General features: G+C 36.9%; 3 protein-coding genes across 3 annotated transcripts; 1 reads left to right on the top strand and 2 right to left on the bottom strand.

The window, feature by feature from the left end:
- Positions 1-26,411: 26,411 nt before the first annotated feature.
- LOC108678854 lies at positions 26,412-31,099 on the top strand. Its single transcript, XM_018167351.2, has 6 exons — positions 26,412-26,532; positions 28,034-28,192; positions 28,414-28,538; positions 29,309-29,418; positions 30,166-30,255; positions 30,889-31,099. Exons 2-6 carry the CDS (start codon positions 28,040-28,042, stop codon positions 30,966-30,968), a joined length of 558 nt encoding a protein of 185 aa, XP_018022840.1. The 5' UTR covers positions 26,412-26,532; positions 28,034-28,039; the 3' UTR covers positions 30,969-31,099.
- A 4,529-nt stretch (positions 31,100-35,628) lies between these two features.
- On the bottom strand, positions 35,629-78,974 carry LOC108678819 (FMRFamide receptor). The gene is made up of 8 exons (XM_018167309.2): positions 78,561-78,974; positions 76,974-77,050; positions 59,687-59,851; positions 54,432-54,550; positions 46,548-46,680; positions 40,989-41,263; positions 39,370-39,493; positions 35,629-39,074 (listed from the first exon to the last, which is right to left on the bottom strand). The coding sequence occupies exons 1-8, from the start codon at positions 78,967-78,969 to the stop codon at positions 38,841-38,843; spliced, it is 1,536 nt and encodes a 511-aa protein (XP_018022798.2). The 5' UTR covers positions 78,970-78,974; the 3' UTR covers positions 35,629-38,840.
- Positions 78,975-104,757: 25,783 nt separating this feature from the next.
- LOC108678843 (ER membrane protein complex subunit 1) lies at positions 104,758-118,725 on the bottom strand. Its single transcript, XM_018167339.2, has 18 exons — positions 118,510-118,725; positions 117,407-117,537; positions 116,504-116,684; positions 115,325-115,483; positions 114,696-114,822; positions 114,144-114,257; positions 113,516-113,665; positions 112,923-113,118; positions 112,430-112,543; positions 111,883-112,064; positions 111,101-111,256; positions 109,596-109,727; positions 109,105-109,257; positions 108,611-108,800; positions 108,203-108,351; positions 107,791-107,997; positions 107,386-107,587; positions 104,758-106,785 (listed from the first exon to the last, which is right to left on the bottom strand). The coding sequence occupies exons 1-18, from the start codon at positions 118,599-118,601 to the stop codon at positions 106,625-106,627; spliced, it is 2,796 nt and encodes a 931-aa protein (XP_018022828.1). The 5' UTR covers positions 118,602-118,725; the 3' UTR covers positions 104,758-106,624.
- Between the last annotated feature and the right edge of the window lie 15,883 nt (positions 118,726-134,608).

Genomic DNA, 134,608 nt, shown 5'->3' with positions numbered 1-134,608 from the left:
TGCAGCGCTCACTAACTAAACGAAATAAGCATTATAAATATTCATTGTTTAATTTGTTCAAAATTCTTGAAGCGACGGATTTACAAAAAACAATTTTTAAAAAACTTGATTGAACGAAGAAAAAAAATATCCTGTTAATCTACAGATCGATTGAGGCTCTAGATTGATTATCTGATTAGGTTTGCCTTCGCCAGTAGTGATGGCTTCATGTCATGAAATTACAATCGGGCCCAAGCAGTGAGCAGTCAATACTCAATAACTCAATGTGTCGAGAAAAATTCAACGCTGAAAAGAAATCAGCCAGTTTTCCGCAGTTAAGTTGTAGTACGTCTCAGTCTCAGACAACACCTGTCTACTTAGGTTTACTACCAAACAATGAATAGGTACTGTAACATATTCTATAACAGATCCGAGCCACAGTACTATACGATGATTTTTTTAGCTCAACATGCGTAGCATTATATCGAAGCTGGCACCAAAAACAAATCCATCCTAACTTAGGATGGATTTCTTTATTGGATGTAGCTAGTGCTCAATAACTTGCGACTGTTGCAATGGCACTCAACTGAAAGATTTCTACTAGGATAGTTTTGATTTTGGTTGTTGAACAGTCAAGGCAGCACAACACGATCCCAACAGCGATTCGACAACGTGATTGCAGCTTAGAAAACTTTTCTGCAATGCAAGTCATTTACGATAAAATCACCTGTACCTACCTATTTTCATTGAGATCTTTTAATAATCTGCAATTAACAATAGCATATATTGACTTGAGCTCTAAACAAGCTTTAGTTTAATGCTCATTAGTACGTTCCCCGTATAACAAACTAGGTACTCGTCGGTTGTAAGTTGTAACTTACTGATGGAAATCTTACTTCTTCAAAACAGGAGACGACGACCTCACCCGATGGAATCTAAATTGCAACTAAACGCTCAAAAGAAAAGCAAGAGGAAAACATTTTCACGCAAAAATTCCTCTTGTAATTACGCATAATTTTATAATAAAAAATCAATTTTTAATGATCATTTTCTATAATTAGGTTTTTATTTGTCTCGTTAATGTATTAAAATAATATTTCAAATTGACAGGAAACAATCGATAGTTTTGTTAATAAAGTATATATATGACCGTATGATTGCGCTGACAGATTTTAACAATTTAAAAACCTATGATGGCCGTCTTATGAAACAATGGTGATGCTAAAGCTTTTATAATAGAATTTACTTGCTTATCATATCTTTAGTCTTATGTGGCTAGATAATTGTACATAAGTGAAATTAAAGTAATATTAGTCATGATTACGCGGTGTGTAGTACAAAATATAGATTATCAAGTGAGGCAAAGAATAGAAAACTCTACATTTTTAGGCTTAGATAGTACCTATGTATCTATCTTATAATTACGTTCTACCGATGAGCCCATGGGTGTATGAGTTTTTTTTTTAATTTCCCAACTTCAAATAATAGTTATATCTAAGCTAAAGACCAAGAAGGAAGCCTAAAAACATTACTTAAGGACTCGTATCTCTGCCTAAAAGCGTTATTTACGGACTCGTATCTCTGCTAATTATAACCTGCATGCCAAAGCTGGTAATCAAGCTAAGAAAATCTGTCGCACCGCAGTGACAAACCTTGAAACTTTTTTTTGCCTAAAACGCAAAAAAACTTATTTTCGTGTGTTAGTTTGAAGTTTAAGGCAAACGACCGTTCTTCTGATTTGAAAGTAGTTCAACGAGAGATGTCCTACAACGAGGGAAAGGCTAACGTTCTTAATCAGTTCTTTAGCAGTATATTTACAAATGAGGACTTGAACAGCATTCTTGCTATTGTGAAGTCCAGTGGGCTTGACGTTGATTAGTTTTGAATCACAACAGGAAGAGCCTAAGAGGTTTTTAGGCGTCTCTCTGAATCCCAATAAATCATGTAGACCTGACGGATTCTACCCCAGATTACTCAGAGAATCAGCAAACGTCTTTACCGGCCTTATGAGAGTATTTTTCCATAAAAACTTGAACGAATGGACTTTGCGGGCCGATTGGAAAGAAGTTCAAGTGACTGCATTGTTGAAGAAGGTGACAAGAGTAACACGTGAAAGTTGCAACTATCACTCTGCCAATCTGACAACTGTTGTTTGAAGGTTATTGAGGGATAGGATGATCGATCACTTGACTATCAATCAATTCCTGTGAAACTTTAAACATGGCTCTATAGCCGGCCGTTTTTGGTACTCCAACTTCTTGTCCACTCTACAGTTTCGACTGATTCGACTCGCCTGCTGGGCGAAGAGGATCCAGTGGATGCATTAATGTGCAACTCCCTGCTAACTTCTTTGTAGCTCAGATTATTAACGCGTTCAAGAATGGACTAGACAAAGCTATTTAGAGGTATATGTTCAGACTTGCAGTGCCTGTTACCCATCTATATCAAATAAAGTTGTTGCTATATACTCAATTCAACGTCAGTTTGGAAAATGGTCTGGTATAAATACCAGTTTTTCGATCTCCTGTGAACAAGTTACAAAAATTACATAAGTCAGCGACAGGCCTAATCTGGCATATTAATCAGCGCCAAAAATAATATTCTATATAATAGTATAATTATTATAATATGCTATACTCGTGGTTCAACTATATACTAGTTCAACCATGGCTATACTATAATTTACTGCTAAATGAAGTTGTCTATGCACGAATCAGCGTGAAGCGGAAGGAAAACTCACTCCGACTAATTTATAATGGGAATACGCAAGATTTGATATCTTTATTTTTATTAATCAATATTGTAGAGAGTTATTGAGAATACTCTCAACCTGTCTGTAGACTAGATTGGAATATTTTAGAACAGTTTTGGATAACAATCTGGAAGCTAGAGAACTCAACCATCATGGAATCTTAGTAGGCTTTAATAATTGGTACAAGAAATAGTATAGCAATATTGCAATTATAGTGCATAAATATTGTTCTTCTTATTACAGCTTGACTGAGAAATACCGGTACATAAATTCTAATTCTGAGACATATTCTGCATTCTTAACAGTGTCAGTTGGGTGGACAGTTCTCCTTGTGATGTATATATATACTTATACATTGTGTTGTAGGTACATATTGTTTGTGTAGGATGATATCATGATTGTAATACATGTATAGTTTAAAATCACATGTCATTCGGTTCATTATTTGTTGTCAAATCACTAAAATGAAACACCCTATGTTTTTAAACTTATTAATGAGGAAATATCAGAATGTGCATCATGAATAAATCATTGTATTGTTAGTCATCAATTGACTCTTGTATCTCTTCAATTTATGGAAGTGGTCTCAAGGCCAGATATATAAAATATTGTTGTCAAAATTAAATCAAATAAAATTTTCAACCATCTAAGCCAGTTATGAAGTATATTTCAAGTAGAATGCTACTTTTGGAGACATTCTCTGTTAATTTATAGCTAGGGTAATATTATTCCATGACGTTGCAATAATAATATATATACAATAGTTTTTACCTACAAATTTGCAGATAATATATCTCTGTTCATATCAAGATTAGTTCATTGCATGGTGCAGTAGGTCACAAATTAATGTAGTTTGCAAAAAGTTTACTATACAGAATACCTAGGTTCAATTTTGAATTGTCTGACACCATTTCCTTCTGCTTTTCAGGTTTGCCAGAAACTAGAAAGATGCACAAGAAGATGACTCAAGGCATCACTTGACATATTTGTGTCAATAAGCAGCCATGAAAATGAAGTCTCCTTCAAAGAAAAGTTGCCAACTTGTTATGACCCAGGAGCATTCATAAACACCAAGTAGCCTTGCTGTTTCCAACACAATTTCCACTGGAAGAACCATATGCAGTGCATCACAGCAAAGGCCACAAAATAAAGTGCGTTCACTAACCGAAACATGAATTACGCATTACGCATCCCTTCCAGACCCACTTCTTGGGGAGCATTTCCGGACTGTCTCAGGAATGAATGTTGGTTCATATTACCCCTCACACAGAGAAGAGTGGTGGACAAGCCTGCGGGAGTGTAAAATGTCACGAAAAAGCAGGTGGAAAAGAACGTCACACCGATATGCTCCAGCCTACCGCTCGCTGCTAAAAATGCAACCTACAGAAGCTTCTGGTTCCACGCTCAAGAAGGTACATATGGATACCGCCTCAGTTTCTTCCCGCTCTGGACCAGACTGTTGAACTTCTGTCTCAAGATGCCGTGGCCGCCTCTACCCTGGACGCCTTCAAAAGCATCTGTGAAGCTGCTGGAGTTTGTTATTTAAATCGTATTCTCGCAAGTTATGATTAAAAATTTTCCATCAAACCATTAGGGTATCCACTAACCGTGAAGAAGCTATTGCAAGAATTTTGAGAGAACTTCTCCCATTAGGTGCTATACTTATTTACAAGAATATGAGAGTGTTATATGCAACTAACATGCTTATTATTATAACTCAATGAAATTATTACAAAAAATATGTTCATGTACAAGGTAACTCAAGTATGGCCCGGCTGGACATGCCTTTGGTTAGTTATCTCTACAATAGGCATGAACATGTATAATTCAATATTAATTTTACAGAATTATTGTTGGAGTTCACTTTCAATGCCTTGTGTCATACGTTATGTCCGCATCAAACGTTTTTCTGTTAACATTATGTGAATATCTCCTGAGTGGGTCATAATAAAAAACAGAATTTGAAGACTTTTCATTCTTTTCTTGTTAAATGAGAAATTAGTCTCGCTGATACGTAAAAAAAGTTGGAGAACACAACATAGGTGATCTAGTGAGGTAATGAGTTTCCATTTGTGCAAGCTCGTGGACGAAAAACACAATTTTGTGGAAGTTGCAGAGATCAAACATATATAATTTATAGAAGCGTTTTAATATTTGATTTCACGTCTTTGATCGAATGTTTGAATTATTACTACGGTTTCATATGAGAACGGCGTTTAATTTCAATAATAATACTTGTATAGTGACTATAAAATATAGGAAACCCGTGCCACCAATCGATATAATTTACAATGCGATGGTTTTACTGGTTTGTTAGGAGAGGATTCTCGTGAACGCCAAGATATGATAACAAGACTGATGATTACCAATTTATGTAATAGAACTCCTTGAAGCACAGTTCAAAGTCGCTGAAGATATCGAAATCTATTCAAAGCCCAACTTATAACATTGATAAATTAGCCGCATGATTCTTTTAAGATACTTGCTTACACGCCTTATAATTTAAAATCCAAATTGCAGATGCTTAGAATAAGGATCCTTCCAAGAAATTCTCAAATCTATAAATTCACTTAAAAATAACCTTTCAACAACGTGCCGTAAGTAAGTTTTACATTCAGAGGTCCAATACTTTGTTCGGGGGAATCTGAAGAAGTGCCAATGACAGATGAAGAGAAGTGAGCTTTTGCAGAAGGTACCGTAAGCAAAACAGTTTTCCCCTAGTGGGTCAGGCAGAGGGTTTACAGACAGTTCTGGAAGAGGTTCTAGAGACGGTCCTGGATAAGTTTCTAGAGACGGTCCTGTAAGAGGTTCTTGAGACGGTCCTGGAAAAGGTTCTTGGGACGGTCCTGTAAGAGGTTCTAGAGACAGTCCTGGAAGAGGTTTTCGAGGCTGTCCTGAGAGATGTTCCCAGGATGGGAATCGCAGAGGTGAAATAGTCGGTTCTGGAAGCTTTGCGCACCACGGCTTCTGTGGAAGTTCACGAGTTGGTCTTTTCAGTGGCTCAAAAGAAGATCTCGGCAGAGGCCCAGAATTTGGTAGCAGAGGCTCTTCAGGAACTTCTGCCCACGGCCAAAATATTTTAAAGTTCAGAAAAATATACGTTATGCAATGTAAAAGTCTACCAAAATGCAAAAAAATATTGCTTCAAGGCCCTGTATCTATTTGATTACGAAATTGACTAAAAAACATTGGTTTAGGAGTATAAATGCTCATGATGCCATATTTTGATATATGGTGAATACCACTTGGAAGTTGCCTTGAATCATATTAACATATGTAAGCATTAATTCGTATAAGCTAGAAAAGTTTGACAGATAACAATTATGGCAATGAATGCTTGTGGCCATAATGCCTAAAGTAATTAGGATTTAAGAAATACAACATTCTAAATCATGTTTTACAACATTGAACTTTTGAATAAAGTATTGATTTAAATGAGGAATCAAGCATGTAGTGATACTTGGACAATGAAGCAGCTATTGGTGCAGAAGACTTTCACATTTTGAATGAAAACATTTCTGCAAACATAGGATGAGAATAAATCGATAAAATTCTTACAAATACTGTTATATGATGATCAGAAGAAAGAGCAGGATCCATTCTGTTGATAAGTCTGGGCAAGTAACAACTCCACAAAGATACCTAATTGTATCAAGACTCAAACCTTGCATGTGGGATGTTTGTAGAATATAAACTCAATTGAATATTTAGCTAATATACGAGCACTTTCAAAGTACAGTCTGAAGATGAAAATTGTGCCCTCCAATATCTGCTAGGTATATACTGTATATATATTATGCAATGTAAATTTCTTCCATATATTTTTTTAACAAAAAAGAAAGAATATAATTTATGCACACTAAAGGCTAACATTAACAAATAGCATTGAATGATTATATCAATAACAAGCAAATTTTTAAAGAAAGTCTGAAAATTACTGTTGCAGAGGTGATCTAGAGGACTGAAGCAGTAATGCCGTGCAACTGGAGGAGCCATGCTGTGAAGTGCGCCTTGCTCTTCTTTACACAGGAGCTTCATTCTCTGCCAGATAATTATTCACATATGATTGATCACTTTTTGACAGTTACATGCATACTATAATTTGCATGCGTTACATTTTCTATAGTTTAAATCAGAGTTAGGTCAAATAATCTAAATTCACTGATACCCATGGCCCATGGGTTATGTTTAGAAATATCATTGTATTTTGTTTCATTGTCATGTGAATGTAATTCATAACTCACCATCACTAGCAAATATCTCTTGATCTAAGCGTTTCAGCAATCTTCTCTTGAATCTCACCACCTGGGGCAGCTCAGGCACTGTAAATAGAAGAGAACATAAATAAAAAACAAATAAATTTTTATTAATCTCTCCTGACATAAAAATTATAAATTATGTAGTATAGGAAGAATATGCAAACATTAGTCACACTTAAGTAATTTATTCTCAGCCAAGCTGCCCCAAATCAGAGTCTGTAAAAAGAGCAACAATGAACTGAAGATTGAAATGATTTTCAAAGATTTCTCAACAATATATACCTACCTACATATTATTTTACCACACTGTATCTAGTAACCATTTTTAAGTTGCAATCAATTGTAAAAAAAATCTTATCTTAACCTAACCTCACACAAAAATCAGCAGTTTTTAATACAAATTTAATATGATCTAACTTCATGAGTTTGGTGTTGCAAATGACTGTCTTCAAATCTTTTTACAAAATTATTTAGTAAATTCTACAAGCAATGAAGTTGTTTAGAATAAATCATTTTAGCAAAAACAGTTCTTTTATACTAGTTTAACTTTGACAAATTTGCATTGGCAAAAAATGAATAATAATCACCAGGCCTAAAATATTCTGTAACATAACAATAGTCTGGTAGAGTGGTAGAGTAAAATATATCCAGTTAATTAAAAAATTATGGGTGTATATATTACATATATTAGTATAGTTTGGCAGAAGCCAAACATTATTTTATATTATTTTGGAGCTGCAATAGATCAGTAAAAAATTCAACTTTCCAACCTTAGGAACCATAATATAGAGTCTAGATGCACAGTGTGAGCATAAAATTAAAGAATATTTTCTAAATAAATTGATAAAATTTTGAACTAAGTTGCTTGATGTGCATAGGTACTATGCTATATTGTGCATGAGAATGTTTCATGGACCATGCTTGTACCTTGTACTGGTAGCTGAGCCTGAAATAAATTTGTAAGATCTCTTTTGTATGAGTACATGTTTAGCTATTAGGTGTAAAATAGCATTCAATTGATATTTCTCAGTATTGACTAGCTATTTTATGCAAAAAAGCTTCCTTTGTACTCTCTACCTTAGGCTCCCTAGTCTTTATGTTTCCAAAAGAAAAAATTCTTATCACAGATTAAAAAATCTTTCATTACAATAAGGAGCATACCTAAAACAGTAATTAATGGTTCACTAAAAAAATCACCCTCTGATTCCAAAATCCTATGCTGATTAACAGACTTAACTTATTAAGCAGTGACACTGTCACTTTCTGCCTGTCACACAATTTTATTAACTTTATAATATGCAGAAAATTGCAGATTCTTCTCAATTCACTGAAGAATGAAGAGTTTAGTATAGTAAGTTTAGTTTAGTTACTTTAGTTTAGTAAGTTTTATCTATGCCAAAAGGGACGCCTGTCGGAGACCACCACTGCCGAGCTTCGAATGGACTATCATGATACCTTCCCTGAAGAACGTAGCCTACAACACATCTTGACTGTAACGTTATCAGCCGCACGCCACCAGACAGATCACATCCATTGAATTAGATCAATCAGCCCACAGGAAAATAAGCCTGGCGTCGTATGGACCAGCGTCGTCTGCCAACACGCGAAAAAATTTTACACCACCCGGACGGAGCGCGCCGGAGCCGTCCGTATCTGTCCCGTGTGTCGAACCAGCCCACGGTCGAACGGCCACGCGTCGTACGACGATAAATTTTGGAACAGAACTATGCTATCTGAAACCTAACCCCAGATGCTGTGAGCTAAGAGTTACGTAATTTAGCGAAGCTTTAAAAGTCGCTCGTCGAAGGACGATAGATTTTGGAACAGAACTATGCTTTCTGAAACCTAACCCCAATGCTGTGAGCTAAAAGTGACGGTCTGGTGGTGCACGGCAGGCTGCACACAGTTCCACTGGCGACCTGGGCTGGTTGGTCACAGTCCGTTGTCCGCAAGTTACAATTCGAGCTAAAGTGATAATTCGATGCGAGTGATGATTCGATGCAACGTTCAGTGGTGCATAACCACTGAACGTTGCAGCTCTCTGGGCTATTCGCTTCAGAATATGGTGGCGTAAAGCTCCTAATATTTAAAGCAAGATGATGTCACGGGCTGGTTACCGACGGTTAGCTTAATCCGCGGCTGATTGGTGGTCATCCGGAAATATGCTAGGCGTTCCTTTCAAGGCTGATTGGTGCACAAATTTGGTGGTGCACGGCTGCGTACCCATAATCGTAATAAACGTTTGAGCTGTAAAGGTACATAAAAGAGCAAGTCTGTCCTTGCATGTACAGAGTCGTACTAACAGATTCAGTGCACAAGCAATCAGTCGGTATATATGACTACTATTGCCAGGGAAACTGAAACCTGATATTACCAAGGCAACACGATAACAAATGAACACTGATATATATTTTAAATTTATATCGTTAATATTTGGTTTAAAATGAACAAAAATATTATTTTAATAATAATTTGTATTGTACTTTCAAATTTGATTAAGCCAACCTATAGGCTACGCGGAAACTTACTTAGAGAGTTCAGACAGGTGGTCAGTTCGGCCAGCTGGGTCCTGGGAGTCTTGCTCCATGGTGAAGAGATCGCTGCCACGATGGAGGGGGAGCACAGCCGTGCACCACCGATTTTGTGCACCAATAAGCCCTGAATCGAAAGCCATGGCTTTCTCCGGACATCCACCAATCAGCCGGGCACCACTCGGCTTTGTCCTCTTCCGGCCTTGACCACCACCTGCCGGGCACCACCGGGCCGCGAATCGAATCTGACTTCCGGGCATCGTTAAAGGGTCGCCTGCCGAAGACCACAACTGCCCTGGATGTAATGGACCATCATGATTCCTGCCTTCCGGAACGTAGCCTTCAACACTTCAAGCCGTCCGTATCTGGGCCGTGGGTCGAACCAGCCCTCGGTCGAACAGCCACTTGTCGAAGGACGATAAATTTTGGAACAGATCTATGCTATCTGAAACCTAACCTCAGATGCGGTGAACGTAAAGTTACGTAATTTAACGATGCCCGGAAGTCAGATTCGATCCGCGGCCTGATGGTGCACGGCAGGTGGTGGTCAAGGCCGGAGGAAGACAAAGCTGAGTGACAAAGCTGGAGGGAGGAAGACAAAGCTCCAGGCTAGAAAAGGCTTCTGCTGTACTAGACCGGAGGATGAATACGATGACCTAACCAAGACGTATGCAGCTAAATTTCGCCGCATGCCTGTTTCTCAAAGAGATATTGCTGACAAGTTGATTAATGACGTCCTCTTAAAAGGGTTACAGAACACTTTGACAAATGACCATTTAATTTCTCACTGTAGTTATTCAGCTGTTCCTTGTCATGAGACAGATGCAGCGTCTTCTTATGTAACTACTATAACAAATTATTCAACCTCCATCTCAAAATCAAATGACGAAGAGGCCGAGAACACGTTTTAATTTGATGATAATAATGTTCAGAAATTCAAACTGATGTGCGACAGTGCGTGTATACATTTATCTACAATGTAACTAATTTGTTTAACACAAATTTCATCTACAATAAATAATGGAATAAAAAAGAAATAAACACAGTTCATCGTTATGCCGTTTTCTTACCTTTAAGTATTCCCCTTTCAAGCTGTTGTAGATAGCCTGGCAGGTCTCTGGAATTATTCTGCCTAATGCTTGAGGTGATATTATGGTGGAGAACTTTAGATCTTCAAACGACCGTCCGGTGGCTAAAAAGCGTAGAGTAGCTATTAGCCGTTCCTTCGCTGTTATAGCTTTCTGAAGTACAGTGTCTAGTTTTGCTATGAAGGGTTTGACTTTGTCAAAAAGGACATTGAAGTTTTCTGCAGACATCCTTAAATAGTTTCGATAGTCGTTTCGACTACCGTCGCGAAGGAAATTTAGCAAATTTATATGGCTGAATCTTTGTCGATTGACAAGCCATCCTTTCGACCATATAGATCGTTTTCTCCGTTGCTTTTTCACTCCTCCGAGCTCACTCAAAATGATGGCAGCAGCAGCAACTTGCCTCCGATGACTCATCTTCACGACTGGGCTCTGCGAGCAAAGTACGTAGGTGTATGGAGAAATCTCGCCAGATCAGATCCGAGAGTCGGAATCAGCTAGCCGGACTCGCGAGTCAGATACGCTAGTGTATGGGGCGCTTTAGGCGTTCGATTCAGGGCTTATTGGTGCACAAAACTGGTGGTGCACGGCTGCGCTCCCATCGTTAAATTACGTAATTTTACGTTCACCGCATCTAAGGTTAGGTTTCAGATAGCATAGTTCTGTTCCAAAATTTATCGTCCTTCGACAAGTGGCCGTTCGACCGAGGGCTGGTTCGACCCACGGCCTAGATACGGACGGCTTGAAGTGTTGGAGGCTACGCTTCGGAAGGCAGGAATCATGATGGTCCTTTACATCCAGGGCAGTTGTGGTCTTCGGCAGGCGACCCCAATGGAGGCAGAAGTCGCGGGCGGGTCGCCGGCCAAAGACCACCACTGCCCTGGATGTAATGGACCATCATGATTCCTGCCTTCCGGAACGTAGCCTTCAACACTTCAAGCCGTCCGTATCTAGGCCGTGGGTCGAACCAGCCCTCGGTCGAATGGCTACATTTTGCTATCTGAAACCTAACCTCAGATGCGGTGAACGTAAAATTGCGTAATTTAACGATGCCCGGAAGTCAGATTCGATCCGCGGCCTGGTGGTGCAACCCAAGCCAGGCACTGCATGCGGTCTTCTATCACCGATGAATTTTTCGCGAGACTTGCGTCAGCGGCAGGAGCGCTTGCATTGCACTGACTTGGCTGCCATACTTGCGAGGTTTTAGAAAGTACAGCGCAAGCTACTGGCAATTTAATCAAAACAATCGGCTTCATTGTGTGGATCGATGCAGCTTCGAGTACATTTTTCACTTAATTATTAGTGAGCAGATGCTTTAGTTTTTAATTTAATATTTGAAACTTGAGTATTTATTTTCAACTTTCTGGATAATGCGAATAAATTCCCATGACTTGAAATTTCAAACCAGTAACATTATTGCAGAGTTGTATCGTTCTGTAATGCCAGTCATTGCCTTCTCATTAATATTTGCCACTGTACAGTTTAAGTCAACGCTGGTCATTCAAATTTTGTTGGAAAAATTCTTCAATGAAACCTTTCATCGACTTCTGTGCCGTCCTGTAAGGAACTTGTACGGTTTAAGAACCAATAAAAATCAAAAACATAATTCAATTTCAGTTATTTTTGCGCTGAAACTATGAAAAATCTATTAGTATTGAAATACAACTTATTATTGTCACCAAAATTTTAAAAATTAGGTATTGAGGTCAAATGTATCGGGCGATTTCTCAACTTTTCACCTTGTTATCCAATTTCGTACGTTACACTATACGTCACTACCCAAACATGACTCTTTATTGTTCTTGGTATATTTATTATATTTGAACCGCTTCGACATTTCTGAATTTACTCCTAGTCAAGTACTGTACCACCAGACAATGTCCTCAAACACCGCACTAGACGATGTCCTCAAACACCGCACTAGACTATACCTTCAAACACCGCACTAGACGATGCCCTCTAACACCGCACTAGACGATGCCCTCAAACTCCGCACTAGACGAGGCCCTCAAACACCGCACTAGATGATGCCCTCTAACACCGCACTAGACAATGTCCTCAAACACCGCACTAGACGATGCCCTCTAACACCGCACTAGACAATATCCTCAAACACCGCACTAGACGATGTCTTCAAAGCTCCTTACTAAACAAATTATTTTAAATCATGGACAAATTCGTACCATTATAGTTAACCCAAATCGTAATTGAATTCTAATCGAAATAAACGATGGACAAGCAGCTACGTTCCATTTTGGGCGGGCGTACGTTCGTCAGATGCCTAATGGAAACTTAATTTGGTTCAACGGTCGTGGTCTGGACTCACGCGAAATCGGAATATTTACCAACTACTCGCATGAAAAATTCGCACGCTTTCAGGGCAGAGGCTACAAACGTTACGACGTCGGCTTCGAAGCTGTGTATGGAGTGATATGCCAATTGAAGGTGTAGGCAAGCTTTGGGGCAGAAATCTGCTTGCCATGAGAAGCGAGTAGATAATCAGATAAGACAGTAAACAAGTCACGAAAAGTTCAAGAATCGACGACAGGCCACATCAGGCCTATTCTTCAGCGCCGACATCACTATGTTATGTTATGCTGCAGTAATTGACTGTTGTAAGGGATAGAAAGGATTGCTATTGATATATCGGGGTATTGAATGTATAATTGTTTATAGACTGGAATTTTAAATAGTCATTGTAGTTTAGAGTTTACGGAAAGCTAAGTGCGGAAGGAGGAGGGTATAAGATTATTCTGTCGTGGAAAACCGGAGCGGAGGTATGTGCTGTGTTAAGATGTCAATTTGTAAATATATTTGTGAATAAATTTGATGCGGAATAGATTTGTGAATATTTAGAGTTTATATGTATTTTAATGTTTGTTTACTTTCAGTTATTTATCTATTTTATTCGGTTCTTTTATAGCAAAGCCTCAAAATGGAAATTTAGTCTTAAGAGCTAAGCACCAAGATCAAAGACATGAAGTAAACTTGCTAGTGTCATTATTTATTTATTATTTATTGGTTTATTTGAAAGTGGAGTAATAAAGTGTTTTGATTATCGTGCAATAATGAATAAACCTATGCGATCATGAAGGCTAGTTGGTGGTTCAGAGAGCCCCAACACTGTTACTAAAGCACTTTACGGCATTACTTATTTATGTCGAGATGTTTCTTCGTGTTATTATGACTTTTGATTTCTTTACTACTCGTTTAAAATCCTGATTTGCGTACAGTAATAAAAATTTGTACGAGTTTCAAATTGTTGCGTACAAATTGCATACAAATTGCCCCGAAATTTAGACGTACAGCTCTTGTCTGTTTTTTTTTCAATTATCTGAATAATTAATCAATTATTACATTCAAATTCATGTGATCTCGGACTCGCTGATTACTTTTTATTTCCTATTTACCAGCAGGAAATTTTTAGGCGAGTGAATGCATGTAAAAGAAAATACATTTCGATAATATTGCGTTTGCAGTTACAATCATTTTTAACCCATTAAGTTTCGTGCATAAGTAGTTTCATAAATTAAGTATTCAAATTACTATCTTTCCTTACTCATACCCCAAACTCGAGCGAAGTCAGTTAAATTTCGTCAAAACTCCTCAGAATCTACAAGCACAGCTTACTAGATAGTGCATCGGTTCATGAGCGAAGTTGCAAGTAAATAGGTTCTTAGAAGCTACAAGATTATGTTCGAATAATCAAGTCTAACTTGCGAGCTTTATTCAAGAAATTCATGCACAGAGAAATTTTACGATAAAGACAGATTATAGTCATGTTTGACAAAATGGACATAAACACAATAAAACGCAATCATTTATTCACCAATATATTTTATCGATAGATAGTTGCGTACATAGGTTCGCTTCGTCAATCGTCGAATTACTCGTAAATACAAGAGGAAAAGCACGCTAGATATTTATTGGATTAATACGAGGAGAAATAAGCCATACATATTATATGAAGTAACGATACAGGAAACACACGCTTTGTATTAAATTGATTAAATAAAGTGCATGAGTTTAAGCACCAAACGTGGTTGCAAAACACGAAGATTTACCTTTATTTTGGGCCATTGCCGCGTGTCCCACTTTGTTGAATAGAATTACATTTTGATCCGAAGCTATTAACAAAAGGATAATCTTATACTAAAAATTAGCTGATTGGCCTTCCTTTACGGCGTTAGCAAAACCCCAACAGCTTCACTAACTCAGTATCTATGATCTTTCTCATTGAACAGATTTTTGTTGCGGAACAGTCCTCCGAATAGTACATACATAGATTTAAATTAAAAAAAATAAAAAACAATATTTTTTGTTCATGCATTTTGCATCATCCTTGTACTTGAAAACATTTTATACTATACATGGTCAGATATATATGAGTTTTAGAGTTTCACTGTCAACCAGGTTATTGAGCTAATGGTGAGAAAGAGAGTTTTAAAATTTGCTTAACAAACACGTAGAACAGAAAAATAATATATTTCCTCAAAAATAAGTACCTAATAATTATCATCCTATTTATTTGGGTATCTAATGTAGTGCCAAAATACTCCCAGGTTAGAAGGTTCATCTGGAGTCCAGTGGTTTGCATGTGCGAATACAATGCTGCTTGTGGGGCGTTAGATTTGAGTACATGGCTTCCATAATTATTACTTGCGTTGATTTATTTCAATCGTTTAGTTTAGTGTTTTGGTTGACTGAATAAAATTAGCTTCTCAGGAAACAAGTTTACAGGGATTTTACTTAACAATTCAATAATGGATACTAAATCGGCAAATTAAGATTCTGTATTTACGTCATCCTAGTGTATCTATAGGAAAATGAGAAATTATTTATTTTGTTAATTAAAACTTTGAATACATCCTAAAAACTTACTAATGGCAATTTCACAAAAAAATCAGAAACTTTTTCGAAGAGGGAATGAGTCAATTTAAATCTTGAATTGTTTAAAATGAATACCACAAAAATTGAAACTGAAATTTTACTGAGCGAGCTTTCCTCGAGATTAAGTTATGACCCATATTGTTCCGTATCGAACGTGTTAAAACTATTTAAAGTTCTTCGCAAGACACAGCACTGAAAAAGATGTGGTGGAGTCGCAGCGACTGTCGCTCATTTTGTCGTTGGTATTAAGAGTCAGGTGGAGCGGTCGCTGAACGCCGCATCGAGCGCACACGGCCTCACGCGGTTAAAATTTCTCGGCCAGGCTCTGCCTTCTAGCGTCTGGCTGCACATTCCCCTCCTCCACTCCCCCTCTACATTTTTAATCAGCGAGCGTCATACTACTAATTTTTCTTCGAAATTGTACTCTATTATCAAATTGGTTGTTTTCTTACTAATAACCTTCATTGAAGGTTATATTCCTTCAATGCGACGGAATCGAACAGCAAGCAACCGATGCTTGTGAGTACGAATCCTGGCATGGCGGCGCAGCTGGAGTACTGGGCGACAGGGAACGCTGCATGTAAAAAGTAGGAAATTTTGCTTCGTTGATTATTTGTTAATAATCAGGGTGGATCTCTCATAAGTCAGGATATCTCAAAATCTTGAAAATGGCATATTTCACACAATTTCAGATATATGATTGTTGTTCCTCGATCTCATACATTTTAATCGCGTAGAGTATTTAAATCTGTATGAAAGCGAAAAATGTTATTATTCCGATATATTATAGCTTAACGAAAGAAGTGTAGGGAATTTCTCCCTGCGCAGAGAGTTATCTTATTCATGAAATTCTTTCGTAATGATGTAAGAAGGGTTGAAGCCAGTCACGAAAATTAAAGGTTGTTTAAACAGATTTAATTTGATATCTTCTACTGTACACGTTGCGGTTACTTCCATCGAGGTAAGCCTTCAAAAAATTAATATCCAGTTCAACTTAAAGGCCGAGACAAACTGAACAAGGAAATAAGAAAAGTAAAAACCAAGGGGACTTACTGTGTACATTACTGTGGGCATTTCAGTATTTCAATGTCGCATTCAGAGCAATGCTCACCTTATTTAAATCAAAATAAGGTGACAATAATCGAAGTAGATTAAGGGGGAGGTGTCCCTCCAGAAAAACTTCTACATTTACTAACGGATCTTTCTGAAACTTCACACATATATGTAGAACCAAAATACAAGAACATTTTATTCGTATGATTTTTTCGGAAAAATTAATAGAAACGTGAAATTCATAGAAAACGTACAAAAAAGGGGTACTGTAGAAATCTATCTCCTCCTAGGGTTTTCAAGCTACAACATTGAGACGCATATCATTCGATGCGTAAAGACCATACCAATCGAGTAACGAAGCCCGATTTTTTATTTTTGCATTAGTTTTTTACACGCATCTTTCCGTTTTCTTCTCATTTCTTCAAATTTCCCTCCCTCCCCCTCCATTTTGAATCCAAACTATGCACAAATCTAAAAAAGAGGCTTCGTTACTCGATAGGCATGGTCTTTACGAATCGAATGGTATATGTCTCATCGCTGTAGCTTCAAAACTCTAGGAGGAAATAGGTTTTCCGTGACAATAACTGAATGTTCAGGAGAGCGTAACAAACTCGCCCGCATCGCAATAGGCACTCAATGTAGCAAGGATACGAAACTAAACGTTTTTGGAGCTTGATTCCACTCAAGGATGGTGGGAGCGACTACATACACACCTCCTCATACCACGCCAAGCGGGTTACTGAGCTGCACCTCAAGCAAACACTGTATTTATAGTGCTAGGCGGCGAATTAATTCCTATCTAATTTGTTAAAGAACTCCCCCACCCGCCCCTTTTCATGATCTGTCGTGAAAGCATAAATCAACGTACAGAGATGGTATTGGTACCGTTGGATAGGGCAGAATGTCAGCTTTAAGATGAGACTAAAAACCGGAAAAGCCAAATCCGAAAATTCTAGGGTATACCCCCCCCCCTTAACGAAAATTTAATGAGAACGTACGGTGCTGATGAGGCACAGGTTTAATATTTCCTTGAGGGGTAACAGCTACTAAGTTTGACGGGCCTGGGAAGATGTTCGTAATATGGTAAAAAACGCATGCACTAAAGAACTAAAGAGAAAAACTCAGCAGGGTTGTGCGCAACAACTAAGGACCTGAATGAAATATTCAGGAAATTTTGGTGCAACAGAAAGTACTAAGGAAACTTTTGTCACCGTGTTTGTTCAATTCAAGATAAGCTAAACTCTCTCGAGAGCCGTCCCTCTGTCATATTAAGACGAACCCGCTCTCCTTCTTCACAGTGAGCTTCACGAATTCCGGATGGGAATTTTTCCCAACAGTAGGAAGGATAAAAAAAAATTATTTAATAATTTTTAATTCCCTTCACGGTAACAAAGGTATAAAAACACTCCCAATAAAGACAGTCTACTCACGTCGAGACATGAAGCACGGACTTGCAGAGTGAGATATGACAGCGACGCCCACGGCCACGCCGCGAGTCTGCCACCAAGAGCAGCGCGGCGCTTCGTAACAAACCAGCGCCGCCTGGCCGAGCGTCGCCCAAGCCAGTGCTTGCGTCAGCGGCAAGAGCGCTTGTATCGCATCGACTTGGCTGCCATACTTGCGAGGTTTTAGTAATTACAGCGTAAGTTACAGGCAATGTAAGCAAGATGATGATTTTCATTCTGATTGTGAGAGTACTATTGCAAAGATTTAGATTACACTTAGTCCATTGACAAATGCTTTGGCTGTAGAATTTCTTCTCGTCTATGTTTCCATGATTGGTTACTTACTAGAAATTGTCATCTACTTCATGAACTCATTTAAATAAACTTTATTTTACTCGCTTGAAAACAAGAAAAATTATCAGAAATTGGACATTATAAACACGAATGTAAGTTTATAACTGAAGTGATATACCCTCTTAAGAATAACCCTCTTTTCAATCCCAGAATACATCGCGAAACCTAAGGGCCATAGAAACGGTGCAAAAAGTTGGCCGTCGCTAAGAAATGCACAATATTGAATTAATCGGATAGGAGACGTGGATTGATGCCCACTGGCATGAAGTATATTTATTGGTGCACTATTTATTTCAGTGTAAGTTGCTCAGACGTAGAGGGTAAAACAACTAAAATAATTCCTTAGATTTTATCCGACTCAACTGATTTTAAATAATTTGCATTAATTGAACCAGCACGCCAAACTATATAATAAGAAGTGGAATCACTCGTATATAATGCTCAATTTAGAATCCTGCTATCGACAGAATGCAGGGCTTATATCGCTGGAGTGTTGATTTATGTTATTGTCATATAAATTTATATGATAAACATCACTTATAGGGACTAAAATAGAGCTGAAAAGATTTGTTTGAAATCTTGAACACTTGAAGTAAATGGAAAATTTTATTTCAAAGTAACGACTAGATAGATGAGGTGAAAGGAAATAATTAGTCGGGACAGGAATGATTAATTTTTGAGCTTTCAAATCATTAAAATTTTTGGTAAAAATGAGAGTAACAAAGTTTCACTTAATGTTCATATATGTGACGAAAATTAAGGCTTGGTTTGTAGGCTTGCACAAATTTTACATACGAGTTTAGTTCATTTGCATTCAGCGTGCAAAAATTGAGATCTGTTTGTGGTCTGCGCAGAAAAATATTCAATTAATTTCCATTTAGAGAGTGCGATAAATTAATAAATCAATAATTTGTTGATAAATTTAATAGATAAATATAAATATCATGGATAACTTTTGACTCTTCATGCAAGCAAGAAAATGTTTTCAGAATACTGGACGCATAATTGACCAAATAACACTTATAACTTTGCTCCAGAGTGGAAGCTAACAACAGGTTGACTACTAAACTTTTGGTAATTTTGACTTCTTGCTGGTACAACAAATTTCAGGCACAGCGCATTAATGCTCGTAATCCACGTACAAGTCGTGATGAATGATGCCTGGCTTTCGAGGCCGTGAATTTAGTTGCCCTGTGAAAATATCGAGAAATGCGCATTGCGATTGATTTATTTATCATCCGAATGTGGCAATGTATGAAAAATCTTTCTCATTGCGGGCGTTGGAATAATTTTGAGATTGATTAATCAATCTATTGTATATTGGGTTTACGTTGGTCCTATACGGTTGAAAACCTAGATATTTACTCAAACTTTGATTTTCTAATTCGAAGCAAAAAAGAATTAATTTTCCCTGAGTTACTTAGTACATGCGAAAGAACTAAATGAGGTCAAATGATTTGATTTAGCAATTGATAGTTAACGCAATTGATTAAATGAAGCCTACGCTTTTTGTTTATTTATTCATGAGCAATCGAAACAAATGATTTGTCATGAAAATTTATGTTATGAATTACGTATTATGTTATGAATTAACTTTTGCGTGGGATTTTAGGCGTATAATTCAATTTTTTGCCACATCTGGGAATAAATAACTTGTACGTATTTTGTAGCAGTGAAGCATGTACTTTGTAGCTGAAGACTTCGAACGGTGTCGGTTGTCATATAGTGTTTTGTTAAGATGTAATGTCATTGGTTCATACAGTGAACATAAAATCTATGTTTATGTTTTTAGTTCAAATTTTCTGTCGTTGCTCGCTTTTAGATTTAGAGGAATAAACTGCCCCGGCGCCAATTCGAAACTTTTTTTAAATAACTGTTCGTTGTTACGTCATGAAGTAAATTACCACCCCATGCATGGTATATAGCATAAATTACTATGCTTCTTTGTTGGTACCTTGACATCCATCATGATGTTGCAGTAGAGTTTTAAACACATTTTACCATATTCGTCTGTTTGACACATGATTGTGTAAAATGTGAATAAATTTACTAAAATATAATGAATAGGGGTTTACAATCCCTTTTACATCTCTCTACGACCTAAAACAAGGAATACTCTCGCATCTAATGCTCATACAACATATCAAACCTACTCTAGGGTAGTAAAAACACTACATATTCAATACACTAGTTGCATAGGACCAACCTTTGCACTAGTTGCAGAGGACCAACCTGACTGCACATCGCAAGAGAAGAACTTTTCCAATGCCAGCGCGAAGCTCGGCCCACTCGTACAAACATTTTGTCAGTCGTGCATTTCATGCCAAGTTAGGCAGACAAGATTGTGCATGTGGACGCAAAGTATACGTTTTGCATGATGGTTTTGAGGCTTGGAGAACTTGGAAAAGACGGATGGGATCAACTTTTGGGTGGTGAGAGGCTGACGATATATTTGAACGATCAGACGGGGAGCCAATTTATGGTCTTACTATGCAGTCTCTTGCTCTTGGTGTTGTCGTTGTTGTCAACTTTATTTGCAATTGATTGAAGATGAACATACAGAAATTTGTTTATAAATTCGTTGAAGTTTGCTGCAGTTATCCTTGCTGCAGTGAATTTAGCTGAATAATTATACTGGTATTAAACCAAATCGTTGACACGGGCAGTGCAGACCAATTAATAAAAAAAGTAAATCCTTAATTAAACGAGGGCGGTGCGAAAAAAGACGATAAAAATATTTCCAATGCTACCCGCAATAACTAACAGTGATATATAGTCAGTGAGTTTGTTAGTGACTTACGGAGCATTCAACGACAGCGAAATAAATCGAATGACCCAAAAATCAGCCTTAATTCACGTACCCGCGGCGAAACATTATACGAACTAATTTAGGAATCAAGTAATTTTCCCATTACCTGAAACATTAATATTGTAAATAAAAGCGTGATAACTACAAAATAACATAGTTCCAGACCAAACAAACTTACAACGCTAATGGTGACGATGACAAACTGTTATTATATTGGTGTTATTATTATTATATTGGTGTTATTATATTATATTGGTGTTATTATATTATATTGGTGTTATGACAAACTGTACCAGCAGGAATTATATGAGGCATGATAGGCAAGCCGCGAATTTCTCTGATTGTACAACAAATCAATTAATGCGCGGTATTGGCTGTTATTTTACTTGTATTACTTTGAAAACCTTTACTATCTCATACCCTAGTTTGTCCCCAGAATTCAATTTCAGTTATTCACACGTCGGTATTGCTTCAACAAATGCTTATTTCGTGAAAATTTATTTAATTCCTAATTAATTCTTTTTTGTCAGCGAGTAATAGCGTTATTAGCGGGTTGAATTTTTTACGTTGCCAGTGCCATCTAATTCAGTGCTTGAGTGCTTGAATTAAATTAATTCATTTCTATGACTGAACGAAAAGTCGATCTTTTATTGGTTGCATGTTATTAATGCATTTTTGTGTTTGAAATAATTCTTGGTATAAATTAAAAAAAAACATTGTACAAAGCTTTACTCATTCAGCTCAATGTCTCTGAATTTGATCACCATCAAATAATGAAGCAAATTTGAATGAATACACGAATGCCCGAGTACGAAAGCGTTGCTGGAACTATAATTCCGTGGACTTTTGTGTTCTTATTTGTTCCATATTCAGATTTATACTTTACTCGCTGATATATTGCAAGTGTCAGCTTTAAATAAACGAATACGAAAGAGAATTAGCAGAAATCAGGCTGTTCAAATGATGAATAAAGACTAGAATCATACTAAAAATCGAGTCTTAGAACTTAATAACCTTGATTCTAACTCTTCAATGGAACTCTGGACTTAATTTTACACGTGGAAGGTGAACTGAACTCTAGACTGATGTAAAGTAAGTGCTGTGGCAGTGGAGCAATCATTCATTGTAATTAATGACCACATGTTGGACATTTGCGCACCACAGCATACACCTCCAGCACACACCTCCAGCACACCTCCAGCACACACCTGTAGTACACGTGGCTTTCAGACGACGCCATTCCATGTACCTAAACTCTGTTATTCAGACGACGCCATTCCATGTACCTAAACTCTGTTACATAATCAAATCGTTCATTAATAAAATAAATAAATAAACGTTTATTAAAAAATCAAATTCGAATTTTCGTTAAGATCTATCGTGTTGAGTCTGGTGTTGAATGTTTTCTACAATGTTCATTTTATTAGTGAGTTATGAGCATCTCGCATAACAAACTATTACCGACCAAACTATTATTGTTACTTTTCATGACATGAAACTTACACTCCCGGAGATAGACTGGAGAGAGTGTAGAAAAGAAAGAGAGAGGGAGGAAAAGAGAGAGAAAGAGAGAGAAAGAGAGAGAGACTGGACACGGAGTGTCCTTGACAAGTTTCTGAATTATTTTTTTAATTGTGCGGCCGAAAATGATTTAAGCCAATCAATTGAATTGTGCAATAGACATTTTTTCAAATAACGGCCACTCAAAATGATAAAATAATACCTATTGTAAGCTCCTGTTTTGCCATTGAGGCAATGTATAATTTTTTGGGATGCCCAATTCTCCATTATTTACCAATTGACATAATAAGTAACGGACTAATCTGGCATTGCTTGGATTCGATGAGCTCTTATAGGAGTCGAAACAGTCTAATCAATATCACAATGAAGGAAAATGTCTCACGCAATATCACTCAGAAGAAAAAAGAATGATATGTAATAAAACTGATCAAGTTAATTATTGTTCATATTCAGCATTTTTTTTAGCGATTTATTCTTATTGTGTGTGGGTTTAAATAGGATGTAAATTTGTAGGACTGTTTTATAATGAATCATAACGTATACCGGTAAGGTCGAGCGGACTGATGTAACAGTAGAGTGGAATTACGTGGTATAGATAGTACTGATGTGTTCTTTTAAATGATGATATTATGACTTATTTTGGAATTTGAGTCATACATGTGTTTCAAAATGTTATTTTGTTAGGCTTGAATGTGCTGTGTTGTTTGAGTTTCTTAGAATTGTTTATTTATTGTATTTCAGGAAGAAATTTCAATTGTTCATTTATTGAATTTCATGAACAATTTCCAGTTACTCATTCATTCAATTTCAGGAACAATTTCCAATTATTCATTTATTAAATTTCAAGAACAATATCCAATTATTCATTTGTTTAATTTCAGGAGAAATTATCAATTGTCCATTTATTAAATTTTAGGAACAATTTCCCAATTGTTTATTCATTTAATTTCAGAAAAAATTCAATTGTTCATTTATTGAATTTTAGGAACAATTTCCCAATTGTTTATTGATTTAATTTCAGAAAAAATTCAATTGTTCATTTATTGAATTTAATTTATTCCAGTCTCACGCTACATAGACTTACACAAGCCTCTAGTTTTTTCGTACCAGGCCAAAAAAAATGAAAAAAACCAGCTTGAGACTGAGGCAAATATGAATTTTTGTTCGTTCCTGGGTCAAACCTAAAGAGCACCTGTGGCAATGCAGTAGCCCGCTATAGTGTCGGCTAATCAACTCTGATTACACTGAATGGACAGCCTTATAAGTCATAGTCAGTGATGAAAGCCTAGGTTGCTTAAAAAAACTTTTTCAAATCATGATTGTTCCCTTTGATAATGAGGTACATTTGAAAGCCCTTGATCATATGTAATGTATTGGAAATGCGCAACAAAATAATGCAAATAACGACGGTGTGCAATCAACCGTGTAGAAAGAAATACGTTTATCCAGTTTATCAATGCAGGTAAAGAAATATATCATGATGTGAAAATGAATAGGTTACGCACAAACTGAAACGATTTTGGTTGAATTTTCAACACGTCGCTAAAGAAATTTATTTGCTTAAATCCAAGGAAAACCTGTCCAGAGAGCTGCAAACTCAAAAATAGAGACGAACTTGATAATAAATCTGGGAAAGTGTTAAACATAAAAATACCTGGCAGTGGTTGACATGCACTTGAACAGAGAAATATTTATAATAATCTGTATTCAGAATCTGGCTTTCATTATCAGCTCATAAATGGAGAATTTTCTTCATTGGTCACTTATACGATTTTTCTTCCCCGGTAACAGGAACATTACTTAAAATCTGACAAATTTATAAGCATCAGCTAACGTTGTCCATTCAAAATCAGTGAATAGAGCAGCCCATTCAGCGCCATGCAGAGGCTCACATGAAAGATTACTTCAAATTTGTTCAATTGTTGATCGATGCGCTGCCAGACGATGATGAATGGACCCAGGAATTTATCCTTCAAAACACTCCAAATGCTGCACCAGATCATCTTTTCTCACGTAAAATCCCAGATTGTGAAGTATGGTTCATAATCCTGGGTTCAAAAATCCACTCGTTACATTTTTGATAAGGAGGATCAGACAAAGTTTTCTTGTGCATGACAAAATATCTCTTTCTAAAATACGTGTCACTCTCGACGCTTATTAAGAAATGTGTAGGTAAAATATCAACTAATGTAAAACAACTTTCTGTTGATCGTCGAATGTCATGGTACATTGTATATTTCGCATAATAAATGTTTTCTCGATCAAAATAATAATAATAATAATATTAATAATAATAATAATAATAGTATATAATGATAATATTAATAATAATAATAATAAAAGTAATAATAATTATAATAATAGTAGTAATAATGATAATAATGAATAAATAAAATGTATCATATCTCATCATATTATATCATATAAAAAGTTATGAAACGCATCATACATAATGATGCAGGTTTTCATGAAGACAATCAATGCATCGCTGCGATGAGATCGCAGGGCCGAGAAGCTATTGTTTTTTTTTTGTCATAACGAAAGTATTTTTACGACGTTACTGAAAGAAATTCCTTACTGAAAAATTGCATCTAATGCCTTGATAATAACAAATAATTGATTTCTTTAATTGATCCCATCTATATTCGTTATCCACGAATTTAATCATCTACGTTTTAATTTTTTATTTGGTTTTTAACAAAATGCGAACGAAAGATTACATCGAAAACATGTTTAAGTTTAAGTACAATTATTACTTCTGTACGTCAATGTGCACTTGTTCCAAAACTTTGATTTCCGGGATCGATCCCGAGTATATTTTAATACATATGAAAATCACACAATCAAAATATATTACAATCATCAATAATTGATGAAAATTTACTAGAACGCTGCAACATCAAAGCACGTTACCTGGCTACCAGCAATGTTCGTTGGCCGACAGTGAAATGTTTAATCTTATAAAACTCTGCTACAAATTTACAAGGGAGCATTCAGTGTTTAATTTGTATGTATGCCATGTTAATATCGTTGCGATAGTAATATAACTTCACAGTTATGTGTTTCATATATGCAATTTTACTTGGTCCGTTACCAGAATTTTGATCGGAATCAGTGCAGTTATACTCAGAGTATGAGCTGAGGGACCACGATTATTACACCTGTGGTTCCAACAGAACACGTGCAGCGTACACAAGTGTTCGGTGTGAAGAACATCATCAATCGTAAATCACGCATCACCAACCACCCAGCGTGTTAGATCAATGAACACCATCCACGTAGTTGAGAGAAGCGTGCGTATGTTTGATGCAAGATATTGCAATATTATTTGATTTTAAAACCTATTTCACTCAGTTCACAGTATATCACCGACTCGTCAGTTATTGATTCAAAACCTTGTGCATCACTATTACTTTCCTACTCACCTTTATAATTGAGACTTTCACGTATAGCATTTGTTTATTAAGCAAAACGTCCTTTCAACTTTCAGAAACATTGCGTAGTATAAGATTGCGCAAATTTATCGAATAAAAAGGAGAATAAAATGGCTTACTGTCGAAGCTGGCGATCAAAACCTTTTTATGTTGTTGAAATGTTGTTGAACCAACAACATTTTCACGAGTTTTGATGCGCATTTGATTCCTACTTTATTCGTGTACGGTGAGTCAGAACGTGTCAAAAGTGCGCCACACAAGTGTCTGAATTGCCACACTTGTGTAGAATTGTGTGTGAGGTCGTTGGATGTGGTAAAGAGTTCCAGTTGTGGACGTGCGTTTCAAGGGGAAGGTTACAATAAACATTCCTGAGAACTTATACGAATTTTTGTCCGTGGAAAATTCTCATTTACTGAGGTGAGCAATATTATTGAAAAAAGTATATTTATTAGTTTCGGTTTGTCAAATGAATTTTTTTATTTTCCCTCACTAATATCTTATTTATAATAAACATTTTAATATAAATTAATAAATAATTTCACTTTTATTTATTTTCACTTTTTTTTATTTATTTTTCACTTTTAATAAAAAAATTATTTTAAATTTTTATTTTAATTACATGGAGCATTATTCTCAATTATTTGCTCTAAAGACTGACTTGTAGATCATTGAAGTCTATATCGTCACTGATACTAGTCTAATAATCCGAGTCATTAATATTTCTATAAGTTGTAACATGCAGCATTAAATAAATTTAAGCATTGTTTAGTTTTGTGAAAAATATATCGTTATTACTATGTGCATATTACAGGAAATTGAAATTCACGAATTTAGTCTGAAGGTCTATTCATTGTTTGAGATACTAATGGCTCTTGGCTTTTGGTCGACTTATGATTTACGGCGTATGATGTACTAATAATTCCAAGCTGTTCTGAAAGAAATTGCATATCGTTTGTTGTTGAATCAACGAAATTTAAGATAAAGTCTTACTTTCTTAGATAATGAAAAAATAAATGAATAAAAACTGAAAATTCATAACGAAGGAATATCTGTACTTATTGATTTTATCATGATCAAGAAAATAGCTATTTTCAATGGAGGGATTCGTGTTAATTCGGACGTTATCGTGCTTCGAGAGACGAAACTATGAAAGTTCTATTGGATGTGGGGGAATTTTTTCAAGTTCATTAAATGAAAGTACGTAAATAATGGGAAGTTTTAATTTAACGAAGATATATAATTTTATGTAAGTACGTACTTTAATGGAAGTACGTAAATAATGGAAACATATTATCTAGTGGAAGTTTCAGTTCAATGGTTGTATGTGATTTATTGGAAGTACTGTTTTTTTCGGAGATTTGATCAACATAACAATGAAAAATTTTGTAATTGTATTTTTCTCAATACTCTTCGATCTACTGATGCATGAAAATTTCGACCGATAACTCGATATGATGCATCGAGCAATCGAATTCTGACACATTTATATTCGATGCGTGAAACCATTACAAATAAAACTTTTACGTCATTTACGGCCTCAGAAGAAATTATTTCGATATGAAATTTTTGCAATCAAAACATTTCGATGTTCTTGCAGAACCGGTAAATGAAACAAATGGAAAATTTGTTCAAATAGAAAATCAAGTTTATATGGAAATTATCAGTTTTCTCAGCAAAGGCCCAATTGGTAGTTTCTTTTGGGTAGATCAACTTAATTAAATAGAAGAAAATCGAAAAACACAAATTAAAAATATTCCAAAACGAGTCGATTTTTGTGCCTGCACTTAACAAAGAGTGAATTTCCAAAATTATGAATAGATTTAGTTTTCGTTCAATTATTTTATTGTTGAAATCTCTCTCAAAAATCGAAACCTAATTATTCTACTCAATAATAATAGATGAATATTTGTCTTGACAGGCAGAAATGGCCCCTCTAACATCCCTGATGCTGGTGGCCTTACCCCTGCTGGTGATGATCCCTTCTCAAGTGGGGGGGGCGGTGAGCGGTCTTGGGGTTTGTGCGCCGTTCCAATTCAACAACGGCGATGGCGGAGGAAGCTCCAGCAACCTCGCCACGGTGAGAGTTGTGACGAGAATGAGTCTTTGAGGAGATTTAAAAAGGATACAAAATTTAGATGACAGAACAGGTTGAAAGGGGAAAGAAGTTCCGAAATGAAAGAAATAAGAGACAAAGAGAGTTAGAACATGAAACAGGTCGATATGCGTGCTTGATTACTTGCATGACTGTTGTCATTGTGATAAAGTTATCAAGGATCTATCTGGATTCTTATTGCGCAGATCCAGAGCGCGGGTGATCTTGCTCTCGTGGCGTGGGATCCTGCGACGAAAGAACAGGGCGTTAAGTGTCTGGTCCTGAAGTTCGACTCTTCATCGAAGTTGTACAATGTCAGGTGGCTTGACAAGTGAGTCAAAATTGGACGTTTAAAAAAAGTAAAAAAGAAAGTAGAACACAGTGGAATCGAGAAGAATATCAGCCAATTTCGACTGGAAAAAGATGATGCCATTGTCGATACATATATTTAATTAGTTATTTGAATTGCAAGTCATCTTATTTGAGTTATTTCTATTCAAGCTGGATATACCAATTTTCTTATGTCAAATTTTTGAAATCTTCAAAAAAACATTACGCCAAATGCAAATGTCTTAAGTGTACAATATGATTGACATAAAACTAATTTAATCGATTAATTTCTCTAGTTTAATATGTTAAATTGAATTGGTCTATTATTGTCGATGTTATGCTCGACCAACATATATGCTATTATGTCGATGTTATGTTCATTAGTATAATTAATGAATTTCTTTGGGTCTGAGTTTCATCCAAAATGAAACTCAAATACAAGTACAAGTGCATAAATTTCATTATATACTAAAGTGAAAAAATTTCCCTTAGAAGGCATGTAATGAGGATGAATTAATAATAATAATAAATAATAATAAAAATAATAATAATAATTATATTAATAATGATATTATTTGAAAAATAAAAAAATCAGGATGTTAATAGGCGAGTCAACCTATTAAATTTGAGATTAGCTGACTAATCAAGCAATAATATTTAGAATATACAGAGGTAAGAATGATAGTGCTTCTTGATATTATATTTAATGGAGTAATGGCTTAAATTTTACCGTTTCATTGCAAATTTTATGTCTGTGCTTCCCTGTTACAGAACAGGAAACAAGAAGAATGCCTCTTCCAACTACGTGGTGAACCAGTACACATTGCCTATCTTTAACAACAAAGAATCCAACTTTGTACTAAATAACCTACCAAATACAGGTTAGTAAAGACCGAATCCTCTTTAAGGAATTAAAAAAGCGGAAACGTAAAGACCATACGTCAAAAATAGAATAACCTAAATCGAAACATTGATGACATGCGGAATATATTAATAAGTTATTTTCCTTTTGATTGCCAAGAACTCGGAGCGAACTATCGATAAAAACAACCAAGTGAGACAGATAACGATAAGACTTGAGAGAGAACCACGAAAGTTTCGTGGGAAGACAATGCAGGTAATTAAGAAGCTTTAATTAGTAAACTGGCGTTCAGTGAATTGAAATGAGGGAGCAAATTTAACGAATTAAAAAAACAGATGAAAGCTTTGAAGAAGGTTAAGAAAAGTAACAAAAAATTACCCGGTATTGAATTGCCTATGATTAAGTTCTCCTAAAATTTACTGGCGAAGCCCTTTTACTGATGTAACGAGTAGAAGTCGAGAAACAGCATAACCAAACCTTCAAGTGCAAAAAGTATAAAAGAAAATAATTTACAACCTGATACTGGAAATAAACATTGATAAATAAAGTGATTAATAAAATCCAATATGGAATAAATGCGTCGCAAAAAACTGAAAGTCTCAATGCACCGAACAATCAGGCATTGTGAAACGTAATATGGAATTTGAAGATTATGCGTAACATGACGCTGCAAACTGATGATGATTCATGTGTCTTCCTAAATTTTCATCCATTTTTGCTTGATTATTATCTTCAATTATTGCCGTAATAATCATTTATTTCTTAGATTTGAACCTGGGAACGCTGTATCCGGTCACGACAATCGGCAACGAGTTCGTCATGTCGGCTTGCAATCAGGAATTTCTCAACAGAGTCGGTGAGTTAACATTTTAATTTTCAGTGTGAAAATTTTGAAATTACACCTGGCAGCTCACATAAACGTTGCTCGGGGTAGACAATCCTTGATGTCAGAGAATTTCGTTTCCCTTAACCTACTTTTCCAAAAAACCTGCCTCCCGTAATCCTATTTCACAGTATCCTCTTTTCCATGATCCTCTCCTCTAATCGTCATATTTCAGTTTTCCTTCAACACATTCCTCCTAATTTCCTATCCAAAAATCCTGCTGATAATTTTCAAACTAAAGTGTTAGTTGATGAATGGCCCCTTCTCGCCCATTTAAGTTAAGACTAATAGCAAAGACCTCTAATTTCCTGAGAACTCAAGCCTTACAAAACGCTCGCCTATGCGCTAGTAACTCCAAATTAGGCAAGCAGAAGTAGATGGCCTGAGGATTGCGTTTTTTTCTCTTCAACTAGAGAAACTGGACCAACGTCGTTAAAAAAATCATAATTATGCTTTTGGGAATGAAACTTGCTTAAGTAAAATATGTTAAAGCTAAATGATTGTGATTTTTTTACGTTTTCTCAATAACAATCTTAATTATTGTCTTGTTAGCTCCAGAGGATGAATCGTGACATTGATAATTTGGATTGAAATTTTTTATTCCAGAGACGAGATACGTTTTCGTGCCGCTGGCGAAGGCGATAGCGAACAAAGCGTGCAACTGCCCTGACTGGAAGACCGCGTAACGCGAAACTCGCAAAAAAAAAAAAAATGTGCGACGGAATGAGAATAATGCTAATACTTAAATTATCTATCGCTTTCGCTAAATTATATAATGTATTTGTCCATGATAATTGAACATCAAAATATTTAGGGAACCACCGAAAAAAATATGTAATATTTTCATAAAAGTTCTTCCATAATGAAATAATATTGTTCATATGTCATTTTAACATTTGACAACAAAAACCACTAAATCATAATCGCACTTTTTCCTTGATTTAAATTAATTCAATATAATACAACGATTTTCTGTAACCTGAAAGTCTACGTCATTTATCTATAATCATTCGGTCACTAATTGGATCATAATTACGTATCGAGATATAATAAGATCATGAATCATGAAGGGACCGACTTCATCTATCATGAAGGGACCGACATCGATTGTCCTATCATGATCATGAAGGTCTAATATTCTTCCATTCATAAATCAAAGAACATTGATGACTTGAGCCCAATTATAGACTTTTCACTCTTCATAAAAACTAATTAGGAATTATTCTTTCTGTATACCTACCGCCCTGCTTCCAATAGACTGACACTTGACTGCTCGAATCAGCCACTCCGCGCCACCATGACGGTATAACGTGCTCTCATTGTCGACGCTTTAGCGACCACTAATTATAAGCGCACGTAATATCGACGTTTCTGTATCAACCACTACGGTATTTTATGCTTGTAATATCGTCTGTTATATTGCCGCCTAAATATCGAATGGTTGATGGCACAGGGAGTGGCAAGAATATTTTAAACATTGCGTTTTGTTCTCACGTTTGTAAAGTACGATGAATGTATAGGATGAGTCATTAGTGATAAGTGCTAAATAAAAAGGGGGGTAACTCTCCACTGCTCCCTACCTGCTTGTTTTATTTCATCCCTGAATTCGGTAACTCCGACCGTTGCCTGCGATGAATACTAGCTAACAAGATTGAAGTTTATTGCACAGCATTAGTGTGAATATGTCTTTGTGGGATTTTCAAGGTTCTTAAATGATAGAGAATTTGGCACAAAAGGAACACTACAAAGGGCGAGATATAATGTACTTTATAATTCAGTACTACTTTTCTGTTGACTCATGGACAAAACAATAAACACAACCGATTATGCAGGGATGTGCTAATTTGGTTAAAAAGAGAGGTTAAGACCACACAAACTCCAATCGGTACAATGATTTATAGTTTTGGAGTAGTGGAGTATTTATAAGTTTTTTGGCTAAAAATTAATTGTTTATTATTGCTTTTACAGAGAATTTATCGTTAAAAATTAATGAAAATTCAATAGTTATAGGTTAAATATGTACATATGCAAAATAGGCTCAACGGCCACAGGTTCAGAGCACACAGTTTCAACCGCTGCAAGTCCAATAAGTGCAGTAATACTTGTGAACATTAGACTAAGATTAAATTGGTGCAGGCTCAACGGCGACAGGTTCAGAACACACAGTTTCAACCGCTACAGTTCATCATAGTTGCGCAATTCAAATGCAAGTATTCCGTTACCATAGACGCTGAAATGATGGTCGTATAATGGGTCCAGGAATGATGGTCGTAGTCGCCGTCTAAGGTCTTGGCGGCTGACGAAGGACATCGTCTAAATGTTTGACATCGTCTACCATCTTGACGCTCGATTTACGTTAATCGTCTTGGAACGAGCTCAGGAGACGAAGTTGAATCGTCGTTCGGTATTAGAAGGATTGTTTCAGCATGCTAATTGGCGACAGAAGATTTGTAATCAACTCTTATAAGAGAGAATGATGTAATAGTTTTCATCATTTTTAAGCCCACCAGTCGGCTTGAGTCACAAATTCACCAATTAATCAATAGCAATGCAAACGCCCAGTAAATTCACCATATCTTATTTGAAAACTTTTTGAGATAATCAATTCAGTCTTGACCACAGAGAAGTGTGTGGCAAAAAGGCATATTTTATTTCAAGCTAGTCTGCATGGGATTTCGTTTGCTTTGTGACACTGAACAACGCCAATAATTGCCATGGAGGAGTATGTAGTAAATACAGGGACGGGAATTGTATCGAATCGGAATCTTTGGGGCTGGTAAATGTAAATATGATAGCTTTAAACCTCAGAAACAAACTGCAGAACAAACGCTCAAATTTTTCTTATAATGGACTAATGAGTATTCAACAAAGAGTGAGTCGTATAGCAGGTAACAGATTCGCCAGAGAAGTCGCCTAAGCAGTGAGAATGGGATCTGACAGTCGCATAAAGAATCTGATGGTAAAAACCCGGCCGAGTGGGGTATAATAAAGTGAGAATCTGTTGTTAAGGTGCTAAGAGAATCTGATGTTAAGGTGTTAAGATTATCTGATGTAAAAGTGTTAAAAAAAACACGGACGATTGTGGGATAGCGAAGCGAGAATCAACGAATTGAATTTATTAATTAACCACTAATCCCTAAAGTTGTGTTACGGGAGCTCAGGATAGCAGTGACTACGATGTGACGCGACTCTCGAGCATCCTAACACTCGTCAGTCCTCTGTAGAAAATCGAAATCCGAACTACGGAGATAGGTGAATACTAATTCTGAGATAGAAATATAAAATTTGAAATACGAAGACATTAAGCAAGACGCTCTAGCTGAAGGTTGAAACCATTAAATTAAGAGACGGCAAATCTAGGTTTTCCTTAAGTTATGGCCTTCGCCTAAAATTAAAAGTAGGTATTCCAGTTTTCTTCAATTTATTTGTTCCCGAGTAAAAATTCTACCCGCCGATGGAGAGACAAGGTATCATGAATAAGCTTTAACGAGCTCTGCGCATAAGTTTTCGCAGCTTACCTTCATGAATGCAGAATCAGCTCCGTTGCGTTGCTAGCTGGTCCTCCGATCACTGAGGGCCGTGGCCCAAGTGTCCCATGCCGACTAGACGCTCCTAATTCTGAGTACTGATACAAAAGTTACGAAAGCGTAGGATGAAATCGCTCAGAATGATTCCTGTAGTCTGTTGCGGCCTCCTCAGCGCCCACATGTTAGCGACCGCCAGTCCTCGAGGACCCAGAGAGACAGCTTGAATTGAATGCAGGAAAATAAAGGTAGGGGGCATCATCCTGATGACACAACGAAGTAACATGTTGCCAATATGGTTAGAGAAGATCTGGTCACCTGTGTGTTTGCTCAGAGACTGTAAGAAATGAACTGCATGCTGTGAGACGAATTGCAATATACTCTTATGAGAGACTGCTTGCTTGGACACGTGTTAGGCGTAGGTAGAATTATTCTTTCTAGTCATTATGCAGGAGAGAAAGTTTTACTACGAAGCGGTTGCGCTTGATTGTATAATCAGGAATGAAATTTTGATTTACCAATTTGATGGCATTTTAATATAATTCAAGCTGCAAGTCCCACCATATATACTAATTTGAACTGAATGAACATAAAAATTACTAAAAGATGGTAAGATGTTACCTTCAGTTTTCTACACAAGGGGCTTAGTGTAGCCAGTTCTCAGTTATATTATGGTTTAATCGACGTCCTCCGTTCCTCGATGTTCAAATGACTTTGTTTTTCTTATTATAGTCTTTTCCTCATTGGTAGAGTAAAATATGTTACAATTTAATTGTGCGTTAACTATTTCAGAGACGCGCCCGGCTCTAAATTTTGTTAGGGTATAGTAAGGAATCCGTGTAGATAATAACTTACACGCGTCAGGTCGTCACTCTACAAATGGGAATTTATATGATCGTAGAAGCTTTCTCTAATATTAAGTTGATGATTCAAAATATTGTTTTAAGATTATATTCTGCGCTAAACATTTGATCTGTATATTGTGACAGTAGAAGAGTCTTTGAAATTAAGCTGAAATAAATATTAAACAAGGATTTTTTTTAATTTTTATATATGCTTTACTCTTCCCCGATTAATTTCGAGAATAATTTATGCGAAATATATTGATTTGTGAAAAAAGTTGTAAAAATGTATATATAAAGCAGCTGAAAACCATAAGGCTGTGATAAAGAAGAATAAATTAATTTTAGATTTAAAGACATCAACTATTGTGGAAACTTGCTGTATCATTTACGATTTACATAATAAGCAACGACGGACCACGAGATTCCAGCCAATGTCATTTCCAGTCATTTGATTTAATTATTGTGAATATGATCATATCCTCAACTGTAAGCTCTACCGCACAATACTCTCACGTCTCAGGACCCAGCGAACCCATATCCTTTCTTCCAATTGAATCCTAAACCCAGGCTCCCTTCATCCCGCTGCCGAGTTGAGGCGCCAGAGTTTCCTTTGACGTGCGCTCGAGCGTCTCGGCAATGTGTTGGCTGTGGATCGCTCCATAATGAATTAAGTCCGTCCTGAACATCAAACGTTCTGGCTGGTTGCGGTTTCGTTGATTTATAATGGGCATAGACAAGGCCTCAGTTACAGCAGCTCTTGCAGTAAATTGGTTGTATAGGTAACATAGATGTTATTGGTAAATAAATTGGAGGTAAATCATGGCGCAATTAATGATAGTCATTTGTGAACTGTTATTGTACTATTCTAAGACGCGTCGCCATGGCAGGATATGAAACTAGTGTCATTGAAGAACGATTTCTACATAACAAGGAAAAAAATACATAAGAAAATATTCGATTTAAAAAGTACGGTACATGTACGAAATAACAATACCTATATGAATGAAGATGAACTAATAAATCAATTACTCAAAAGATAACTTGAATGAAGCGAGTATATAGGTTGGTTCCTCGGGGTACAGCAGTCAACTTCATCATAACATAAATTCCAGCGAACGAAGTCCAGTAATACAAATTTTCAATAATTAATCCATTGACTCGCTAGTGCTCTACAAATTTCCCTAGTAAATAGAAGTCACTTAACGTTACGTCTTATTTTGATTTGATATCCCAAAGGAAGAAAGTTCGTTTCAATCTTAATATAATTGAAGCCATCAATTCTAATTGTTGGAAAACGAATTACGACATTTCCAATTATCAACGTGCATGTTTAATTATGCAATAGGCCATTAACTCTATTATTTTTATGATTGAAAAATGACTATGTTACTATGGATTTTTTTGGAGAGCGAAGATTCGTTTATCAAATGTTCAATAAAAGCATTTTGAAATTCATAACACAAGATTTTGTAATATATGTGCGTTTTGAGAAAAAGAGAGGAATGTTTCAGGAAATGCTTGGTTTAATAATGAGCTATTACGGAGCGTATATTATAGACACCGCCTATTCATAGAATATAGAACATTCCCGGGATCTCACTTTTCTAATTGATAGAAGGCGAGTTCCTTTCTTAGGAAACACAGAAATATGTTATGGAAATAAATGTTTTACCTCCATAGCGCTAGTGCTATGATTTAGGCCAGTGGCTCTAACTTTTTTCCCCCATTGGTACCTAGATTATTGAAGCCGTTGATAATTACTATTATTTGAATCAAATTCAACTTAATGAGGAAATAACTATTAAAATAAGTGAATGAACTTTATGAATCCAATGGTATGCCTACGGCGTCAAATGAATTGCCCGTGGCAACTTGTAAATCGTTGCCAGATTCTTGAACGAAAAAAATGTTCGATAAATTTTTAGGAATAATGCTGCAATTTTCTGTCCTGTGACACCAGCAGAAGAATATTAAAAATCAGGTTCACTGGCGTATTTGAGCAACATATGTACTAACACTGAGAACATCCATGTAAACTAGGTATGTTAATATGTACTGACACTGAGAACATCTATTGCGGTATGTTACCTAGTTTACATCTTCTAGTACTCAAGTATCATATGATATACATATACTGGCACATTACACCGATTTATGGTGACGTCTAAATATGGAAGCTATCCGAAAAATTCACAACCCGCAATCTGAAGAGCAAAATAAGCTAAATTTCTGGCAAACATCAGAAAGTTCCATATTGGTTTTAATTTCATTAGTCGCTAAATAGATCCAATTGCAAGAAGCGAGAATTTTTTAAATTGACTGGAAATATTGAGCTAGATAAAAATTTGTTTAGTCCTCTTCTTACGTATTCAACCTACATACATATTTAGCGTGCGACTTTATCAATACATATCTATTCGCCTTAAATTGACATTCATATACATTCAATAAATTCATTGGTTGCAGATACATGGTTATGAATGTTTTATGAATCTTATTTTATTTAGAGTTTTCAATAACATTTAACTATGAAGGAAACAGGGATTATAGAACTTGTACCTAAATGATAGGAGAAAAATTCTGACTGAACTACTTATTATTAATGCAGAAATTTTCTTTTTGACTCTTCCATTAAAGTTACAGAAGAAGCTCCAGTTTTTCTTTCACTAGACTATCAGTAGACCACATAGAATACACATTATATTGACTTATATATTATAATGATTACTGCTGATAAGAAGACTGATATCAGAAGGAGGATGCGTTTTTATGGCCTGTACACATGTAAAAAAATATATACCCTGAGCTATCTAATCTTGCGCAAAACATCTTTAAGATATAGTATGTTTCGATCCTAAAGTTGTCTTAAATATTATTTACATTTGATTGACAAAGAAAGGAAGCAATTGTTCTTAATCAAAATTTTGAGCCAAATTCACGTATACAATTGAACAAATTATTGTTTCTTTCAATTAAAAACCAAAGCCATATGTAAAAACACACGCATACACGTATACATACAGAATATCAATAACATTGCTATTCCTATTAAATTGGCCAATAGTTAAACCTAAAATTGATAACACAGAGTCCAAATATCTGAAATAAACCCTTTCATCAGCATTCTCCAGTGAAAAAGTGAACGAATAAAAAACCTTAAATATCACAAATTTCGGATGATGAAAATCTATTTAAATTATTTGCTACTTGTGGTCTATGCTCAATAGTGTTATGCCTAAAAATTGATAACTAAAAGTTTCACAGAACAACAATTCATTTATGACGTTTTCTCGTACTCTTATTAAATTTTAAGAAGTATTCCGATTGCTTCATTTCCAGGTGCTCTGTAATTCTCGCAGAATGGACAATTTCCAAGAGGAGCTAGAAAATATTTTACCGCTATTTTACAGCAGGTCGGTGTTCCTTACATTGTGTATACAGCCAATGACAATAGCATTTCATTAGCTCGTGATCAGGGTGTCTCTGCAAGTACATAACGTAATTACTATATTAAATCATTGAAAGAAGATATTAAAGAAGATATTAAATTGAAAGCTTCTTATATCAGATGTTTATCATTTATCTACTTTCAACGGCAGCGTTCCAAGCCCGTTAAACGATGCACGAGAAATAAATAGCCTAGTTTCCCTAAAGGACCTGCTTTCCTAAAGTGTTTAGGAACCTCCACAGGATCATATAGGTTAACCTCCAAACTTTTCAAGTAGAAGCAAAAAAATAGGAATTTTAAAATTTTTCGTCATGTGTCATTTTTTGCATCGGTGGTTTTGCCTCCTAAATGATGTTTCATTATTGTCTGCACATTGAACGTTAGTTAGATGTTAAATCAAACTTAAATAGTTAGATAAAACCAGATTTTCACACAGAATTAAGAAAGTTCGTAGTATCTGTCATACTTCCGCTAAACATATACTCAATTTCGCAGGTAGGTGAATATTTTAAAAGCATTTGAGGTAAAACAATACAAAGATGCAGCTTCATCACCAACTAGTCTCCAGAATGTTATTGAAATTTCCAAATTTTTTAATGGATTCCTTTACCTACCCGTAGCCTGAATTTGATTTAGGCTACGTTTATCGTTTGGTTCAATAATTAACAGATGAATCGTTAATATGAGAAATAAAAATTACTTTATTGATAAAAACGATTCAATAATAATGAGTTCAAATAATTAGAGATCACTCGCTTTCATGTTCTCTGGTGAATACATGTAAAATACAGAAACTTCTTCTCTACTTCTGTCGTCTGCGGGATCATCAGAGGGTGGTGATGATAGGGAGGTGTTGACGGTGGATGGTGTGGTGATGGTAGTAGTAGTGATGCTGGTCGTGGTGATGGTGATGTCCGGTATCACCAAATAATCCGGTACTGGAGTGCTTGTCGGTGAGGGGTCGAACGAGAAGCGCTGTTGAAGAAATATATTATTAGTGATCATCGCTATACGACTATTCCTGGAAATATATCTCAACGAAACTTATAAACGACTCTTGAAGGCATTTATTGTCATCTTTATTCCGTCATGCGAACTCGCATCTAGTGCAATAAAATCACTTCATTTATAACCTTAGCAGCTGGAGCTGAAGCACTGCAGTAATGATCTCGGACGCGATGTCCCTCAGACGCACTTATTTTAATTCAAAACAAAAATTCACAGCACTAAATCGTCGGGGTAAAATATCTTCAGAGCTCTCTGCTCTCACCTTAACCTGCTTGCTGTCGTAGGAGGCTGTAGACGACGCGCTCCTGTCAACTGGCGAGCACGTGAAGGAGTTTTTGCGTCGCCCGCCCCAGGCGCCCTCTGATGGGCCGGAGCCATCGCCGCTTCTGGGCATATTGGCTCATATGAGAAATTGATGTGCAGAGATGCATTTAAATTTTTGCTTAAGTATTTTTAAAGAACAAAGATATTAAGAGAAAAGAGAAGAAAAACTATGGTAGTTATCACAATCATAAACTTTTCAAATAATGAAACAATACCTATTTAGTAAAATTCAATGAAATTCAGGTGAACCAAATTACATTATATTGCTTGCAATTTTTGAGAACACATACAATATATTATACAACTTTTTGTGGCCTTCTGCTAGTCTTCTTCATAGACGAGTTTTACGAGAGCACTTAATCTAAAAGGTCGAAGCCAGAAATTCAATTATTGGAATCCCAAATTGATTCTGCCCTTTGGAAATTTTGCATTGCGATTGGGCACTTTCAAGAGCGGGCAAGCTTGATATGCTGAGGGGAACTCGTTTGTCTTTCCATTTGTATACAGCAACAGATGTCAATTTCTGATAAATATCATCGTCCTTTACAATCTCGCCATGTCTCCATGATTTTGTTTTCTGATGCTCCGTAGGGGCTCGTACGTTTTTATTCTCGATATGCTAACTAAGCAATAGAATTATAGTTGATTATAAAATAACATGAATTTATAAATCCATTATTTTAAACCAGTTTTTGATGCATTGCCATGACAATTAACGTATTAAAAAACTTGTTTTTTTTCTTAGCAGAGACAGAAAGACGCTAAATTTTTACAAACGGCATGAGCAGCGCGAGCTGCAGCTCTATACGCTCCAGCTACGACTCGTCACATGACTTTATCTCGTTACATTATTCAAATCTGGGCGGTTTAATTGTGTCGTAAATATGAAGCATGATTATGTTTGCATCGCATTAGAGTCGCTCCGCTCACCAGCCTCCCTGCCAGCGGGCTTAAAAATTTAAGAATCTGGGGCAAAGCAGTTAAAACTTTACTGCCGTTAATAGCAGTTAATACTTTACACCTAAATTACCACAACCGTGAGTATAATCTTCGTACTTCCATAAAATTAAATGACATGTTTAGGATATATATTTAAATTTACTACCGATATTATTTTATTTTTTCCGAATCTGCTGGTTTTGGAGCTGTCAATGCATTGTCTCATCAGTGACCTCTAAATAAAATGCGAACGTTGATGCACTGTTTTTTTAATTGAACAAATAATAGTGATATGAGGATGCACTCATTTTAATAAATCGAAATTTATTTGCTGACAAAAATTCTATTTAATAATATTAGTAGTCGGAAATGACATTAAAGGCACTACTTTCTGTTCCTGGATTGGTCAACGAAATCCAAAATTGGAATCATTACATTTGTCGATGGACTAATAGGCACGACTAGTCTAATAAATTTTTAGTGAAAAAGTTATTGAACTATGTCATTTATGCAAGAAAAAAGATTGATTAGTATGATAATTTCTGGAGAGTATGGTACTGTTTCGTTTGATACCAGTTGCAAATACAAAAAAGTTTATAATATGAATGAAAAGTTTACGTTTTCCTGTCGGTGAGTCGATACATGTTCTCGGCAGGTCTGTTGCTCCTAAATGAACTGCTCCTGCTGCTGTGCGGGCTACTCTTGTCGCTGCCTGCCGCCCTCAGGGACCGGCCCGACATGACGCGTGATGACAGCCGGAAGCTTCGTCCATACTCCTGTGGCACGGCGCCTCCAAGAGCGTCCGGGTCGCCGGCGGTAGTGAGGAAAGAGAGAGAGCGAGCCTTGCGACGGAACACGCATGGCACGAACATCTTCAGGAATGTTCTCCTGTACTGTAGAGGAAAAGTTTAATGACAATTTTTAGGCGTTTAAATTTTGAGCGCGAGAATTAATATCGAAGACTATGATTTTAAGTCAATAGAATAAATTTATTTGTATCTGTATCTTCCAAAAGAAATACTTTTGGGACATTAAATGGCTTCAGATCAGTTCCACACAAGAAGGGGAAAGTACGTAATTACGTAATTATTCATGCGTGATGAAGAAATTAGTTAATTGGAATCGTGATTATTTTCTAAGAAAATAAATTTAGCTAAATCTAATATAAAATCAAGATGTGCAGCCGTCAAAAATATTTTATTTTCTTTAGATATTTTTAAGATTTTAAATAATGAAGAGAGTAGTAACTACCGTCAAACGGACATTTAGTTTCACTTTATTACATTGGGAAACTTAAAAAAAACAGAATCTTAATCATTTCGAAAGGATAACAGCTCAATTATTAATAAATAACATTTTACATATTCACGAGATGCACTTGAAACTAAACTATCTAAACAACCTATGACAACGCACGCAGAATGTCAACAGAGGCACAGTTGTTCTGCTATGTTTCTCCATTCAAAAAGTGACGCGCTCTCAGCTGATCCAAACGAGAATGGAATTTCAACGAGACCCTTGAGAGAAATAGGATTTGCTGGAATTGCTCGGACGAAAGATTTGCAAGGTGATAGAGTACAGAGGATGTGACTAAAAGTTTGAAGGCTAAGCTGCATCTAAGACTTTAAAACGCTTCCATCATCGTGATGTATCTTTTGTGCATCCGGAATAGATGTTGTGTCGAATGCAATGCTAGTACCGAAAGAGTTTTTTACAGTTCACTTTAATCCAGTTATATAATTAAACTCCATCGTGACACTCAAATAAAGTTTCCTTACTGTAAAAGCTAAATTAATACACTTGAGATCAAGAAACCCACAGTATTATAAAATTAAAACCCTCGAGATCAACAAACTCATAGCTTTAATAAATTTTCATGTTTCGATAATATTTTTCAATAATAATTACACTATTAAAAAAATTTTTTACCAGATAAGTATGATCAATAAATAACTGTGAATACCAAAATAAACATTCTACCACTCTTTTTTTTTCATTACGATAAATTTCGCTCTGCTTCGTGTATATTTTAATAGTCGTTTAAATTTGTCAGAGAGTAACTTAAATACTGGTTGCATTTACCGCAGACTTGAATGGCAGACTTGACCCCACGATATTCCAAGTCGTGTAAGGAGACACTACTCTTCACGGATTGGTGAAATATGCCTTCTTTCTTGCATGTAATAATAAAATGATTGTGACTCAAATGCATTGTTTGAAATGCAAAGTGCAAATGAATTAGTGCAAGAAGATAAAATCCCACCGGATCTTCGTGTTGTTCGAGGTGATTGATGGATTGGGACATTTTTCGAGGATATTCTGGAGCTTTCTTGAAATGAGCGTTTTGGAATTTTCAAGTCTAAGTTCGGTAATATTCAACTAACGGAGTTGTTATAATACAAGTAACTTGTTTCTATTTTTAACAGAGACTGGTATGCAGAATCAACGTTTCAGCAGATTAAATTCGTACAATTGGCTGAGGTTCATTCGGATTTCACTAACACATCCGTAGATTAGAAATATGTATTTTTTCGAAAAATTCATCCGTGATATTTTGCGAAGCAAAATATTCCTCATCCACTTATATCGGACAGATTACTCAACCGAATTTAAAAAGAGATTTTTTCTGTAAACATTTAATTCCAGTATATGACTACGTCGTGTTTAAAATTTCTTATCTAGAATAATCTTCCTCCATTACAAATAAATTTTACTTATTTGTTGAGCCAAGACAAAATTTTAACAACGAGGCCCATATCTGACAGACGACACATTTCTCATACACATCCAGGCGCTTCTTTCGATTAACCTAACACCCCGCGCTTTCATTTCCTATCTTGCGAATGACGTATAAAAAATGAGACACGTTGACAAATCATCGTGAGTTAAGGGGACGAACAAATTACGGCATCCCGTGTATGATGGAAGTCGTTGCTGATGTATTGCATTGAAATATGGCCTCGTAGCTCTGGCCTCATTTGCGTAAATGAGAAGAAACGGTTAGACGATACGTCATATTCGTTTTTTTAAGGGAATGCTCATGTTTGAAGACTTTCAATTCTCTGAAGTTGGGGAAAATTGGCATGTGATCCTAATGATTCCAGGAAGGAAAATGTATGAACAGGTATGTAAAGTGACATGAAAATAGTTGTCTGTTCGTTACTTTAAATTAAATAACATCATTATAAGTAGATAACATGAATAAAAATTCGTTATTTATTTATATAATATAAATCGAATGTATAATATATGTTGTAAGTGAATTATATGCATATTATGAGTTTTAAGACAGTTTTTTATGTTACTGTCAATGTCAATCTTTGAGGCAGGGTGACGAAAAGGAATGGATAACCCAAATTTGATTAGCTTGACATGATTTGTCAAGCAATTCCCTTTGCGACCTTCATGTTCTCGATCAAATTTGATCGAAGACCTGGGTAACTAATTGCATCCAGTTAACTGACTCTCAGTGAGATCTAAGACGGTTATTAACGACGAGATTCATTGACTGGAAGACAAACAGCATTTGGTGGTAGCGGCGGCCAACATGTGACCTGCTAGGCCCATTGTTCACTTAAGACTGCCGCGTTTAATTAAGGAATGCGGTTTGCTGCATTGACGCTTCCACATATAGACTACGTCATTACTTCTTTATCTAATCGCGAAAACAACAAGAAAATTTTCAGAAATTTATTCACGAGCTGTGAATAATTATTTCTCGGTTTTCGAGAGGAAACTGATTAAATGACATGAATAGATTAAATAGATTGAACTCCTGAAACAGTTATGTGAAGGTTCATATTAAGATGATGACATTTTATTATTCCAGAAATAAGGATGAGGTAACTGTAAAATTGGAAACAGGCATATTAAAAATAACTTGTGTCGGAACCGAACCATCTCACTAGCGTTGCCAATCAATTCATAGTATTTTGAATGAAAATAATTTGTTGTATTTTATGTGATAGATTAAGTCTTCATTTCAACTAATAGCGACAATGATGCATCCTGTTGACAGATGATAAATTCAATGCTTATTTAAAAAATTTATGCATTGGCTGCTGAAGGATTGAGTCCTTGGTTTCGGGATACTTGACTACTCAGCTCCTTATTGGCTTCAACACTATGATTTATTAGTTTAAAATTATAACTTCTTATAACAACGCTCGCTTGGGGTTTGAGTCTGGTTTTTATATCTAACATTATTCTCAAATCGCAAAGTACGATTTTATATTTGGCTCATATTTTTCGCTCTTTAGTTTAGGTTTCGAACAATTGTACGACAGCAAGGTTAGGAAAGAATTTTAAATGTGTTAGGCTAGTTAACTGTTCACAAGAGCTGAAACGGATTAGCGATGTCACTAGGTCCGGCAATGTGATATTCAAATATTCATATTAAAATTTTTTGGTTGATATCGAGCCAAGAAATTGAATATTATTCGACGCATGAGGTCTCCTGCAATGTCAGAATTTAGTTCTGTATAATCATTTGAAATTTACGTCCTTTATAGTCGGCCATGAGGAGAGGAATTTGCCGTTAAGAAAAGAGAGCCTGCAGAGGCCGATCTCAGGGTTATCTGCATGGAAGAACCAAAAGAGAAGATCATGGAAATTTCCCCTGACGTCATCACAAACTCAAACAGAAGCGACCGTTTAGTGTGAGACTTTTAAAAAATCCTGAAACGAATTTATCATCTAATGATTAAAAATTAGATAAATGTTCTCCCATGCGCATAGATCCACCTAAATGAGACAAAGTATTTCGTTTCAATAATTCAATCTCATTTTTTATATATAATATGAGGTTTTAATTTGCAGCATTGAGAAATCAACGGTAGTGATAATAACGAGATTAGTATTAAATTTTTTGTTTAATTGTTTGAGCGGTTGTTGAATAAAATTGACAAAATACGGTAGAATTTATATTTAATTTCCAAGCGGTACGATGATGAAAAAGAAATATTTAGTAACAGTTCCTGTACGAGTTGCAAATCTCTGTCTATAATAAGAATTAAATAATCAGTACAACTTCTACCATCATTACTATACATACGGGGTTGCACTATTCTGTAGTCATTTATAGTACAGGACAGCGAAAGAGCACGATGAGAGAATAGTGATCATAGATTTGCTAAAATTCAAAATAAAACTGAAATCATGTCAAGCTCGAGGCATCATTCGTGAAGCAAGTTAAATTTCATCGGAAGATTCATAGACGGAAAATTACAGAATAAATTATCATAACTCTGGAATATTGTAGAATAGTCATATTGAATATTGAAATCAAGGCAGCGGCAAAATAGTTATGGAAGTTTTTCGTTACAGAATTGGCCGTCAATTGCCGCTTCACTCACAACAGATTCGCAATTTGGCTTCGACGGTTGATTTTTTTCATGCTTTCATGCCTGATAAATTAGTCCTCTTCCAAAAAATTCTGCGTTCGTCTATAATTTTTCTTTCACATGGTGATGCATCTATCATAATTGTAGATTATTAAATAAGTATTTGTAGATTATTCAGACCTATGACATAATACCTATAAAATCTGAAATAATTTCAAATAATCAGTCTGATATTAATCATCACCAAGAGAAAATATGAATTTCGATAAATATCTTGAGGAATGATAGATGTACTCAACTTCACTTAAATTCTTGTTCTTTATTGTTATCGATAGGTAGAAATCGGGAGTAATTTGTTGGCATTAAGATTGAATTATGGAGACAACGATTTCATTGAGCTCTGGACAGGTATGTAGGAAGATGAGAATGAGGAAGCGAGGAGATATTGCTTCCAAAGGCTTTGTGCTGGGTAGAGCGGTATGACTCCTTGCTTTCGTAATGTTTATTTTCGTAACGTGTATAGTTTACTTTGATGGGGGTAGGCGGACTCCGATATTATTTCACAGGCTACATCTGCTATTATTGAGTGACTACCGACCAATTAAGATTCTATGCTTCTCCCTAATGCTAATTCAATATTGCCAGCTTTATGGAGAAAATTTATTTTTCTTGGACTTTATTGTCGTACTCTTCCCTTCCTCTCTACACGTTTTTCCTCGATGGCCTAATAATTGGCTCTTAAAATTCCGGCTTAGTGACAAAATTTATAACGCGGGTAAAATGTTAAAACTACCTGCCTTCATAGGATGAAACATCGCATGGGTGATCGACTTACCTTATCAGAGAACGCGCAGTACAAGACGATGTTGACGGCCGCGTTGATAGCGTTCAGCAGGTTGAAGATGTTGCCCAGACCTCGCATGATGGCGAACGCGGGAGAGTGTGCTGCCGGAGGCTGTTTTACAGCGCTGAACAAACGTAAAATAAAATGGCCATCTTTTATATCGCTCGTAATGTAGGATACTGCATGATAAATAAGCTAAACAATCTACTGGATCACCACAGATGCTTTTCCATAATGCGGCTGATAGGGGGAGAAACATTTTATAAATCACTGCTTGTTTAGGATTGATTGCTTTGTTGAGAGTATAAACATTGCAAATTTAAATTGCAACAAAATAAAAATTGACTGACTAACTTGATCATGTGGTACGCATTTTCATGAGCGTTGTAAGCTGGGACTTCCCGACATCAGTCATACACATCCCTCAAGAAAACATTATAATTGTATAACAGAGGTTTCCCAAGAATTCGTTTAACATTGTGATCGCGCGAAACTAATTTCATGTCTACGACATAAACCTTGTCCCGTTGATTTCGGATCAGAAATGATCTTGCGCATAAGTAATTTATAAAAAAAATTAGTGCAGTAACTCGAACCGATATATTAAGAAGTATTAATTGCATGACTCCATGAATCCAAGCTATAGAATGTTGTAAAAGTTAATTTTCATTTAACTTTAGCTCTGTGAATGGGTCAAAATTTTGTGCTTTGACTAGTCAAGAAGAAGATTTGTCGGTTCCCATAGCTGACGCTCGAAAAAATATTCCATAGAGAATACAAACATTCAAACAGGATAAGAGAGGCCTTACTGTTGTTCAGCTTTTATTTATGGGAAAATTAGAACAGCTTTTATACATTCATTTTAGTGAAGCGTTTTTCTAGGACCAAATAACAAACAAGATATTGAAAAAATATAACTCAGTACTCACGGTAGTGAGTGACAGAGAGCGCATTTTCTCGTCGACGAAAACTTGAGGTCACGGACGGACGGACAGACAGACAGACAGACAGACAGACAGACAGACGGACATGGCGAGCACAATAGTGCATTTTTTCCATATATGAGAAAATGCGCTAAAAAGGGCCGAGAAGGGCCGAGCGAGCACAATTGTCAACACAATGACAAAGAGAAATAAACAAATAAGGCAATGTGCACACGGATAAGGAACTCCCTAGGCATTCCTTAGGGATACGAATGCTCGGGATAACCTCGGCGCGAATTTGTTCATTTGTTTCTTTATCCTAGGGCTGAGCTAGAGGCTGATCCACAAATAGAGCCTACTATTTGGTGCGAGGAAGTTGCAAGAAATTTTCTAGTTTTCGTTATTTCAGACGAAAATTTATTCAAAAGCTTTGGTCCAAGGGAAAACAATTTTTTTTGCGATTCAACAAGAATATATTAAATTTATCTAAACTACTATGTTCTTCTTTAAGATCCACGATAAGTTCATTAAATTTGTTATTCGATGTATTTATTTAGATTAATATCTACTGTTCTACTCAGTCGTTGTCAATTTTATTGTTATCATACACGCTTCACGACAAAGTTTATAGCGCCACATTCAACATGAGGATTCAAGTCATGATCCTGTAAGAAGGAGATCCCACATTTATCTACTCTTATAACCCTTCCTCTTTACTCACCCTAACCCGTATTATGACCGTATACTCGACCCTTCTTCTATATCCTTACAATCTCTTCTGCTCGTCCATTTTTCTTTAATCTTTCATACTCTTTTACTATATCCTACTGTTATACTGAATCCTACTCTAATCCTCTATCAACTTTTATATTCCATCCTAATCTTATACTCTTTTCTCCTCCGATACTCTTCCTACTCTTATATTCTATCCTACTCTTTATACCATATCGTACTATATACTGTTATCTTTATACACTATCCCACTCCTATAATCTTCCCTACTTTAAAATGTCTTCGCAATGTTAGAGTAGCGAACTTGTAAATTCACATTTATTGTAGGAATTAATGGATTTTTATTCAGAATTTGACAAATTTCTAAAGGTCAAACAAATGACATATCTCCATAGAGCTGAGAGAAGTGTTTCAGAAGAATTTCGATTATATTCTAATAAAAAACCACTGCTCAAAAAACTGCTCTATTTCAGCTAAAATATGAGATGACAAGATAAATATACAAACAGTTAACATATGAGATAATAAGATAAAATATCGACGCCAATTATTATCATTTGTCACATTCATCCTAAAAATTGAAATTGCACATAAAGAACAACTTCAACGAGTACTTAGGTTTCAAGATTTGAGAAAAGTTCATTAAAGTCGCATTTATTTTTTTAAAAGTCGCATTTCTGGAAATATTGATTCCCATCTGTCGCCAATTTCATTTTGCGTGAATCATTGTACAATCTTCCATATTTTTAAGGCATTGTTAGAATATGTGGGCATTAACTAACATTATTAAAGGCTTTAATTTGAATCAAACTTCTGGCAATTCTCAGTTTAACCCATTCATGAATGATTAGTCTGATCTACGCTTAAGGTTTTTCCCAGAGCCAATATTTATACCATCTATGCAGGAGATATTAGGTCAATAGAATAGAATTCTTAGGAATAGATAATCCGAAAAAAGTACTACGCTAAAGTTCTAATGATTAAGTAGATATCAATGTTTAATTATTTTGTGGAATTTCAACAATTTTTCATTAATTAAATTAAGTTGCTGATTTTGATTTGAAATTGTATTGCACGTCCATGTATATTCATGTACCTCTAACTGTTTAATTATACTAAGCCCTAACAAAAGTATATTAATAAAATTTTTCCTATTCTTAATTTTGATCAAATTTATCCATTTTATATAATTTTCATCGAATGCCCCTCGCCGAACATGAATTTTCTACATTTCAGTGACTGTACTTGGAACTGTTCCCAGAATGCCAATGAGATTTGACAACAAATTCTACACTCAGTTATGATGCTAATTCCACGATAGTATCACCTTAGCGTTTATAATCTTATCGTTTCACTTTCATTGCGAAAAGAAGCTTTTGACAAAAACACGCAAATTGCACGAGGCTGCGGTTAGAATTTCCTGATCAAGTCAGAAGGTCACGCGCGGCGTCCAAGCCAGCCAATGACCTCGTAAAGGCGAGCCCCACTGAATAGGGTTAGTCGTTGATGCAGGAGGGGATCGGAGAATATCTGCTAAGATCCCATTTTTCCAGGAGATTATTCCCTGCAGGGAGCGTAGATTTGGTTTCTCTGTAGTAAGTCCGAGTAAAATTACTATGTCAAGTTCTGAAGTTCAGTTAAAGACACTAATTTTCTGACACGGTTGCTGTTGTAGGAATTTTTATTATTCAATGTTTTTATTATGCTGCTTCAAATTTATTTTTAATTATTATTATTATTTTTAATTATTTTATTTAATTTATTTATTAATTTTTCAATGTTTTTATTATGCTGCTTCAAATTAAATAAAAATTTATCGTTTAAACAGTCATCAATTTGAGAAATTGAGTGCAGTATAGAATTTTTCGAGAATTTAAGTTACCGTGTTATAAGGAATTCTTTTTTGCATAAATTGGCACAGAGTTTTAATATTTAATTTTTACATTTTGATTTTCCCCGATATTTCGTACAGAAGTGCTCTCTATTAGAAACTTATTAACGGAGAAAGCGTTAAATTTTGGGGAGATATTTTCTTCTTAGTGATGACAAGGCATATAAATTTTCAGCTATTAGAGTGCGAATATTTTTACCCGTTTCCTTTGTAAATTTTATGGTAAGAAAATAAATTTCATGCAACAAAAGTCAAGAATTGAATCGTATGGATCTTACTTTTTGTATCTCAGTTTACCTTGGTAGATTTTTCTATGACAGTTTTGGGACAAAGTTCTTGTCATTGCAATGAAAAAAGTAGCTGCAACAATGGATACTTAAAAAAATTAAATGTAAAACTATTGTCGCTTTTTTTGTGCTAGGCGGCAGAAACGATCCAATGAATAAAAAATATTGTAGCCCAGCTTCATAGCTGCGGCTCGTTGTATGAGTCAAGCCACACGTAGAATGACTGTCGTAAGAGGCCTCTACAAACTACATAGTCGTAATGCCTACGTAGTTTGAAGTGCACGCGACATGAGTTTCGCAGTTAGATAGAAAAATACTGATGAAAAAAATGTAACTCAGTACTCACTGCAGTGAGTGACAGAGAGCGCATTTTCTCGTCGACGTAAACGTGAAGTCACGGACGGACAGACAGACGGACAGACAGAGGGACAGACGGACAGACGGACAGACGGACGGACGGACAGACGGACATGGCGAGCACAATAGTGCATTTTTTCATAAATGAGTAAATGCTATAAAAATGGATCATATTGTTGAAGTCGTGCCATTTTCTTACCCACAGAACAGGCAGAGACTTGACGCAGCACTGTGGGTCCTCTTGGACTGGGTAAGATGGACCCACACATGAGCAAATAGCCCATCACTATTTGGACAACGAACTTCCAATTTCTTTGAGTGCAACGTCAAAGAAACGAATCGGTAAATTGGACGTGTTGAAAGAATGGAGAATCACGGTTCGAACGGGCTATAAAATAAATATTGCTGTGGGCATTTCGCTGGTGAATACATTTATATGTGCGTGCGTGGAAAAATAGAGTACGTATCAATGTTCCGCGCCTCTGCCTACACTGTATCGATTTATAACAAAAAATTAAGAAGCTGATGAGCAGAAATGATGATGTTTACGTTGACATTGCGAGAACTCACATAAATCCTTACATAAATGATTACCAATAATAGTTTTGTTTGCATGCTCTCGATTCGAGATGCAGAATCAGTGTTTTCCTAGCACAAATGGAAATGTCGCTGTTCAAACAGCGCGCAGAAACATCTGAGTGAATTTTATAAAAGGGCCGTACCCCTTTCAAAAATCCTATGCATATAAAGTACGGTTACAAGGTTCGCCCAACGATCCATCGTCAATAATTTATCGGAAAGCATTTCAAATGTTATTTATCGAAGGCAATATTTTTCGAAATTTATAAGGGAGAAACGAATAAAAAAATCAAGAAACTGATGTAATGACTAGCGAGTTATCAATTATGCTAATGATGTTGTAATATTTCCTTTGCTTTTTACATTTGAAAATTTGAAAGGAGGATAACAAAAATTTCTAAAAACGCTCAAGAATTTGTATTGATGTCAATGGACGTTTGTAAAATGCATGAAGAAAATAGCTACATCACCGAGTTCATTAAAAATATGCATGGTTTTGATTAAACATTCTTTTTTCTACTAAAAAAAGTTATAATGTCACAGTAATTTTTGCTAGCTTTCCTCATTAAAAGCTTATTTAGTTGCAAAAAAATTATTCTCTCGGTATTTCTTGGACAGAATTCAAGACAAAAATCTGGCTCGTTTCCTCAACTTTCGTAAGACAAAGGATTGCGAACGCTAATTGCGAGGCCTTAAATTTCATCGACAAAGAATCCTTCGTTTGAGAGGAAGCAGAGAAAAATTTCTTGCTCACCATCTATGTGAAATTTAGTTATGTCTCAAATTCCCACTTGCTAACGCTAAAATTTAAATAGATTCACTCACGAATGAATTCTGAAGATAGCTTACACCCAAGAAAGTACTTTCAACATAATTGATGAAAATTCTAATTTCCATTTATAATTTTTCATTTTCTTAGTGATCAATTAAAAGAGTATTACAACAGTAAATCATAATATTTTAAATATTAAGGCAATTTCGTTATGAAATCTGGAACAAAAAAAAAAACTCCTGGAATTTTGCCTCTAAAAGCCCAACGCGGCCATCTCCCCCTGAGAGTCGACAATAATTACGCTTAAAGAGACCCGAGGCTATCATAAAATTTACCCTGTAGTTAATTACCTACCTAAAAGTTTTACACAAGCACGAGGCCTAAAATTTCGTATATGCCGGTAGATATACATTTTTCAGAAAACATTGTTAGAATTTTTTTAAATACGAGTACCTGATATTGGGGCATCCGTTTTTGCGATAAATAACTAAACCTTCTCGATCACGTCAATCAGTAATATCTAGACAACTAGTAATATCTAAACAACCAGTACTATCTAGACAACTAGTACTATTTAAACAATTATTAATATCTAGGCAACTAGTGCTATCTAGACAACTAGTACTATTTAGACAATCAGTACTATCAAGCCAATAATAATTGTCTTTAACAAATTTATTCTTCGTGAATAATGGGCCGATAAATTTAGATCGCGTTGTTAAAATATCTCTGCAAGTATTAACAAGTTATATATATTAAAAATTATCCTAAAACATCAATAATAATTATCAAATTAAAGCTTCATGAAAACGAATCTGAAATAATTGAATTGTGGTCTAGAATGTTGTTTTGAGCTATTTTAGTGAACTGCATTCTATTCTGCTGGTAACGGATATCACATAACAATCATTATTAGAAAGTCTGAAACACTTTAAAATTATTCCATCAACGGCCATCATTTTCCTACTGAGCAAAAAGTTCACGAGAGTTCAGGAAAATGAAATTACTCGACAATCTTCAATAGGACAAGCATGATTACTGGGACCACCAGTTGTGTTGCCCGTGATCTTTCATGGGCTTCATTACGGACGTTTTTCATCAGAGCAACTGCAGCGGCGCATACATTCTAGCGCCAATTTCATTCTGGCTTCAAAGAGAAAAATCAGGCAAAAATGCTAATTTGGATAGATGGCCCTCCAATTTACTGACCTTTATTAAGTATTTGCCGCATTTATGGATGAGGTTCAACGAATAACATGGAAATTTATCCGAATAAGTATTGAAAATGTTTTGAAAAAATGTAAAGCTTTTAGCGCCTATGATGTCTAATTTATTGGATTAGAGAATGCAAAAAATTCGTCAACTGTTTCATGCAGGAATGTGATGATTTATGAAAATAATAGTGCATGACGTCGTATTATTTGACACTAACCTGTATAGCAGTAGCACTGCACAGGACACTGACCTGTAGAGCAGTAGCACTGCACAGGACACTGACCTGTAAAGCAGTAGCACTGTACAGGACACTGACCTGTAAAGCAGTAGCACTGCACAGGACACTGACCTGTAAAGCAGTAGCACTGCACAGGACACTGACCTGCATAGCAGTAGCACTGCACAGGACACTGACCTGCATAGCAGTAGCACTGCACAGGACACTGACCTGTAAAGCAGTAGCACTGCACAGGACACTGACCTGTAANCAGTCATCGTGTAGTTCCTGATGCAAAACGTATCGCATAATCACCACAGACATCGTGTAGTTCCTGATGCAAAACGTATCGCATGATCACCACAGACATCGTGTAGTCACGGTGAAAATCTTAAGCATGCACACAAGTCTCTAAGAAATCTCTTCAGTTGTTGTTTGCTGGATCGTTCACTCCTGTAATTACTATGTAATAGTTTATAAGTGCTCTTTTAACCGTTAGCAGCTAAAAAGGAAAAAAATATTTGACCACGAGAATCAAAATAAAATGTTTGAATTAAGTCTACATATTACAGTGTCAGGAATTATATGCATAAAAGAAAAGTGACATTATTTATTCAATAGACGTGTAACTCGTCTTTATTTTTCATTATATCAAAATTGTTTTGTTGTAAGCTCCTATAATTCTGACGGTGATACACAGGCATAGTTAGAAAATCAAAATAAAATGTTTGAATTGAAGTCCAAATATTTATTATGCTTTCATGAATTATATACATAAAAGAAATTTGACATAAAACATTCAACAGACGTGTAATTCGTGTTTATTATTTTATAATGATGTTGTTTTACTGCAAGATCTCATAATTTTGACGGTAATACACATGCATGGTTAACCTAATCACCTGTGCACGGCAGAGATCAGGAAGATGTTGAAGACTGCCAGCAGTGTCAGCGGGACGAGGATGAAGACGACCGCGTTGAACCAATAATAGCTGTGCCGGTACATCTCGTCCTGGCCCAACTGCGGGACAGAATATTACTGCCTGTAGACCTGCCCGCAACAATCGGCAAGCAAAAAGCCTCCTGTGGGCCGATAACTTTAAATGAATTTTGTTTCTCCCCCTCAGGGTCACTTTTTCTTCTCTAGGTATAGATTTTTAAGAAGCGAAACCCTTCTCGAGACGGTAAGTCAGTCGGTAACAAATTGGAAACGTATACAGTAATTCTCAAGTCACTGCGCTTTTTGAGATGACACACTGCGGAAGCGGAATACGTTGGGCGAGAAGAAAATGACAATATATTTTCTATCAAGAGCAATAAACAGGGGGATAACTACGCAGCAGCTGCGACAAATACCGCATAAACAAGTGTAGTGCCTTTAGAAACCTTTGTCGGAATGGTCTGCCAGTCGTCGTAAATAAGAGTACCGCGTTTTATTGCATTTTTTTCTGGTCGTCGAATAGCGCTCTCGGGGTGAGAAAAGGGCATTGGATACATACGATGACATTGAAAATAACATGAATTTAACATTAGAAGCCTTTCGTGGACTTATTTGATGATTTTTCCAGCATTGCTGCACTGATCTATAAATTTTTCAGTCATTGTTTATTCCACACGCATACTCTAGCTGAGTACGTGAGCTTCTGCCATAATCTTAAATTAAAAACAGCCACCAACATAATTGAAATAACGAAGAAAGAGTCTATAGGAATTTACGGGTTTGATTAAACGCCGGCACGCAAATTGCCGCAGCGAATTTTTTGTCCAAATACGACTTGAAGATTCCGCCAAAACCTTGATTAAAGAAGATGCGCCAGCATCGTAGCCCGGGCGAGCCGTACGTGCTTCTTGGACATACACTGCGGCATCGCTGCGAGGCGTTCGTATTGAGGAAGCAAGCGCGAAATAAATCAGCCTTACAAAAGAAGCTTCTGGCACAATATTTACCACGCTCGCAGTGTCTATAAGGAGACCCAACTTGCACAAAATACACCATGCATCGGCAAGACAAACACTAATACTGAGCACTGACCAGGCAAGAATTTGTGTCAGACTGTTTACTCAAAAATAATTGGTCGAAAACATTGTGACGAGATCATTGTTCACGAAGAAATTTCAAGAAACTTAAAATAAATCGTTCTGTATGAGCAATCTTTCTGACCCATATATCCATAGAAAAATTACCCTGATGTATTTATATTCTACACTTGCATTATGTAAATGAGTAATGCGCGAGTAAAAGAAAGTTGTCGGAATTTTTTGGGCTGCTAGAAAGAACGCTTGCTTCATTGAAAATATTCTTATAACATCTATTTAGAAAATTATGAATTGAGAGCGCTAAAAGTTTCCAGTAGAATTTTGATCTAATACTCGAAGAATAAATTATATTTTCTGCCATGATGCTACCACTCTAAATTTCTGCATCGTACGCATCAATAGCATCCCTGGGGAATGTTTCTTTGTACGTTTCTTAGTATCTAATCAGGCAGCGTCGCATCGAACTCGTATAAACAAAGGAATTGAAGGCCTCCCTGTTGGGGTTTGAGCTTTATTTTTCATTACATACTCCTTTTAAACGTGAAATCAGCAGAGCTTGGATTGTTCGCTGCCCGACAAAAATTCCTGTGATATGAAGCTTCTCTGGACCTTCGCTCTGGTGCATGTGATGAAATTAAAGATGTTAGTGTCATCCTAGGTTGTATAACATTTTTTGACAGAAATTGCTAGACTATATTTTTAATTTATAAAATATAATTTTAATTTGTAATAAACTCATGTTTCACCACGGATAATTTTTGAAAGTTCTAGGCGTGAGGTGATGCCGAAGCGAAGACATTCTCAGTTATGGGATTTAATGATAATGATAGTGAATAGTCATGTGTGAATGCGTGATGCGAATAGTCATTCGTACCATATCGATTATTTACCCTGCATTGACTTGTTTCACGGGCATAGATTAGAAAAAAGGATGTCATTTTCGTTCTGTTTGGGATATTTTCAGAGCTGGAGTTTAGGACTAAGGTACGATTTTAAAGTTCATAAATGTTATAACATTATTCCGTTTGTTCCACAGAGGGATTCATAACTACTTCCATTTGATCGTTATTTCGATTTAGTTATATAATGATTTGGACAATCTAGATCTTCATTGATAAACCGATCCAGATCGCCAAAACTGATCTGAAATCAATTTAAAAACTGTTGGTATCATACAGGCTCATATAGTGTTTGGCGGTTTGCTAATTAGACGCAGAGAAGTGACCGGTACAGAGTAGATATTGAAATCTGAAGGGCTATCTCATATTTTAGGAATATTTACGAACAGTTTATTCCATGTAAGAAGCAAAATAATTATTTTTGTGTTCAATAGTATTGTGAATTCAAAGTCTTCACCGACATTCGAGCTAGAACAACGCCAAAACCAAAATGAAATTTTAAAAGTTCGTTTCTGGATCAGTGTAAGTGATTCCATTCGCTCCATTGTCAAAATGTCGAGTTGAATAATTTCTTGTAAGAAATATAACCTACCTTGATAACATATTTATGTTGGTGTTTCGGAATCCACTTTGCAACATTTTTTTTATTGAATTTTAGAAAAAAATGTAACAACTGAAAGCCTGTGAGAAACTGAATGCTCTACCTGCAGCTTCTGCACAGTATTTTCGCGAGACCAAAGTGGGCGAAAATGAACTCGAGTTCACAAAATCAATGTAGCACCTGCAGGGGATGCGATAGGATGACGAATGGGTTCAATTTTAGACGTGGTCCTGAGGAAAGGAAACTCTTGCGGATTACTCAGAAAATTGTGCTATTTTGAGTGTATTTATTATGTTATTTTGAGTGTTGCTGTACAAAAAGTACTTCCTATGGAGACAATTCAAGGAAAAATTTTGTCTCCATGTCTGAAATTAATTCTGTTATGTGTCAGTGAAAAATGTTTACGAGCCATTACTTGAAGTACTTTTGGCTGTTTTTTCTTGATTGTTTAATTTTGATATCAAATATTTCTACATTCAGAATATGTAAAAAATCGAGTCAATTTTCTAAGGAACTTGGAAAAAATCTTATAATACATAAGTAAACTTCAACTTAAATGTTGAACATTTCAAGGTTGCTTACGTAAATTATAGCGTTCCCTGCAGCTCAAGCGTATTATAGTGAACAAAGCATTGATTCCATGTTGATGAAGCCAGAAACACATTCCACATTCACAAGTTTAAATTCAGTTCATTTTCATCTGAAATCTCCAGCAGCTATCAGTTTGTCAGCAAGAAAATAAAACGTTCTTTTTTTCCTGTATGGCATTTTCAAAAAAGGTCAAATAAAGGGACACAGTCCCTAACCTCCGTCCACAAGCACTGATCTAGCAGCAGAGAGCTGCTTCGTAACGGAAAACCATGCCATGATAATGAAATTTGTATTGAAAGTCATTGAGACACATTTGTAGTAAAAATTTATATACCCATTTGCTCCGTGAATATTTTTTGGGATGGGGCTGGATACGTGACAAATTTAGAACAGAGTTAAAAAATTTTTTTCTAATACCGCTTCTCTTCTTATGGTGGCTCTTGGCTTCTAAGCTCATGCAATTCTGCCATCAGAAACTACGATATTTCTTAATTCGTGCATGGTTTTTAGGCAGTAATCGTCATACCAGGGCGCGTGAACTGTTTAGTCTTTTCTTTCAAATTTAAACGTTACACAGCAGGCTGGGCTGGAAAAATATACAATATTAACTCTTTTAATTATTTGTATGCTTCTCATCATACTAGCTCTATGAACTTCGTAATTGTTCCTGCTCCTATCGTTTCGACATTGCCATTTCGCCATCACCGTAGTTTAGTCGTGCAGCCCTTGGGTGAAAGTTGTCTTCATTAGCGGCGACCTCGCGCAACGCAAAACCAAGGGTTAATGAAGCCAGACTCCCAAATGTCGCAGCATACGTTCATAAAATTAGAGCGACACACACCATCACGGACATGCAGGGTAATCGCGTCGGTAATTACGCAATAGGTACTCTGCATTATTGTCAACTCCCGACACTGCCGGGAACATAAAGACGAAGAAAAAGCATGTGGGAATTCATCAATATGTACCAGAATAATATTGAAAGCCTATAGACCAACAAGGGCGGTCGAGACGACTTTACCGTCACTTTTGAATACTTGACGGGCAAGCTTATACAAAATAAGCGTCTTTACGGCTCCCAATATCACTACGAGCGCTGGCAGTGACATTGGAGAGCAGAGTTCCATCAAACATTTGCTTATCGTAACTCGAGTTCATAACCAATTAGCCTAATATCCACCTCCCTGTCCATATTGTCATAACTAATGTAATGGAGAAGTTAACTTGTCGACAATGCAATATCCCATAATCATAGAATTAGAAAAGCAATTCTCTCATACTATAGAGTAAATATTATCAAATTCATATCATACTTTTCGAAAGAACGGTGCTGAAATATTTATAGGGCTTAATTTGGACATTTTTAGCAAGAAATTGGTGTAGGCAATAACAGCAACATTATTGAATAGTTATTTTATTTATTCAGCGAAATATTTATTGTAAAAAAATGATGGATCTGTTTCGATGTTTTACTTTCAACACTGACACCCTTGTTAAAAAATTCTGAATTGCATTCATTCTTTGCTAGGTTTTCCCCCGCGTTCAAAGGACTTAAAAAAACGCAAAGATTTTTCAACCAAGAAAGAAATTCCATGCCATTTGTAAGTCAGCTAGACACGAATGTTCGAGAAATTTTATATTGTGCATTGTTTCCACACACTCAATGACATTGTTGAAATCGTATCAATACAATACGTAGCAAAAATGTGGGTTTATTTTATTGGGTTATATACACTCTTATGGTGACAGATTTTTTCCACAGTATTTTCTTTGAATATCCAAAGCAATTTTGATGCGGGAGCTCAAGGAAGAAAAGTGTATCAGAAATATACTGTAGTGAATTTATCTGACTTCAAAGCACTAATTTTGGTTATTTTTAAACTTCATCTTGCATAAAATCGAAGATAATATTACATCACCAGTAATGCATCCATTAAACTTACTAATTGTTCATGAACTTATAACGCTGACTGAACTCCCAATGTAACACTAGAAGATAATCATCCTTAATGATAATAATTAAACTGACGTCACTGTAGTCGAGCTTCATGGTGTAGATGGTGGAGTTGGTGGAGGTGTTGATAGCAGCCTCTGTGATGACCACCCACTCGTGTGGTGTAGACGCCGTCAGCACGTAACACAGCACAAACACTGCCACTGTTAGCCACCGCGCCCTCCCCACTGTGCACATCATCTGCTCACAGTAAACACGTCTGGGGTTAATGGCAAACAGGCGACCTGTGCACTGCAAATGTGGAGATTTCCTACTGCCAACAGATTAGCTGTTAAGAAAAAAATCAAATGAACAGCACAAGCACGTGAAATGTGCGCTGGAAATGTGGAGATTTCCTAGTGCAAACACATTAGCTGTCTGAAGAAAAATCAAATGCACAGCACAAGCACGTGAAATGGGCGCCGAAAAAGTGTAGATTGCCCAGTGCTAACACATAAGCTATCTAAAAAACCCATCAACGGCACACTAAAAGCAAACGACATGTCAGCTGAATCATATCTCGATTGCCCGCTTAAATATCATATTCGGAAACATATCAGCTGTCAACTTTTCAGCGCTAACATGCGAGTTTTGCACTAAAAAATTATTAAACTGATCATTGTAAACGAATAGTTATATAACCTGTCTAATGAACATCGAATGTTCAGTGCAAAAACGCATTAACTGTCTGTTTCAAAGACGTGCACTGCAATCTGCTGCACAGCCCATACAAACACAAAGGTCGCCAGTGTACACAAGTGTTCGATCTTGCACATCTTCAGGATGTGCACACATCAGTGCAAACATGTCAGCAGACTTCATCCAGCCCGTACGTCGTCTCGTCCAGCCCGTACGTCGTCTCGTCCAGCCCGTACGTCGTCTCGTCCAGCCCGTACGTCGTCTCGTCGCCCGTACGTCGTCTCGTCCAGCCCAAACGTCGTCTCGTCCAGCCCGTACGTCGTCTCGTCCAGCCCGTACGTCGTCTCGTCCAGCCCGTACGTCGTCTCGTCCAGCCCGTACGTCGTCTCGTCGCCCGTCCGTCGTCTCGTCGCCCGTCCGTCGTCTCGTCCAGCCCGTACGTCGTCTCGTCCAGCCCGTGCGTCGTCTCGTTCAGCCCGTACGTCGTCTCGTCGCCCGTCCGTCGTCTCGTCCAGCCCGTACATCGTCTCGTCCAGCCCGTGCGTCATCTCGTTCAGCCCGTACGTCGTCTCGTCCAGCCCGTACGTCGTCTCGTCCAGCCCGTACGTCGTCTCGTCGCCCGTGCGTCGTCTCGTCCAGCCCGTACGTCGTAGACGTACGGGCCGGACGAAAAATCCACGAGTGGCAAAGCCAGTAAAAATCTACGAGTGGCAAAGCGTCTTGTCCGTTACTTTCCATTTCTTCATATCTTTTTTTAATCAACTCATGATGTCTGAAGTGAGAAGTCAAGGAAATAATTTTAATCAATAGCTTACGAAAAAATTGACAACTACTGAGCGATATGATATAGAATTTTGATGCTTTAAAAAATGGAATACCTGGAATCCATCTCGGTGATGAGGTTTGAAAGGCACGTGTGATAAGTTTTTATATTTACGAGCAATATTTCTCTCAAAAGAAGCTCGTTAGAAAAGATAAACAATTGACAGGATATCAATTTGCCTAAAATTATTCCAGAATTCTCGACTGAGTTTACTGCGAGAGTAGAGAAGAAAATATGGACTGAAAACTAGTAAATTTTCACCCTCAGGAAAGCATCGCTTGCAATCATGAATGCAAAGGCATTCGCCTACATGGGGCAAATGGCAGTCGATGAGCCTTTATGAAACTCCAAGTAAATTGAAAGACCTCCTGAGGATACTTCTATGCTCCTCTGATTGGGAGTTTCAGGATTCCTTACAGAGGCTTGTACTTCAGAGAAAATTAGAGCTCTTTCAGTGCTGCATGAGACCATACATCTGTTCATTAACCATGATCTATTTTCAACAAGATTTGCGTAAATTCTGCAGAACAAACCGTCGACTTGGTTAAAATTGCAGTTGCCTCCGAAATTTAAGATCTAATGTGGAATAAACAATCAAATTTTACAGCAAATAATTTTACAGCAAATTATCTCATGTAAAAATTCTATGCTATTATCCCTTTAATCTCCACAACAAGAATCACCCCTACCTTGTTCTTTAGAAAATAATAATTCTGCCTCATAATGAAAGATTCCCAATTGCAATAAAGTAATCACAAATGGACCATGAACCTATAACGACATTATTTTGCTGTTAAAATGCTTATGTAATATTTGGTAGGCTGTAGCACTGCTGGGTTTTCTTCACAACTTCACAAGCCTGGATGTTTTGATCTCCTTTGAGTAGAAACTTCGTTCTACGAAATCTCCTCACGCAGAAAGATTTAAAGTGTCACGGCAAAAAACTAAATTCCAGTACATTCCGTGTGCGTTCATATATGGACTGATTTTGAAACCAAATATAGTATACTCATGTGGGAATGCTAATGGATTTTTTCAACAGGGTAGATCTTTTTTTTATTTTTTAATATTTTAGAGGCCAAAAAATTTAACAAGTTTATGACGTTTAATGAATTTATATAGTTAAAAATGACCCGATCTCGCACTAAATGAACTTTGATCAGTCTACGTTGCTATTTACACAAGCAAATACATGAATAAACTCCGAGGATACCCTCAAGCTTGAGCAGCGTAAGGCTTGCTACTTTTCTATTCCTCGAGTTGTTTTTCTGGAATGGAAGGAGTCTTCCGGTGAGGTCGTGGTCCTTCAAAGGAACTCGGAAAAACATCAAGTTTCTTGCCCAGTTGATAACATTTGCACTTCCATTAATGCGTAGTCAACTCTGAGTTCTCTGGATTTTTCCATATAAACTTTAATTATTAGCTGCTATCGTAGCGCACTGTAATGCGTAATCCATTCAAACGAAAGATGAGGTGAACTTCAGAACTTTTTTCGTCGACAAAGCCGACAAAAAAAATACTTTGCAGAATAAATACATTCTACTAGAATTGCATAATAAATACATTTTACAATGAAAAGTAAGAAACATTATTGCTCAACATGTTGATATTTAAATCGTCTTGTGTCAAATCAGTAAAAAAAAATATTTCGAATAAATCGCTCCAATTGGAAGAAAATAAGTCTGAATTTCGAAGCTCATTACTTCCTCCATTTTTCGTGCGACCAAAAACCTTCCCCGTCAATTAAAGAAGATTGAGCAGCGAAACAATGAATCCGAAGTCGCCGGCGGGGTTCTTAATGAGCGCTACTAGAGGCTTAAAGGTGCTCGTAGGGTGCGTGCAATGGGTAATTTGGTCCGTTTAATGGTAATATGGTACATTCAACGGATATTAGGGTACGTTCAAAAGGTACTAGGGTAATTTTAATGGTAAAATGGTATGTTCAACGTATACCAGGGTAAGTTCAACGGTAATATGGTACGTTTAACGAATACTGGGGTACGTTGAACGGTAATATAGTACGTTCAGAGGATACTAGGGTAAGTTCAACGGTAAAATGGTACGTTAAACGAATACTGGGGTACGTTGAACGGTAATATAGTGCGCTCAAAGGAGACTGGGGTTCGTTCAACGGTAATATGGCACGTTCAAAGGATACTAGGGTACGTTCAGAGGGTAAAAGGATCCGTTCTATGGGTACTAGGGAACAAGTTCAATGGGTACTAAGGTACAAGTTCAATGGGTACTGAGGTACAAGTTTAATGGGTACAAGGTCAAAGTTGCTCCTATAAGGTAAGTTCAGAGACCCTCGAGACTCTTCTATAGTCTGAAATGTTGCCCTGCGTCGCTTGTACCGTATAGAATCGTGTAACACTCAAATATACATATATTAAATTGTCACCCATGTGTGAAATTACCCATGAAATCGTTGCCTGTATCTAAAATCACCCATTGATATTACTTGGGTACATCAGTATCGTTTCATGTTAAGTTATACGGAAATATCTCCCATTACCGATATGGTCCATGAGAGTGTCTAATAGCAGCCAACTTGAGCGACCAAGCAACAGTCTGTGGTCCGTTGCCACGCAAGATTTCAGTGTTTCATTGCAGCCACAGCACGCCTCAGGCACGACGGTTTAATTAAATTGAACCCTGCAGTTAATTACACTTAATACGTGGCTGAGTGCTGGTGCTTTATTAATTAACGGTATTTCGTAACCGGAATGAGAATGACTTACGCGCTTGTCGATTGCCTTTGTGGTATGAAGCGGAAAATTGAGGGAAATCTCCTATGGGATCATCAAACGACCAAATAACACCGGGTTACTGTATTCATAAATTCCAATTGAAAGGTTTTAAATTTAGAAAGAGTTCTATGATGACCTCAAATTTTCATATAACCCTATAATTACACTAATTTATATTGTATATAGACATATAAATTCATTGCAGTCAGTCCGTCATTGCTGATGCAGGCCTGAGCTAAAAAATTGAGATCGTTACATTTTTAAAAACGAAAGTAAATTCATTGAGTCACAGGAATATAGAATGCTGACCTATTCATATTCATTCAACTACAAATCAAATCGGATTAAATAACAACAGAAAAAATATTACTATTTGGAAGTTTTTAATTATATTTGTAATCATTGATTATGTTCAAGTGTGCGTATAAATACTTTTACATAGAGTTCATAACATGTAAATTTACAAAACAATAAATGAATAATCGAAACTATGAAGAATTCAAATTACTTTCAGCTAGATTTTCAAAGCAACCACTAATGTGCCATAAAATACTCCGTATTTATTATTAGAAAATACAAATTTGTTGATAAAAAATAGTTTAGGCTCATAAATTTTGTACGCAGAATAATTAAAACTTGCAAGATGAATAAAGCCAACACATAAAATGCCTCAATGTGATGAATGTTGCTGCCAAATGAACTTTATTATCAAAAAATTTGCATTGAATTAATTCGCTCACTGCTTGGTCGATGATACTGTCTCTTGAATATACCTGAACCTTTTACACGCTTGAAATAGATTAGACTTCGCTATGAACATAGGAGGGAATACCTGAGGTGCCAAACATAAAATTCTATTCTTTTACCTCTGCCTTAGATTCCGTCTGTGGCCTCGAACGATAACGAGGACGGACCAACTTGATAAATATTGAACGCCGATCTCAGTTACCTCCTTGCGACCAGAACAGACGATGCCATCTTGGCTTATTTTCTCAAGGCCATGGAAATCGCCTAGGCCAAATGAACTGAACAAAAGAAACTTTCCCGAAGGTTCCTCGACAAACTTTCCGGACACAGTGTGCCTAATCTTGATTTTTGTGGTCCGAGTTTTTAGTAGCGTTGATCGTGAGTAACATGAATTTGTGCGCATTTTGGAAAAATAGAATTTTTGAGGAAGATAGGTAAGTCTTAGCAGCGGATTGGGTTATGCAATAGGAAATAGAAATGCTGTAAAAAGCTAAATTACAAAGATTCATTTGGCATTTTCCTCCAAATGAGTAAATTACATATACATAAACTGCCATCACATAGCACGTGCTATATCGGCTTTCTTTGTTGATATTAAATTAGATTAAGAAATTTCGTGTTTATGATAGCATGCAAATTATATTTTATCAGTTTTCTGGTCTACAGTTTTCCAACCATTTTGAAGTCGCCTTGTTCAGAGTAGGCTGTGTTATTCGTTTTTAGCCAAATTAACATTTTTCGGAACTCAAATAAATTCATACGACACGAAAGATAATCTTAGGAAAAATTCATCATGATGAGGTGTAGTATTTTTCTTCAAACTGTTGAGACTTATAATATAGTGTCGAAGAGATAACATCAAAATATACGTACTAGGGCATTTTTAGAACTACATTGATAATTCGTTCCTTTCCTGTCTATACCGACAAATAAAGCAACATGCCTGTTTAATTTAATTAATTAATCAGGCTAATTTAAAATATTTACCGCTATAAAAACGATGTTAAAACAATGACTCTCGTCACGATCCTGAGCGGTTGTAAACAAACGGGCTTTTTCGTTGATTGAATTTCCCAGAAAATGAATATGTCAGGATTCCCTATCGTTACCGAATGCGCATCCAATCTGCCCGCACAAAATATTTTCATTTTACTTGACTGCACCCCCAGTCATTTAATAGTTTTCTTTTGTTACCAAGATTCGATACCCTTCAGATACGACTTTTCTAACTTTTTCAGCTAGAGCAATTGCGTAATAAATTTTGACCATAAAACTTGACAAAAGGTCATGGATGTCAGAAGTAACACCATGAGATGTCTGTTGACGATGTTGGAGTTAACAAATGTTGAGTTAAGTAAGTCATACAAAGTAAGTTAACTACTATCACTTAACAAATAAGTTAACACGCATATACGTCGAGGACCACAGCACAAATTCTCGAGCGACTATAATTCGTAAGCTATTATATAATCCCGAACATTTTTGAGTTTGTTAGTATAATTTTTTGAGCCTGTTAAAAATTCTCGAATGTCCGATTTTCTCTAGAAGACTTCTAGTTAATTATAAAGTGCAATAGTTCGAGTCGAGTGATGTAGGGAAATATCAGATAAAGCTTGTAAAAAGTTCATTGAGCATATATTCCTAAAGTTATCATGCCACTATAATTTCTTACTCTTTAAGATCGTCTGTGAAAATGTTCTGACTAATATATGAAAAATTTAATGCAAATTATTGCAAATTTCACTGTAAATATCGAGGTCCATTGACCAATTTTTCCGTCCCATAGGCAAAAACTTTATAACTTTTCTTTGCATATAAAATTTTAACAAGAACAATTAGGTTCAACTGTTGTACATTATATAGAAATAACAATTTCACTGTATAGCTTACAAACACCTATTTTGTTCCTTGTACGCCAGGACTTTCAAAAAATTAGCGATGTTTAATTTTTAATCCAGTGATGACATTAGGGTCATAAGATGACATGTTATTATTTTTTAGTAATGCCGTTGTTAACTGGTATACATTAGATGCCAAATAAAACCATAATTTTGAGATTTATTTTTTCTATTAGTTTTATTTTATATGTATGGCGGTAAAAACTCACAATATCAGCTCAGCTGCATCTTCAGTCATCTCAAGCTGAGCGAACCAAAGAAACGTTCCCGGTAAGATTGATGGCATTCGAACGGATCTTTTTTGAGGCTTGATCCAGATTTTTGGAAAACATAGCTCAGGCCTGCCGACTTCCACTGTAAATATGTCGACAATATCACCGACTGAACGTGTTTTGTAATTTATTTACAGCCAAAGACGTGTTATGCTGAATTATTTAAAAATTTTCCTTCTTGCTATATATAACTTTTACACATGTTCCTTATAATGCATGATGGAATAATTTTCGATAGTAATAATGAACTCCAAAATATTTCTTCCTCGTGTACTTGAGAAGGATTGCTTAGTTCGTGAAGAAAATTTCAATGGTTGTAGGAATTTTTAAAAATCAGCAGCTGGCTGGCAAGCTTCATTAAAAGTTTCTCGTAAAATGCTACAGCAGATATTGAATTTAAATAAATCCTTGAGCTAGAAACTGATATAAATAATCGATTGGAAGTGAAAGGGCCACATGCAATTATATAGTGGCTATCGAACCATGACATGAAATTACCTTTCAAATTTACTACTAATTAAAAATAAATTTGAGAAGTGCATTGATTTTATTCGTTTTGCCTATCTGGAATAATTTTATATACATGTTCTCTCTCTTCATAGCCGGAAATTTACGTAAAATTTACTTGGAAAATCCTTTACAATTTTTTTGCAGAATTCATACCTACAATCGCTGTCTAGTTCTGGCTTTTCATTTTCAGTGCAGACCATATTGTCGTCCATGAAATTAATCTCCTCGAAAATGGACAGTCGAGCTAAATGGAAAAGTTCTAGCAGCGTAGCGATAACAATTGAGTGCTCGAACAGCGCGCTGTATGTTGACCGTAGCAATAAACATGCTGTACACGAGCGCAATATTATTTGCATATAAAGCACATCACGACTGATTCGTATCCATTGCGTTTCTTTATTGCTTAACTAAAACTTGTATGTTGTATGTAAACTTGTAAAACTGCGAATAAAACCGTATTAATTAATATGTACATGATTTCACATGAAATTAAAGAAGAGTTTATGTCTGAAGAAATTGTTTGAATTATTTATTGAATTATGTGCTTTCATCAATAGTACCATATATGTGGTAAATTAAAAACTGACGAAATCATATGCAGAAATCTGCTCAAAATCCGATAATGATACTCACTTGGCGCTGCAAGACTAATCGACGTCATTAAAAATTTATAGACTTAAATAGACTTCATGTCCATGGGCACGAGCTCAATCCAATTTAATATTTCCTCCTAATTAATGTAAATTATGATCAGTGAACCAATTTCTCGGAGAAAAAAGCAAACAAAACTCAGATATTTACCATTACCATTACTTTAATTAAATGATAGAACATTCTCTTCCGAGTGTCTTAGATAGACTGTGCTCGATCTAATGAAATGTAGGAAGTTCTTCATTAATGTTTGCTCAGTCATATTCTGTATGTTGGATACACAAAAACTTCATTAAGATTGAAGATCAATCGAGAATCTCACTGTCTGCTGACATTTGTACGAGATTTCACGTACCAGAAAAACTGTTCACTACTTCAAGCAAAACCTCCCGAACTCTGAGCCAATAACGATGTACAATATGGAGAGATGCGTCCATTTCGAGGCTTGCCAGTGCCGAAGTTGAAGAATAGGAATGTTACCGGGAGTCGAAGCGAATTTTGTTAGACATCAATATGACCCACGGAGAAGTAAGCTTCTTTAATTAAAATCGTTCCATTCGTTGAATAATTTGTATCCGCTGCTAATGTCAGGGTGAAGTATTCCTCGTAAAAAATACATATCAACTTACAAATTACCACTTATTTATTGCAACAAGGAGATATCTCATAAAAGAAATTGAATTTATTTAAAATTTCCGAGCACGATCAAAAATGAACAATTGGACAAAAATGTATTGTTCAAAGAACTATAATCATGTGTTTCCCTTGCACCTTGACCTAAGCTCATCAAGGCAGCTGTTGATCAAAAAACTATGATTTAGTTTTCATTAATTTAATGTTTGATAAATTTCGGGCATAAATTTTCCATCCTCACCTGCTCTGTGCCACAAATGATTTGGGTGACGTTTGAAGTAGTTTTAATGTGCACATTCCACGTGAAACTAACATCTCGCCCAATACTTAACTTCACTTGCTTTGAAGAATTTGTGCCAGTTCGTTGCCTGACCTGAGTGACCTCACAGCAGCAACTCCTAAGGTGCTGTTTTGGGCCAGATTCATTTTGAAACTCTCCTGTCTACGCTTCAAGTTAGATGGTATAGACTAACCTTTTCAAGAATCTTTGGCTCCTGTTCACCTTTGAAATTATGGATTAAAGCAACCCATGGAAGCTTAGCTTGAGCTCGGTCGGGACTTTGGACGCATGCGTGGGCACGTGCTGAAGTGGATGTCGTCTGCGCTACGACTTACCTCGGTGGTACACCTGACGTTTTGGATGCGACCACTACCTTGACCCCGGCTTCTTACCTCTGCGCGGGCGTGGATCAGCTCCAAGAACCGGCACCTCACCAGCGATTCACCGAAGGATTTTTTAGCACTTCAGGTACGTCACCCTATCTTCGTAGGCACGGAGCAAGCGGTGATGAGGTGTTAAATCCTGTTCCTTTTCACTTGAAACCCGAATAAATAATAAAGCCCGTAATTATCCATACTCTAATATTTATTGGTAATTTTAAGACTTCATTCATGATTATCCAATAATAAAGATTGCTCTTACTCGGAACGTGTGGCAGCAAGTTGCACCAGCTCGACCTACTTTTGCTACGATTGCAAACTTTGTCATTTAAGACCTTTTATTGCATCGAGCGTTTTTTCGCCTACTTTGAGCTGAACTTTGTGCCTTGCCTGATCACCGTTTCCTTTTCTTCAGAAATTTCGGGTTGGGCAGACGCAGGAGCGAGTTGCGGCTCCTTTGCCTCTTCACGCTTATTGAAGAGGAGCCGCTACCAAAATTAGGCAGCACCAAACTAACTATCTCGTGGAATTGATGGCTATTTATACCATCTTGAAACTTTTTAAATAAAGAAAAGATTTCTTTAGCCTCCAGTCCATTCTTGTTTTGCTTACCCATATCTTCATTTATCAGCTCGTTCCTCAAAGTTTTGTTCAGCTGTACACAACATGTCAACTCTAATGCATATTAATGAAGAATTTATAAATAAAAGTGGTAAATTTTAATTTAAAGTCACCAGAGAAACCAGCGCTTGTGTTAATAATTAATTTCGCGAGTGCACAAGCGTCTGGACTTGTCAGGCATTGTTTGGATTTTTAGTCTCACCTTCGGAGGCTTAATTGAGATTATTTTTGCAGCTTGTCGAAATAAAAAGTTAATTAGCTAGGCTAATAATGCTGTATTACGGATGGCTTTGGATTTAACTGAGAAGTAAGCCCAGTTTACATTAAATTGTTTATTAAATCATTATGATCTGATGTAAAATAACATTATTTAAGCAGGTTATTGAATGTCATGCTGCTTCTCACATGTTTTTAAATGATTTGATTGTGATATGATTGCTTGCATGTTTTATATGATATGATAATAATATGATAACTTGTAGTACACCTGACGTACTAGTTATCTGTAGTTATCTGAACTTTGATGCCTGAATCACGCAATTTTTAAATTTCATAAATAAGATCTACGCATGCAATTAACTCAGAGCTTCCCATGTGCAACAAACATCACATGTAATTATCAGGATACTCATAAATTCTATTCCAACTTCTTCGTAAATTCCTTCCGTTCCTGATTCCTTTGCCAGTTACGTATACGCATTTCATCAGGCAGTACATTATCACATTGTCCAGCCGCCGGTGCCAGACGCCCGATAGCGAGACTGCACTCAATCCTATCAGCTGATTTACACTCTCCGATTGCGCGCTGAACAAGTGTGTTGTTCTGCTAGTTTTTTGTCAAACTTTTTGGAAATAAACGGAAAATTGATGCGGTCTATTTAGAAAACGGCCATGCATGAGTACGAAATAAGCTCGTATATCATAACTATTTCATAATATGTGCATCGAAATCGTGAAAAAACGATTTCTTTCTGCTAAACTTAGAAAAAGTCGTGATGAATTAGGAATTCGAAAAAAGTTGATTTCAATGTTGAATGTGTGGCCGAAAGGTTTCAATGATACGAATGATGAAATGTAATGCTAATTTTTATGCAATACCCAAAGTACAGTATATCGTTCTGTAGTTTTTGGCAAAAGATTTTTCTTACTTCTGGCAGCAAGAATGATTTTAATTTATTCGAATTATAGGATATCAACAAATAAAGTTGAACTTCTACAAATTATTGGGTCAAAAATCAAAGCAGCCCCCAATCATATTTAGATTATTTCCGTCCATCGATCTAAGTAACTCTGAATCAATGGATATTGTTGGTCGATGTTTCTCAAACTTGTGTGATCGAGTGCCACTTTAATACACTTGATCGAGTTAGCATACGTAGGAATTATACAAAGGAAAAGCTTTACTTCTCACCGACAAAAATCTACACTAACATCAAATTACATCAAAACGCTGTAATGCAGCCAGAAAATACGGGAGCGTACATGGGTTCTTTATAAACACGCAAGTTTGACGCTGGTAAAACTTTCCTGCTCGCCTAAGCTTCAAAAAAGAAGCCTCATAAAAACGTTGCCGTTAATAGCCACTCCGTGTGGTGATGACAAGCCCTGGGCAGCTTCGTTATGAGAGGAAAGGTTCCTGCTCGATTTTTCCTGCAGCAAACATACGAGAAACCCTGGAAACGCTGCGAGTGTCTGGTAATAGAACCTCCGTACCACCTAATTGCTGCATAGCTTAAAATTATATTACTACCAGGCTTAATATCAACGGTATATAGATAAATTTTATATATGTCATAATGCACGTTGATATAAACCCGTAGCGATACCTAGAGAGAAACGTAAAATATCTGAAAATTTATTTAAAATAAGTTTAATGAACACGTTTTTTATGTGATAAATTAATGGTGATATTCGAGGCTTCAATAATTATCACTACACGGGGCAAAGCTTGTGTAGGTTGTATTTTTTAAACTTAAATTCAGGCCGCATTATATTCAACTTGTCGTCGTCGTTTTTGTAACAAATAAATAATAATAATTTGAATAAATAAGCATTAGTTATTTAGGGGCTTTAATATATTGTATGGGGGCTGAAGCTTCCCTATAAAATAGATCTAAGGATGAGGCTGGTGAAATACAACCGCAATAAGGTAGTATAAATCAGACTCCTAACTCGTCTCACTATCGCGATCAAAATTCTTAAAAGGTAAAATCTGGCTGATTATTTTATGCACACGTATAAATATAGCCGCCTGCTCAATTGGTATTCAACGTTCAAATCAATAGTTAACGTTCGAATCAACCATACGCGATTCCTTTGCCAACATTTCGACGAAACTTTGGCCGACCAACTCAGGCAAATACTTTAGCAGCTTCGAGTAGCAAATCGTATGCTCTACAAAATGGTATCGTGAGGAAGCATGGCGCTGTCTAAATCAGACTGTTTCTCCGGGCCTGGCCCGGAGTCGGAAGAATTTTTATCCGTTCAAAATTGCTACATCAATAACATGGATTCGAAAAATTTCTTAACATTAATATGATAATGTTGTGGACAAATTTTAGTTATTTATAATAGCTATTAAATGTATGACAAGTGAATAAGTATGAAATTGGTTGTTAGATATCCTGCGCGCACGTTGATCGATTTTGTATATAAACTATCACACTCAAATACTCAGCTGGCATTTGTTGGCACAATATATTCTTGATCCCAAGCATTGGAGCTAAATAGTTTGAGCTTAACATAAAATAAATATATATAAAAAAACATTTTTAAAAATCACGTTTTCTGGTGTTTACAAAACTAAAAACAATGAAATAAAACAAATAAAAAAAACTGTTTAAAACCACGTTTTCTTAACGGACAAAAAAGAAAAACATTAACTCTTACATAACATTAAATAACATTCTACATAACTTTAATGTTATGTAAGAGTTAATATTTTTCTTTTTTGTCCGTTAAGAAAACGTGGTTTTTAAAAGTTTTTTATTTGTTTTATTTCATTGTTTTTAGTTTTGTAAACACCAGAAAAACGTATTTTTTAAAAAGGGTTTTTATATTTATTTATTTTCTACTTTTTAGTTTAGCAATTTTAGCAATTCAAATCATTTTTCAGGGTTGGCAATTCTGGATGTTCGACAAAAAAACTGGATTCCCAAAGCGTGAATTTTTAGTTATTTTTTAATTAAAAAAAATTTGAAACTTATTACTTCTGATGATTAAATCTTGAATTGTTAGGCGGCATAAGCATGCATGCCAAATTTCAAGTTTCTAGGATCTTCAGAAGTGCTCTAAATTAAGGTTTGAATTTTTGATAGACAAACAGAGACGAAACGAAACTAAAAAAAAGTAGTAAAATGAAATAATTTAGGCCTCTGCACAGCATGCGATATAATTTAGGTTCATAAGCACAGTATCACATATCCGTAATTCGAGTGGCGGATTACGTTCTTTTGGTGATAGCATCGTGAGGAACAAGAGTAGAATAATGGGACTAGGCGGTTCTCTTAAGAGCAAACTTCTCGAGCACAACAGCACAGGCGTTGGAAAACTTTCACAATGAGGAAGTTTCGCGAGACCACTTCAACTTGATAAGGACTTTACTGCAGGCCGTGCTGGTTCTAATTGCCTAATGTACAAAGAGATTGCGTCTTGATAATGATTGTTGATGTGCGGGTGCAGAGACCCTATTTGATTCTAAGTTGAAATAATTTCAAAAGTTCCTGTAATAAAAATATTAACTCGAGAGCCTACTGAAAGAAGCCCTTTTATTAATTAAACGTCTCGTTTCAAAATCGACGGTGGTTCACGCGTGCTACGCAGGAATTACAGTAGATCGTTATTCCGGCACACCGGTATAAAGCTAATTCACCACACTCACGCGTATCTGAAGTTGCAACGTGACCGTGAATTTACTATCATTCAAAAGTGGGATATGCACGTGCATGCACGTGACCTACTGATAAATATGTCCACTTCTGAACAATGCTCATGGATATGTGCTTCGTTTTATTGCTACACGTGCTCATTTCTAAACCTGATTTCTAAACCTGTAAACCTGACTGTATTGTGATCACCTGAAACTACAACGACTGCATGGGCAGCATATACGATCGCCGCGACTGCCTGTAATCGTAGCGGTGCATCGGTTGCTAGGCACGCTGTACTCTCAACGTATTGAGCACGTCTATTATAGCACCTGTTGCTATTTCCGTACTGATGATGGGAGAATAAATACAGGTTTGCTCTTCTCTACTTCGTTGAAACACTAATCATGAAATAGTTAATGTCGTATATCTCTGATTTTAAGCTAAATTTTAGATGAGAAGGCTTTGAGTCTACGAATTCTATTTAAAAATCGTTTGAGAAAAAATTATTTTCCAAGCGTGGAATAGTCTCCGACGTATCAGTGATACCAAACGAGTCAGAAAAATATTTAGTCAAATGTTTACAAAAAAATGTATGCTTGTCAACGGAGGCAAGAGAGGCAGTCCCAGCACTTTATTATAATATTTTTCACAGCCCACGGCATAGTAACGCAGCACTGATAATTCCGAGAGTGATGTAAACTTTCCCGATAAGAAGACTTTGAAGCTTGGCATGCAAATTTCACGCATACAGTACAGGGCAGGGGTTCCCAAATTGGGCATATGATCCTTTGTAAGGCGTTTTTATTTAAATTCTAAAGGTTAAGGTGAGATATGAAGTTGGTAAAGTTCTTGATTAAGGGTAATGATGAAGTTTAACGCAGCAAAGTGATTAATTTAGTTTTGGAGACATGAAAAGGTTTTCATGCCAATTCAGACATGTTGAATTATGTTACAATGCGAAAATGTTCGTCAACCCAAAATATATATATTACCGGGGAGCAGGCTCACCACGGCAATCGATCAATTTGATATACAGGTGAGGTCATATGTTATTAGATTATTGCCATACATATTAGTTCATAGTTTTTTCTATTGAACAGACATGCTCGAGTTCCGTATAAATTCAAAATATATTGTAGATGGTGTGAAATTAATGTTTGCGAAACAAATTAACTCGGATGCGCTAAATGATAGAATCATCATTGTTCATCAGCATCATTGCTCCTAGAAAAACTTGGGACTGATCGACGTTTTTATAACAACTCAGCAACATCATAAGGCATTTTAAATAATGGTCCTTCAAATAACTTGTATTACTATTGTTAAAGCCCCAGCTTATTTCAAAGCCTTTACATTTGGCTATTTATGGACAAAATTGTTATGGAAAGGGGTTTTAGTTTTTCTATTTTTTCAGATCTCGGCTGATGTTTTCCTATTGATTTTTAAGTCATCGTTCATTTATTTAACTTTAGCATAATATGTTGAGAGTTATAAGAGTTCTCACACGTGAACTTGGTAGCTTATTTCAGATGTTATTTTCTAGGAGTTGCAGATTCATTCTTAACTGCATTCAGAAATTCGCGTCGACTATCCGGATGTGCCATGATAGCGTGAATAAATTTTACAATTATCATCAATTGTTTACTGAATACTTAGTAAATTTCTTAGATTTTCCAATGAAACATGATTATTAAAAATGATTATTCTTTTTTTTAAAGCAAAGATTACCACAGTACAACTTTTTGAAATGCTTTAAAACAGTCGAGCTGACGTCACTCACCTCAAAGCAATGTTCAAGGGAGAATTTGGGGTTGTTATGCAAAACATTATCTGTGTGATATTTCTTACGTGTGGAATGTCCAAGTATTTTCATTTCAAACAAAAAATAGTTCTCTAAATTTTTATTTCTACTAAAATCCCCAACCAGAAAAAATTTTGCAATATAAATTCTCCGCACAATATAAATTATCCGCACTTCTTCGAAGTTTCCATTCATGCGAAAATTACTGTAAATGTTGACATCATTTCAGCCTCTTAACTCTATAAAAATTCACGCGGTGAAATCACCATCGCACATTGCAGTGCTTTTTCTGTTCAAAATATGAAATAATTTTTGCCTATCAAGACTTTCACTTCATTTTCACTGCTCGAAAACTGAAGAATAAAATAATGAGCCGCTAACATTTAAGCATAATAGTCAGTGTTTTTCAACAATTAAAAAAATCTTCACTCAATTGAATAATATTTTTTCTTGCTACCTTAGCTCCAACTATATTTTATATTAATTATATTAATTAACTCCAACTATTAATTAACTCCAATTAACTCCTATTAATTATATATTAATATATATTAATTAACTCCAACTATATTTTTTCTTGCTACATTAGCTCCAACAATCGCCTCAGCGCCTTGAGTCCAACGCAATCCCCCATAACGACTGAATTAAACTCCGCCTTCGGATTATTTGCTTTACTGCCGTGATTGTCTGGTCTCGGCACGATGTTGATGATTTCCTGCTCAGTGCATCCCCTAGTCAATCCATTGCATTTTATTGCAATCCATTGCATCTCTAGGATTGCATTTTTTATTGTAGTTTTTGGCAGCGCTCGTTATAATCCTACTATTATTTATTATGTTAAATTAAAAAATTAAATATTTAGAGCAGGGTGGCTCGCTCACAGCTATCCCAACTGCTGCTGTTACGGTGTTCTTGTTGTTATTTGCATTTCATTTATTGCTGTCGCTCCATTATCCCATTATTTGTTAATGGAGGTACATGGTCGCACAGCCATTTATTTTATCCTATAAATATTAATGTGAAAATTTAAAAACATTTAATGACATTTAATGCTGTCTGACAAGCCTATCCTTTATTTTAATTGTGGGTGGCTTTATTACAACATTACCCTGTTATCTATGCCTGATGTTGTTGTAATACTTCGCAATTCCATTTACGTATGTTCCAATTTAGTTAAGTAAGTTACTTACCACTCACAATAAATATTACTGAGCCTTATTTTGCATTGCGATTGCTAACATTTGCCTTTAATATTACTTATAATTTCTAGTAATATTAATCTAATATCTAAATAACTAATAATCTGCACATCTAATATTGCCTACAAATTTTAATTAAATTTTATTTTTTTCAGATTGTAACTTGATGATATATAACTGTTAATTGAATTTCTTGTTGGAATAATCAACTGCATAATCTTATTTCCCATTAAAATGCTAGTATTGTTACCTTGCCATATATGGGCAGGCAGACCGCTATGTAGCGCTCTATGGTGAAGGTCACAGTCAGCCAGATGGAGGTGCTGCCTGTAAAAACAACAAGAACGTTTGAGCAAAAATAACACACTAAAATATATCGAAAAATATTGTGCTAGAACCTTGCTAAAAAATCTTCTAAACTGTCCTTTAACGTTGAATATTGTAATGTGTAAAAAAACTAATATTACTTGCAAGGAGTTGAAATAAATCAGAATTTAATTTTTTATGTCTCGATATGTGAACATTTTAAAACAAAGCGATATTATTGAAGATATTAATAATTTGAATTTTGTTCCTTTTTAATCTCCATAAAATAGTTGGGCGTTGTAAATAAGAGGGCAATGGAAGAAAAAATATAATTTTTCAATGTACGGTATAGTGGCTGGTTTTAGTATGCCAAATTCATGAATAAAATACTTCTAATTTATACATATGTAAAATCTAACCAAAAGTATTTAAATGTCATTTGTGTCTAGAATAAATTTTTCTTCATGAGGTGAGAGATGCAATTCAATTTTTTTGTCGAATTTCTTTGTGTGCTCAAATATGAATGACTTGTATATATTGTCCCCTAAAATAATTAGTTTTTAGATAAAAATGTATTAATTCATTAATTTGTTATTCAGAAACAGCAGACATCCTCTGAATTGTAACGTCATCAATGGATTACTGTCTGATTTCAGTATGATAGATGCACACTGACCAAGAAATTTTGCGATTGTTAATTTACGGCTCTAAATGCATCTCTTAAAAAGAGAAAACACATTCTCAATTAAAACACATTCTCTAAAAAAACACACTTACTCAATTTCGATGCTGGTATGAAATGAAACGCTGCTCACAGGTCATCTTTATTCAGCATTTGAGGTCGTTAAATTTAAACAACAAAGGGTTGCCCGAGTTGGCTTAAGGCCTTCATAAGAAAGATGGTGTGGTCGGCCAGCTGACGCACTGCAACTCTTTAAAAGTTTGCTCGTTTGCTGCCGTTGAAAGTCAAGTGGCCAAGCTACACGCCTGCGCCGCGCCAGGCCGTAAAGAACCTAGCCTTTAATCTGCTTGCTCAATTGCCAGTCCTGATTTACTTTGAGTTCTAAATGGAGCTTAGGCTAGAATGAAGCGATGTAGTCGGCACCAAGGAGCAGCTTACTTCAGATGTTTCTTAATTTTCTAGAATCACTGTACGGTAAAAAAATATAACTCAGTACTCATTGCAGTGAGTAACAGAGAGCGCATTTTCTCGTCGACGAAAATGTGAAGTCACGGACGGGCGGACAGACGGACGGACGGACGGACGGACATGGCGAGCACAATAGCGCCTTTCTTTCCATAAATGAGAAAATGCGCTAAAAATTAGATCAGTACTATCTGCAGTGAGTGACAGAAAGGGCATTTTCTCGTCTGCCCGTCCGTGAAATCACAGACAGACAGACGAACAGACGGACGGACGGACATGACGAGCACAATAGCGCCTCTTTTCATAAATGAGAAAATGCGCTAAAAATGAACATAAAATATATAAAAGAACTTTACGTACTTGTTAAGACATTAAAATACTCACTAGAGGCGTCCGCAATCCAGTAGGCGTACTTGCAGTAGTGCCAGTAGACCCAGTGTCTTGGGTGACTCATATTCGGGTGATGCTTCAGTGATAACGTAAATACACTGAAGAGATAAAGTAAGTCGGACGTGGCGAGAGCCGTCAAGTAAGTGTTGGTTGAACTTCTCATACGAGGCCGTGACAGCACCAAGATGGTTACCGTGTTCCCGACAAATCCAATAATGAGGACCATGGGGACCAGCACTTTCTGTACCCAATACCGGGAATCTACCATGAACCGTCGGTATGGTTCGTAGTCATCCTCCCCGTACTCTGAAGACACTTCCGAGTAATTCACTCCTTGGTACGTATTGAAGAAACTTTGTTGAGCTGAGAGTGTATGTTTTGGGAAGCCGGTAGCGTTTGACATGTTAAAAAATGACTCTCCAAAAGAATGGTTTGATTGTTCCTGTACCATCATCGTGTAGGCTTTTTTAATTTGAAAAATGTCTGCACTGATCACTGCAAGAAAAATATTCGAAATATATTAGGTGCAGAGCTGGGCAGCGCTACTTTGAAATGCAGCGGCCGCTACCGCGTCCTCTACATGCTCTAAATGTAGCGGGCGCTACCGCTACCGCTACAATTGCTTAAATGTAGCGCCGCTACCGCTACATGCTCTAAATGTAGCGGGCGCTACCGCTACAATTGCTTAAATGTAGCGCCGCTACCGCTACATGTAGCGCACTACTGCCCAGCTCTGGTAACAACTAACATGTTGACACTAGTAACAGGCTGAGGTTGACAACATTACACCGAAATCTTTCGCACAGTTTTATTCTGTAATTTATATTATGTATGTATCATGCTGGTTTTTAAATAATATTTAATATTATTAAGTAAAATCTAAAGGCTTATCTATAAATGTAGCGGTAGCGCTGTAGCGGTAAAACCTCGTATCGCTACTTTAATATGTAGCGGGCGCTACCGCTACAGCTACAATTGCTTAAATTTAGCGCCGCTACCGCTATCGCTACTGAAAATGTAGCGGCCGCTAGTAGCGGCCGCTACATATAGCTCGCTAATGCCCACCTCTGATTAGGTGTTACTGTCTAAGTATTCAAACTAATGTAAAGAGACACGAAGCTTTAATGGTAGTTTTTATGGCATTTTTTCAAAAATTATAATACATTTTCGTACCACGATTAATAAATTATATTACATTGATATATGCACTTATAATTAATATTAATATAATTTTGATTCAATTTTGTAATTCCCCCAAGGAGTTATACACGACATTTCTTTCAGCGTTCGTGCCTTCAATCGATTATTTGACTGTGCACTGGTGACTTGCAAGTAACAATTTCTTTCAACAACATTGAGTAAAAATTCTGACCATATTGATCACCACAACATGATAAGTGCTGCTCTGCACTCACACATTCTGTAGTTCAGCAGTGTTCTAATATATTTTTTCCTCCCTCATGTTTTTTTTTCAATGAAGTTTTTTTTTTTTCAATGAAGTTTTTTTTTTTTGGTTAACCATTCACCGCTCACGTACATCATTGCAAATGCAGCGTAATATGTATATTTTCCAGGCGTATATATCACAAGCTCATGAGAACTTTATGCTTCGATCTCGCTCCGTTTTCTTAACCAGTCATGTGAAACGATATTTAAGGATGAAATTCACAAATTTCGCATCTATTGTTCACGTAATAGTCTATGAAATATCGGTTCCATTTTAAAACCAATCGGCTGAAGCTCGGTTCCGACTCCGAGACTCGCTCGATCGCTTCCGTTCGACCGACGCTTCAGTTGCGCGCTGGTGCTTCGTCAGCGCCGAGATTTTCGTCAGCCCTTCGGTGTGAGACTCGCAACCTCCCGGCATGTCACTGCGTGGGTTTTTAGAGTCTCTTTTTTCCTTTCATTTTTTATAATAAATGTTTCTCAATTCAATAGAAAATATAATGTAAAAAAAATTTAATTTTGAATAGAGATCATACATGTAATTTATAAACAATGAAGTGCTGGAAAAGTGTGTCTTAATTTTTTAATATAAACAGTTATTATCACACGCTAAAATTAAGATGTAAATAATTTCAGGGAATTCAATCAAAACTATGAAAATCTGTAAGGACTATATAATGAATCGAGTAATCATGTTCATCTAATTTTGATAATTAATTTTCAAAGAGTGGATTTACTTTTTTATTGGAGATTCTGTTATTACAGTAGTTCCGTTTTTCAGAAGTTAATATAATAAAAATACAACTCAGTACTCACTGCAGTGAGTGACAGAGAGCGCATTTTCTCGTCGACGAAAACGTGAAGTCACGGACGGACAGACGGACGGACGGATGGACGGACGGACGGACGGACGGGCGGACATGGCGAGCACAATAGTGCATTTTTTCCATGAACGAGAAAATGTGCTAAAAATACGAACCCGATAAAACACACTCATTATATTCAAAAATTTTCAGTTCTTCCAGCTCAATGAGGCGACTGAAAGAAGCCTTGAATTTGAACTCAAAGCGTCACGAGCTTATTAAAAGAAATTTTCTCACGCAAATAATGGTTGTGAAACTACCTTTCGATAGTGTAACTACTAAAATTTGATTGTTTATAAGTACAAACTTTGATGGGGCAAACAAAACTTCTTGAGTTGCCGATTGCAAATTTAATTTTGTTATTGACACGCAACGAGAACTATTCTTAATAGCAAGTTTGAAGATATTCTGTCAAAGAAACTTTTTTCAATTATATAAATTATCTGGTCAGTTTCCGGTCAATTTCCAATTAAGTTTCAAAAGCTTTTGATACGATGTTTGCTCTTCAATTTGCATATTTAAAAGCAATAAAGCAGGTTAATAACCAATTTATAATCAATCATGCTTCACTTACCGGAATTCCGTAAGAGTTCATCATTTTTGATTGAGTGTTAGCTGTCAAAAATTATGAGTAAAATGAAAGGAGAAAAATTTAGAATCGCTTCACGAAACTTCTCGTACATGGCAAATTATTATGTAACGTGCGTTCAGCCATTCTAAAATTACAATTTTCTGTGGAATGTCTGGACTCCTGGTCTTTGTTATAAAATTGCTACGGGAGCGGAAAAAATCGGCAAGGCTTACGTCAGACTTTTATTCTTAGAAGTGGAAGAGGCTAGACTTCCTCTTTTAATTCTGAAAATATTTCGGACCTAACACTGAGTAGGCTTTAAGTTAATGTGATGTAAGGCGTAGTAAACGCTGCATGAAGTAATTTTTTGAATGACAATGTCGCCAAGTGCAATGAGCCGACACTCACGTGAACATCCAGGAAAAGCTTAAGCCACTAAAAAATGATCAATAAAGGGACTAGTTATATTAAAAATAGGACTCCAGATAGAAAAAAAAGTATAATAAGACATAAAATTTAATAAAAAACGTTGCCAACATACCTGTTTCCAGAACTTGCAGAATTGTAGACACGGTTATCTTAAATAGTTAAAGACAAAAATTTCTGCGATGTTATCAATAAATTACAGCAGTGCAAGTAGGCTGGCAGTTTCGACTCATGTTCAAGGTCTGGCCAGGCAATTTGTTTGAGTCTTGCAGGCCTTTTATGAGGAACTTACCCTGAAAAGTTATCTCGAGGGTATATTTTTAGTGTAGAACTTGTCGCTATGGGAAAAATATGGCGACGAACTGTCGAAGATGAGAAACTTGTTGACGTGAGTCGGTAAAAAGGTTTATTAACATTGTCGAGCGTTAACGAAAAGAATATGACTTGTTGACGTGCGTTGGTGAAAAGGCTTGTTGACGAGCGTTAACGAAAATTATTTTTTGACATGTGTTGGCGAAAAGGCTTGCTCGTGTGCGTTAGTGAAAAGGCCTGTTGACGTGCGTTAGTGAAAAACCCTGTTGATACGTGTTGGTGAAAAGTCATGTTGACGTGTTTTAGTGAAAAGGTATGTTGACGCGTGCTAGTGAAAAGGTTTGCTGGTGTGCGTTAGTGAGAAGGCCCGTTGACGTGTGTTGGTGAAAAAATCAGTTGACGTGAGTGTTAGTAAAAAGGCTCGTTGACATGCGTTGAAAATAAAGGCTTCTTACTTTTACCAACAAAATTGCTTTTTGATAAAAAGGGTTTGGCAATAAAGTGTTTTTACATGTACTGGAAAAATGGATTGTAGACAAGCATTTACGAAATGTTTTATTAGTTTGCTTATGTCGACTGGCGCTTGCGCAAAACTGAGTGGACGAACATTGATATTTTGAATTGTTGAAGATGTTTAATATGGAACAATTTTCATGAGAACTCGTAGAAAATATTCTTGATGATGGTCAATAAAAGCAGTTTAATGCTGTTCAGAAATACGATTAATGTGTTCAATCGAACAATATTTTTGTGAAAAAAATAATAAGTAGCTGGCAACATTCACGTATCTCTAAGTTTGATTTCTCTTCTTCACGCGTGACCTAAGTATTCATCATACGAATTTCATGGTAATTTAAATGACAAGCGTACTAGGGTACCTCGCAGTGCGGCATTTGCTATAGGCCTTTCGCACCCAGAAATGATTACTCTCACCGAAAACTTAATGCCTTCAACAAAAGCTGGCGTAAGGCTTAATTTTTTAGTTTTAGCTGCTCTTTGATGCCTTGCGCTGTTTGAGTAATGCATTGGGCGATGCCATCCACCAGAGCAAGAGAATTAGTTTAGACTTCTGCTCCTTGGTTCAAATGATTTTTTACGTGCATTTGGTACGGCTGCACTATAGGGTGGAAGATTCTGATCGGAGTCCAGTCCGGAACTGACTTAGAAGGAAAATTCAGTAAGGAAGCAATCAGCGTTCTTATTCCGTTTTCAGCACTAGTAATTTTAGTAATAGACACGAACAATATCGAATGAACTTGACATAAAACATGTTGACGAATGTTGTCCCAAAACATGGTAATGGTGTTGAATGGATTGGTACAACCAAGTTGAATTTTTGATTGCTGCAAAAATGAGGAACATCTTGCCAAGCTTTCTCTAAAAAGTTGTTGAGCCGCAGAAAAAAAAACTATCGAACTTTTTGAGTTTTTTTTTGCTGAGCGATTGCGTCAGCGGACCAAGACAAAATTTTGTTTGATGTGCCATCACAAAACTGGTCTGCCCAGTATTAAAAAAATGTCACTTCGATGAGATGCACAAACAAAAACTGACGCTATAATAAAACAGTCGGAAACCAAGACCACATTCTTAGACTAGCGTTGACGTGTAGCTATGCAACGGAGTCTCATTGCGACTTTTCTACGAGTATTAAAACTTGCAACAGGAGATAAGAAAGAGCTTCTATCATGTCTAAATTCAGTATTACATGCAGTCGAGCTTTAGGTAGTAGTTCCTTATGAGATTAGATAGAGAATCGCTTTTCGGAAACGGAAGTAAGGAAAATTGCTTATAAAAATTTCGCATACCCTCCCATCCCAAGCAGAGGCCAATATGTTGAACATCGTTTATTTAATTTTTTTTGTTGAAAATATATTCAAGGTGAATCTTCATAAGCCATAGAAATAGGTCAATTGCCTTCATTCAAAGCTAATAAAAAATTCGATGGCATTTAAAGTTCTATCCTCATTTCACATTTCTAAGGTCAGCAATCGAAGACATAGCCAGTTTTCTCGCTTATGACTTTAGACTAATTCACCTAATTAGCTGAATAAATGACAATCGCAAATAGATTTTTTATTGGTTTCATAACGTAAATGATTCCCTTATTTATTAATGACTCAAGAACTATACAAATCTAAATTCATGCATAGTTAGCACTGTGCCCTACTTATATGCAATTGAAGGAATGCATGGCAGAGCGAATAGCCGAATTTGAAATATGCAACTTTTTTCAACGTGTTATGGTGATTTCTACACTAACCAGAAATACTCGCATTGCATCAATGTATTATACGCAGCTGCTGCACAAATGCTAATTGGGAATTCAAGACATCATAAAAACTTTGCCGTTTTTCCAGTGTTGCTAATTTCCTCGCGCCTGCTGCTCCATCTCAGTTCAAACTTCGAACTGCACTCGAGCTCTAAAATTTTCCTCTCCGACAGTTGATATGAACTTTCGGATCCAATTTCCGGAATCTCGCTGCTGCAGTCCATTTTTTCTTGTGAAATATACGATTCACGCGGTAAAAAACGTACCATGAAAATTTGAAAATTAATAATAGCTTAATTACGCTAATACTGATTGCCGATTGCATCATGTTCGTCATGTTGAACACAAAACGATAGGGAAATAAAATATCGACCGGTGAGGAATATATAAGCTATAACATCGATAACATCGAATCTATATTCGATATAACATCGAATATATAAGTTATAACATCAAAAGGGAATCGCATAGAGATGCAAGTTCAGGGTAAAATTTCAAGCGATGCTTAAAAATAATTCAGTGTTAATTATTTAGATAACTTCCTTTGCAAAGAAAACTTCACAAATAAATTTTCTAGTTAATAGTCTTTGAGACAGCTACATTTATTTTTCACATTTATCAAAACTTCATTGAATATTCTCTTTATGTGAAGGTATAAATAGTTATATTAATAATTCTGTGGACAACTGCTACAAACAGCAAGCTAACGCAAATGCAGGTATAGAATGCTTTAACTTGAGACGGGAAGGTAAATCATGTGTTATGAGTAAGATATCACGCATTGACATTGCATTCCTGCCAAAATTTTCAAATGATTGCTCAAACTTGAACACGCGAGACTGGAATGCAGCTTTGACACTCATGCCAAGGGTCTTGCTTCACAGCCTCGCCTGGTCCTTCACAGCAACTGCCTCGCCTGGTCCATTCACAAACACACATACATATAATATAAACTCTCTTCACAGCACAATTAAAACCTGTCCCGCCTGGTCTATTTACAAACACACATACATATAATTTAGTCCCTCTTCACAGCACATGTAAAACCAGCTTCGCCTGGTCTATTCACAAACACACATACGTATAATTTAGTCTCTCTTCACAGCACATGTAAAATCAGCTTCGCCTGGTCTATTCACAAACACACATACATATAATTTAGTCTCTCTTCACAGCACATGTAAAATCAGCTTCGCCTGGTCTATTTACAAACACACATACATATAATTTAGTCCCTCTTCACAGCACATGTAAAATCAGCTTCGCCTGGTCTATTCACAAACATACATACATATAATATAATCTCTCTTCACAGCACAATTAAAACCTGTCCCGCCTGGTCAACTTACAAACACACATACATATAACTGAGTCTCTCTTCACAGCACATGTAAAACCAACTTCGCCTGGTCTATTCACAAACACACATACATATAATTTAGTCTCGCCTCGCAGCATGAGTAAAACCAGCTTCGCCTGGTCTATTCACTGTTCAGTCAACTTCGCCAACTGAGCGTGTGTGGGAGCTCGTCTCCCTGGCGCCGGCGTTGGCACCCAGTGTGGCCCTACGGCTTTCATCTAAAGACATGGCAGTTCTTTAGGACCTCATGACTTTACGAGGGCCGTCATTTATCAAGCTCGACAAGCCATGCTGGGGAGTTGCTCAGGAAAATTTAAAATTAGCTAAAGGATCAGTGCACATCTTGCTGGAGATAGGAGATTAATTGTATTGAATACTCATGAGAAAAGTTGTTGATGAAGAATGTGCTGGTTTACTCACTTAACACGTCTAATAGAATAGAAAAGAATAGAAGTGTCGGCATGGAATACGACGAAACTGAAAAATATTTCCCAAAATTTATTGGATGAAGTTCTTGTTGAACTAACTTGCTGAAAATAAGTACAATATCGAAGTCAGCAATCGAAAGCGCAGCTTCAGCATTATTCTGCCCACGAAAACACCGCTGGCCGTGGCTGGCACGTAACACGAACTGAACAACCTGATCGGCGTTTTATCGCCTTCATTTATTGGCGACACGGTCACACGACATCTATAAACACGGACCAATGAAAAATAACGTAACTGCGATTTGAAATCTCCTGGTTTATTGCCTCTTTACTCCCATACAGAATATTCATGTACGAGTGCCTACAAATACACAGTTGTTTGTTCCGGTAAGCAAGTTTGTTATTAACTATACCTTCAACTGAGAATAGTGTTTAATTGTCTACATCAAACGAAAAAAATACATACTGATGCGACTTGTTGCTATCCTGAACAATAGTTTCGTTAGGGATAATAAGGTTTGGAATAAAGCTGTGAACATTTTGAAAAAAATGATATATATTAAAAAATTTATATCTTGAAAAAATTGAAAAATTAAATTTTTTAATATTTGAAAATTAAATGAGAAATTCATTGTACATCTGTAAGTTTGGAGACACTGGATTCTTTGGATTCTTTGGAAGTGTTGTCTTTAAAAAGTAATTTTTAAACGTATATTATTTGTTTGTCTGTCTGCTACAAATCTTATAATCGATATTTAACACACTTCTACCTGTTCAATCGATCTGTAATTTTGCACACTCGCGTGAAGTTGGAGACAATGCATATATCAATTTACAGAATAAATAATTTTGTAAATTATAATTTTATTTTTCATTATTGAAAAAAAGTAAAAAATAATTTCGCCTGCCATAAATCTTATAATCCATATATGACACAATTTGACCTGTCCAATTGATCTGAAATTTTGCACAATTGCATAAAGTCAGAGACACAAGAGAGACAATGAATGAATCAATTGACAGAATAAATAATTTTGCAAATTTACAAAATTTTGATATCTTAAAAAATTTTTGAAAAATAATTTTTTTTTCAATATTTGAAAATAAAATTAGAAATTCATTGTACATGTGTAACATCCAAGACACTGGATTGTTCAGAAGTGTTGTCTTTGAAGGTAATTTTTAAACGCATATTATTTTTTATTCTAAGGTATAATATATTTAAGTCTCCTATCGTTAGATCGTGTTCACAAGCAGAAATTGCTTGTGTTCAGGTCAAGACTTTAGTAATATGCCCAGTAAGTTTCTATTTATTTTAGGGTGTAATATATTTAAATCTCCTATCGTTTGATCGCGTTGATTAGAAGATATTGCTTGTGTTCAGTTTAGGATTATAGTAATAAGCTCAGTAACTTTTTTTATATTATAAGGTATAATATATTTAAGTCTCCTATCGCTTGACCGTGTTCACAAGCAGAAATTTCTTATAATATATATAAGTCTCCTCTCGTTTGATCGCGTTAACTAGAAGAAATCGTTTGTGTTCAGTTTAAGATTATAGTAATAAGCTCAGTAACTTTCTTTAAGACTTCTCTTTAACTTCACTTCTTGTTTGTTTATCTGTCTGCTACAAATTTTCTAATCGATATTTAACACACTTCTACCTGTCCAATCGATCTGAAATTTGGCACACTTGCGTGAAGTTGGAGACAATGCAGGATTCAATTGACAGAATAAATAATTTTATAAATTAAAAAAAAAATTCATTATTAAAAAAATGAAAAAATAATTTCGTCTGCCACAAATCTTATAATCCATATATGACACAATTTGAACTGTCCTATTAATCTGAAATTTTGCACAATTGCAAAGTCAGAGACAATGCATGAATCAATTGACAGAATAAATAATTTTGAAAATTTACAAAATTTTGATATTTTAAAAAAATTTTGAAAAATAATTTTTCTTTTAAATATTTGAAAATAAAATTAGAAATTCATTGTACATGTGTAACATACAAGACACTGGATTGTTCAGAAGTGTTGTCTTTAAAAAGTAATTTTTAAACGCATATTATTATGATCGTGAACATACACTGGTGATCGAATTATCCTCACATTAAGCTACGAAGAACCATTTTCCATGTTATGAGTCGAATAAAACTATTAGAATTAATTCAACCTCTACGTTATCGCTCTCTTGATCATACTTTGGAATATTTAAAGTTGAAATTCGTAGCCAAGAGCTAGATATACACGTATAATCATATGAAGTCTTTGTATGTCCAACGGGATTCACTAACAAACTTAAAACAAACAAAATGAAAAACACTTTCCAGCCGCTAATGCCTGAAAAATATCTGAACTGTTTCTGGGTTTTCAATTAAAGTACTCTCTGTCCTACCCTGAGTCTCATTCAATTAAACCATTCAGACGTGGCCTGAATTAAGAGACGCAGAGCGTTGCTCAAACTAAACTAATTTTCAACCCAGTCTTAAACTCTTTTGACGTTCCATCAGCGTTGATCAAGTAATCAATCGTCAACTCCTAATTTATGGCGTCAGAATCTACGTATTGTATAAAATAATTTTATATTGAGCTAAGTATTCAAGCATACATAACAGGCTAAAAATTGAACATTATAATGTTCTCAGACGTTTAATCGAATATAAACTATTTAGGCACATTGACTTGAAAGCTAGAATAAACTTGAAAATAGCGTTACTGATTTGTGGTAGGAGTGTGGGCGGGCGGGTGGATTAACTAATCTTTTTAGCTCGATATGTTATGAAAGTGTGGAGCTCCAACGTATGCATATGGAAAATGCTCGATCACGAGATGGTCAAACAATATAAATGATCGCGCTAGTGATGATTACTTTACTAAGCAAATATCGTGTTATACATAGAATTATAATTGGAGATTTTCTTACGCATTTGTCATAATAAATTCCTGTTTTTCCGACTGCAAATGAACACTTCAATGAAGCAACGTAATTGAACGTGCGATCGCAAGACTAACCGCAAGCACGCTATTTTTAGACTCATGACAAGAAGGAAACTGCTCCGCCCGAACGCTATAGTCACAATCTATCAGTGGGAAAGAGGCCATGGCTGTCAAAACTTGGACGTCTACGGAGATAATTTATCTGCCTTGGGATGGAACTTTTCTTAGATCAGCAGTTTCAGACTGTTTCGGAGGTTAGGTTCTTTAAGAAGCAGCGGCACCAACCAATCGAGCATTACAGATCCACTTTCACACCAAAAATATCTTGACGGAAGCAAAAATAAAGTTGTCATTAAAACACTATGAAATGAACATTGAGAGATGCCGTGCAGGCTGATGTGAAAGGAAATGCGATTCGCGCAATTCCACCCAGCTGTACAGCGGAGACTCAAGAAGATTATAATCTCAAAAACAGTTCAATAATACTTTATTCCTATAACAGGTGAAAAACAGCCTTCACAAAACGCTCACTGTGGGATGTGATCTTAAACAATAAAATATGTTTTCAACATCGAAGCATTGAGACCGCGTTAATGGGATTGTTGTTGCTTGCTGTTTGCGTAGAATAACTCGGAGTCAAGTGAAATTAATGATATAAGTAATGGTGATCAAGACGGATCATTTACAACATTCAATTCAGAGAAGACTTTTTAGAACTAATGTTTGGGCTCTAGCAATTACAAGTTTTACATGAGATAATTTATGTTATCGAAAATTGAGAAATATCATAACCTGGAAATTGTATATTTTGTCTGCAATAACCATTATATATAATTTGAAAACTTTTGGCATATCCGCAATAAGAGTTTATTGATCAAAAATCTCGAGAGAAGAATGTATTTATTTCGTAAAGAATGTATTTATTTCGTATTATCCTATCGCGTGGAAGAGAATCATGCGCTCCACATTGTAAATTTGCATGCGTTTCTGTTGGTGAGCATCAAGGGAGTCTCGCATAGAACACGCAACGAACGACCACGGTCGCAAACAAGATATGTAAGTCGGTTATGAATACAAACATCGCAAAGGTTGAGGTGAGGCATGCGCCGGATTTTTTTCGTTGTCTCCAATTGTCGGAGTAAAATATTATATTAGATTGGATCATGGATGCAGACATCGCCGCGATCTCCACATTCCCAGAATTTGTGCTCGTGTCTTCAGCGAGTAAGACGCAGCAAAACAGTTGCATAGCACGGGAAATCTGGGAGGGGAATAAACGAAATGGAAAATGTGTGAGAGGAGTGAAAAATTCATTCTCGGAGTGAAATAATTTTAATTTGATTCTGTGTTCAGAAAATCAAACACGGATCAGCAAGCCAAAAAAAAAAATACGTTGTAAAATGCTTGTCGTTTAAGATTTGTTGTAAGCCATATTATCCTTTAAGATTTGTTGTAAGCCATATGTCTTTTAAGATTTGTTGTAAGCCGTATGCGTTTTAATGCTCCATGTCGCAATTTCATTGCCTCAATGATAGTTTAAAAACTTTTTTCGTTTTCAAGAATATATACTACTCTAAATTGACATTCAGCTGAGTGAAACACTCACGAAGATGACAGTTTTTTGAAGGAGTTGTACGTCTTCCTGGAGGAATCTTTTCGTTGAATAAGTCCAACATTGAAATGAATATTCTGCATCAGGCTGGAATGCCCTAATTTCAAAATCTCGATCTGTCTCTTTTCGTGTCATCAATCTTGCTCATTGCCCGGAGGGCGGACGGAGAAGGGATAATCTCAGAGAAATTGAGGAACCACCGCCACCATGCCTATATCGCCGGTCTTTATTACGATGAGCGTATCGCACTGCAGAGTAACTCGCTGACGTCTTCAATATATCGTATGGAAATATATTAGCGTGCGAACTGACACATCATAATACAAATATTTGATTTGTATTAAAAAACGTAGAACCTTTGATGTAATAACCTATTTAAAACCGAATTCTAAAGCGCATCGTAACATGGTAGATTATCGAGAAGAACTGCGTCATCCGGAAGGTATTTGTTGGACAAAATTCGTATGTTAATGGATGAATGAATACTGCGGCCCTTATATTGAAGCCGCTATACGATTCATATCACTTATTTATACACGTGTACCGCCTCACGGCGACGCTGGCGGGATGTCTGGAAATTACAAGTTATCCTCCAAGTTGAGTTTGGGGCCACCTGGCCAACATTGCAAGGCTCAGATTTGAGAACGTTACTGGGATATAACTGAATAATATTGTCTTCCGAGTAGAAAAGTTATTGCATCGAATTATGGATTAATGAATCAAGAATAAAAAACACTCACTTTATGATACTATGCTGGATAGAATAAAGTAAGAAATAATAACACTCACGAATGAACTTATGTTGGATATTTTGATCATCACCAACAATTAATGGTCGTCTCCTGCAGCGAAATTGCATGTCAAGTAACTTCGTTGCTCATCATTGATTCTGACGCAATATTAATTGTCGTCAATATTTTATTCGATATATTCGAATCTTTATATTCAGACTATTTCTCAATGTATATTTCTCTTAATATTTACACTATTTTCTAAATAACTTACTGCAATCAAGGAAAGTGGGTATCAGAAAAAAAATTGCTAGATCAATGGACAACACTCATAAGATACTAGAATAAATTAAAGTTTAGTCGCGTTAGAAAATTTTCACCGAGCTCAGCCACTCAATACCAGCCAGCAAAACTTTGAAGTTGTTAAAAATTTATAGTGTGGTTCAAAATATTCCGGCCGTTCCTCGCCCACTCGATCGTTCATTCCATCTGATGCGAATTTCCTACGTGGAGCGTCATTTCATTCACGAGAGTAGATTTGTTACGGTAGTAGATTTCTTCGGTGTATCTTGCAAACAAATGATGTAGCATGTTTTATTACATTACAGTAGCACTATTTGTCAGTAGATGTGTTCATATTTTTAGAAAAAAATCAGCGAAAGGTGCATATAGTTATAGGTTCAGAATGCAAACATTTTCGAGTTCGAAAAAAAGTAATTCATTAGTTTAGCAGTGAAATGTGAGAGTTTTTCGCTAATGTTTTGATGTATCTACGTTTCATTTGTATTCAGTAGATATTTAGACCTAAGTCGTTGGACAATAAAATAGGTATTCACTAAAATAAGTATTCAACTTATTTCATGAAATAATTTGCAGGGCAATAAAATGGCTGCTAGATAAATTGGTATGGAGAATATTCAGCGCTCCTGCTCATACCAGTTCAAATATTATCTATCGTAATACACTTTTTATGTAAGACTTTTCTCTGACCTTGGGTTAGAGATAATTCCTCGTTAAATATCCAATCCCATTTATTGGAGAAATTATTGCTCCGCGTGCATCTCACTTTGCCCGACTCTTCGGTGCTACCAAAGCGTCTCGAGCGAGGAGAGCAAATTTATTGATCAGGATTAGATTTTGTGAGCGCTTAAAAATGCAAATGCGAAGTCAGCGAAAATATTATGTATATGAGTTTGAAACATAAAAGTTTGAACTACCTGGAAGTCCAACGAACCAAAACTTCTATCGGCATCTACTAACTTTCTATTTAACGGTATTATTCCTGAGAAGCGATACAAATTTTTTGATTTTGAGTAGAAATGGTTAGCCTCCTTCTGGATTCCATTGCGAAAAGCTGTGTTTGATTAAAAGGTGCTGAAAGATCAGCACAAATTATAATGCAAATACCAAGATTCAAATTTGGTTTCCTGTGAAAATAAAAATAAATACCAAGACAACAGCATGGATCTTTTTGACATTGTCTCGTGTTGGGAATGTCTCGTGAGAGCAAGCAAGAGCACGACAGCGGCAAGACGAAAACATTGGAAAGCTAGAGCTCTGCAGCCCGGTTGATTTGGCCTAGGTCGCTATAATTCACGTATATTTGATTTTTATACGTACATCTTTCTAGATAAAAGATCCTTATGTTTTATGAAACGCTTATAGAGTACAGAGATTATTGCAATGGCTAAATTAATGAAATGAGCTTTTTTTATCTAAATTATTCTATTCTTTATCTTTATTCAATTTTCTATCTCTACATGTTTCTTATGCCGATCAACTGAAAAAAGGCAGACGTTCTATTTGATGATTTTAGTTTAGCAGAAGCGAGTGAATTTCTTCTAGGAGTACGAAAGTTTTCAATGCTCATTTACCGAATTCATTTTATCGTGTTTGACACTATTGGAATAAATGAACGCTGACGAATGAATGAATAATGTAACCAGACTTGTTTGCAGCCAGCACTCAAAGTTAAGGAGTTCAGTGCTTATATTTTACGTTGCTGTCATATAAATCAATTCTACTCGACATCTATGGCTATTTTTGGCCTATAATTCAACTTGACCTGTGCATTTAAACTTTCTTTTCACCTTCAAACTTTCAAGGACATTTTTTCTGTTATTGTTCTCGCATTTCACGATGGATGCAGTCGTTAAAAAATTCTTCGATTTTAAACAATTTCTGAAACCATTGGATCAAGGAACGATATCGTTAATTAATATCATTTTAATGTTCGATGAAAGCCAGTGTAAATTACTCCTGAGTAGCAGAAAGTTTTAATAATAAATCGAATAGTAAATTCCGGAACCATCATCATTGACACAATTAAATGGGTCTAAACCTGGTGTCAAGCTCGTCGTGCTAGGTAAAATTAGTTAATGCCTAATTTAAATATCAGCTTAACATTTTCACAGCGTAAAATACTTGAAAGGATTATGCGTTCGGAAGCAGATAATGAGATAATGTTCGAAAAGTAAATGAATTCTGCTGTGATATGAGTTAGCGTTTTAATGAACCAAGGTCAGAGGTCAAACTACGCAAGGTCAGTCAGCGTCTGCCCCAATTAATTTAAAACCATACATTTGCAGACGTCGATTCAACGTGATAACAATATTCAATGTCGGATGCTTATGTACACACGTTAATATATATTTTAAAATTTTTCACATCGAGAAGATAAAAACTTGAAAAAAATCCAAGTTAGACGCGGTCTTTGGTGGTTGTCTTCCTTATTGACAGACCCCAGCCTGGTTATTGAAGCCACAGTTCTTCGTTGAGCCTCTAATATCCTTTCCTGGAATAGCACTGCAAGTTCTCATGACAACAATTCCCTACATTTTCAAGCGCGTCTTCCGCTGATTTAAGTCTTCATGGTTCTTTTCAGTGACATGATTGTCTAGTTTAACAACTATAGGTTCAAGAAATTTCATAAAGACTAAAAATTCCATTGACAAAATTTTTCCGTTCTCAGAGCGTCTAAAATCCAATAAATTCACAAAATAGAAGTCTAGCATCATTAGTTTAATAGCAACGATAAAAATACACTTTGCTCGTCACCAGACGGCAGGCGCACACCAAGAGACCCAAGCGACGACATGCTCATGCCACGGGGGCTAACGGACGACTGAGGGCTTGGCTAGAATTGAACCCTTCGGATAACAGCGGCTGGAGGCTGCCAAGCAAGAGCAGTGACGTCACCGCAGCTGTCGCCTGCACCCCACACTGCAGGACGCTGCCATCGCTTCTCGGGATTACGTTAGGCTCGGTCATGCAGGCGATCTTTGCTTTTTCAAATGCCGTGTTTAATTAGAGTTAACTATCTATGTAAAACAGAGGTAAAATGAATTACTTTTTTGTAGGTAAAATTTGCTGTCTATAATATAATATTACATATTACCGCTGTAAGTAAAATTTGCTGTCAATAGCATGATATTACATATAGGTACTTCTTTGGAGAGCTTTGCTAGTACCGCGATCAAGTTATGATAAAAAAATTGGTTATAATAAAAGACGAAAATTTTCTGTGTACAGCAAATGAACAAGATGACTTGACTGTTTCCGAGTTCAACCCAAGATCTCTGCCACAGGAAAAACATATAATAGGCCCAGTTTTCGTTAAAAACTTGGAAATTGCGAATTTAGCGAATTTTATTCAACTATTACAATTTCCATCCCGATAGGGAAATAGTAAATTAAATATTCGCTATAACTTCCGTAGATTTTACTCACATTTCGTCTTGATATTATGATATACATGTACATTCAAATCTCTCATAAATCTATCTATTTCAGGGGGGATTATTCAGTTAACTTTGTTTTTTAACTTTAAAAATGAAACAATTTTTGTGATTATGTGCAATGTGTTCGTTTTACGTACGGACTGCAACTCCTTAACCTGCATTTTTTTAATCGAAGTTACAAAATGTCAGTAATTTACTGGAATATCAGACGTTCGACCTTGCAAACTAAATGAAAAATCAACAAAGATGAACGGAATGACGCAACCCGAATCAAAGAATAAATTAATAGTGAAATAAATAGAAGTGAAATGAATAAAACAAAACTGATAGTGAAAGAAATTTGAAAAACCCTCGTTGGAAAATCAAGTTCAAGCTGCATTTCAGGATATCTCTCTTCGCCATATTGCGGCAGAACTAAGACCATAGATGCCTATGAAGAAAGTTTAGCATTCATATGCGTTCATTAACAATATCAGGAAACGTAAAATAACGGCGAAAAAAATTAAACGTTCGGTGGAAAAAATACATAACAATGATCCATTTCGGATAATACTAAATCATTGTTGATGCTCATAATTTATTTATTTTCCACCTAGAAACTACAAACGTACTGCAATAATTGTAACAGTGATAGACTTTTAAAAGCGTATAGTTGTGGGATTTTTGTGAGCTCCAATGACCATTTTGAGTTAATTCAGTAGAACACGTAACTGAGCCTTGACTTTTCTTCCGCGATTACGTTCGCTAATAATTCAATATTTGTTATTATTCTTCACTTATATATCATGTGATATTGACTTATTCAATTCACTACATTGTTTTTAAAACAATAGAGTCTGTTGCCACACACACATAAGCTCAGTCAGAGATGATGCAGCATGTTCCGCTGAACAGAGCACGGACGATGCTGCTCTCACATCAGTGAAAGAAAACTCAGTTGCATGTGTTGTGGTATGACTCAAAATAAATGTGATAGTTTTTAAATTTCCTGATGATGAAACTTCAGTAGCAATAAAATGAAGCAGTTGATTCACAACGGACCTTCAAGAGCCTATCATAGTATACTTTTCAGTTGACTAAAACGGGCCGTGCTTCGTATTGCGCTCAGTACATACTTATGAAGATTTTTTCCAATAATTTAAACATTATATTATCTTTTGACTGGCATCCGACATGCTGTTCACATACTTGGCTGATAGTATTGGAAAGATATACTGACGCATAGAAATTCTGACTTGAAGGTATTCCTTTTATACAGTTTTTAACGCTCATGATTATAAGAGACAAGACACTTATGACTAAAATGAGAAATATGAGTTCCTTAATCTGTTTTAAGACACACCTAAAAAACTACTGTAAAATATAATTTTAAATATATTAAAATTGCTGACTCTAAATACCGTATCAGAAATCCCGAAAGATATTTATTTTGGGCCTATCTTTAAACATCAATCTAATTCGCTCGGTAGAAACGGGCATCCATGCTAAAATATTGAGAGTTTAGCTGCAGCCTTTGTATGTATTTTTTCAGGATGATAATAACATATCACCTTTCATTAATTAAATTTACGGATTAAATATGTGTTCATGATTTGCTTCAATCAAGCGGTTATATTGTTTTCATAATTAAAACTCATTTCATGAACAAGTAAATTAAATAATGCGAACGCATTAATGATCTATAATTTTACCTCCTCATTCACATTCAGCCCATCATGGCAAGGAGGTTGAAATCAATTTCCAACCGGTCGAAGTACTAGAGGAAGCCTCGGAAGCTTGTTATCCAAAATACCAGAATAAACGACACGTTGGATACCATATAGGCATATACCATATACCATATACCTTATACCATATACCATATAACATATACCATATACCATATACCATATACCATGAAAACCATATGGCATCTCGTGGCAGCGTCGCTCGGTCACATTGAATTTCATTTGCCCAATTTCTCCGTACGTCAGAAACACTTTCATAAAATTTTGCGATACGGTGAGAGACACAACGTTGACTCGTGACAGAAACTTACGTCGCTGAATTTCAGTGTGCGATCATTATTGCGTTGAAAAGCAAATGAACGCTCTCAATATTTGGAAAGTTGTCTGCGTTTCGGCAAATATTTAGAGGCTCCTCGTCACATCGTTGCCTATTCATCTTCCTTGAACTGTCGGAACTATGACAGTTCAGTTTAACATTCAATAATTAAAATACATTTTGATAATTTTTAATTTCATCTACATATATTCAATATTTCACTCAAACTTCCTTCAAAATGCTTCTGGGGCTAAACCAAAATAAAATTCATGTTCTTCCATGAAATAAAGCACGATTGAATATGAAGAATATGATTGACATGCGAGTCTCAAGCAATTCACGTGCTAGGTTTATTCATGCATCGAAATTCAGCAACGCTGAATATTTACCAAACTGTCAAGCTCATGCAATTTTAAACGCAAATTTGCTGCTTCAAACACAGCCTCAAATTATCATTCATATGCAGGTATTCTCTCGCAAATCACGTTTGCGTGTGTGTCGCAGCGCTCGAGTATTGATAAATGCAAATTTATGTCCGAGTTCAACCGAGCTCAAAACTCTCAAACTCAAATAGTCGGATAATGTACCCAAACTTCGGGCACTTTCAGGAAAGCAAAGAGACCTTCAGGATCGACATAATGCCGAAAATTTGTAATTATTGAGTAACAGCAAGTTCAAAGGTGCTCGATTTACAAGTTTCATGCTAATCTTCGTAATTATCGCTTGCTCCTGATAATTTGTAGTAAATTTAAATAAAACAGGGTTTTGGGAAGGCTTCAAATTTGAAATAAATTTTCTATGGAATGACTTTGTTTCAGATGTAATCAACACGAGTGTAACTCCATCCTATACGTTTTTAGTAATTCCTAAGTTGTCAGGAGATTTATGCTGCAAAAGTGTACGAATGATTAAATCAGGAATACTTCCCACAAGATGCACAATAATCATATTATTGAGAAAATTACATAAATCTTTTTGTTCGAGCCTTCCACTTACCTTCTTTGTTATTTTACTAGAAATTAGGGATCAATGTTGAAATTAATTCAGTATCTTGATGAGCCTTGATTATTCATAGACACAGTGAAATACTAACAGCCAATACACTTCCCAACAATATTCATGTTGCCTTTATTTTAAACTTCGATCAAAATCAATTCAACATCCCTAGGGATTTCTGTTCTGATGACGGACTTGAGAATCGGATGTGCATAGAAGGGTCCAATAGGAGGTTAGGAAATTGATTTTAGAATAGATTAAATGTCCATTAAATACCCATCTTAACTGTGTATTGCGAAAGCCATGAACGGTAAAACAATTTCACCGCCGTATGAAATACTGGTGGGTGGATTTCTGTTTGCATTTGTGAGTATTGGATACTGTTCGTTGGCTGCAAAAGACTCCAAATTCAATATCCAATTTTAATTTTTACTTGTCATTTTTAAAAGTCTTCCAATAGCAAAAAAATATATATATCCAAGTTGTTAAGCTTAAGCGGAAGACTCGAAAAGGTCATAGAAAGCAAGTATCATCATCATCCATGAACTATAAAACGCAATTTTTTTGAAAATTTTGTGTTTTTATAGACTTTAACTACCCTAATAGTTGTTCGTACTATAATAACTTGAGGCTGATGAGATGTATTTTCTGCAGAATTTTATTCAGACTTTCGGTATTATAAAAAAATCATCAGACATAGTTTTCAGATTGGCAAGTTGGCGCACACAGAGCAAATAATTTGACTTAAGCCCCGTCCACACGCTCAAACTAATTGTCAGTCTTGCATGAACCCAAAGGTCTCGCTCGTCCGTCTTTTCCAGGTTTGTCAAACCTCAAACTCCGCCCACCCGTCATGCAATACTTCAAACTTTGAGCGTCCACACGCTCCGTCTTGTCGTCAAACCTGGCATGACATGCAAGACTGACGATAAGTTTGAGCGTGTGGACGGGGCTTTAAAGATCAAATGTGAGTGTGGTACCAACTTCATCATTCACTGAAATGCTGATTTATTTACGACTTTGAGGATGAACTAATTGAAATTAATACTATTCTATTCTAATTCAATCGTAGTCTATTCTAATTCACATTCACAGAAAGACCTGAGAAGCAAAAATTTAGCTATTCTTATACGGTAAATACTGTTATAAAAATTTAAGATTAAATATATGTTATATTCGTATATTGTACTGAACTATTAAACTGAAGCTCATGTGAGCATTCCCTGCCAGTTTGGGCTTTCGCTGCAATTATTTATTAAAAAATACGTCCTTGCATTTATCATCCAACAAAGGATACGTCCTTGCATTTATCATCCAACAAAGGATACGCCCTTGCATTTATCATCCAACAAAGGATACGCCCTTGCATTTATCATCCAACAAAGAACGCGTCCCTGTTTTCATCATCCAACAAAGAATGCAACTTAGGAATCATCTAACTAACGCAACTCACACGGGTGTTTGGTTATGTTATGAGTAGTTCATTTGAAAGAGATAAATTTTTATTCTAATTTCACATGAGACTATTGCATTCTTTTCCTCAAAGTACGTGAAAAAAGGTTTCATTTAGTAAAATATATATAAAAAGTGCTCAAATTGTGCTTTCTTTTTGGAGCTTTCGAGACTTCAACGTATCTGTTAGAAAAACCTCAAATGTACAGAATTAAAGTCATGATTAATACATGAATGTCAACGAAAATTAAATCATTGTCCATACACTGAATTACCAACTCATGAATTATTCTCACAGGACTCGTGAATTTAATCCTATTTGAATGAGTTTATTCAGATTTTGGTCTTCATTTTCTTCTATTAATTTTTTTTTGCCTGCATTGCTCAAGGCGATGGATCATAAAAATGTTATTCATTAGCAATTTAACTATGACCTTCCGTTCCGTACGTCGCGAGCTCTAATTTTTTAAATAATTACGAGACGTGATGCTCGATCTGTTCGGTGACAAAGAACTCCCACATAATCCAAACGGATTAAATAAAAAGAAGTAAGGAACAATTGAAAAATCATTGTTCAACATTATTAAGACTTACTTTTACTGTCATATTTCGGTGAGAGGTGAAAAGAAATGAAATATGGTTAGTGCAGAGTTCAGAGTAGCTCAATTAGTTACCTCCTCTACGAGTGAAGTTCATTTATGCTACTAACTAAGTTGGTGTTAAGTTTGAAATTTCTGGATGCACAATATAGGAAAGTAAAGATTAAAATAAAAATTAAACTTCGTAATAAAACTATCTTTCCTCTTACCAAACAATTTCAGCACAACGAAAAAACTTGAAAAAAATTGTTCACAAAGCACCTGTTGCAGGGAGTTTAGACCCATAATCGAAGCAAGAAGGTATCCTGAAAGAGGTGGTCAGTACTATCCAGGCCTATTCTTCAATGCCGAAGATACCATACTATACTATACTAAGGCGCGGATGATGATAATTCATCAGGTTTCGCAAGGTTCACAACAACCAAGCCTGTAACTATACCTGATCTGTCCACAATCAGCTGCTCACTCGCAATACCAGAGAGCAGAGCTGGGCAGCGCTACTTTGAAATGTAGCGGCCGCTACCGCTACCGCTACATGCTCTAAATGTAGCGGGCGCTACCGCTACCGCTACATGCTCTAAATGTAGCGGGCGCTACCGCTACCGCTACATGCTCTAAATGTAGCGGGCGCTACCGCTATCGCTACAATTGCTTAAATGTAGCGCAGCTACCGCTACCGCTTTAGTAGCGCGCTACTACCCACCTCTGGTAACAACTAACATGTTGACACTAGTAACTGGCCGAGGTTGACAACATTACACCGAAATCTTTGGTACAGTTTTATTCTGTAATTTATATTAGGTATGTATCATGCTGGTTTTTAGATAATATTTAATACTATTAAGTAAAATCTAAAGCCTTTATCTATAAATGTAGCGGTAGCGCTGTAGCGGCAAAACCTCGTATCGCTACTTAAATATGTAGCGGGCGCTACCGCTACCGCTGCAATTGCTTAAATGTAGCGCCGCGACCGCTACATGTAGCGCGCTACTGCCCACCTCTGCCAGAGAGTATGTACCTTCTACTGCGGTAGTATGTCGTACTCTTCTCTTTGTCGGCCCACAACATCGACTGCTCACATCTTCTTCCAGAACCACACCAGAGTTTTGCCACGTCGAGGTCGATAAGTAAATTCATTGATACATCGATGTTTGCTATTAATGCAGAATAAGGACGAAAAGAATGCCTAACGTAATTGTCCATTACCATCACGCTGGTAATCCATGAGACGGGATTTTCTCCGGTTTTTTAATGGTAGCTCCTCGAACCATTTCGAAATAGCTTCATCAATGGGCCTAATGTTTTCCCCGCATAGTGAAAAATAATCGAACCTATTCTGAACAGAATGAATCGTTTTCAGAGGTTAACTGCTTTTCAGCACACCGTGGCCAGATTTTTATGAGTGCAGAATCCTCTGTTCTTTAGTTAAAATGAAGTTAATCCGAACGACAAAACTGTAATCTAAGATTAATCTAATCATAATGTCACAGAAGCTTGAACTGTTTTCTCAAGATTTAAGCGTTTGTTTCGTACCGACCAGGAAGTGCAAAACTGATCACAAATTCAATTGTTGCATAGATTTATTTGTCATTAACATTATTCGACCGTTTCAGCAATCCTTTCCTGTGCAAAAGTAACAATCATATACAGATGTGAAAGATAAAGCCAATGAACGGCTAAACTCAAAATTCTCAACATCCGTTAGAAATTTAGTTATTTCAATTGGAATGTCCATAATTATAAATAACATTACGGAACAAGCTGATCAATTACAGGTGGCCTGCACAATTTAACATTATGGCAGTGCGATTACAAGATTTTCCTTGCTCGGTTCGATCTCAATTCTCGTAGCCAATTTTTTCCCGCCTTCTTTAAATTTTCATCTAAAGAAGAAAGCCAAATGGCCTGCGCCCCCCCCCCTTTAGTCTTCGGAGGCGGACAGTCTCCGAACTGGCCCTATCGAAGTACACCTGAGCCTTGGCTACCGCGACACACACCTTGGCTACTTACCTCGGCTACCGCTACCGAACTTCCCCTGGTACACACTCTTTTACGGGTCGGTTGATGGATTGGCAGAGTATTTCACGTGGTTGCGATCCCGGAAGCGACTAGGCTATCTGGAGCCCTGATGGGTGGATAGCTAGAGGTCAGCATAGCCCAAGTCCACAGTGCGATTCATATACCTTCCCGAGCGTAACGAAGCCGGGCATCTTCACGGCTTTTGACACAAAGCGCCCACCACAACAGCGCCGTTCAGTCACAGGCCGGAGCGCATACAGGCCGGAGCACAACTGGCCGGGGCTCAACAGGCCCTACCGCAAAAGCTACTCCTAACGTAACCTAACCTAACCTGCGCCGCCTGTTGCGGTAGGGGCCTGTTGCGCTCCGGCCACTTGCGCTGCGGCGCTGTGGAGCAGTGGCCGTGTTGTGCAAAGCGGATTTACTGTTAGCCGGAGTTACCCACAGCTCATTGGTCTGAGGCTATGTGTAGATATTGCATGCCGATGGTTGGCGTTAGGCCCAGGGTTTGTTTACGAGTCAATTTTATTACCCACGGCTGCGCTCCTGCCCTGATTATACTTCAAAACTACCAACGGTTCGAGGTACGGGAAATAGTTGGCTACTTATTTCGTGGACTTCGGCCAATTCAATTTGGAAACTTCAAAGAATAAAAGCCCGTTATCTCTCGTAAAATATTAATCATATCTCGTCTAATCATATCTCTCGCTATTCAGTTTTTCTCGCGATTTTTACTGGCAACATCCAAGTGGGCGAGGAGATCGTAGGCGGTCGCCTGAACACTGGATCGGACCGATCGGTCGCTCCTTTTTAGCAACCTCTCGCCGGATAAAATAAACATTTACTTTCTTGTATGGCCACTGCCATGCAGATCGTCCACCACTCACCAGCTCAGGTCCAGCACTAAGTTCCCCCCTCCTGTCAATAATGGGGGAGGATGAGAAGAGGAGGCGATTTGGTCCGCTGGTGTTATAGCATCAGAGCCTGACGAAGTCCTGGTCTCCTGAGCTTCGTTAGTGGGAGGCATCCGTGATGGCTCGAATGACGAGAGGGGGGGGGCCACGGTACCATCACAACTTCGGTGGTTCGTCTCGACTCCAGCGTGCCATCAGGATCATGGTGCCTATAGAGGAGGGATGCGTATGTGGTGCCTGGTCGTGTGACAACAAGAGCACTCGCCTGACGCTTGACGTCTCTGTACATTAGTTTTTGTTTGACTTGGATTGATAATTTCCTGTTAGAGTTTGTAGTGGAAGCAGTTAGTCGAGGATGCCTACTATGATTCACTTACTTCACTACAATTGGGGCATTCAGCTGGGCGAAGGCACGACAGCTTATACGCATCTTCTGATCATCTGGGGCATATAGCAGTGGATGCTCGACATGTTGTGGTTCCATGGTTGAAGCGCTGGCACTTAGAGCATCGGCGTGGGCGAGGGATGAACTCTCACACGGAGCATCGGTGCCAACCAATCTTCACCTAAGTTGGGAGTTTGCATACTGCGAAGCTCAGTACATATAAAGGTAGGTCCAGTAGGGCGCCATGCATATCCTTTTTCATTTGGTAATCGAGTTGACGTTAAAGTGGCTGAGATGCGCTTGTAGGTTTTCGACAGTGTACTTGGGCTCATTGCGGTAGTAGATAGTTCCTCTAGTTTCGTTCAGTGCACTGTGTGGTTCAACGGTGACAGAACAAGTTGCCAGTGACGACTTGGTATTTTGTATTGCTTCGCTCTGTATTTTGCTTTGCACTTCCACTATGAGTGCTCCGTCGCGGGTCACATGCACATTATTCGGACTTGTTACCGGTTAGCCAGGACTACATCAATGGCAGTTAGGTTCTCAATCGTCGTCGATGAGACGGGTGAGACAGCAGCCTAAGCTGCCGTCCCCCACCGTGCCCACGTGCAACCCCCGTTAGTCTAAACACCAGGGCTCGGTCAATTTGTCATGATTGAATCTACCAGGGAAGCCCCGACAACACAGCCCTAGCCATCATTGCATTTCGCAAGCCCTCACCCCACGCTAAGGACGGGGCAGCATCTCTCTTCGTCGTAAATAAAGGATTAAGAGTAGTGCCTTGGGGGGGAACTGTTAGAATAACAAGGCTTCAGTATTTTTTGCTTTGCTGTTGAACAGCTCGATATAGATGAAACTAATAGTAACGGCTAACTTTCACAACGAAATTCAATGTTTGTCAATCTTCTTTCCTTTGACTTCTCAGTACAAAATTAATGAAATTTCTCTATTCATACCAACATTTATTAATACAGATCTTGGTCAGAAATTTTAGAGCAAGCTCGTAGGATTCCGGATTATTTACTTCAACGTCTAATTGCGACAATTGCATTAGATAGGACAGGATACTAAAGGCAAGTGTTCATGACAAATAATTTAATTCATCGAAATTTACACGAGGAATGACAATAAGTTAAGATAAGAAGAATGAACATGAAACAGAATTTACGCTGTAATGTACATTTGGAATAAAAGAATACATTTTGCTCGTCTATCATTTAGCAGTTCCTAGCAAAAAATTGTAACTTGAGCAGATCTCCCCAAACAGAGCAAGAAGCCAAGGGAGCTTCCGTCAACAACCTAAATCAGATTCACACGAACACGTCCACATTATTTCACTTCATAACTAAACCGTACCAGTGGTGTGCTCAAGGCTTTTTTCCTCACTTGTAAACTTCGGTGCCATAGAGATAGCATTCATAAATAAGTGAAACAAAGTGGTCATCGTCATGAATTATTTTTGACCTCCTGCATTCATTAATAACATTAGACGCTCGTCAAAAAGGTAGAGTTATACGCCTATTCGCAGTGTGGCACTGATAGACTTGACTGTTAACATCATAGTAAGTAATTTGATTCAATTCTCGAACGGTTAATAGGAAAAAAGTATAAGAGAAAAATTGACCAAACAAACGGTGAAGACGTAAGGAAAATGACTGAATACCCAATACCATTACAACATTACAAACATCAATTTCTGCATGGTTGCGATGCATGGTTGATGCATCGCAAAATGATCAGTAAGTGGAAATAAACAACACACACGAAGAAAAAACAAACCCTGTGTTTTGACATGACTAAGTATGTTAATCAGTGGTTAAAATTCCTGATTAACCACTTTCATTGCGCATGTTTTACCAGCGACTAACAGCGCTTTTACGAACAGACGAACGCGTAGTATACGGAAAGACACGCACAGCTGAGCAGAAGTATAACTGATAAAGACTCGGGAGTCCTGCTCGATTGAATCATGTACACGCATGAGTATCATAAATATGTATAAAATTACTGCGGACTGACACGAACGATGGTAGATTCATCGAAAAACTGGTCGACTCACTATCCTCATAACGAGATTTAATTCGATCAACAATTGTGTGCAGCATAAGTAGTGTATAAACTTGCGGCGAATAGTGAAGAACAAGTAATTACTGCTACGCTCATGAACATCAATTAGGTTTCATTCAAGCAACATACTCCTCGCCGTTCAAATATTTACATTACGAGGTTCGTGCAAAGCATCTTACTGTATCTGCAGTTGAAGATCCAAATAACTGAGCATTACCGTAGTTATGGTAAATAATAAAAAAAACATGAAAATACTAGAGAAAATCGAAAATTTACCTCGATTTTGAACAAAAATAGGGTTTGCGTTGATATGGCACAACACATGCACCCCATTTGTGAACCCTATTTGACTTGTGTCAAGTTCAAACTGGTAAACATAATTAATAAGATCTCTGATAATTAATGCCTGTCTAACAAAACACCTGCAAACTAAATTGGTCCTATTATTCACATATATCATAACCATCCATTTAATAACTACCTATTTCATAGAAAAAAGCGTCCACTGAAGGTAGACACATCTTTTTCAATCAAGTTAGACATATCTACTTCTCTCGAGGATATCTACTTCCACTAGTGTCGGCAGATTGCAATTACACCAGATGATCAGTTCACACTGCGATCCTTGCATCCATTGAGGCTATCTAATCGTACGGAAGAATTTTTTTGCACTGATGGCATCAGCTTGACCTGATGGCATCAGCTTGACCTGATGGCGACTTATCGCACTATTTCCACAGATGGTGTAGGGCTTGACCCGATGGCTTGCTAATCGCACTATTTCCACAGATGGTATAGAGACCTGATGGCGACTAGACGCACTATTTCCACAGATGGTATAGAGCTTGACCTGATGGCTTGCTAACTGCACTGATGACTCCTACTTCCACTGATGGTACAGGGCTTTCCTCTGCGCCAGTTTCCTGGTGATGAGCGCGGCAGCCACGAGGCCCAGCAAGGCTCCCGCGATAAGCACGTAGTCGAAGTCATCCTTCAGCATGTCGAACATTTTGCTCGGGAACACGCGGCTGAAGAACAGGTCTGCACATTCAAACAGTTTGTGTCAGCGATTATACACAAAGAAGCCAATTAAGGTTAAGCAAAAATTGAAAAGAGGATATGCAGTTTAAGGTGAGTATGATTCGGTATGAAGAATCGAAAGAATAAAATATTTTGTACGTGAACTGCGAAGCAAATATGACAGGTTAATGTGCTAGAGGTTTAATTTGAACGAAGTTGAAACGGGAAAAATGGCACAAATGTTGAGAAGGAAGTGATGGCTCTAGAGTCTAGGAGTGTCTTTTTCAAGTAGTAATATGGATAAATCATAAGATGATTAATTATTTAAAATCAGTACCTAAATGATCACGTAATGTAAACATGATACGTTATACCCAGACGGGCAAATTGGTACATGGCAGCGTCAGAATAGAAATCTAATGAGTGAATTGTTGGACCCCAGAACTCAAATATAATGTATACTTTTACTGTATCTAAAAAGCAAGTTTACAAGCAAATGTCTCTTCCTGGTAGGTATTTCCTAACGTGCATAATACGCAAATAAAAATTAAATACCGAAAATCGCGCTTCCATCCATTGAAGTACAAGGAAATAAGCGAGCAAAAGGTTATAATTTCTCACCAAGCCCGTAAACAAAGACGATGCTTGTGGACTCGAGTCCTGTGGGAGCGGAGTAAATCCCCGAGACGCGTGGCAGGGTTTGGTTGTAGGAGATGATGTCGGTGGAGGGGAGATGCACCTCGGGCATGTACTGCACGAGGCCTTCTTCCCTCGGCCCTCCGCCTGACATCGGACGTCGGGGGTCGACGAGCCAGCGCGCCACCTGGTCGAAAAAATTACAAAAATTAGACTTCATCCCAAGATCCATACACAATATGAGGCATTGGAGATCGAGCCACGATGAAATCTGAACAATCAATCAAGAAGATTAAGAAGGATGGATTTTATAATTAAACTTGTGTACCGATGAAACGAATAAGGAAACTGCTTCGGTGCTTGACAGTTGCATAAAATGGCAGCATTTACCTGCGCTATTCCGCCAGTATCGAGGGCCAGCAGCAAGCACTTGGTGGTGATGCTCTTCTCAGTGATGGTGTGGGCTGAGGCCTGCACCCCGAACGGCAGAATGTAAGCCTGGCGCTCGACAAGCGGCGGCCGCTGGGCTCCGGCAAGCGATGAGAAAGCCGTCGCGTTCGCTTGGCTTGGACCCTCGAACAATTCCAGTGAGTGGAGCTGTGATTACGAATTAATTGTCAAGCATACTATCTCTCGAATTTCAAGGGTACTGTATAAAATCATTTGAATTCGGGACACCTCGTGAAATTGGCCTACAGGCAGAACAATTGTGTAAAATCTGTGTCGAGTCTAAACTTTCATTCACAAGAGCTTACAAGGCAAAATGCACATAAAGATCAGTAAAAAAAAACTGGAGCCCGACCTCATGGCGGCGATTCCTGTCGTGATAGTAGGTGTAGACAACCCAGTTCTCGGAGTGGATGACGTGCACAGGTCCGGACACCCGAGAGTGGCTGATCCAGTCCACCACAGCACCCGACACCAAGTCCACCAAGTAGACGCCCAGCAAGTCTGCCACAGCATTACATCAACCACAAATAATGACGGCATTCTTTAGTCATACGTTTCAAGACACTGTAAAAAATTTTGGTATCGGAGGTAAGCATTCTTGAATTTTATTTTTCCATGATCATTCAATCGGCACAGATTTGATTTTCATTTCTATTCAAAACGTTTGTTTGTTTGACGAACTACTAGATCATAAACTTCTCGTCTATTCAATGTTACTTGTCTCCACAAATAACGGCCATTTCCCGACTCTTAGACCCACTTTCGTTGATGTGGTCGAGACCTCTGGCCACAACCACGGCCAGGTTGGGGTTGGTGTACTTGTAGAGCACAGAGCGGTCGGCCATGACACGGCCTGCCGAGTGCACCTTGTCGCCAGGACGCTTAGTGTACACGCCCTCGATGGTGCCTGGCGGGAAGTGCTGGCTCCACAGCGGCGTCAGTTTAAGCGACTGACAACAGACAACGCCGTGAGAATAGGTTATCAACCTCCAAATTGTTATAAAGATAATTCTAAAAATACTAAATAATCAATCAATAACAATTTTATAATTCCATGATTATTATAGAATATTTAGTAATTATTAATAATTTCGATACTTAAATCGATCCATAATTTGCAGCAGTAGTCGCACTACCTTAGCGCGACACTTCTAAAGAATTTCTACAATACAATAAGAATCAAATGCATTCTTAAAAGTGAGAGTAGGAAATTAAACTACTATTTATTGCACAAAAACACGATCGAATCTTCACCTCTTTGGTGGAGCTCCTCAGGGAATGTCCGGTGATGTGCGTGCTGTTGCGAGTGGCGATGTAGAGCACATCTTTGTGGGGCAGGACGACGCTCAGCTCAGTGCCGCTGGGGAACGCGTGTACCCCTAATGATGTGTCAACCACCAGCAGCGGCTAGCGAATATAACAGGCATAAATCAACTCTAAACTTCACCGCCAACAGAGCACAAGTTCAGAATGAAAGCGACTATTATAAAAAACTGTATCTGATTATCCACGAAAGAGAAATAATAAAGTTATTACTAAATAACTCATTAATCATGCAGAAAGAAAGCAACTATTGGCCAAGGATTGATCTCATTGATTAGGAAGAAACGACTATTAAATTTTACAAAGGTACCAAAGATCTCATTAATCATGCAGAAAGAAAGCAACTACGGTATTACCCAAGGATGGATCTCATAGTTCAGGAAAGAACGAATATTCAATTCTACAAAGGCAGAAATTCAGACCTTGATGAACTGTTGGTCATTTTGCGCGAGCATGGAGGCCTGGGAGATGCGATAGGGCAAAAACTCGAGGCCTTTGCCAGTGGGCTCCCCTGTGAGGGGGTTGAATGTGTGCACCACGCCTCTGCAGGAGTCCTGCCCAACATCAAACAGGATTTATTTAATAATTATCATATACGAAACAAGACTCTCTTAAACTTCAATATTGAAACTTGTGACGATAATTACTACATAAATTTGTGGAATAAATAGAATATGGAACAGGAAAGCCAATCAGTAGAATTCCAAAATTAGGGATAATAAATATGCCTTGTATTGGATCTTGTGACAAGCAAAAATTGTGAATTATTAGTAGATTACGAGTGGAAAAGGGAGATCACAAGAATTTATGATCAAAGAATAAATTGCACATTCGTAACAACATCTAAGGATGAAAGTCAATACTGTGTACAAGCTAAGGAAGTTTAGTAGTTTACTAAACTACGTACCTAACCTGGATCCCTCATCAAAATATACTTATTAGAGAACATACTTTGGAAGTAACATCAAATAAACAAATTTTTCTTAGTAGGATTTTTGGTTGAAAATCATTTCGGAACCCAAACACCATATTACGTAAAATATTTCCAGTAACATGAAGAATTTCAAGTCGAAATGCTAAATTAAGAAATAGTTTAAGGAAAGCAAATACTTGGTGGCCACATAGAAAAGCATTGTTTTTGGGATGCCTTGCGATGGTAATTACAATTGTTAAATAACCTAAATTTTCTATAATTCTTTCATTTTTATTAACTTTACCTAATCTTATATTCTTTGAAAATAATATACAATGCAAATATTAATTTGGCAGCAGTTCATGATCAAACCTGCGGAGATGGTTTAATTAAGAAGCTAGCGGGACATCCGTCACGTGCCCAATACAACGTTAACAATCACCGGCGGAGATTGTTTGATCATGATGTTTTTTAAAACGTTTTTCTTAGCTTAGCTTCGCGTTTGTTTGTTTGTTTGTTTGTTTATTTGTTTGTTTGTTTGTTTGTTTGTTGTTAACATTGACAACGAAAATTAGCCTACTTCTGATTGTTCTAGAGATCTGAAATTCGGCATGCAGGCTATTTTCGCCTAACAATTTCAGATACTAAATTTCCAAAATTTAAAAATCTGCCCGACACACGTTTTTTTTTTGGGGCGAACCATAATTTATTTTCTACTTTTTAGTCCACAAGAAAAACGTGGTTTTTTAAAAAGTTTTTTTAAGTATTTTATTATTTAATTAGAGTGCGGAAGAAGACAGTAATAATCAATTGCGGGGATTGTTCGATCATGATGTTTTTTATTTAATTCGAGAGCGGAAGACGACGGTAATAATCACTTGCTGAGATTGTTCGATAATGAAGTTTTTTATTTAATTCGAGAGCGGAAGACGACGGTAATAATCACTTGCTGAGATTGTTCGATCATGATGTAATATATTTAATATGAGTACGGAAGACGACGGTGCTAATGACCTTGTGCATGGCAACTAGCACCATCTGAGGAGGGTGAGGGAAGTGAGCTACGGAGCGCTGCAGGAAGAGCAGCAGCTTGTCAGACGGCAGCGGCTGGATGGACGGCAGGTACTCGCTCCACACCAGCGCGCCGCTTAGGTTGTCCATGCCGAATATCTGCACACAAAGTCAAAGCTTTCAATTAATTCAGTGATGAGGAGTGATATAAAGAGGACACTTGGTTGATTTTTGGTACAAACTTTTCTTGCTTGAGGAAGTGAGAAGGTGTGTGATTTAAGAGATCAGTAGGAAAACAAAAGTCCTGATCAGTGAAAAGTCACGATCAGTGGTAATAAGTAAATAGACCATCTGACGAAAATATGCAGAAAAATATCATTTATGAAGAGAAAAAAAAACAACGGCAAGAATGGATGAACGATAAAAAAGAGCGCGCATGCAGTAAAATATACCTCTTGGGTCCACTTACTATTTGGTGAACAACTATCGCAATGAACAAAAAACTTCTATTGCAACAATATCAGACTACTTCAGCTAATGATCTTCAACAAAAAATGGAATAGAATCAATGATATGCAATGCCCTCATTCATCATTCACGACTTCCGCCAATTTTACTCTAAGACAGTGAAACGAAATGTATGTAAATTCTGCAGAAACTTAAGATCACTCTGAAAATGAAAGGAATAAACAGAAAAACAATTCTTGGAAGGTAAAAAAATAACACAAATAACTTGGAAATAATTACAATATTTAAAAGGGCGAAACTAAGCAGCTAATTAGTACTTTGCCCGACGCCGTGGCTATGATGAGGAGTTTGTGGATGTTGAATTCGTCCCTGTAGAGCGCGGGAGGCGAGTCTGGTGACGAGTGCGAGGGCGAGAGCGAGTCTTCGAGCAGCTCGGCCAGCCAGGACAGCAGCTCGCTGCCCTGCAGCATCACGCGATGCACAAGGCTGTGTAACACTCCTGCAACACATATTACATGTCATACGGACAACTGCATCCAGGCAGATCGGGAAAAATATGTTTATTTGAATTATACCTAACATTATTTGGTCTTGTAACCAATAAATGCACACCATTTAAGATAAAAGGAACTATACATAGATTCATCACGAGGCAATTATCGATTAATCGTTTAATACAATCATCTGTCATACAAAAATTTCTTGGCTTTACAGATTGTTTTAAAAACACATTCACATCTAATCAAGATCCTGAGACTGGTTGCCCCAGATTCTAAACATTCTACTAAAAAACTATACTGAACTATAGCACAAGAATACATTGACTTTACTTTAATATAAAATTAAGCACAGAGTCCCACTGACCAGCGCGCTGTGCCATGTGGTCATGCATGGAGACGGACGAGGCAGGGATGGGCAGGTCGACCGCCTCTACAGCCAGCACAGACGCCAGAGCTTCTTCTCGCAACCACAGAACTCCTGCAGGGATTTTAGACTGGTATTCAGAAGTTAGGTTATCAGGGTTGAAAATTTTAAGGAATAATTTCAACCGCCAAAAAAATTCTTCAATAAAAAAAAACAGTAATTATATGATGGCCTGAAACTTCGAACTTGATGGCTCGAATAATCCAAGTTGATGTAAGATTAGCAAGTTAAGAGCATAAATGAAGCTTGATCATGCACTTGCCAGTTCATGGCACTTATACTTATTAAACAACGTACTGGGAAGTCACTTCAGATAAACAACTTTTTCTTAGTAGGATCGTTGATTGAAAATCATTTCAGAACCCGAACACCATCCCAATGCAAATATTACAAAGACAACCAATAGAGAAATGCAAGAGTTTGTTTCGTGTACCAGGTGAGGCAACAAGATGGACGCTGTCATCGTGCATGACGACCAGCGCCCTCACGGCCACCTCGCCATCACCGCGTCGCTGGTACTGCTGCACTACCAGCATCCGCACTGCAGCCTCCGCCCCCACCGAGAACTGCAGGCTCCGCGACACCAACTCCGTGCCCAGCGCCAGCGAGAACCCGCTGATCCGGATGGCCTGCAAATACATTATTAGTCAACTAAAATCTGTAGCTGGTGGGCAGGAATGGAATGACAATATTATCAAATTTGTTGTATTATCAGCTGTATTGGCAATACAACTAAATATCAGAAGCAGCCAACAGGCAATGACAATATTACCAAACAACTAACATCTAACAATAGTGGGAGGCAGGGACGATGTCATCATACGAAAAATATTTAATGCAAAAAATGTGCACACTGCAAATTGTTTAGATTGATTATATATATGCTCTAACAATTGTTGTAATATTATTAACCAGCTCCCTATGTAGCTTCAATCCTGTTAATTTTTTTATTATAACTTGAGTCCACCTCAATCTAACGTTCAGAAATATCCCTGGCCTTTTGCAGTCTAAAGCCATGAGACTAACCTGCTTGTGATGCAGCGCCCGGTATATGACAGCGTCGTCAGCCTGAGTGACGTCCACAACACTGACAGCCCCAGAAGAAGCGCCTGCCTCCTTCACGGGTGTAACTGAGCCATCACTCCCCACCTGCAACACGCTGCTGCTCTCCCCACTCTTGGGGAGAAAATGTTATTTACTCAAAGATCCTTCCCACTTTTAGGGAGAAAAGATGTCATTTACCACAACATCCTCCCCACTCTCGGGGAGAAAATATGTCATTTACCCCAACATAATAGGCAGAAGATCAAGAAGCAGAAGATGAGTGATATTTTTTGTCATTTACAATTAGATGAAATGGGATTCACCATTAGACGTGTCACGTTTCATCTAAACATCAATTATAAACAATTTTGTGCTAAGGTTTTTTAATTTCTAAAAAGTTTAGTACTACAAGTGAATCGGTCTCTTCCAAATCTAGGCTGCTATTTGTAAAATGCACACACATAGACAACAAGATGACGAACTGTACTTCAATGTAGAATTGTGATTATATGATTTATGCAATTATGGTAGTTATCATGCACAAAGAAAATCGTAGATTCTTTATCACTCAAACGACGAAATACATCAACAGGATTTATAGAAGTATTACTGTAATGAGAAGATGACGTGGAGATCCATGAACATTTTGCAAGGTGATGGGGATGGAACGGAACTTGCAGTCTGCATCATCGTCTGATGTCACGGCCACTGACAGTCCAATGCTCTGGAATGTGCACAAGCAAGTGAAACACTCTGTGTTGATAGAAATAGACTATTCGCTCATGAACAAGAAATCTATTTCCATTGGAAAAAGATGAAGAATGGCGAAATATATGCTATTGATTGGTGTGTATCGAGAGTCCCACAAGGTTGTTTGCTTCATAGGTATTTTAAACCAAATGATAAATTTAGGAGCAATTGTAATAAGAAACAAGCCTAACATGTACCAAACTTTTATGCAGAAGCAAACCAGAAAGAAATTAAAATTCTTTGAAATATCGTAAACTCATCAGATAACAATAAATATCTTGTACAAACTCGGCTAATTTTCATGTACTAAAATAAAAGTGTAAAAAAGATGCACATTCCACTTTGAAATGGGAAAAGTTTCCCGTTGTTAATGAGAGAAGACAATGGCACAACTGATTAATAATCCTCATACCTCGAGACTTGTAGAAATGAACTGAGGTTCTTTGCCTGTTGTTTTTCCGAGACGAGAGAAAGGCAGCGACAACACGAGACCGAGAGAAGCGTCCACGCACGTCAAGCTCACTTCTGTCAGCCCACATCTGAGCGCCGTAAACAATCACATCAGTGGACAATATTTCAGTTAAATACTAATTCTTATAAACAATCCTACATTTCATTTCAAGTACCTTACTACTGTTGTACCTATAAATGAATTAAGTTGATACTTTCAGGGATTGTAAAAATATTTTGGGGGAAAATACAAAGTAGGAATCTTGGCCCAACCAGCCTATGAATCGGAAAATATACCACATACAGGTACAGCCTAAATTATTAAGACAAAATAAGAGGGCTAGAGAAAAATAAAATGATTTATTTAGATAGTATCAAGTGCATTGCCAGGTGACGGTTATGAGATTCAGAGTAAAATTATATTATCTGATTCCCGATAACAGCTGACGAAGGATAATTCCACTAGCACTGATTATTTACCACAACCTGTATAGGTATACACTTGTGCAACAAGGAATCTAAACAAAACTTATTGTCTACTATCTTGGATGCAAAAAAAATTCAAAATGAATAGAATTATAAATGACTTACTGAGATTCAGATGAGATCCAAGGCTGTGATATTGAGTGTTGCCATTCTTGTGCACCAGTTTTCAAATTAGAGAATCGAGTTATCTCTGCAGTGTTGCTGGTTAGGTGGGCTACGGTCACTGACGATGAGTCATGCTGCACCAGTCGTTTGCCATACAAGCTGTAAAATAAGATCTCATCAATACATGTACCTACAAAAATACTAAGAGATGTAAGCGGAATTTGAAAAAAATATAACTCGGTACTCACTGCAGTGAGTGACAGAGAGCGCATTTTCTCGTCGAAGAAAACGCGAAGTCACAGACGGACAGACAGACGGACGGACATGGCGAGTCCAATAGTGCATTTTTCCATAAATGAGAAAATGCGCTTAAAAGAACAGGCAGTCAAATCACACTAAAAGAACTAATACATGTATGAACAAATGAAATTACATTAAAAAAATAAATGAGGAAAACTATTAATAAAATTCCATTAAACATCACAGTTCATGTAAAGCAGACTTTTAAGTTGTCTTCTGAGCAATTGGTGCCCCTAACATACTTGCTCAATTACCACCCCTAGGAACAAATTCAGTTATAACTACTCAGGCTTTTAAAGTTGGGGATATTCGTCTAAATTAAAAAAAATACCAGATTTATTGTAACGAAGAAAATTTCTATCAATTCAATGTTGAATCCAGATTTTGAAATGAAAGATACAAAGAACAAGGAGCACAACCACAGTTGCAAAAAGAACATTAACATAACATGAGTTAGAAACTTATATATTACGTAATAATATTTCAATAACCAACACTACTTCATGATACTGCTTTATGGCTGACATCTCGAACGATACACGTGTCATCAGGCAGTACGGTATCAAGAAAAATTATAACTCGGTACTCACTGCAGTGAGTGTCAGAAAGCGCATTTTCTCGTCGAAGAAAACGCGAAGTCACGGACGGACGGACAGACAGACAGACGGACATGGCGAGCACAATAGTGCATTTTTCCATACTGAGAAAATTCGCTAAATACATACTCAATGGCAGCAAGAGGATATAATACAGTCACTGTAATACATACTTCATGGAGTGACAGTTGGCCTGACTGATGCCACCTCTACACCTCCAACAGAGCAAGCACGCAATCTACCTAGGTACTTCATGGGAGGTATGGAGACCACAGGTACGAACCTATCAGGTTTGTAGTGTAGCTTGAGAGGAACTTCTTTAATAAGAGTCCCTGAGAGCACATCAAAGGATCTCAGCAGTGGAGGGTTGTCACTCACAATGACGGCTTTGCCCTCCTGTACATTCAGAGACTCTATGGTACCAGTGGCTCCAATGGGCAGCACATGACGCCACATGATCTCGCCTGGAAAAAAAACACAGAAAATTCGAAGATCGCGTTATACTCAATATGTTCCAGAATTTGTTGTCTATAAGCAGTTATCAGAGTACAGGCTCAGAAATTTTGGGCGGAGACATAAATATGAGGAAAAGAGCAATATTTGCCAATATTAGAACAATATTTGCAAGTAAAATTTCAATTTACTATAAATAATGTTGGTTTATTTTCAGCCTGATTTCTCGTGCTGAAATCCACTGAATTTGATGTATGATTATAATGAATGTAGAGGCTAACAGTCATGCTTATAATGCTTGTGTTATATAGGTTATCTGTCCAAAAACAAAAACATCTGTGAACTCATCAACCCATGCCTATCTTGGATCAAATTTAATTCAATAAAATTCAATTCAGAAGAAATTTTTCCAACCTTGCATAGGTACCTACCTATCCAAGTTAATAAAATTCAAACAAATGCTCATCAAAGTTTCTTTGATCATAAAATTACATGAATTAAGTGTAGAAGTAGAATGAAAATACTGTCAAAATTTAGCACTGCAACATTCAGCACTCTCTTATATGAAAATGAGGTCAAATAAGTTAAATTCTCCAAGAATAATGCTGAAAATTAGAATGTTTCAGGACATTTTTTGAATTAACTACCTACTTGTGTGCTAATAAAAACTGAAAAAGAAACTGCTCCAGTATGCAGCATCAAAATAGTTACTAGTATAATCCAAATACATTACCATTCTTGGTGTTGAGGACAGCAAGCACGTTGTGTTGGGTGGCCACAACAAGTCGTCTGGCAGGTCCTCCGTCAGCACTTCCACTCTCGTCAAACTGAGCCAAGTGCACACTTCCAATACCTCTTTGTATCCTGCAAAAATGCAATCAGAGTTATTTCAAGTTTGAGAGGAAAAGTGGCAAAATATATTTGCAGCGAGGAGAGACCATGTGTTGCTTAAAACAATGGGCAGATAAATAATTGACCTGCAAAGATACATTTTTTCAAGCATCAACATTTGAAAATAGTTACCAATGAATACTATTCCAGCCTCATGCATGAAACATACAGTGTACCACCAACTGGGGTGACTTTGGCCACCACTACAACAGAAACAAATGGCAGCAAAACAAGATAATAAACATTGGCCAAAGTGACTGGGGGTGACTTTGGCCACTGGGGTGACTGTGGCCAACATTTATTATTTTGTTTTGCTGCCATTTGTTTATGTTGTAGTGGTGGCTGAAGTCACCCTCAGTGGCCAAAGTCATCCCAGTTGATGGTAGTCAAATTGTTATAAATATATAATTATTTTTATGAAAATTTGATGAAAGATTCAAGATGCAAAATAACATAAAGTTATTATTATAATAAATTTCCAGTTTGAATATTATTCAATAACCCTGAAGGAATTCCACACATTACAGCAATACTAAATTTTAAGTACTTTTGAATCAAAGTAGTACCTGATTATTTCTGCATTAATTAGTTGTGTATTGAATAAACAAGATTTAGGATATTCAAGCATACCTACGAGGGAACGGGGTAATAAGGGATGGGTGGGATAAATTGGGACAGTCCTCTGCCATGGAATAAAAATGTTAAAGCAGTGAAACTAATAGATATATTGCAAAACTAAAAATAGCGGCATACACTTCAACATTTTTCTTATCAATGTAGCATAAAGAAAGTTAAGAAATTATAGACTTACTAGCTCTAAAAAATTCCTGAATAAAAATGTTAATAAGTTATATTTTGGAAAAGTACTGTATACACCTCTATTAATTTGGAAGAAATTTTAAAATATAAATCCAATTATAGCATCACTTACATGTATCTACTCACCAATCAAATTTCCCAATTTGGTCTTCGTGTAATGATGAAGATGGCAATGCTATAGATACTAGAATTAAAAGAGCCAATAATAATTTTTCCATCCTTTCTTAGACTTCTAAACTTCTTCTAATTCAACTACAATCAGAGTTCCATAGGACATGCAAAATACATTAATGATGAAAAATCATCTGTAAAATCATGTATAGACAGTTAATTATTGATTGAAAATGTTAAATTTCAAATTTAAAAGCTAAGTTATAGTCTGAAATGTCAAATGAAAAGGACAAATTGGTCTAGTTAAATCAGGTAACATGATTGTTACATAAATTACCACCTATATTAAGCTTCTTGCCTCAAAAAGGAACAATTTATTTCTAAAACAGAAATGAATAATTACTTTCAAGTGCTTTTACCAAATTTTTGCAACTTATGCATGGTAAGTGTACATTATAAAACAAGGTTCTGAGTTTAAACCCAACTCAGACCAATAAATCCAATATTAAACCATTTTCATTGACAAGCAGCCAGCTAAGCATAGTTGGGAGTGTCATATGGAGTAAGGATCATCAAGGGTATGGGAATTGACTTATGCTTGGTCTTCAGGACTTGGAGGAACACAGCACCAAGAAGCATATAAGAAGAGAACATTTTGAAAAAATAGGCCATAAAAACGGGTGACAACTGACATTGTCTACAAGCTGGCATGGAATAGATGAACCTTTCAAGTTGCAACATGAACTTTATTGCCATTTACAGCATACCATCAACCGGGGCTACTCGGGACAGTTTTGAGCATTTTTTTGTTAATAACTGTTAATAACTTCTTATTATGATGAAACATTTCATAAACGAGTTTAGGCTCCTTTTATAGCTCTTTGCGAGGGCTATCGAATGGCATTGTCAAAAAAATTTCATATGATATTCGTAAGGTGCCAGAAGCAAAAAAATGAGTGTCCCGAGTACCCATCGAACGGGGCTACTCAGGACACTTGCAATAAAATTTCATTTTAAAATATTTGAAGAATGCAGAGTGTACCGGTACTCATCCATTACTAACAGTACTCTGAAGTCCTCTTCTTTCATTGTAGATGATGTAGAGGTAGAATAAATGACATTTTCTGTGATTTTTACTCATTTTTCTTTTATTGATATGATATTACCATAAACGTTAATTACCATCAACTGGAGGGACTTCAGCTGTGTTTTTGATTTTGTTTTGCAAACAAAAACGGGGTCATAAACGCCAGGGTCGTAAACGAGGTCATAAATGCCGGAGTGACTTTGGCCATCATTTATGACCCTGCTTTTGTTTGCAAAACAAAATCAAAATCGCGGCCAAAGTCACCCGGCGGCCAAAGTCACCCGGCGGCCAAAGTCACCCCAGTTGATGGTACCGTATTATTGATGCGATATTACTGTATTATTGATGCATCTTGATCCCATATACAAGAACATGCCATTGAGCATTTACAACAACCTTGTACACTGCAAGCTTTATATCAGCAGTCTTATAGCATTTTTTCTGTATCTGCAAGCTTACAGGATGGCTTGTAATTTCACACCATTTTAATTGGGTCAAGTGAATTTACTATGAAAAATACCACTCAGTACTCACTGCAGTGAGTGACAGAGCGCATTTTCTCATGGACGAAAACTTGAGGTCACGGATGGATGGACATGACAAGCACAATAGTGCATTTTTTACATAAATGAGAAAATGCGCTGAAAAGATCGTGAAAAACATACCCGAAACAGAAAGCAATGTTTTAGTGACAACCATCATATGTTTTGGAGAAATAAATCATAGTTTAGGTCAATTACTTTTCATTCTATGATGCCTGGTGCACAATTCTATACATGACATTCTATGCACAATTTTGTGAAGACTGATGATGCACTAATTTTTTTATAAGTGAAATTTTTTCACCGAGTGAGGTAAATGTAATCAATATTATTTGTTTTTAATCAATTTTTTCCTTAACTGGAGCCTTTGCTTACTGAGGTTCTACTGTAAATGCGTTTTTGGGGGTGTCCCGAATAGCCCCGGGGGGGTGTCCTGAGTAGCCCCGGGGGGAAGTCCTGAGTAGCCCCGGGGGGAAGTCTTGAGTAGCCCCACCGCGCGGAAATGGCTGCCAGTTTTTTTTTTTTTTTGATTGAGGTATGTAAATTCTGCAAATAAAGTTTTCAAGCCAACACCTGGGTGCAACTTTTATGTAAGTAAAATTTTTTAATACAGCAAATATTTTTTTTGCTACATACCGTACCTTAGCAGAAGTAACTTTTCAAAATAGTGTTTTTCACCATTTTTTCAGGAATTTTTCAAAGCTAGTAAATGTAGTATTTTTTGACTTCCTTTATAGTACTACATAGGTAGGAAAAATGTTGACATTTATGCCACTATATTTAGTTTTGCAATATTCCAATTAGTTTTGCTACTAAAACAGTTTTACGCCATGTAGGAGGACTGTCCCGAGTTACCCTGCCAGTCCCAAGTAGCCCCGGTTGACGGTATATTCCCGCTGAATGAATAATCTCATATCTAATTGATAAAATCACACAATTAGACTGTGATAGGTATTCCAAACATGTAAAAAAGATGTCACTTTAGACAGCACCATTATATCCAGCCCAGGGTGCAGAAAGTGGGTGAATATTGAAAGATTATTGGCACCACATCAGCAGCAAAATTTACACCTTCGGAAGATCTTGCTGACACATTTGGATTTAAATTATTACATTTCAGAAATTACATTGAAATTATTGCAAATCTGGAAGACTGCAAGCATACACAGTAAGGTTTCCAATAAGTCAGATGTATTAGAATGCAGTGAAGCTTGTCCAGAAATCAGTTGCAATGATGCAGTGCATGGAGAGTAAGAGATATACTACCAAAGTTGTTAGCAGCAATTTCTTATTAAAAACTACCCAGCAACAGATCTTGAAAATGGCTGGCAATGCTTTGGGCTAAAAATCCATATAATATTGGCAATGCTGCTTGCATGTGTGATGGTATGAATATTGTGACCTTTTTTTATTTTTAGGAGTACCCTTTTGACCACGTGTTATGTTGATAATGTTCCTTTGTTAGATTAGTGACTAAATGTGATTGCATATATTTTTATGACTAAAATATGGGATCTCGTTACTGTGATATTACGGTACCTATTTTGTATGACTAAGGAATGTCTAAGCATATTTTGATTTCGTGACTGTAATATGGAATCTTGTCTGGCTGTGGTGTTTGTAGGATTTAGTTACTTTCTTGGAACCAGACTGAAGGTGTAGCTCCAACGTGATTGGTTGAGCTGCTCCTGACCTCGTTATAACGCGCGCTAGGTAGTCGTGAATGATGGAGAGTTTGGTCTCTTTGGAATTAGTTTAAGATTATTCAATTTTTAACTGTGATTAGTTTGCCAAATGATTAAAAATATGTTGACTTTATTGTATTGTATTATATTATCTATTTTTTTCACTTAGAAAGTGTTTGCGGTCTGTTTTGTACATTGTAAATGGGATGTTGAGGTAAGCTCATTTTGGCTGAGTTACCTCCTCATTGTGTGTGCTCAGTGTTGCTGGGTTGGGGTGACAAGGTTTTGACTTGAAGGAGGCAGAGCCAAATTTGGGCTTCCAAGAATAAACTCCACCGCAGTTCTGGGCATAACTCTTAATGAGTTCCTCTAACGGACTAATAACGGCATAGGTGGAGTTCTTGGATAGTTCTGGATTTTGGCTGTGTTGGGGGGTTAACAGCCATCCAATTCGCACCCTCGCGGTAGAGGCTAATAACCTCTGCGCTTGGGTAAATTGTCAGCGGCTTATTGGAGGCTTGTACCCTTTGAGTCGTGCTTTTGAGGCGTAACTGCCACCCCGGTTCCGTGTTCTTGGCAGTGTATTAGGTAGGGCTAGAACCCCTAGTCTCTGGCTCTCTGCAGCTGGTCATTGGCATCTTGGTGCAGTTAGTTCCCCTATCATTTGCTATCCATTTTGTGATTTTGCGGTGTATTAGGGCTAGAAACCCTAGTCTCTGCGGCTGGTCGTTGGCATCTTGGTGTGGTTAGTTCCCGTATCATTTGCTATCCGTTTAGTGACTTGGCAGTGTATTAGGGTTAGAACCCCTAGTCTCTGCGGTTTGTTGTCGGCATCTCGGTGCGGTTAGTTCCCGTACCATTTGCTGTAAGTTTTGTGATTTGGCAGTGTATCAGGGCTAGAACCCCTAGTCTCTGCAGTTTGTTGTTGGCATCTTGGTGCGGTTAGTGCCCATACCATTTGCAGTACATTTTTGTGATTTGGCAGTGTATTAGGGCTAGAACCCCTAGTTTCTGAGGTTCATTGTTGGCATCTCGGTGTGGTTAGTTCTCGTACCATTTGCTATCCGTTTTTGTGATTTGGCAGTGTATTAGGGCTAGAACCCCTAGTCTCTGCGGTTCGTTGTTGGCATCTTGGTGCGTTTAGTTCCGGTACCATTTGCTGTACATTCTTATGATTGGGCAGTGTATTAAGGCTAGAACCCCTAGACTCTGCGGTTTGTTGTCGGCATCTCGGTGCGGTTAGTTCCCATACCATTTGCTATCTGTTTTTGTGATTAGGCAGTGTATTAGGGCTAGAACCCCTAGTCTCTGCGGTTGGTTGTCGGCATCTCGGTACGGTTAGTTCCCATACCATTTGCTGTCCATCTTTGTGATTCCTTGCAGTGCATTAGGGCTAGAACCCCTAGTCTCTGTGGTTCGATGTTGGCATCTCAGTGCAGTTAGTTCCCATACCATTTACTATCCATTTTGTTATTTGCAGCTGTATATTATGGCTCATACTGTGTGGTTTCTTGACTGTTTGTACACCTGAATTGTCAAGCCTTTTTCTGCGAACTTTTGGATTAAGACGAATAATAAAATGTGTGCCTTGTATGAAGAAACTTGTATTTGCCTGAAGATTACCAGTATACTACGAAAAGTTCATCGTGTTCCATGGTCAGGAAGATGTGCCAGGTGCGCGGGAATTTATATTGTCATTTTAACGACCTGCGCAGTGCGCCGTACTATGCTGGTAAAAAAATGCGCCGTGCGCTGACAGCGCTGTACTTTTAGAAAGCTAAAATAGTTTAAATATGGATGCGCGGCAATGCAAATTACGTAATCACACTGACCGTACATACAAACCTGACAAACGTGTATCCACATTGTGTTGTGGTTGGAACGGTCTGTGAATATATTAGGAATCCTTTAAGTATACTTGTATTCGCTGATTTCAAGTCGTAAATAAATTAATAGATGATTAAGTTGAGATGTTGGATTTCGACACATGAAAACTAATTCCAACACAACTTGAATTGGACACACACAGATCGTTCAAAGTTTTGTACAAAAATTGAAATTTGCTTAATTAAAAGCCTAATAGCTGTTAATTAAAACGTAATTAAGTAGTGTTCAATATTCGTTAGTGTTCTAATTCAAAGCCGTGTTGTATCCCAATACAGCTCACACAGCAAACGGAATTCGAACACGTGGATGTCGTCAATACGTATCAGTTAAATTTGAAGCGCTGACGCAATACGACTTGCCACGTGTCGGATGTTGCCACACAAAGTGACGGAATATAGGGATTTGGTAGGTTTCCATTCTAAAGGCTTTTTAATAAATATGGCAACATTTTGTGACATTTCATCGTTGCTGACGCGTAGTGAAGTGTTTTGAGAGTCATGTGAAGGCAACAGAACTTACGTAACGCATACGGTTTTTTTATAGTTTTTCATTTCTCGATGCGTCCTTAATGTGTCGGAATATACCGCGTTTACCCTATATACATCTTCCTGAGTGTGGATCGTGTTCATTACTCCTTTCTACAATGCAAGGGAATTTAGAGCCGGACCAAAGAGCGACTCTTTAGCCCTTGTCTTTAGGATCAGAACAAAAGTCTACCTACCTATTCCAAGTTGGCACGCTACCCGTAAATATTTCAACTTAGCGTCTTACCCTACTTACCATCTTATTATCTTATTACCCTACTTACCATCTGGTCCTGGACATAGTGACAAACCAGAGATTTTTTAGAATCAGCTCATTTTTAATTTCCTTATTTACTCAAGATTTAAACAAATTTCTTATGTATTATAATGCTGGTATCCATGATACTTTGCTTGTCTACTTATTGGACTCAAAAATGAACTTGAGGGAGAGTCTAAAAAACTCTCTGCTTTGCCACTATGGTCCTGGATAAGCCTCTTCCCTCTTGGAGCCTGGAGGTCAGAATTCCAGTCATAGCAAATCAGATTATCAGAATAAAATGGAAATCTTTCAAAATTTGCCCCTAATACCATAATGTTGTAATTCTAGCATTTCTATATAATTTGACTGCTCCAGTGCTCCTTGAGTCCTTATTTGCCATTTTGTCAACAGGAAGCTTAGGTATTAGAAGTTAGAAGCTTGCATCTCAGTGATCTTACAGGGCCTCAAGTTACAGCATTCTTAGTTCTTACTTGAGTGAAGACTGTGAAGTTACTTCACTAGGCTTGGGAAGTCACCCATTGGCCATTATAATTATAAGTTTGTACATGTTTTGAGTTAGAGAGTCACTAACTGACTACACATAGGCCTATATATAGTCCCAAGTCCAGTGAAGTCCCAACCCGTCCCTGCCACTGCCAGGCCCAGGACCATTCCTAGTACCTCCTTGGCATTCCATCTTTGATCTTCGTGATCTTCCTGAATTGAATGAAATAATCGCCTAACCAAAGCTTATAAAAGTTTCGAGAGCGGCCGTTTATGTCCTCTTCACACCACCGACAATTACCACGATCTACGAAGATCCGTTGTACATCGAGCGGCGAGCACTGACAAAAATTCATCTTCTTTAGATCCGTTTTATGAGGACTTGGCGTGGACCCATCACCCGTGTGAGTTGTGAAAGCAAACTGAGGCCTGAGCACTGAGCAGACTCAGCAGAGTGAACCAACACCGAGTTTCCGTGACCCGGCAAGTGATTTGCAATCCGGGTTCCAATCCTGAGTCCAAAATGCACAGTCCTTCGTTAGTTTTTTCACAATGAAGTTCTCAATATATATAAATAAAATGTAAATTAAATTTACACAAGGATTCGTAGATAATTTCAAATAAATTCAATATTGTTTCCAATATATGTTTTTAAGTTACACATGAGGAGCATGAGGCATTCATCTCTGGAACAGAGTTATAACAGTTAGCCAATGAATTTATTTTGCGCACTACAAGTACCGGTATATAGAGCAAAAAATACTTTTAAGATTTTCGTTGTTAATCAGGTGATGATTGATTTCGATTGACCTAAATTATTTGTATAAAACGCTAAATTGATTCATAATAATACGGTAGATACTCCATAATTGAAGAAATACCCCACCAACGGTTGCGCGCACGCACATAGCGTTTAGTGCGATAGCATGGCGTTTAGTGTGATAATTACATTTAATCTAAGTAGACAAAAAATATATATATAACTCAGTACTCACTGCAGTGAGTGCCAGAGAGCGCATTTTCTCGTTCACGTTTCGGACAAATTTACGGCCGGACTCCAAATTCAGTGAGCATAGAATACGTATCTCCTAAGCACTGGACATAGCTCGATGAAACTTGGTACACATAATCATTATTGCCTAACAGTGATGTTTAGCACGTGACAATTTTTTGAATTTCGCTTTCATTCGTTTGTTTTATGACAAGTGCGCAAAATAAAATATTTTGCGAACTGTAAATAACTGTTCCAGAGATGAATGCCCCTTTCTCCTCTAATGCAACTTAAAAACACGCATTGGAAACAAAATTAGATGCAAGTGAAAAATACTCGCGAACGAAGGCAAAAGTGAAAAAATTATCACGAGCTAAACAGCACCGTTGGGTTTTAAGAAATTTATATTCAAAATTTCCTTCGAATCTGTTCAGTACTTTAGAAGGAATGTCATGCTCACTGCAAATTTTGGCACGTATTGTCGTATAACTCACGAATGAAGGCGATATTAAAAAAATTGTCATGTGCTAAACATCACTGTTAGGCAATAAAAATTATGTGTACCAAGTTTCATCGAGCTACGTCCAGTACTTTAGGAGATATTCTATGCTCAATGAATTTGGAGTCCGGCCGTAAATTTGTCCGGTACGTATTTTCTCGTCGACCAAAACGTGGTCACGGACGGACGGACGGACAGACAGACGGACTGACGGACAGACAGACGGACGAACATGACCAGCACAATAGCGATTTTTTTAATAAATGAGAAAATGCGCTAAAAAGACAATACCAGCAGGAGCGCATTGGATATAAATAGCCGAGCTTTTGATTGGGTCACGATCGGTTTTGATTTAACAAAACTAAGCGAAAATACGTGCTGTGAAAATTCGTACTAAAAGTAAAAAGTGCCTGAGGGGTTTTAAAGCCCCCATTGCGCGTAGTAGCCCTCCTTGTTTTTGCTCAAAGATGATCCATCACATGTTCATTAGATATGTGCTTCGAAAGAAAGAGCAATTGACCTTTCTTAGGATTTCTCAATTTCTATTCAGTCATTTAAAAGACCAAAAAGGCGAATATAATGCACTGGTCGAGGGATGGCAGAATTCTCTTGTAATTTTCACTGCAGCTTTTGAACGCCATCAAGAACGGTGTAGAGATGGCAAGAGTCATACTATGCTGAAACGGCTGCTTTGTTCAGAATTTAAGTTCCCATGTTTTCAGTTCTGTGATGCTTCTGGACACACATGTGACGAGGAGTCTCGGGTATTTCTAAAATAAATAATTTATCAATTTGCTTCGCAAAAAGAAAAAAATCTTTTATGCTTTTTCGTTGAGAAAGGAATAGAAAGAACCGAATTCCGCAATAATATTTTTAGCCGCAATAATATTTTTTTCTGTTTCAACTGGTCATCGTCCACATATCTCTGATGCGGCCGACGCTCAGTCGAGCGAGTCGGACAATCACGGATCGATTCAGCTTGCTTGTACCGAATGGAAGTGAGCAGTATATATAAAAATACTCATTAGAAAAAAGTCCAAGCCCGGTATGTTTACCAGCATAAATTTGATTACTTTTGCTATACAATTTAAGCCAGGTTCTTTGGGGTCGCAAGTTATATTTTTTAGCGCGACAAGAACACTTGCCATACCTTCACACTGTTCGCACCAATCCGATCACAAACGAAAGCTTTTATGGAAAAGAGTCTGCAGTTCAAATGAGCACGCACATCTATTCACTCCCACTCTAACTCGCTCCCCGGCAATGCGATATTTTATTTTAAAGATGCGTTTAGGTGAATGCACGACGTCCAACTTCACGTGACAACAATGATATTTATCTTCTGCATCTCACTGGAAGCTAATTAAACTAGGCTGCAAAAATCGACGGCCAACTTTGCGAACGTTCAGTAACTTACAGAATAAAATGCTATTGTCCCTTGTCCGATTACACAAAACGTGATGTTGTCGGCTCTACAGCTGAAACTCGGCAACTGCTGAGAAAATTTGTCTTAACTCCAGTTGAAATAAACGTTTATTCGGCTAAATTACGGAAGTTCCAATAAATTTTATTCAAAAAGACTCAATATTTAGATCTAGTTTGAAGCAAATGTCCTAGGCATTAATAAAATGTAAAAAATTGCTCCATGGAGCATGCATAGCTTGTTCATTTTATGGTGCATCTAGTCTTTTGTTTGTGATTTTCATGAAATTTCAAGCAGGTAAAAGGCCGTGAATATAAGGCGGAGGCACGTGGAGGAGATGCGGCAGTTGGAGCTTGATTTGGGCCCGAGTATTTGAGATTCTTCTTCATTGGCCTTTCTTTACTTTCTTCTGATTGAGTGCTTGAGAAGAGAGTAAAGGCGAGTATTGAGTAGAGTGGTTGAGAGTAAAAGGCATGTGGTCGAGAAGAGAGTAAAAGGCGAGTAGTTGAGAAGAAAGTAAAGGCGTGTAAGGTTTTCAATGCTGCGCAACTTTAAAAGCACATTGACTCAAAGATGTCAAGATAGGACAGTGATTCACAGATGATGACCCACAGACATTTTGGCTGTGGGTCATGGCATCAGTGCCTCATGGCACTAATGCTTTTCTGAATCCTATAATTGAAGCGAATAGTTTACAACCGCTGCCTTTACTGCGAGTAAAGATTGTATGCTGCGAATTATAGATTGTATGTCTCTCAATTTCTAGCATTTCTGTTAACAGATGCTGGGGCACCAACGTGCCATAATGCAAATCGTTTAAACAGTGTTTGTAGACACCGGACTCTTGAAATTTCATATAAAGTTCAATTCTGATCTAGGGCGAGAAATGGTCGAAAATTTCTCAGCTATATTTTTATGTGCAAATTATTTTAGTATTTTTAGTATCTGAACAGGCGTTTCTCCTTCATTGTTAAAAAGCTCAACGAGAATTCAATCGAAGGAAGGATTAGACTTATTTAATCTGGACTGTGGGTTGGTGCGAATGCACGATCATAAACCTGGTCCTACAACTCGGGCAGCCGTAGCTTCAGCTTCAACTGCTCCGGCTATAAATAAGAATTTTGGCCACGGCAACGTCTACGTGTTTTTTGTGTGTTGGCGAAAAACGGAAGCGAGTTACGCGTTATTTTTGTTTTTCAATAAAATGGAGTTAGTTTAGGATTATTCAAAAGCATCCCTGATGAATTTTTATAGTAGATGACGTACTTTTGTCATCAGTAACTTTTCATTTCAAAACAAAAATCAACAAACCAAATTAAACTTTTTTTTATTATGGCTGAAATTAGTTTACTTGACTTGTTCCTCGTAGTATTTTGCCTCAGTCAAAGTCCATTTTCCATCGAATTTTATTGAGCTTTTTCATTTTACAAAACCAGGAGCGGGTGTTGTCATTTTAAATCTATGCAGCTGCATTTTGCCAGCTATATTGTATTTGTATAAGTCTAATTAATTTTTTCCACAAAGTGATGTATGTTATTAAAAAATTGTAGTACACACACTTTAATGTGCAACTCTGCATTCTCTCAAAGTTTTTCTATTCATAAATTTTGGCACAACAAAAACTTCATAAATAAACACAGGATCTCAATGATAGACAAGCCGTGCAGCGATTCGTAATTCCTCCTGCTGCTTTTAGATGCGGCTGTGGCGTGCCATTTAGTCATTCGTGATTAATTTACTCTAATTTTATCCCATCAAAATTTTACGCAAATAGACAGCCGCATAGTAAATTTAGAAGTTTAATGACAAAGGCTCTTGTTTTCTCCAGGAGCCTTTTTACTTTAATGAGTGGCGATGTTGAACTTAATTTATTCAACGAAAATTTGAATCGAAAACTAGTAAATTGGCCATTTAATATCCAAATAATAATGGCTCCTTATTCTCCCGAAACTATCGAAATGTACCCAGCGACGTTCTTGAACTCCATCAAAACTTTGTCCATATTCCGCGAAGTTCGAGCAAATGTATGAGCTTTTGTTTAACTTTGCGAGCCTCCTGCTTCTTTTGTTTTTCACGGTAAACGTTGCACGGGAATAAGATTCAATGAAACATTTAAACACAATAAAATTTATGTTTTAGAGCAAGTTTTTGCGTACATTTGAAAAAAAATACTACAGTTTAAGCTAATTTTTCCCACATACGATTATGTTTAATTTTTGCATAGAAATTCGTTGAGATTTTGTAGGAAAATTGTCTAAAAACTTCATTTTTTATGTAGAAACCTTAAAATTTTGTTCGAATCAATTTAAAACCACCTTCACATTAAAAAAAATTAAGGCACCATTCTCCGCGAATTTTGATTTTTGCCGTCTTCATTTTTTCCCCTGTAATTCTCCGAACTGTAATTTTTACGGCTAACTACAGCCAGTCTCTTCTATTAGCTCAAGCAGAGATCATCTTCCTCTATGATGCAGTCGAAATTCAGTACCACTTCACTACTCTCTAAGCGGCCTGGGCCTATATTTTCAAAAAAGTTAAGAGATCGTAAATTCATCAGCCAATCATTGACGGCCTATCAAGCAAAATTCACCAATTATAGACAAGAAAATAGAGCGTAAGTACTTACGTTCACTTAGCGAGTTTTGAAAGTGTGGTCCCTGAGTGGTAGTTCTTAGTTCCCGACGTCACCTCGTAAGTCTTGGGATTGAAGACGTCCTAGAAGAAGGCACAACGTGTTGGTTGGTTCACGCCCAGACATGAACTGGACGAGCTACAAGTGTGTGACCCGCCATTTCTAACAACGAGCACAGGCATTAGACTTTGGTCAATGACACTTACCTCGCTATTCAGCACTAAAATTCACATAATACTGACCAGAATTACGATTGGATTGCCACACAATAACTTAGAAGCCTTTTCGATCGCGCTAGAAAGTTGTGGCTCAGTTTTGTTAACAAAACAGATTGTTTCTTGTCAAGGACGTGGCGAGGTTAGTGGCAATGAGGGTAGCGAAGCGTAAGTCTGAGGTACCTCGAAGTAGTGCCAGAATATGGTAAAGATTTATTAAGCAATGCTCTTCCCATTGGCCTCAAATAAAAATTAAATGTTTATGTGCGCTACAATTTTTTTTCATTATAATTGAATTTAACTCGACTAGATTCATATAGACTCTACTCATACTTAAATCCTATATGCTGTCATTTAAGTAATTTTTGGATACTACCGATATCAAAAATGTACTTTTTCGATCAAGTCAGTGCCGCAGCGCTGATTTGAAAACGAAATGCGTCCAGGATCTGCTTGGGCTCATTAGCTGTGGAGCTTTCACTTAACGATTCGTTGGCGGATTCTCAGTCAATAAACGATTTCCCAGCAGGGCTACAAGAGCATCTAATTCATATTGGGCCAAAGACATAATTAAAAAAAATTTAGTGGGAAATTCTCAAGTTTAATTTTGTGCACAATTAATTCAAACGCTCCTCCATGAATTTGAAATTCGTCTTTTATTTTCATAGATGCAAATAATATTGATTGAGCTGCACCAGCTACATGCTATCCTGCTCATTCAGGCTCTGAACTGCGGTTCGAACTGATTTGGTACAACTTCTCCATGGTTCTGGCTCAACCACGTGCACGTGATAGTGGTTGAATTCAAGAACTATTTTATTCAATTTCTAACAATGTCTTCTCTATTAGAAACTTAATTAATACTCGTAATAACCGATAACGACTGCAGAAACACATTCTTTCGTAGAACACACAATTCTCATTTATAAATGCGCGATATATCAAAGTAAATGCAGCTAATAAAGTTTTGTCCCCCGAGAGCTGATATGACAGGCGCGGTTATTAGTTCACTGCCTATTAATATCAATAAAAGCAACAACAGCATCAAGGCACGAGCCATAAGGCGATCAAACTACAAAGGAACTCCATCAAATCGACATAAAAATAAATCTCTGGAGAATATCTTCCTCTCGATTCTTTTCGAGAGGCAGGCGCTTCACATTCTCTATTATTGTGTCGACTTGGCAGCTGTCATAGAAAGCTCTGAATGATTTCAACAGATCGTCTTCAACAGTTTACAGCAGATCGTCTTCAACAGTTTACAACAGATCGTCTTCAACAGTTTACAGCAGATCGTCTTCAACAGTTTACAACAGATTGTCTTTAACAGTTTACAGCAGATCGCCTTCAACAGTTTACAGCAGATCGTTTTCAACAGTTTACAGCAGATTGTCTTCAAAAGTTAACAGCAGATCGTCTTCAACAGTGTACATGCAGCAGATCGTCTTCAACAGTTTACAGCAGATAGTCTTCAAAAGTTTACAGCAAATTCTTATATCATTTTCGAACTTTATTCACCATCAAAATATCCTTGAGTTCTTTGCGATGAAAAGCCCGCAGGCGCGTGGCGTCTGGCTTTACTGTCAAGTGGCTATGAAAAATAGAGTTAACAAATCCAGCTCAATTTATTAATAAATTTATTGGCGTTAAAACGAAACTGAAAATAAGTTCTCTTGTTCATGTAGCGGACGTAACGTAACGATTTTAGTGTATGTTAATTCCTATTTAAGGTTGCAGCCATGTACATATGTAAAGAAGAGTAGTAAAAGCAACCATGTACAAAGGAAGTGTTAGAAAATTGAGGATAATATCTTTTGATAGAAACAAAAAATTAAATCGCTTTAAACTTGCAAAAACTGGTTGAATCCGGAGCGGCGTCCATTTATTTGTTCGATTCTTCATACAAGAGTGTCCAAAAGTTCAAGAAACGGAGTGAGAGATGCTCTCAAACTACAAGAACGAACGTAAAAAAATTATTTGGAGACCACTGTACCCATCGGCACGGTGTATTAATGAACTGTCGGGGACGAAAAATATTTATTACCTATTTGGTGTCATCGGCTGTATCGCTGTGGCTAAAAACAGTATATTTTTAAAATTTATATTTATTTGTGTTGTAAGGGATAGAAATCGGTGTGATTTAACTATCGGTGCATTAATGGTCTAAGTTGTTTATAGTCCGGTAATTTAAATTGTCACCGGAGAAATGTGCGGAATGCTAAGGTTCGTGTTCGTTAATTATTGTTGCGTGGAAAGCCGGAGCGGAGTATGTGCTGTGTTAGGATGCGGATATGTAAATATATACGTGAATAGATTGATGTGAACTAATTGTGTAAATATTTAGGTTATATATGTATGAATATGTTAATGTTTAGGTTACTAATATTTATCTGTTTTATTTGTTTCTTTTGTAGGAAAGCCTCAAATCTCAAACCTCAAATCTACAGTTAGACTCAAATCCAAGAGTTAGACTAAAGTGAACACTTTATATCACAAGAAAAGCATCCAAGATGAAGTGAAGTGTCAGTGGGCCGATGGCATTATTTATTGATAATTTATTGTGTTACTTTGAAAGTGTTATAATTAAGTGTTTTAACAAGTAAGTAACAAGTATCAATATCCGGAACCTATACGATCATGTAGGCTAGTTGGGTGTTATGAGAGCCCCAAAAGTGTAGACAGTCGAAATTAGGTTTTAAATATGGATATATGATCTATAATACAAAAGCTGATTCTAGACATTGCAGAAGTTTTACAGCTAGATGAAGCTCTCGAACAGACAACTCTTAGCGCCCACCTCTGTTTGAGATGTTACTTCAGCCCAAACAATCAATGATTAATATAATTTGGACATTGCAAAATGAGAAAATTGTTCATTACATGTGCTGTTGCGGGAGAGCTATCAACATATATAGGCTATCGCGTCCATTAGGTCCGCGATAGTGAAAATGAATTAAAACCAGATTTGATCAGAGCTGAGACTTGCAAGATTTTATTGCAAAGCTAAAACTAAGTCCATTAGGTGGCTCACTCACAAAAAAGTAATCTCACTACCAGTACATCCACAAGCCAAGGAACACAGATAATCTAAAGTCAGACAAATACGTTGGTCATGCTTGGCCGCCCTGACGTCTTCTGCGTATCTTCTTCAGTCGATGAAGGTTCGCAACATGTCCGTCGAGACTTGTGTGTCACACTGACGTAGTTGACCTAAGCGCATCCGCTTATCACAGTCATTGCTTGATGAAGTTTTGGGCTACCAGTGTCCAATCCAGAAATTTAGCGATGGTCACGGTTGCATTCACCAATGGCGAACACTAGACACCCTTTCTTCTCATTCAGAGTAGGTCCAGGTACGTATTGGTAGACTTATAATAGGAAGAGCCCACTTCCACCTGAAATAATGAACAATTGCACGGGAAAATAAATGGGAAGTTTACCCTAAAATTACAGGAACAGAGGAACTCAATTGGGTTATTTATCAGAATTGATGTAAGGAACACGAGGTAAACTATATAAATTGAACTAATTAACTTTCCAGCCACTGGTATTATCGCAGTACTTTATAGCAGCATAAACAAGGAAGACAAAATTCTTATTATCGGCTAATAAGCTTACCCGCCACTCAAAAAGAAATCGTGAGAGGTACAATGGTTGCAACAAATGAATAGACAAAACAGGTAGTTGAGGCTAAAAAATTATCGACATTCAACTGAATACACGTTACGGAGTCTTGGCCACCACAACCGCAACCGCTGATCGAATAAAATAACCTGGAGTTAACGCAGCCGACTCCACACATTGCCAGCGTGAACCTGGTAAACAAATGACGGACAAATAGCGCAGCTACAGTGCGAGCATTCCAA

Source organism: Hyalella azteca, unplaced genomic scaffold (assembly GCF_000764305.2).
Source record: "Hyalella azteca isolate HAZT.00-mixed unplaced genomic scaffold, Hazt_2.0.2 contig16872, whole genome shotgun sequence".
In the NCBI taxonomy this organism is placed as follows: Eukaryota; Metazoa; Arthropoda; class Malacostraca; order Amphipoda; family Hyalellidae; genus Hyalella; species Hyalella azteca.
This window is presented reverse-complemented; position numbering and strand designations above follow the sequence as displayed.

What these genes read in the sequence shown, in the direction of transcription:
- LOC108678854 (XM_018167351.2), top strand. Translation starts at nt 28,040, where the DNA reads ATGGCCCCTCTAACATCCCTGATGCTGGTGGCCTTACCCCTGCTGGTG. An exon ending in AATGTCAGGTGGCTTGACAA is followed by an intron (nt 28,539 to 29,308) that starts GTGAGTCAAAAT and finishes TCCCTGTTACAG; the next exon opens with AACAGGAAACAAGAAGAATG. An exon ending in GGAATTTCTCAACAGAGTCG is followed by an intron (nt 30,256 to 30,888) that starts GTGAGTTAACAT and finishes TTTTTATTCCAG; the next exon opens with AGACGAGATACGTTTTCGTG.
- LOC108678819 (XM_018167309.2), bottom strand. Translation starts at nt 78,969, where the DNA reads ATGTCAAACGCTACCGGCTTCCCAAAACATACACTCTCAGCTCAACAA. An exon ending in TGAAGCTCGACTACAGTGAC is followed by an intron (nt 54,551 to 59,686) that starts GTCAGTTTAATT and finishes TCTGTCCCGCAG; the next exon opens with TTGGGCCAGGACGAGATGTA. An exon ending in CTGATCTCTGCCGTGCACAG is followed by an intron (nt 46,681 to 54,431) that starts GTGATTAGGTTA and finishes ACGTTTGTTCAG; the next exon opens with CGCTGTAAAACAGCCTCCGG.
- LOC108678843 (XM_018167339.2), bottom strand. Translation starts at nt 118,601, where the DNA reads ATGGAAAAATTATTATTGGCTCTTTTAATTCTAGTATCTATAGCATTG. An exon ending in TCATTTCTACAAGTCTCGAG is followed by an intron (nt 114,258 to 114,695) that starts GTATGAGGATTA and finishes TGCACATTCCAG; the next exon opens with AGCATTGGACTGTCAGTGGC. An exon ending in CGTCTTTGTTTACGGGCTTG is followed by an intron (nt 106,786 to 107,385) that starts GTGAGAAATTAT and finishes TTGAATGTGCAG; the next exon opens with ACCTGTTCTTCAGCCGCGTG.